This window comes from Rhinolophus hipposideros, assembly GCF_964194185.1.
Source record: "Rhinolophus hipposideros genome assembly, chromosome: 5".
Lineage (NCBI taxonomy): Eukaryota > Metazoa > Chordata > Mammalia > Chiroptera > Rhinolophidae > Rhinolophus > Rhinolophus hipposideros.
The window spans coordinates 36108989-36253167 of record NC_138051.1 but is presented as its reverse complement, the minus strand read 5'-3'; the positions used below and the strand labels follow the sequence as shown (position 1 = coordinate 36253167).

At 40.8% G+C, this 144179-nt stretch overlaps 2 protein-coding genes across 3 annotated transcripts; one reads left to right on the top strand and one right to left on the bottom strand.

The window, feature by feature from the left end:
* Positions 1–30871: 30871 nt before the first annotated feature.
* On the top strand, positions 30872–110974 carry RASGRP1 (RAS guanyl releasing protein 1). 2 transcript variants are annotated; one of them, XM_081048226.1, is made up of 17 exons: positions 30872–31109; positions 35546–35727; positions 75088–75193; positions 80890–80952; positions 81861–81992; positions 83941–84094; positions 87211–87384; positions 88766–88882; positions 91590–91865; positions 93327–93407; positions 94687–94791; positions 95620–95729; positions 96432–96576; positions 97322–97358; positions 98100–98252; positions 99920–100296; positions 105417–110974. In XM_081048226.1, the coding sequence occupies exons 1-17, from the start codon at positions 31075–31077 to the stop codon at positions 105549–105551; spliced, it is 2382 nt and encodes a 793-aa protein (XP_080904352.1). In that variant the 5' UTR covers positions 30872–31074; the 3' UTR covers positions 105552–110974. The 2 variants fall into 2 exon arrangements, with proteins under 2 accessions (XP_080904352.1, XP_080904353.1); XM_081048227.1 differs by lacking the exons at positions 30872–31109; positions 35546–35727; positions 75088–75193 and adding an exon at positions 75439–76067 and having other exon boundaries at positions 80862–80952.
* A 140-nt stretch (positions 110975–111114) lies between these two features.
* Positions 111115–143182, bottom strand: FAM98B (family with sequence similarity 98 member B). Its single transcript, XM_081048228.1, has 8 exons — positions 142948–143182; positions 135974–136119; positions 134175–134309; positions 129261–129439; positions 122882–122962; positions 122188–122304; positions 113975–114142; positions 111115–111858 (listed from the first exon to the last, which is right to left on the bottom strand). Exons 1-8 carry the CDS (start codon positions 143016–143018, stop codon positions 111499–111501), a joined length of 1257 nt encoding a protein of 418 aa, XP_080904354.1. The 5' UTR covers positions 143019–143182; the 3' UTR covers positions 111115–111498.
* Between the last annotated feature and the right edge of the window lie 997 nt (positions 143183–144179).

The following is a 144179-nucleotide window of genomic DNA, read 5'->3' as shown; positions in this document are numbered from 1 at the left end:
GGAAGACCACATACTGTAAAAGTGCTCAGATCATCTCTTCTATGAGATACTAAGTTTCTTGAGGGCAGGACCCATGTCTCTTTCATCTCTGTATCTTTCACAGTGTAGAGCACAGTGGATTGCACAAACAGCACTCTGTTGAATGATTTATCATGGAGGAAAGCTATTCCCATAGGCTTTCTAAGAGGTCCCTCATCCTTCCTTACTCAATCTGTGCTTTTAATCTTTCAAAGCCAGATTAACCTTGATAATATACAATTCTGAGTATTTCCTATCTGTATTCAGAACTTCCCAGGTTTCTCTAGTAAACACACTGTCCACTGTCAGTGTCTAATATGCATGCCCAACCTACCATGCCAGTCTTGTCTCACACCATCCCCCTTTAAACACCCTCTGCTTTCTTCCCGCTATCATTCCCTGATTTCTGCATTCTTCCCGCTACCATTCCCTGATTTCCAAATACTCTCCATGATTCTCCAACTTAGTGCCTTTATACTCACACCCTCCTTCTACCTGGAATAACAGCCATAGGAAGACCAGATTAGGAGTCTGGACACATGGCTTGAAATCCTACCTCTATTAGTTCATTAGTTATGTGAGCTATGGCAATTTTTTTAAACCACAGAGTCTCATTTCCCCATCTTTAAATGTAGAGCTCATCAGCCCGCTGCTGACGAGAGCTGCCGACTGAGGATCCCGGAGAACGGCTGCATGGGGGTGGGGGGCAAGGCTCATAATACCAGCAGGGCTAGGGAGCTGTGTCCTACACTACTAGACTGAGAAACAACAGCTTGAACCAGAGTGGTAGGGGAGGCAGAAGTAAGGGGGCAAAAAAATTAGAGCTCATATTAATCTCACAGAGTTGTTGTAGAGAGAGATAAAATTAGATAACATTTGTGAAAGCACCAAGCACAGTAGGTGCCCAATCAACATTTATCCCTCCTCTTTGTGATCCTTCAAGCTTGAACACAGATGTTACCTCATTATTGTGGGCAGAAGAGCCTCTCCCCACTTAACCTGAGCAAGTAGTTATGGAGGATGTTCATACAGCAGGGAGGCGGTTCCATCTCCAGGTCAGCCATGTCCACCTGGGAAGCTAAAGGGCTGGCAGATGACACAGCCACATGTCCTCGGACACAGAAACCTGGAGTCGTAGAGGTAGAAAATCCTATCTAGATTATCTAACTAGATCTCCAGTTTTATAGATAAGGAAACTGAAGCCCAGTAAGGAGCCAAGACTGGACTCCTGCCTTTTGTCCTTTACTCTCCACCATAACATGAATAAAGTGACTGGAGTCACTTTAAGTCAAAAAGACATTCTCACTTTGGTCATAACAATGTCCGGCCCCATGTAATAATCAAGAGGCTGAACCTGATTTAGCATTGAATCCTCTCTCCTCTCTCCTCAGGTCTACCTCAGGCTAGAAGCCTGTAGTGGGAAAGGAGGCTTGACTCCTTTTCCTATTACAATATTCCCCACTCCCTCACTGTCAGACCTGAAACGAAAAGAAGGAGAGATGAGGGAATAGGACAGCACTTGACTGGATGGCTCTGTGCTCTCTGGGCCTAGCACGTGGCTCATGCCAGTGCTCCTGGGTAGGAGAAGTTTCTCTCATAAAGTGCTATTGCAGTTCTTCATGGGTGTCCTGCTAGACTCATTTCTCCTGCGGTTCCCCTTGACCTGGTGAATATATCTCTAGTCTTGGTGGCCTCTTACAGCTCTTTCCTCAATTCCTAGGCATTGAGCAATGCACCTCTGGCCATTTTCAATGGAGTTTCTCCTCTCCTCTGATGATAAGACCTCTCCTATTGGACAAGACCCAAAATGGCGCCACTTCATCTCTCTCCCAAGTGGCCTTCATCGAGTCCACAGGAAAGGGAACAATGTGTATGGCATCCTCGCCCTGAAAAGCTGTTAATCTGGCAGAGGAGGCTGAGAGACATGAAATATGTCCTCAGAGTTATTTCTTATGTAAATCTGCAGAGACTGTGGAGGTGGTGGGTTTTGTTTCCTACTCCCTTTGGTAACTGATACTATTATGTTGGTGCCTCAGTCAGAACAGAGGCAGGAATGGTTTCATTGTAACATCCTGCAACACATGTTTTCTAACGCCGTGTCACAGACGCCGTGTCACAGAGGTTTCCCCTGACCCTCTGTGAGTCCCTCAGCAATAGAATTCATGCTTACATTGTTCTCTTCCATCATTATCTAGCCCCTTCCCATTCTTCAAGATCCAGTTCATCTCCCACTCCTTTGATGAAGCATGAAGTCTTTCTAGGTCTTTCTGACTGTTTAAAATTTCTCAGTTTTGCATGTTTCTCAATCTTTCATATATCCCTGCCAATGTGCCTCCTCCATGAAGCCCTGATCTACCTGTATGCTCTCCAACACAAGGATTGAGCTCCTTCCTCAGAGCTCTCTTAGGACCTTTACATACCAGGTCTGACAATTAAGTTCGTGAACTCATCCTAGAGAAAGTGCTATATACCTCATTGCTGAATATCACTATGGTCACCTTTGAAGTACTCCCCTTGGGAAGCTATGCACCAATGCCAGTGCCTAGTCCACGCTTCAAAACAATTTTGGAACTCTTTTTCTGGAATGGCTCTCAGAGCTGTTGTTGTGTTACCCTTGATGTCCCGAATGTCGTCAAAATGTCTTCCTTCAATATTTCCTTTATCTTTGGGTAAAGAAAGGAGTCATTGGAGGCCAGACTAGGTGAGTAGGGAGGGTGTTCTAATACGGTTATTTGTTTACTGGCTAAAACCTTCCTCACAGACAGTGCCGTGTGAGCTGGTGCATTGTCGTGATGCAAGAGCCATGAATTGTTGGCAAAAAATTCAGGTCGTCTAACTTTTTCACACAGCCTTTTCAGCACTTCCAAATATTAAACTTGGTTAGCTGTTTATCCAGTTGGGACAAATTCATAATGAATAATCCCACTGATATCAACAACATCATTGCAACAAGTTTGTGAACATAATTGTCAGAACTCGTATATTTATTTCTACATTTTGTGTTGTTTTTGCCCAACTGTTTGCCTTAAATATTAGCCTGAGAAGTCTTCAAGGACAGCTGCCATATCTAAGCCAAGTCATACCTCTAGTCAACTCACACCACATTATACTTTGTCAGCTCATACCTATAGTGCCATACCCAGTCCATTGAAGACAACCAATTCATCCAACAAGGGTTTATTGAATAACTACAACAGGCACTAAGGATACCATGGTAAACAAGACAGACTCCTCTTTGACTTCATGGCACTTGAAGGAACCCAAGTGCATTTGTGGCACTTCATTGAGTCTTCCTCACTGAGGTCCCTGTCTGTGTTGGGCTCTTCACAGATACATGCCAGAGGCACAGTGAGATTCTCAACTACTTAACATGAAAGTCCAGCACACATCTAAAAAGTTGCCACAACTATTTCTGGAGAACACTAACTTATTCCACGAATGTGGACTCATCCATTCAGTGATACAGTTTATTTAAAAGAAGACCTGCTAAGTGTCCGGGAGGTCTAATATTGGGGAATATTTCATGCTTCATGAGTAGGGTGATGCTTCCCAGGGTGTGTCTTTCCCCATGAGTCACCTGAGTATACACACAACCCAGGGCTCCGCAGCAATGACACCAGGTCTATGCATGCAGAGAGGGAGAAAAAATATGCTTACACAGCAAGTTTTCTGGTCTTCACTTCTAATAAGAGAGACTGGCTCATTGAGGTTCTAGGTTATGGGACTACTGTTTGGTTGCACTTTTTTTTTATGTCGGAGGATGGTAGGACAGTAACAATGAGGCCCATCATAACTGAACACCGGAGGTGAAGACTACGAGTCTCAGTCTGTCAGTGCTAAGAAATAATATGCTTCTAACTCATTGACATGAACAATCTCCTCATAGAAGGGTCAACAAAAGGGTCATAGGGCCTGGAAAGGCTCTTCTACCCAAAAAAACATTTCTCCCCTCACTCTATATCACAAAGTAAGACAACCTCACCATGGAACTCCACATAAGGTAAGATGTCTCTAGAGGCTCTGTGTTTAGATAGCCATGACGAACAGTGAGCATCAAAAACTCCAGTGGTGGTTGTTGACAGTGCAGGTCCCTGGGCCCTAAATATTTTGATTCACAGAGTAGTCAGAGCCCCAAACGCTGTGGGATTTGTTATAGCCTTTTCTGTGTTTGCTATAGGATTTACTCGGCATAGATTCAATTTGATGAATGCTTGTACTTAATTTCAAAGGAACAGGATAGGGGAGACCTGGCAAGAAAAAAGTTGACAGACCATGTTCAGACTTAGGGTTGACACAGAGAAGAGCATGTGAAGACACAACTGTGGAGGCCAGGCCCCATGAAGGCCAGGCCCTGATCCTTCAGAAGACACAAACTCCACATCAGATCAATGCATAGGCTGCTGGTGCCTGAGAAGAAGGGAGGCAGCTGCCCTGTGTTCAACATGGAGTTATATACAGCAAGACACCTATTTTTCTGTCTTTCTAGTTTCTCAAAAGCCTTCCTGAGCTAAGAGTCCTCTGTCCTTCATAAACCTTTCCTGTAAAAGAGGGTGTCAGTACCACAAAACCAAGTTGTGAGTCAGTTGAGCTGCCAACTTCCTGGAGGCCATCACCAAGCCCCTAAGCAGGGCTCAGGTTGGACTAAACTGGCTTTTCCAGGTATCTTGACTTAACCAGCCAATCCAGAACTTCCATGCAAAGCTCAGGTATCACTTCAGCAAACACCATGGTTCCTCTCCTCTCACTTGGAGCTGGTTTTGCTGTATGGCACTGACAATGGCGATTACTAGTAGAAATGAGACATTCTCAGACCTAATTAGAGGTTACCTAGCTTTACCACCAGGACCAGCAGGAGCACTGCTCCACCCACTTTACAAGAGACTGTTATAAAAATAGGCCAAGATGATGTTGAATCTGCAAACGTAAATGCAAAATTTAATCATGATACTCTGCCTCAGTGGTTCTCCCTTTTAGACTGGCTGCTCCTGTTTTATGGGTCTCATTATTTCCTCTCACCTATCCCCCAACAGATGCCATGGGGAGTCCAAATTCCCCGCATTTGCTCCTCCTGGTCCCTCAATCTGGAATGTCCCCCCCCACACACTTTGTCTCTCTGTCTCACACCTTCTAAGATCCAGGTCTAATTTTCAACCTTCTATCAAGGCATACTTTTCTACTGTGAACTCCAGAAATCCTAACTGCGCTTATAACATATAGTGGTGGTTCCAAAATCTGGGGCAAAGCAAAACTCACTGATGAGCTTTTTAAGTATTTACTATCACTCTCGTCAGACTATCTGGATTTAAAATTTGGGAAGTGAGAATGGGAAATCTGCCTCTTGGTTTTGTTTTTGTTTTTTGATGTTCCCATAGGTACTTAAGAACCATTGGTCTATAAAGAACCATTTTATATGTGAGATATACTATCAAATTGTTTTTCTCAATTGTTTTGAGTTTGCTGCTTTTGTTTTACCTACAACTCATCAGCTCCTCTAGCCAAGGGCAGGGCTTCTCTCTTTCTCTCTCTCTCTCTCTTTCTCTTTCACACACACACACACACACACACTACAGTGCAATACTGAGTACAAGGTGAAGATGCAATAAATTGTTGATGCTGGATTGCCCTACCTGATGAGAAAAGGAGAAAATGCAATCGTGGTATAGTGAATTGTTTACATTGTCTTCTGTTTTTGTGATTCCATGAAGAACAAATCCTGCACATGAACCAGATAATTTTCTAAAGAGCTGGTCTTAAAAGGGAAGGGTTGTCACAAAATCCAGAGCACTGACAACACCAAATGCTGGTGAGGATGTGGAGCAACAGGAACTCTCATTCACAGCTAGTGGGAATACAAAATAGTACAGACACTTTGGAAGACTGTTTGGCAGTTTCTTGCAAAACTAAATATACTCTTATCATACGATCTAGCAATCACAATCCTTGATATTTATTCAAATGAGTTGAAAACTTATGTTGGCACAAAAATCTGCACATGGATATTTGTATCAGCTTTATTCATAGTTATCAAAACTTGGAAGCAACCAAGATGTCCTTCAGTAGGTGAATGGACAAAAAAACTATGATACATCCAAACAATGGAGTATTATTCAGTGCTATAAAAGAATGAGCTATTAAGCCATGAAAAGACATGAAGGAAACTTAAATGTATATTGCTAAGTGAATGAAGCCAATCTGAAAAGTCTTCATACTGTATGATTCCAACTATATGACATTCTGGACAAGGCAAAACTGTGAAGACAATAGGTCAGGAGTTGTCAGGGGTTGGGTGAAGGGAAGGCTGAATAGATGGAACACAGAGGATTTGGGGGGCACTGAAGCTATTCCGTATGATACTATAATGATGGATATGTGTCATTATTAATTTGTCCAACCCACAGAATGTTAAACACCAAAGTGAACCCTAATGTAAACTATGGACTTTGGGTGTTGATGATGTGTCAATGTTGGTTCATCAGTTGTAACAAATGTACCGTTGTTACAATGAAGGATGCTGAAAATGGGAGAAACTATGCATGTGTATGTATGTGTAGGGGGTGTTGCGTTTATATGGGAAATCTCCATGCCTTCTGCTCAATTTTGCTGTGAACCTAAAACTACTCTAAAAAATAAAGTCTATTTTTAAAAAATGGAAGAGAGGGTTGGTTAGTTATAACTGTGACATTTCCATCAAGTTACACTCTAGTCACAGAAGGGTTATGATGAGGATACAGAGATGATGGAATCTTAGAAAAGAAAAGAAAATGAAATCAGGCCTTAGAAGAACTGAAGAGCCATCCAAAATCTTAATAACCATGACAATAGCTATTATTTTGTGAGTAACGATTGTGTGCCAGGCACTGTGCTAAGCAATTCACATGATAGAGATATCATCATTTCTACTTTAAAGATGAGGAAATTGAGCCATAGAGAAGCTAGGTAATTAGTTCACATTCACAAATGACAGAGTCCAGATTTGAACCCAGGCCTATCAAGCCCCAGAGCCAGACTGTTTAACCATTCTTTCCACTTCTTAGCATCATGTAGCTCTTTCTTTTCTCTGCCTCTGAGTAGAAGAGCTCCCTTTACTTTCCCATCTATTTGCACATGATCCAAAATGGCTGCCTCATCCCTAGAGCTTTTATGGAGACTCCTATCTCTATGATCCTAATTTAAATTCTTGAGAGATTAGGACTAGTCAATGAATTGGCTGGTATTGATCCAGAATCCAATCAGCCATAGCCAGGAGTGCCACCCCAGAGCTATGGGCAGTATAGGCAAACTGCTTGATATGTCCATCACACCAGGACATCACTTACTATTCTTGAAACGAGAACCCTGGAGTTGGCATTGTAAACTTGCTAGTTTCCTCACATGTAGAATCAGACTAATAACGGTTTACCCCTATGGTGCTATTATGAGATTTAAAGGTATTAATCTACATGAAATACCGAGAACAGTGTCTAGCACATGGTAATTGTTATGACTAGCATTATTGTTCAAGCTGTACTTCAACCACTTTTGCTCTGGTTTTCCAGTATGCTGTGCCCTTAACTCCCAACTTATCTTCTTTGCCTTAACCCACCCTTTTCAAGAGCATGTGTCTCAACAAGTGCCAAATTTAACCATCTCTGGAAACACATCCTTTTCCAGTGCAGATTTGGTAACATTCTTAGACAACAAAGGTAAATGGTTTCAAGACCTGAAAATATCCAGGTCTAGTCTGAAATGATCCAAACCAATGCTAGCTTTTATCTTTGGGAAGTTCGTTTCAAAACCATGTCCTAAAGAAAACTGAGTTCACAGAAGTGATAGGCAGAAAAGCCCTGCAACGAATTCTGCCCCTGAAGGCACGTGTTTTGTCCTACTGGTCCAGTTCACAAGGAAGCAATTCATTAATGACCATGAACAACAGGCAAAAAGGACTATCAGACTGAGCTTGTCCAGACAGCAGACATGAGGTAGGCATTTGCACAATTCCCTTAAATAATGCCACCACAGCAATCTGGGGAATTTAAATATTGACATTGCTATGGATCTCAGCATAGTTCTTCTAAAATCAACCTAAGCAGTGCCTTATACAAAAGAGCGTTCAGACTTCTGTTGACTTCATAGAAAATAAAGAAAAAGGAGAGGCACAGCTGACATGAAGCATAATCCAAACAAAATAAAAGATTTCTTAACCCATATGTCATCACAACCACCAACTTACGTTTGTTTATTTCAAATTTTGATTTGGTATTCCCAACTATTGCCCTACATTCAAAGTAAGACCACTGTTCTCCAATTTTAGAGATGATAAAATTGCTACTACTTGGCACAGCCAGTAAGAAGTATGTAGAACTGGAACCCAGGTCGCCCGACTAATATGTTGTCTCACTGACCCCATGATATCTCTGTGTACTGTGTCCCTCGTGAAACCTATAAAAGGAAATTTACCAATAGTAAAATCAATTGTTGAAAAATATTTGGCATCTCTTAAAGTGTGCTCTTTAAATTACTATTGTTTCGTGCTACTCTGAGAATGAGCTTGGGAATTAATACTCACCAGATAGTCGATATTGATTTATAATTCACATTAGCTCATTAAAAGTCCTGAAATTTTCTACCAGAAAGAAACCTAATTTATATTAACCCTGTGTACCTCAAACTTACTTGACCCTAAAACTCTTTGTATGAGTATTATTTATTAATATCACACAGAGGAATATTCTTTGGAAAATATTTTAGGCTGCATTAAAAACAATTATTCAGTGACATAAGTAAATTAACTGAAAAATTATGCTTCATTCTATTTTGCCTGATCCCCAGTTTCTTACACCCAAACTAATTTCTAGAAGTCATACTAATTCTAGGGAGGATTTCTGGACATACAGAATGCTATTAAGAAGGATACCTTAAAGAACTGAAGTAGGCTTCAGGAGGGCTGATTAATGTCGAAATAGAGTTTTTGTCTCCAACCTCCTGATGGCCTACAAAATCTCCAAGTGGCCATCTCTCTTCAGTTTTCTCTCCCTACCTACATACCTTTTCATCTATCTAGACCTATGTCAGTAGTGTGAGGAGTGAGATATTTCTCCTTTCCTTCCTCATCTTGTGGCTTTCCCCACAAAGAAAACATCCTCTAATCCTCTGGGAGAAATCTTTGGCTTCATGAAGATCAACATCTTTATATAAAGTGGAAAGGTCACCCTGTGGTTGCCAGGAACAATGAATGGTGGCATTAAGGAAAAGGGAATGTAACTTGCATGCCTTTCAGTAACCTCTACCAAGAATCAATTACTCAACCAACTGAAATTCATGGCACAAACAGAGGGAGCCCTTTCATTATGAAACTACTTCCTCACACATTTTTATCCGTGGCTATAGCTCCCCAATTACCTACTAAAGCACTAAAGCAATTTCTCTGAAAGAATTAATTTTTAACTCCTTGAATCCACCCCTTTATCTTAAACTCATTGAACGAAGTTACCAATTTACTGCACGTATTTCCCACTTGGGGAGATACATGTGCTTTCTTCCCTCTGGCTGGTCCCAGGAGCAGTAGTGTTGGAAGATGTTTTCCCTAGTCTTTGGATTCACACTGGGCCTAGGGAAAGTTGAGATTGGCTACTTTCTGCAAAGTCGTGTTTTCCTTCTCATGTGATCCAACATGGCCTTGGCCTCCCAGAGACTTTTCTCTCACTCAGGTTCTCATCTCTCAGGTTGCTTCTTTACTACCAGAGCAGTTCTTCCAGGAAATAGTCTCCAAGTTCAAGACAACGTGCCCCAGAGTTCAGCCCCTCCTTCTGCCTGCAGGCTGCAGATTCACTTCCTTAGTGGCACAGGCTTCTCGCCACAACCAGGGAATGTATTTATTATAGGAGGGTTTCTCAAGAGTCAGATGGGTTAATGCCTTCCTGACCACCAGCTGGGTAATGGATATGGGGATCCACAGCCCCCACTCCCACTTTCCTCACCTCCTCCTCCCTCTCCTGGGTCCCTGAAGCACATGTTTCCCAATAAGATAGTACGTTCCCTCACAGTTCTTCTCTGAGAATTCAGGCCTGGAGCAGAAACCACCTCACTCCATTGTTTGGTCAGAACTGTATGACCAACACTGAGCACTTTTTAGTCACATTTCTGGAAAGTCCAGTATGCTACCATCTCTTTTATCTTTCTCTCGCTCAGGGCAAGAAGAAACTTAACTTTCTAAATATTACAGAGTGAAAGATTCTTTCTTGAGAATTTTATCCACCCACCCAGGGCAGAATAAAACCCCCTGCCATTCAGCCAGGCTTCCCCTCATGCCTCACTGGCTTAAATGGGGTCATGTGACCACTTCTGAACCAATCACTGGTGGTGGATGCCATAATGGGTTTAAACTACTCAACACTCACCCCTGGACTGAGAGCAGAATTACTTCCCCAAGAACAGAGTGATGGAAGGACAAACACCTAACCAATAGCAGGAGTTCATGGACAAGGAGAAAGCAGTAGCTGGCTGGAGTTTAGGCAACTGATGATGTTTATTACTCCATCCTACCAAATTCTTGTGATAAATAGATGAGATTATGGATGAAAATGGCCACTAGTGCCTGCCACATGGGAATAATAATAGCAGGTAACTTTTGGGAATGGCACTTTATATGAACACTCTGATTTAATTGGTAGGCACCATTATTATGCCCATCTTACAGATGCAGTGACTGGTGCCCAGGTGAATTAGGTAACTTGACCAGGGCAGAGCCTGCATTCAAACTCAGACAATCTGATTTCAAAACCCAACTCTCCTGCATCCATTTTACTGTACTGAAATGGTAATCCAATCCATCATCCCATCTCTTCCCTAATCTCAAGAAATGTGTAAATTTTGAGTTCAGTGGGATTCATACTCATGAAAAATTAGAGAACAGCACAATACAGCAGCTAGTGACAGTCTCAGTGGTTTAACAGAGGAAAGAAGTAACCAATGTGCTGAGTGTGGGGAAGACAGTCAGGGTGATGTCAGGGTGGCAGCAGGGGCTGGGCTCTGCTGCTCTGCTCCTATTGCTATTGTGTGAGTTCAGGGGGGGGGGGGAGGGGGGGAAGGGGGCAGTGGAGAGCATACCAGACTGGCGTAGCAGCTTTTGGTTTTCAGGAATAAAAAGCTACTCTTACGTAACGTGGGCAAAGGAAAGTGGCTTGGGAGGAGTGGTGAAGGGTTCTAGCCACATTTGACTTTCGGAGAGACATTGAAGGCTATTTTATTCATGAAACCATGGGCTCATGAGCTGCTTTACCGTGGACTTCATGAATCATAAAACTTTTCTGCAAGGGAAACCCAATCCTATTGCTAAACTCTAGAATATTCCTAATGTTCTCTTATGATTACTGCAAATGAGCCCCGATCTATAGCATTGTAAACTTCCAAGACATTGGTGGAAGGCCTGTAATTCCCCCGCCCCCTCAAATAATGGCAAGATCTTTTATAGATTTGAGTTGCACAAACGGTGGTTCTAGAGTTCAAACTCAAGGTAATTGTGCACATCTCCTCTTCCTCAGCCCCTTATGTCCCCAAGGACTATATCTCCTTATCTATAGTTTGGGTGGCCAAATCTTCTGAAGGGCTTTGGAGATTTGAACCTAAACCTCACATTTTTATGAACAGTACCCTGGATTTCCCAGTCAGAGAGAACATTAGAATGTTGAACACTGCATGGTATTTCCCAGAGGAATCTGAACTGAGGAAGAGGCTTTCTCTTTATATCTTACACCACTTCCTGTGGCAGCAAGTTTCATGCCAAAAAAGGACCTCCAAGGTTGTGCTCTGGGCAGTTTCAGGTCAGGTTCTGTTTCTAAATTGATGTGTTTAAATCAAATTGATGTGTTTAAATCAAATTGATGTGTTTATATCTTTTTAAAAGTCTTGTCTCTTATCAGGTTCCTGTTCATCATCTTTTACCTTAGTCTTAAAGTTATTTCCCAAATTCTTGCACAATCTGATATTTAGGCAACAGGTAACTTTCTAGGTTAATACAATGTATCCAACTTGGGGAAGGATGGTCTTTGGTGTCAGAAATTGAGTTTGAATCGAAGCATTGTCATTCACCGCTGGGGTCTCTGGACCCAGGACTGACTTTGGGAGGCAAAGACCTCATGTATGAGACAGCACGATGCCCATCCTCATAGGGTGAGCCAAGTGTAAGGCAGATACCTAGATAATTGTCCGGCACATAATTGATGTTTTAAATGTTCATTTCTTCTTCCTCTCTTTTCTTTTCCCTTTGTAGGGGAGAGGAAGGGGAAGTTCAAACACAGTAAAAGCAAAAGAACATTCGTGTAGTTTTCAGGATGTCTTATTATGCCACTAAGTTACTTTGTGCCCTGGGGTGAGACCCTTACCTTTTCTGGCTCCTTTTCCTCGTTTACAAACGAGGAGGTTGGATTTGATGTTCCCAAAGTCACCTATATATTTAAAGTTATATTTTTTATTATAGACGGTCTACATTCCCCAAGTTCTGAGTCACAGCAATTCCCTCCAATTCATCTGTCACATCCAGACTCCAAAGTCATCCCTCTCAAATGGGTGTTGCCCAGATTCTTTCCCTTCAAATTGGCCTGCAGGATCCCTCCTGCTTCTGATCTGTTGTGCAATGGCAGCTATCTAAGATTAACTAGTACTTACTGACCACTTAGGGAAAGGGCACAATGGGAACCCAGTGATGGAATCTCAGACCTGACTAGACAACCAGCAGTTCAATCAAAGTGCCTGATAGCAAAGAAGTCAGTAGAAAGAAGCATGAGGTCACCTCACCCTGTGGTTTGCAAAGTGTGTGCCTCAGAGACCCGGAGGTTCCTCAGAGTCCCTGGCAGCTGAGGGAATGGGGAGGCACAAACAGACCAGCCCAGGCCCACTCCACCAGAGTGGGTTCACCTCTGACTCACTTACTTCCTAGGTTTCTGCAAAAGTTCCTGCTGGAAGAGTCTACTGGCTAAAAAGAACAGAAAAAAACCTGAAAGTCACCAATTTCATCTAACCCTTTCATTTTACAGATAAGGAAATTGTACTCCATACTTCAAATGCCTCAGAATGATTCCCACACCCTTTAGATTCAGCAATTCCACATCCGGGTAAGTTTTATCCTAAGAAACTATTTATGGATTAGTGAATGGTTCAAGAAGGTTCATTATACTATCGTTTAAAATAGAGAAAAGAAATGGAAGCACCAGCAAAAGAGTAGTTGAACAAATATTGGTACATCTCCAAACATAGAACACTAGGAAGTCTCACATATCATAGAAGGAAATAACCTATATGAAAAAAAGTGTTCCTATATATTGCTAAGTGGAACATGCATGCGCACACACGCATTTGTTCTGCCTCTAATGTCTTATTTTCCTTTCATAAGAAGACTGTCTGGGAGCTTCTCAATGGGGCATCACTGTGCCCATGGTCATCAACAGTTCATCCGTGACATTCAACTGTCCCTTCTCTTACCTACCAGCTCTCTCATACAACATCTGTACCACCGATTCCAGAAGAGTAAGCATGCCCGTGTGACACTGCCACATCGAGATGTCTCCACGCTTCCATCCCTGGTACATCATAAGTCTGCGGGGTTCTTGGCAAAAACAAGTAACTCTGAGCCACATTTTCCCCTGATCTTAAAGGGGAAATGTGCTGAGAACCACACAGCCTTTCTTAAATGGTTTCATCCATTTATTGCCATCACTGCCTATCCAGCAGGTCTCAAGTTCAGTTCTTTGGCCAAAACTAGAGTAGACATCAAAGAACCTTCCCCTCTCCCTTTCTGCTTTTATTTTTCCCTCCTCCAACAAGAAACAAACAAACCACAAACTATTCACTATTCCTCAATTTATAACAATAAACATTTGCATGTACATAAATGGAGGCAAATGGGTAGTGGAAGGTCTTTTGGGTTTGGGAAGGTGTAATAGAATAAGGGTGGAGGGGGGCCAAATTTCCACATCCTGATCCCTAGAACCTGTGAATCTGCTAGTTTACATGGCAAAGGGACTTTGCAGATGGAGAAGAAGGAGCTTGAGATCCTTCTCAAGGGAAGATTATCTTGGTAGGCCCAATGTAATCACAATAGGAGACAGGAGGGACAAAGTCAGAAACAAGTGATGTGGTAATAGAACTGAGAGAATGAATTTAGAAGTGCACAGCCATAGAAAGAAAAAGGAAAGAACTGAGAAAAAAATACATTAGGCAAAAAACCAACATAAAACAAAAAAAGAAAAATCAAAATATTACGTGAAAATGAATCCTCAGACACTTGACAAATCTCTGTGAAGGAGGCAGACAGAGCCAAGGTCAATCAACTGAGCAAATGCATGACACAGGCAGGATGTTTATAGCATCTCCTTTCAGCAGACTCTTTAGCATCCCTCCCACCAGTGCATCCTATCCAGGCCCTCCCAAGAAGCAGCTCTTTCTACAGATTTTTCCTAGCTCTTTCTTTGCCACCAAAATATACCTATATTATTCTAAGGATAACTGTCATAGACACGTCATTAAGTCCATGTCTTGGGGAAAAAAGGAAGGAGACCCATTCTAGAACCAACTCTGCCCAATAGAAATATAACGCAAGCTACATATGTCATTTTTAATCTTCTGAGGGTCACATTAAAAAAAAAACAATATAAAGAACTAGACAAAACAAAATTTCATAATATATTTTATTTAACTCAAGATAGCCAAAATATTATTTAATCAACATTACAATTATGCTAATGAGATAATTTACATTCTTTATTTCCTGCTAAACCTTCAGAATTTGATGTATATTTTGCATTTCAGGCACATCTCAGTGTGGACTAGCCACATTTGAAGCGCTCAATAGCTACCTCTGGCTGGTAGCTACTCTGTTGGTCAGTGCAGTTCTAGGTTAAAAGAAATTAAAGAGACCTAATTACCAAGTGAGTGAATGAGTCTAGTTTGGATCCTAGTTCTAAAGAAAAGGGCTATAAAAGACAATTATACAACATTTGAGAGGGCAGTTGAGAACATTAAAATAGGGAGTGAACAACTGGAAAAAATGGACTACGGACTAGTTATTAGATATTATTATACAATTATTGTTAGTTACAAGTGAAAGATGGCTATGTGGGAGAGTAGAGTGTCCTTATACTTAGGAGATTTAGGCTAAAATATTTATGGGTCAAGTGTTATGAGGTCTGAAAATTCTTCTTGGAAAGAATATTTTTAAAAGGAAGAAAGCAAATATGGCAAACTTAATTATTGAATCTAGGTGGAGACTAGATGGTTGTTCTATATACTATTCTTTCAACTTCTCTCTATGTCTGAAGTTCATAATAAAACTTAGGAACACACACACTCACACACACACATACACACGTGCCCTAGACTCTGTTCCAAATAAGCACCATTTATCTCTTGAAGGCTGTGAATCTGCTGATCTAATTGTGCTAAAAAATTTTTTAGGGTAGAATATTTTTGGAGGAGGCAGCATGGTTAATTGTAAGAATACTAAATTTGCAGACAAAAGATCCAGATTCTAGTTCTAGGTTTACCATTTACTAGTTATCTAATCTGAGTAGCCCTATTTTGGAAGGCTTCAATTCCTATATATACATAAATTATTACATTAAAATATTATCATATATTATTATCATGTAGTATATAATATATACTACCTTATGTAATATACTTATGTATCATATATTAATTTATACTCATATAATATATACTATATTATATAATATATAGAAAACCTCACATTATATGTAATATTAAACTGCTTCACAAAAGGCAACTAGTATGGCCTTTTAAAGGAAACTTTGAATGTCAAAGTCTCTTCCTATAGGAATTCCAGGTCTTGAAGCCAGTGAATGAGGAAGCTAGTTTTGTTTGGAGAAAGAACTCGATGATATCATTTTGGTATCTGTCCACTTGATTCACAATGCTGGTATCCTGAAAAGAGAAAGGTTCGCCAAAGCCCCTGCCCTTGGGCACCTGCTCCTGAGCTGTGGTGAGAAAGCCTTTGCCGTGTGCAGGTATCAGCCCCACCACTCCAGGGTTGATAAGCAGAATCAGTAGCGAGACGTAGAAGAGCAGACTGGGTTAACTGAAATGGCTTCGAAACTACAAAGTGTCAAATAATAATCTGAAAATAGAAAATTACAAACAATATTGGAAGGAGTCATTGCCATGGACAAAGAATGCTGGACGTCCACAAAAATACTTGTTTCTGGATGGTAATCCCATTTATCCTCAGAGTACCACAGTCAGCATAAGACGAAGAGAAAGCAGACAAGTGCTGTCCATAGCTGTCATTTTAAACTCAGACTTGTAGGAGTTAGGCAATTTGTCAGCATCAAAGGGCTGAGTAAGAAAGACTCTACTAACTACGCGGAAAACTCCTAAAGGAGCTTTGCCTTTCTATGTGCTCCCTAAAAGCTAGTTGAAATGGATTCCATTTTTTTACTCACTACCAGAGTCAGGAATAGAAGACGGGTCTCTTGTTCTAAGACACAAACATCAAAACTCATTTATTATCCCTAAACATAAACACCATCCAAAAGTAGAAATAACCATCTACCTCAGAAATTCTGCTCTGATGGGGTCCATTTTTTATTCTGCCAAAGATCTTCATATTTATGATGAATTTATGCCAGCCTCTTAACATTCCCCTTTATTTCTATGTTGTGAAGTCACTCTTTCTTGCTTTTACTTAAGTTCAAAATTCTGATATGATTTTTTCCTCTTCCATACAGGTAACTTCTATTGCCCTTGCTCATTTCCCTGGGTCTTCTTCCTTAAACTCCTTTCACACTGAAATCTATCATCACAGCACACACACCTGCATGGTGCACACACCCACACACATACAAACATATGCACCTAAAGAGACTCACACATTTGAAAACCACACTTCAATCCCAGAGGTTCTTAGATTGCCCTCAAAAAGTCATGGTCCAATAAGTCGTTCCAAACCTTCTATAACATTATGACATCTAGTTAAACTTCTCAAGCGTGGACCAATTGATGTGAAGGCTAATGTCATTCTTTTTTTCTTAAATCTCATCTACAGACTATCTTTAGATGTATGGAGTTTTCTGTTGTTTTCACTTCATAGGACATATATTAATCTAAGATTCTTTTAGAGTGCTGCTCAGTCTACTTTGCTAAACTTCTCTGTAATTAGTAATAGCAGCATGCAAAAGTATTTGCATCTTCAAAGGTAGTTTTCTTCAAGCAGGTTAATTACCGTGTTTCCCTGAAAATAAGACCTATCAGACAATCAGCTCTAATGTGTGTTTGGGAGCAAAAATTAACATAAGACCCGGTCTTATTTTGCTATAATGTAAGACCGGGTCTTATAAAATATAAGACTGGGTCTACAATACAATACCGGGTCTTATATTAATTTTTGCTCCAAAAGATGCATTAGAGCTAATTGTCAGGCTAGGTCTTATTTTCAAGGAAATATGGTATTTGCTCCTACAATCATATGCTTAGGCTTAATAAACATTTTCTTCATAGATGTATTTTTAAAATAGTAAACTTCATCTCATATTTTTGGAATACTAATCTCTCATAGTACAGAGTCTGGATTAATGATGCTTTACTGCAGGGGTGTCCAAACTTTTTTCAACGTTTTCTACCAAGGACCATATGCGGTAAAATACACAAACAGACGGGCCACTCACTCGAGGTGAAGTACGTATTGCCTCACCTGATTTATTTAAGTAAACTAAATATATTTTTGGAATTTGCTGCGGGCCAATGAACAATGGATTGTGGACCACAGTTGGCCCACAGACCGCAGTGTGGATACCCCTGCTTTACTGTATCACTTATCTAATTGAAGAGCATGCAGTTCATCAATCAAAATTAAGGAGGTGAAAATTAGCACAGATGCCACCACCTGGAGCAGACTGAGGAAGACTGAGATTTCAGAAGTGAGTGACTTATCTAGCGTGTTAAGCAAAGAAACAAAAAGGTGAACTATTATAACAACCTAACACTAAATGTTTACTTAAAAGCTGAGGAAAACTCTGCAAAACTCAAAGTCTGAGAGCCCTTGACCCCTCTTCAGGCCCTACCCCTTTTGAAACTAGTTTATGGGTGTCCTGGCTGGGGCAGCTCCAGAGAAGAAGAGAAGGGACTAAACCTCTGAGACCATCTGGCCCCTCCAGAAATTCATCAGATTCCTAATCGAATTTTTTTCTCAGCAAAACAAGTTATGAAATTAAGAAGATGTTTGACATTATATTCACAGTAAAAATGTATGTATATTTTCAATTTACATATACAAGTCCCTGATTAAAAATCAAAAGTGACATATTTAATGGCAACACTAAAACTGCTCTTAGGTATCAAGTACTTGCTTCCCTAAACTAAAGACCAGGTACGGCACAGAGCAAGGATTGCAATAGGGATGATTTCCAGGATATAGACAGTTTTCATATGTCATTTTATTTAGTTTTTATTACATAGATATCTGCCTTTTTCTTTATTGGGGAATATTGGGGAACAGTGTGTTTCTCCAGAGCCCAACAGCTCCAAGTCGTTGTCCTTCAATCTAGTTGTGGAGGGCGCAGCTCAGCTCCATGTCCAGTCGCCGAATTGAACCAGCAAACTTATTAAGAGCTCGCACTCTTAACCAATTGAGTCATCTGGCTGCCCCTCCCGAAGCTCAGCGGCAGCTTGTTGTCTTCAATCTAGTTGTGTAGGGTGCAGCTCATTGGCCCATGTAGGAATCAAACCAGCAACCCTGTTGTTCAGAGCTAGCACTGTAACCAACTAAGCCATCTGGCTGCCCAATATCTGTCTTTTTAATGAAACAAAATAACTCAGCAGAGAGGGAGCATATGAAAATCAAATTGTATAATGTGGATCAATTACAAAGGCTAATCAGACATTTCAGATAATACCTGCTAAAAACCAGGAAACAGAAATGAAATGAGGAAAGGAAAAGAGAACTGTGACATAATCTTTTCAAGAAAGACTCGATGATATTTTGGTCAAGAAGCCAAGCTAGACTGAGACATGATGCAATTCTCAATTTGTTAATGACTCAGCCTGTGGGCCAACACAAATCACTTATCTCTGTGCTTTGGGAAGGACTCTTGTGAGCAATGAACAAAGAACAGGGGTGGAAATTCCTCTGTGAAGTAAGAGAAATCACCTGTCTCCTGAAATTCCAAGAAAAATTTAGGAAATTTTGGGATTCCCCACTTCTCAACCCTGAAAGTCTGGAACTGCCCTGTTTTAGACATGCCCCATTTGGGAAGGCTCAGTCTACCATGTTTCCAGGGGACTCTCACGTCTCTAAATCTCCCCCAGGGAACCAGTCCATCTTTAAACATCCATGGGCTCCTTAGAGGTCTCAGAGTGCTGGGCCTTCCCGTCTATGCTCAGACAGGAGTCACTTCCTAAGGTCAACACCACAATTGATAAGACCCTCCTGAGTCCTCCAGATGAGATCTGAGTTAAACCTTAAGAAACAACTAGACCTCAACAGCTTTCAAAATGAGTTTTAAAAAAAAAAAAAGGAAACAAAAAGCATAGGGAGGAAGGAACCTAGTAAACTGGAATGATACTGTTTTCTGTTTGATAGTTACCTGTAATTACAGTCATTTCCCTTATGAAATACAAAATAATAATAAGTGCAAATAACAGGAAAGGGTTATCAATTTCTGCCCCTTTCAGATAAACTTTATGCCAAGCAATGAGCAGTTCATATCCTTAAATGGCAGCCGACCTCCCAAGCCAAGTGCCCTTGCATTCCAGAATGCAGTTTCGTGTGCTTTCTCTCTGCGAAATGAGCAGCCTTGGTTCAGTGAGGGATGAAACCCTGAATACCAGGCACTGAAAGGACTTTTGTTTTTGACAATCTTTTGAAACCTTAATTTTCATTTGATCTGGACTTATTCATATCACCCAACAATGACTTACTGTTCAGAAAGAGCTGCGCCGGCCCAAAACGTTAGACTGTGAGCATCTGAATCAAAATCCACCACTGACTGTCAGAAACCTGTCCTAGGTTTGGGATACCCATAACCTTAGTTAAGATACAGCATAAAAAATATTAAGACAGTTGTCTATCTTAGGCAGCTCAAACCTCTGGTCCCAAGGGACGAGGACAAAAACAAAAGTTTGAGCAGAGGAAAAATCTTCCCCCAAAGCATGGAGTAGGGTGGGACCTAGTTAAATAATTTTCCAGGAACCTGGACCTATCATACTTCTGTGTAGCAGAAGCTAGAAAGTGGGTGAGCCACCCTACTCACTGCGGCTCCATGTATTTCCTTATCTCTAGCCCCCTGTCTGGTTCACAGGCATCCTGGGTAGTTGACCATCTAATCCTTCCTCTGTGTGCTCCAGAGTTTGTAAGGACAGGATTTGGCATGCACTTTCAGGGATGGCAGACATGCCAAGCATCACGTTAAGTAGAAGATACAATAAAAAGTGGTCCTCAAATGTTCCAGAAAAGGAAAAGGAAAAGTGAAACACTGCTGGAATAGCAGGAAATAGAATAGCAGGAAACAGAAATCTATGTGGGTCTTCCCAAGAGGCTGGGGACCAGGAAGAAATAGCAGGACCACTGAATCAGGAACATCCTCGCATGTGACACGTGATTTGCCCTCTATTGAGAGCAAAGAAAGTAAGAGGCCCTTTTTCTTCAGTGTCCAGATCTCTATCAGAAGCTGTAAGCAGGCTGGGGAGGCCAACAGGCAGGAAGATGCTGAGAACAGTGGGTTTCTGTGATGTTCCAGGAAAGGATGGCCCCGCTGGGAACTTGAGGGACTGGACAAAATAATCCAAAAAGAAGAAAAGTCAATATCAGTCTTAACACCTAATTTGAACAGATTCGACCAAATGTCTGAATTTACATCTGCACCTCAGAAAAATATTCATACCTCTTAAAAGTAGATTTTGAAATTGAAGTATAATTGTATTAATAGCTCAGTCATAAGAATTGTTTTAAAAGTATACGGTAGTCCCCCTTATCCACCTTTTGCTTTCTGCAATTTCAGTTACGCGTGGTCACCTGCACGCCAAAAGTATTAAATGGAAAATTCCACCTCACTTCATCACATCACATAGGCATTATATTATCTCACATCATGATGAGAAGAAGAAGGGTGAGTACATACAGTACAATAAGATATTTTCAAAGAGAGAAACCACATTCATATAACTTTTATTACTGTATATTGATTGTTATAATTGTTCTATTATTAGTTACTATTGTTAGTCTCTTACTGTGCCTAATTTATAAATTAAACTATAGCATAGTTATGTGTATATAGGAAAGAAATATATGTATTATATATATATATACATATATACATATATATATGTGTGTATATATATATATATATATATATATATATATATACAGAGAGAGAGAGAGAGAGAGAGAGAGAGAGAGAGAGAGAGAGATGGGGTTCAGTACTATCCATGGTTTTAGGCATCCACTGGGGGGTCTTGAAACATAACCCCCATGAATAAAAGGGGACAACTGTAATAATGAGCTAAAACTCTTGTTAAGTAAATAAATAGATAAAACTTCTTGGGTTGTAATAGGAAAGCCCTAAGGAATAATACTTTAATCACTTGATCTAATAAATCCCCACTTCTTAAAGAGAAGGACCAAAGCACCTAAAAAGAGAATCATGGAGAAGAGAATGTAGCAGGAATCAAGGTTTTAGCCTAATTTGTTAAGGAAATATTCACATGTGTAGACACACACACACACACACACACACACACACACACACAAGCTATGGTACCTGTCATTTGAGAACTAATACATAAAAGTAACATAGCCCTGACCAACATATTAATAGCTCATTGACAACACTTTTACTTTCACTTTTCAAATAACTGAAAAGTGAAAACTTGAGGTAGGGCCTGAAGAAGCCTTAAGTCAGGGGGTCTCCCTCCCCCCACCAATGGCCAAGTCTTTTTAGAGACAATTTTAGCTTGAGCTGGGCTGAGGAGCATCTCTGTAACTAGACCAAAATTTTGACCCCCTATGTACGGTCAAGGTTGTAAGTTGTGGTTGCTAAGACAGCTGAAAGTTGATCACTTCTTTGAGACCATCAACAATATAGTTAGTACTTGTTACTTACCCTCTTTACCTCACCCAGACATTCATAACAGGTAATAAATACCCAACAAGCTCAACTGTGTTGGGCACAAAATCGAACATATTATGAGCAGACGGTGTAGCAAATAGTGACAAGCTTGCACTACAGAATCACGTTGACTTGAAACCCAGCTTCACTTTTCACTAGCTATGCACTCTTGGGTGAGTTACTTTCTGAGACTTGAATACTCCATCTCTAAAGTGGGGACCACAATGGTAAATCGTCATAAGGTGTTTTGTGAAGATGCAGTGAAATAATGTATACTGATTTCTTGACAGAGTGCTTGACATGTAAGAAGTACCCAATATAGTGGCTTATATAATCATGACGAATTTAGGATCAACAGATATACAGAGAAAAAAATAAAAAGCATTCTGTTTGATCAAAGAAAGACTCTTAGCTCAGCATAGTTTAACACATGTCAGCCCATTTATTGTTTGTTTTTGCTGATCACCAATTGTGTGCAATTGTCTAGTCGACTTTCTGCAATAGTTGGAGATTGTCAGGTCCTTTCTGGTTCAGCCTCTGGGACGGTAACTCCAAGTTCAAGTCTAACATGGAAGCAATAAGTTCTTACTCCCTGATACAGGACAAGCACTCCTAATTCACTGTGCTGACAGCTAGTTGGTCAGTAAGTACTATTTTTTTGGCCCCTTTAAGTTGGCCCCTCTCGCCTTGAATCACCCTTCAGAACCCCTATTTTAAACAGTATCATGTGTTTCTCTTTCCTCCCCAGGCAAGCTGTCATGCAGGGTCTCTGGTCCCGCTCCCTGTACCAGAACACAGGATAATGGTGAGGCCAAAAAGCAACAACAACAGAGCCATGGATGAGGGGTTCATACCACTATAATCTCGCCTAGCGGCTGGTTGAGACACAAAAGCAAACATCTGCCAGTACCCCAACAGGGGGTCTTCCTGCACCCCACTCTCACTGGCCACGGCGGGCTGGGCAAGACACAGGAAGTGGGATCCACAGGATCCGCAATTCACAATCCACTTCTCTACCCACCAACCAACCCCCTTGCTAACAGCAGTCTGTGCTTGCTAGCTCAGCCACGGCAGTTATATCAGTGGCCAATGGCTAACTGGTTACAGCTGATGGCCATCTACTACCCGAGCCAGCACCTTTTCACATGAGGCCGAGAGCCTGGAAACTGCTCTCTAGGACTCTGTCAAACACAAGCCTTCACATTTCATCCCATTTCTCACCTTACTGCTCTCCAGGCAATCTTTCATGTTCCTCCTTACTGCTTGCCACAAGAGGCAGAGAGGGAGCTCCTCTTCGAAACTCACCTTTCCCCTCATTTTACACCATTTCTGAACAGCCAGAAGCTATGAACTCTCCTGGAGCCAAGAAAGAGAATTTTGTCTTTCATGAAGGACACAGCCAACCTCCCAGGGCCGACTAATCCAGGAGAGGCAGCACCTAGAGTCGATGGTACTTATCGGGGCCCATGTCAAATTAAGTAAGTGTTTTAGTTTAATTTCTTTTAAAATCAGAAGAAAAATGAATATGATAAGAATGGATATATAATAATGAGTCCAGTTTGGATTATATTTACCTTTGTGCCAACATAATCATAAAATATTTTTAATATATTTTCATGAAGGAAGGGCCCATGAATGTGAGAATATGGCCCTGCCAGTCCTGCTGAGTTTAGAGTCCTAAGTGGAGAGGGTCTGAGCAAACTCACCCTCCTCCCATCCTCACCTCCCACTGCTCCCTCCAACTTGACCCATTTACTTCCTCTAGCTGTTACAGGACAAAAGTCACTTACTGACTTAGAATTTTAAGAGGATTTTTTAAACAACCACCAACATTGATTATATATAACTGGTCTATTTCCATCATAAGTCTCACCCAGATGTCTTCAACCCGCGACCCAAATACAAACTAACAACGTCAAAGCAATAACACTACAGAAGGATCACACCTGCATGGGCCAAATTAAGATCCAACATGAGGTAAACTTGCTCAGGGAGCAAAGCCTCACTTCTGGAGCACTTGAAAATCACACATAAATGGGCATTGACTGGATTTCTCGTAACATATGGCAGTGCTTTTCATTGCTTAACTTAATTTAAAATCAATTAAGCTGAACACTTGGTTGACTATCTTGATTGACCGTTAGGTCTCCATCTGTACTCATGAAACCACAATGCAGACTCCGCCAGCTGCATGCTTTGTTTAGAATTAAGTTCTCAGTTTGATGCAAGATACACACACACACACACACACACACACACACCCAATACAATACAAAAAGGACAGTTTTCTTTTACAGTAAATTTTGGCTCTCATTTGGATGGACACTGAGAAATTCCTGTGACCAGGATGTTTGAGTCAGTTGCCAGTTGCACACGGGGGCAGATCAGTCTTGATTGATATTTGCAGCAAATTTAAGCTTTCAGTTTTGTTTTCTAATCAGTGCATTTCTAATTTTCATGACGCTCTCTGGGGTGTGCCTTTAGTATTTGTGAAACACAAATTCTGTACTCAGAGAACACAGTTACCCACAGGGTTACACACCCTCCTTTACAGGGCTGCAAGAGCCTTGCTTCCCACTTCCAAAGCCAGAGAAATAGAAAAGATTATTCTATCCCAATTTAGATTTTCCTAAGGCCACAACTGTTTCAGTCCCAAGTCCCATGACAAAGAATCAGGCTGAATACAAAGATACTTACCCCCCATGTGGGGGTGGGGAAGACTGGGCTTTAGCACAGGCGAGTGGGATGGAGTATTAGAACTCCACTATTGAAATCAAGAGGTAAAATGCGTGTAGGTTGCATGGGAAATGGCATAATTTGCTATTTCTGAAACATAAGTAAAGCATTACCCTTCTTAAAGGGAAAAGACAATTCTTCTAGACACTTCATCTGTAGATGATCCCAGATTGAGAAGCACCCTCCCATAGGAATTTACAATGATTTTCTCACTGCTCACCAGTCCACCTATTACTAGTCAGGAGTTTTTGTTTCAGTGCAATGCTTATCACAGTACTTTCTTGAATGCATATTAAATAGTTTTTGTACCCAGACAACCACATCCTTGGGCTGGTCCAGGCTATTTGAATCTTTCTATGAACCGGGTTGTTGTTTTTTTACCAGCTTTTACCCATGTGTCTTTGTAGGTGTTAAATTATTAAGTAGTATTAATGTTAGTATGGTGCTGGGTGGACATTGGGTGTTTTTAAAATAGTGGTTGCATTACTAAACTAGTTTTAGCATTTAAATTATTGCCGTTCGATTGCAAGGCGAACTGTGTAAAAGAAGTCCAGTGTTGAATTTTAATTAACTCAGTCCTCTTTTCAGCAGCACTCATCTCAAGCACCCAAAGACAAACTTGAGGAGCAGTGTTAATTGAATCATAACTAAAGTGGAGTGGGGGGGTGTAAAGAGCCATGGGGGCTGACTCTTCAAGGTGTGAAGCCTCTGGGATTCTGCAAAGGCAGTAAGATTAAGTCAGACTTGAGAACCTTATTTCTGTATCGGATGGTGGGGGTAGAGGGTGCATCAGAATTAAGTTCCTGAGTCTTATAGTTCAGCAAAGCACTCTGCTCTTCCTTTCCCTTACCTCTGCATCTTCCTTTTCTCTGCAACACTCACTTCTCCTCTCCCCTCACTTCTCTTTGGCTCACTATTCGTCTCACCCTTTGCATCTTAACCTACAGCTTACTTCCGCTGAGAAGTTAGCTCCATCAACCAAGAACTAGGATAGGTGTCCTGTGGATGTGATTATGTGAGAATTTCCTAGGCTCCTGAAACATTCACCTAGTATGCCCACAACCTGGCACAGAGTAACCAATCACAACATTAACATGTCTTCAGTGGTTACTTCATGTTAGGTGTAGAGCAGGTCCATATAATCATTAGCAAAGTTCCATGAGGTATGCCTTGTTTACACCCATTTTTACAGACATGGAAACTGAGGCTTAGAAAAGTTAATTTGCTCACGGTCACATTACCAGGAGCATTGGGCTTAAATTCAAAGTCAATCTAAGTCCAGAGCTTACACTTTTAACCACGGTACTGTAATGTCTCCCAAATGTTTGTAAATATATATGTTGTTTGATATTTTTTGATAAACTTGAACGCAGCGAATTCACTGGCAACTTACCTTTGCTGGCCCCAGCTTCTGATTTTTTTAAAACCATTTAGGTCAGAATCAGAAAGCACAAAATTTTTTGCCATAATTCAAAATAGGATTTATTTATTGAATCGATGTGTGCACATAACACAAAAATAAAAATTACAAAGGGGAAACAATGAAAAAATTTCCCCTCTACTCAGAGCCACCTACTTCCCATTTCCTGAGGTAACTATGGAGACCTATTGTAAGCATGAGAGGTGGACCTAGAGCTGTATTGTGTAAACTATGATCCCAGCCCAGTAATGGATTACTTTAGTGGGTCCTGACCAGCATTTATTTTTCAATGTCATTTTTCAAAAAAAGATTTGAAAGGATCAGAGTGGACCACATGTAGTGTGGTCTTGTTTCACACAACTTGTGTTTCAGTTTTACACGTAGCATAAACGTACATCTGAGTCACAGAGTGTAAAATTTGACTTTACTCTTCTTGCCATAGAGTAATGTTCAAAGCAATTTGAAAGCTGCCGACCTGGCAGACCCACCCAGCAGGAATTATGAAGTCCATTTCCACCAAGAACCTTCTGCCCTTACTTCCCAAGAGTCACTTTGGAACTCAGCAGCCTGAGTGACCCCACAAAGCAGAAGTCAGATCCTGTCCCTCATCTGCTCGAAGTTCTTCAGGGACTCCTATGTCGCTAGGAATAAAAGCATGAGAAAACATGTATTTCTAGTTGTTTGTTGTATTAGCATCCTAAAAATATTACAAAATCAAATTTGGAGAGACTATTGAGACCAATCTAACTGAAAATATGGGCTCTGATGTAAATAAACATGAACAGAGGTGGGGGCGAGGGGCTTTGGGAAGGGACTTCACAGGAAAAGGCAGCACTCTTCACAGAAGGTGAAGACAAGAATAGATATTCACATTTAGGGCCTATATGTCGGATGGCCTATATTAAACTGGAACTGATATGACATTCATGAAATTCCCTTTGGAGAATCCTGGGAGTACCTCAAGGAGACAGAATACTCTGCAGAACAGCTGGTCCACAGTCAGGGAGACAACCTGCTGCCGTTGTCTCAGGACAAAGAAACAAGCAGGCATGCAACCAGGAGCCCCCCATCTATAGGCATTGAGCAAAAGGAGACGCTGCTCACGTGGGCAGTTCCTCTAGCGTTGGTCCAAGGTGAACAACAGCAGGGACTGACAGTGTCCCATGTGCTGCTGCAATGGGCAGCCAGTCACAACCATAAAATAATGAGGCCAATGCTCCCCGCCTCAGAAATAGGAGTAGCACTCAGCAGCAGAGTAAAGGATGGTGCCACACACCCACCCTCTTTTCCCTCTCCATCTCTCTCCACTCTTCTTTGCAACTGTGTGTCCCCAAATGTGGCAGTTTTGTCCTCACAGGTCCATGTGAGGTCCCAACTGGGATAGGTCATGGTGTCCCCATGAAGGCAGGGGTAACCCAACTCTGAAGAGGCAGCTTCTGGAAATCAGTGTGTAAAACTGTGGTTTGTCTGTTTATTTGTTGACTTGGTTATTGTCTGTTTGTTAGACACATAAGCTCCTGTGAACCAGGATCTTGTCTGTCTTGTTCTTCACCACGCTCTCAATGACAAGGACAGCATCTGACCCTAAGTAGGTACCCAGTGAATATATCTTAAAGGGGTGAATAAATGGTAGACAACAGAGAGGAAGCTGTGGTAGCTAATAGGTTCTCCAAGCACCACCAGTCATCGGGCAGATTCTGAAAGGTGAGTCTGCACCCCTCTGCACTTGGGCGGTAGCTCTATGTGTGCCCTCTAAGGTGACTTGCCAGTTTGACATGCGTTTGGTATAACTGTGCCTTTGTGTGTTTCCCAGGTGAAAACAGATGTCAGGCAGAAAGAAGTACACGAGCAAAAGCACTGAGCCTTGCAGGACCACAGAACACAGCAATTACCAGATGTGACCAAGGTGCACAGGTGCCTGGGAGGGGCATGGCTAGAGGCCAGGCTGGACAGGTAAAGTCCAGCTGTGAAGAGGCACGATGTTAATAAGTTTGTACTTTATTCTGTAGGAAATGGGGGTTCCTTGGCATCTTGGAAGCAGAAACATGACATGATCAGGTAACCCTGTAAGCAATATGAGAGAAGGATTTGTGAAGAGAAGAGGAGGTTCTGTAATTAGGGAGGCCAGGTATGAGGCTATTACACACGTCCAGATTCTGAGCTAATTGGGGCCAAGATCAACATGTGGCCATGGAGATGGAGAGGAAGCCCTGTGGAATAATTAAAGGAGTTGGTGACCAGTAGGAAATGTGGGTGTAGATAGATGTCAGGTATCAAGGTTGGATATTCAGACATAAGAATCATAGGGATCCTGTTGAAGTCACAGAAGAAAATAAACACATCTACCTTGAGCAATGCATCATTTAGAAAATCTGATGAAAGCAGGTATTTCACAATACCCACCAAAAAGCCCAATAACACTCCATAGCCATCAGTTAAGAACCCCTGAACGAAAAGAAGAATGACAGAGAAAGAGTCTCAAGGAATGACCTCACCCAAGGGATGGGCAGAGGAAGACAATGGTCCCCAACCTTTCTCAACTGGTACAGAGACATTGACTACGGCCCATCAAAGCGGTTAGATAAGCAGAAGAGAGGGTAAGAAGAGAGGATAAGACAAAAGAAGGAGAACTTTGTTCTTGAGGTCAGAGACACAGCGTTCAGTGCCAGGGAGACTAACCACATGGCAGAAGATGAAGGAAGAGATTCTCATTTTTTAGATGTCTGGAAAAAACAAATTGCTCAAGTAGGAACAGCCAGAAAGCCTCATCAGAGTTCAGGTGGGCAGAGAAACAGGATCCGGTGCAAGTGGAGTGCAGAGTTCTCAGGAAGCTGGAAAGGAAAAAGCTTCTAGGCCAGAAGCAGGCCTCTTTCCCTAGAAAACTTGGCATGACTCACTTCTTGAATAAGCTAATAATTTCTATATTTATATACATATGGACTGCAAGTGTATAGGTGTGTGCAGCTGCCTATATATGTGCTTAGTATTGTACGTATACACCAAATAGCCTATCAATGTACACATACACATATTTACATAGAATTGTGCATTTACATAAAGGTGTATGTTTATCCATTTGGCATATATACATATGCATATACAGTGTAAGTCTAGAGGAGTGTCATTATTTTATATTTATTAAACATCCACATGCCCCTTCTATATGTATATGGCTGTGACGGAGGACTTTGTTCTTTCTATCACTCCCAGTTCATGAGGATTCTCTAGAGAAATTTCTTTCTGGTCTCAGTATCAACAAGAGCTGATCGTCTCTTGAGCAATTTTCTTTCTTTCTTTTTTTTTTTTTTTGTTTTGTTTTGCATGTGACAGGAATTGAATTTTAGATAAGGCTTCCTTTTGAACTTGACTGCTAGAAATCCAGGAGACAAGTTTTTGTCCCACTTGTAGCAAGTGTATTGGACTCTATCGGGTGCATTTCTATGGGAAAAAAAACGCTTTTCATTTCTGGCTCCATTTTATGTACCTTATTTTTCATTTTGCACATTTCTTTCGTAGGTTACGTACCTCTGTAAGCTATCTTGAATACGTTTTTCTAGGACAAGATGGCATATAAATATAAGGAAATGTATAAAGTCGCAGACGGAGGCTTCAAGGTCCAACACATTATAGCTGGGAAGAGACCTATTATTGTGGTTATGGCATGTGACAATAATGGGTGAGTTATCTGGACAGTCCAGCAGTGATTACAGGGAGTCAGATCTCAGCCCAGTCATAGTTCTCTCAGCTGTTTACTAGTTATGTAATGGGAGGTATATTATTTTGGAAACATTAATTTTCTCGTCTTCAAATTAATGACCTCTTGGTATTTGAGGGAGATGGATTAAACGAGGCAATGCACAGAAAGCACTTAGCACAGTACTCTCAATCGACATTAGTTCTCCTTGTTATCTTCACTTGGACGCAGGGGTAGGCCGCCATTCCTGGCCAGGTCTGCTCTAAGAAAGTTCTCCCCACCTCGATGTCCCCGCCCCACATCTCCGACACCCACAGAAGCCAGGCAGCGGTGGGAGATCACGCCCCAGAGCGCGCCTCCAAACCCGCCGCCTCTTGCAGGGTACAGTGCACCTATCTCTAGCCCAGTCTTGCAAATTGCTACGAAGAAGACCCCCAAAGACGTAAGCTAAGGCAAATCCACCACTGTGTATTAGTTCCTCACCCCGCCCCGGCTCTGCGCTCTGATATACGAAAGAGGCCTGCGAGGGCACCAGGGGTCCTCGAGAGCCGGGACTGAAATGCGGGACGGCAGGGGGGCGGGGTTCCCCCCGAGACCCGCCGGGCGAAGCGGATTCCGTCGGGCGCACACCTGCTCTCCTAGCACAGGTGTGGTGGGGTCCAGGGCGCCTGGGGCCTCCCCAGCCCTTCAGCTTCCCTTCGGAAGGCACTCTCGGGCTGGAAGCGGTCGGTGGCAGGGGTAGAAGGCGAGGACCGCGAGAGGCGCTGGCCTGCGGACCCTACCGAGTACCGGGGCACGTTTCGGAGAAGAGCTGCTGACGAGCGCCCCACACTTCCTACAGCCGATACCATCAGTGTGTCAGGTGGTTCGTGCGGGCGAGTGTGTGTGTGCGCGCGCGGATGAAGGCGAGAGGGCGCGCGCGCACAAAGTTTGTGCCTGCGGGTGCGCGTCGGGCAGGCTCACCCGGCTCCGAGAGCGGCGGGTGGGCGGCCCGGGGGTGGGGAGGCCCGGGGCGCAGGGCTCTGCAGGCGGCGGCGGCGGCGGCGATGCGCTGCGCCCAGCCGAGCCCGACCCGCCGCCCGAGGTGAGGCGGCTCCAGGAGCGCGGCCGCGGCCATGGGCACCCTGGGCAAGGCGAGAGAGGCTCCGCGGTGAGTAGGGGCCCGGGCCCTCGGGAGTGCCAACTGCCATCCTTGGGTGGGGGGCCGCTGCGCCAGCGGCCCTCTGAGATCTCTCGGGGATGGGAAGTGCGGCGGCCCACACGGGCGCCTCTTCCTACGGGAAGTTGCCCTCTGGGGTGCGGACGGCGGCCGGCCGGGGTCTCCGCTGAAGTCCGGGGAGACGCGCACAAGGGACGGACGCGGCACCCGGCAAGTAGGGAGGGAGCTACGTTGTGAGGTCTGCGTGGCCAGAGTTCGCCCAGCGAGCTCCAGAATTGCACTGATGGACCTCCTCTCCGCCCCGTACCTGGGACTCCCACTCGCGGACTTTCCCGGTCGCCGGCACCTGGTGCGGGCGCGGGGCTCCGGCACCGCCACCTGGCGGCCTGTCCCGGCCCTGCGGATCTCGGGAAGGCTCGGAAAGGCCCACTGTGCTTGCAGGAAGCAAGCCGAGGTTAGCGAACCATACAACATTCTGGGTGGAAACCTGTACTCTCCAAAACCCCACCGTGATTCTAGAGAGATATTTTAGAAGGATCTTGGGGTGACAGAAGATGAAACAAGAGTAACCGAGTGAAAAGGCTCTTGGCACGAGAAAGGCCTGGAGGGGCCAGGAAACTTTGGGTTTGTCCCCCAAAGGGCCAAAACCAGACAACTGGCTGGATGAGGGCCTGGGTTCAGCATAGGGCTGGGTAGATTGTGCACTTCCCACCTCCATCCGCATGGACTCCGGTGTGACTGCACCGTGCCCAGCCTGCACACGCGTGCCCATTAGAGGCAGGAAGCTTTGCCCTGCTGGACTTTCTGGAGCTAAAGGTTCTCAGCCCTGTATGCACCTCTCCACCCCACCCTGTATCCCCTAGAGTCCAGCACTGTACCTTGCACTAGATTGAGGGGAAAGGCTTTAGTAAGTTAAATTGAGTCTATATTATGGGGGTGGGGAGAGGACAGGCCTGGAAGGAAGACTCACTAGAAGCCAATAAAAACCATCTTCCACTGCAAAGAAAGTCATGGAAGATTCTCTAAAAAGTTCAGCCTTAAATTGTGACCTCCTCTGAGGTACCTGTGCCCGGAGAGGATTTCACTTGAACCAGTTCCAAGTTTTGACAATCTCCTTCAGCAAACTTGAGACCTTAGCCAAGTTTAGCCTCAAAAATACCTTCAAGTTAATTTGTTTTTCTTGCCACTCCCCCCTCTTTTTTTTTTTTTTTTTTAATTCACCAGGGGACTGGTCAGGAAACACTTGGCTACTATCCTTTAAAACCTGGTCTTGGCACTCTAGAAGCTATTGGTTCTATGGATTAAAACACCCTCAAGACCTGTCTATAATGAAACATTTTGTAAATCCTTATCTACAGCCATTTCACCAGAAGAAACAATGATTTGAAGGTTTGTCACAAAGCAGCCAATCAAGAGACTGCACAGCAGAAGAGCTGAGTTTCCCTATTTATGGTGCAGATTACCCACCTCTTCCTAGACCTCTCAGGTTGCAATTTGGTTTTTAGTAGTTTTTCTAATCCCTGGTTTCTCATGCCGAAGCTCTCCGAGTCTCTCCGGGCTACAGACTTCCCAAATTGCATCTCTGAGCCTCCCCTCCCTTCCTCCTTCAAGTTCTTTCTTTCTACTTGAATCTACCCCAGTTCCTCCTAGTTCTGGTGAAAGCATCTCACCTTGTGAACCAAAGTGGTTTCCCCTACTGCTGACACTAGGAACCATTTCTAGAATGAGAGCCAGGGCAGTTTTCAGAGTCCAAATGGTAAATGCCACCAACTGAAAGAGAAATGGAGTTTTCCTTGGATCTTCAGCTGAGAGACAGGTAGACATTTCCCAGCCCCAGAGGGAAGATCTGTATGTGGGGGCCCAGCCTCTTCTTACAAGTGCCTCTTCTCCAGGGGCCAGGAAGAAGTAATGCAGAAGGCCTAAGAGAAAATGAGACTTGTACCAAGAAGGACATTATTTTTTCCTTTCCCAACTCTGCTTTGGGTAAAAAGATAGTAGCTAAGGCAGAAAGCTAGTTAATCCCAACCTAACAACCAGCCCCTGGTTTAGATTGTTGTCAGTGTTTCCTGGAAGGGGAGGGAGCCCAGCTGGGGGGCACGGCATGGGCACAGGTGGCCTGGCTTCTACCTGTCTCAGCACCTGTGACCAGTCACATTGCCCTTCTGAACTTGGACCTCCACACCTCTAGTTGAACGGTTTGGAAAATGACCATGAAGAGTCCATCCAGCTCTGGGGTCTGAGAACGGTTCCAGGGACCCGCAGAAGGCCTCGGGCCTGAGAGTCAGTCTCTATGTTAGCAGCTCTGCTTTTGGAGGATGTTACTTTTGTTTTAAGTCGAATTGACCTTTACAGCCCCTCTTGCTAATTCTGATGCTCAGTTCCAAACACAGTAAATATTTATTAAACAAATGGAGCCAGAGAGGTGCCCCGTACAAATCCCAGATCTAGCACATATGAGTTGTACAGCCTTGGCTGTGTCATTTAGCCTCTTTTAGACTCAGTTTCAACATCCTGAAGAAATGGAGATATCTTTCTGGGCCGTAAGCTTTAAAGATCCCCAGCACAGTGTCACAGGTGGCCATTATTAGGTCCTCCCATGTACAGATACTGATACTATACTGGGGCTATCATAGGGCCTGGGTAACAATCAGTAACAGCCAGAAGAAACTTGATCAAGTCGTGTAACATCAACTTGACTTTTCAGAAATCATAGCCTGGGTTAGCGGGCTCCCAATAGCCAGTTGCTGACTCGATGTCATTGGCCCACCCTAGGTGGGAACAGCCCAGCAGCCACTGCCAGCCCAGGGCTTTGGAGCTAGTTTGAAATGAAGCATGAAGGGCTGGGTGTTCCGTCCACAAGCCTGGCTGGGTACTGAGTGGCCCCGTAGTTAGGTAATCTTTTCATAAGTCGGCTGGTTTCCCAAATTCCATGTGTGCCCAGCATTTTATTTCGATCTCATCACTTCTTCAGCCCCTTCTAGGTGAGATTATATCTTGTCAGAGAAGCTTTCCCCAGCCCTCGACCTGGAACTGGTTCTCCCTCCTCTGAGAATATCCCACTTCTTACCCTTGATACTCACAGGACACTTAAGATCGATAGGGTTGTCTTTGTCATGGTCTGGGGCTGATTCTCCAACCAGATTTTCGTTTTAAGGAACTGCTAGATGATCTTTATACAACAGCTCACATCTAACAAATATGTTTTACAGTTTATAAAGCGCCTTCACATAGACGATCTCATTGGTCTTCTATGGCCTATGACAGTGTCATGGAATAAGCATTATTAATTAATTGATGCCATCATGTGTTCATTAAAATATATAGTGAGTAGCAAAAGTTATGGATCTGAGGCATATTTCTTGTTTCTTCTTGACTTTTTGTAAACTATGAAATAACCAAACCACAGTAGGGACAAGAGAATTAACTATAAAAGTTATCAGCAACAACAACTATCACTATTAAACCTTTAAAGATTATAGAAATGTATCTGCATGTGTTTATCTTTTTTAATGGAAAGGAAAACAAAATGCTTCATTAACCTTCATATATCATTTTGCAAACAACTTGAATTATACTGAGAGGTCATGGCCAAAGGTAAAGCTAGATGAGAGTGGCCAAAGGTGACTTCTCAGTCTCCTATGCCATTTCCAGGTCCAGGCTTGTCCTTTGGCATTTCAGCTTTGGAATAAAGCTTTCCTAAGCTCTGTTTTGGTTTCTGTTTTTCGACAGGTAAGAACCCAAGTAAGGACTTGACAGAATGATGTTTAAGACTAAAAATAGCTCCTAATGATTACTATCAATCATGAAAAACAGAATCTTAAAACCAACCAACATCTGTGAGACAGGCGGGACTAGCTTAAAATCTAAATACCACACTCATCCCCACTCCTCACCCCCTGCACATGAGTCCTCCATCTCTGGCTTTATCCTCGAAGCCCTTGAAGATATTTCTGAGGCCACCTGACCTTCTATAGCATCTCGGGTGTTGCTCAAGATGAATCAGTTTAGCTGAAGATGAGACTACCTGAAACTTAATTCTTAAGGCCAAAGTCAGTGGCCTTGAGGCTAAAGTTTAAAATTACTACTAGGAGCTGAGGACGGCCAACAGCCCTGCCTCTGCCTCTCCCCTTCGAGAAATGGAGACAGCAGGCCAAAGCATTCCTAAACCCCAGGAGGATGAGCCCTAGTTGCAACCCTGAAATCTCACCTTGTTATTTGCTTGGGAGATGTCTCTTTAACAGCCAACCAGTCCGTTTGGTGTATTTGCCAAGTGGGAGGGGTATATCTTCTATCAGCCCAACTCCCGGGATTAATTGTTTTATCTCTACTCCTTTCCTCTCCAATCTGCCTCCAGAGCACTGCGCTGCCAGGTTGTTTGTCCCCTGGCTGCTCTGCTTGCACTCACTGCCTCCTCTGTTTTGCCCCAGGAAACCTCATGGCTGCAGAGCTGCCCCTAAAGCAAAACTAGAGACGAAGCCAGCCCGAAACCCCTTTCCCTCCCATCCCAGCCTGGCCCAGATCACCCAGTTCCGAATGATGGTGTCTCTGGGACATTTAGCCAAAGGAGCCAGTCTGGACGATCTCATCGACAGCTGCATTCAATCTTTTGGTGAGTTGGCTAACTGCCCACATGTATAAAAATCGCTATATTACTTTGTTCTTCCTTAAAAAGTACTTTATAGAATAGCAACCTACATTGTATTTTGGCTTTAAAAATAGCTTTTGAGCCTTTGAAATGTTGGAGACTGTGCAGTGCCTATGGCACATGACTGTGTGGGTGTAATAGGTCGTGACGCGAGGTGTGATTTCAAGTGAGAAAAGTTACTGAGGAGAGTTTGCATCCCATTTTCCTTAGGACAGAGTTTTTCTTCTGGCGAAAAATGTCACAAAATGCTATTGTGCGTCTGGCACTTTGACTTGTTTTTGTCCTTGGGTGCTTGGGGCATACAAAGAATAGGTTACAGGACAAATACTGTTAACAAACAAATTTTACAGCCTGAATCATTTGGACAAAAAAAGTCTTAAAAATTCCCTTTCGAATCTGGAGGGTAATTATGCTGAAATAGGAGAGGATCGGGGAAAGCCAGAATATCTGGCTGGCAGGTCCTGGTTAATAAGCGTTGCGACTGAGGTTCAAGGATCTGGGGAAAAAGCGTACAGACACACGGTGGCAGTGAATTATCTAGACGCTGCACTTTGTCATCACCCAGACTCACTATGATAGATGCACAGTTTAGTGTAGCTGACAAGCAATTATCTGCAGAGATGCATTTTTTTTTTTATATAAGCACGGTCTTTCTTTTGGTTGTTATTTGTGAAAGAGTGATTGAAAGTCACTAAATATTTGCTCCCCTCCCAAAAAGGAATGATCACAATTGATGGAAAAGTCATAGGTTTCCAGCATCACCAATCCCCTCGGCATCCCTGCACCCCCTTTTTGAACCCCTCCCTCTCCCACCGTGAAGCAGGGGAGCTGGTGGCTCAGCTCAGAAGTGCCTGCCCAGCCGGCGCCCTGGGGCCTCTGGGAGTGCTGGGGTATCTAGATCACATCGCAGGTAGCCCAGCGTGCAGAACTGTGAGACCTCAGAACTAGGGAATCCTGACTGGACTTGTTCAGGCCTTACTTATAAAATTGGGAAAGATTTGACATTTCAGGGGCACATTGAAAATAATAGTTTTGATGATTTCAACATTGGTTTAAAGCAGTCATTCTCAAATGTTAGTGCAGAATCACGTGGAGATTTTTTTTTAATGGGGATTGCTGGGCTCCACCCCCAAAGTTTCTGCTCCAGGAGGTCTGGGTGGGGTCCAAGAATTTGCATTTCTCACACATGCCCAGGTGATGTTGCTTTGCTGCAGCTGATCCAAGAACCCCACTTTGCTTTATTGTTTGTTGTATGTTTTTTAACTTGAAGAGGAAGCATTTTTATTATTGCTAGTTTAGCCTTAATATTTAATTAAATTTCTGTTTATTATAACTTTCATCCTTCACTTAAGGATGAATTTGGAAGCAGAATGAATGGTTTTCTATTTCAAAATAATCTTAGCAAAAATGCATGCCACAAATTATACTAGGAGACCATGGAGACTAGTGGAAGTATGGCTCTGATGAGCTGTTATTCATCATGTACTTTCCTTTTACCTCATTCCCAATTTGAATAAACTACAAAGTTCCTCACAAGGCTTGGTAGTCATATTTACTGGTCTTTAATGGGGCAGTGTGACTATTTCATGAATAAGGATTTTTATTCCCTTTTCCCTTCACTGTTGAGAAAAGAGCGACCCACAGTGTATTTGTCTTGATTTCTTTCTTCCTCCCATGCTACTCATGCAACTGCTGGCTGAGGTCAGGGCCGTTTTCCTTCAAATTGTTATGACATCAACCTGAAAAATACAGGACCGATTCTGAAGTCCTTCCCTAGAAGAACCAAGCCTAACCCACTCCCCTCAACAAGTCCGCCAAGGGAAAAAATTTACATTGTTTCCTGGAATATGTTGAACTAAAGAAGTACCTTCACATCCCAAAGCTATAAAAATCCCACTGAGCCTAATAGTCTTTTATCCATTATCAAGAGGCATTGATGAAGCCCCTCATTGCATCTGACGCTGTGCTAGGCAGTGCACAAGGACAATTAGGGACCGAACCCCTGTTCTATTATTTCAGCTCAGAATATCTGAGAAATGCAGTGGTCAGGAAGAAAACAGATACAAAAGACAGGGCAGAAATAAACGAAGCGCAGGAAGAATAGATTCTTTATATTACGTTGGTGCAAAAGTAATCGCGGTTTAAAAGGTTTTAAAAAAAAAATTGCAAAAACCGCAATTACTTTTGCACCCACCTAATACCACATAGAGTTTGAGTAAATTCACTTCAAGGGTGAGGACGTAGGTTAGGGAGAACAGCCACTGTTTATACAAACCCCTTTTGGGGGAGTGGGAATGTTGCGGGAAGGCAGGAAGACAAGACCTCAGGGCTCTGCGTATTTTGTACTACAGTTTCCTGCCACAGAATTTACATGAAAGGGGCAAAAATGAAAAGGTACCCTATGTCTGGAGGGAATGGGAGACAGCACTTCGCCTATGATTTTGTCTCGGAGGTTATCAGTTGATGTGTCTCGTGGGGGAGGGGAGTGGAGTTTGAGCCACCGAGATAAGTGGGGCTGGGGATGGGTAGCAGCAGACAAACAACCCGAGGCAAAATATGTGCATGTGGGTCTCCTCAGAGGCGATTGGAGAATGGTACAGAGTGAGGCTCATTCCTCTTGAACGGTATCTCACTGGTTATTTCGTCAGATTTGTATAGAAAACTTTTGCTGTAGAATAAAGCAATCTAGCTTAGCCTTTTGTTAATGAGTTTAGGTGCTGTTTCATTTTAATATGCATGAAAAGAGAGGGAAATAGTACAGAGGAAACTATCTAAGTTTTTGGTAAGATCTCTTGCTTCAGACCCTGATTTCGGCCATTCCTCCCTCCGACTTGAAAAAAAGAGGAGGAAAAAACCTGTTATGAACGTAAAGACTGACTAATTAGTTAATTTACTTTCTATCTTCATCCTGTTGCTTTGAGGAGGTTTGAATTGGCTAGAGCTATTCTGTCTGGTATGGTAGCCCCTAGCCACGTGTGGCTGTTTACATATACATTTCAATGAATTGAAATTAAATCAAATGTAAAATTTAGTTCCTTCACTTCACTAGTCATATTTCAAGTGCTCCATAGCCATAAGTGGTAGCTGCCTCTGGACAGAACGAATAGACAATATTTCCATCCTCGCAGAATGTCTGTTGGGCAGTGCGGGACAGGGTAGATGGCTGACTTGAAGGGGGACAGCAATGGACAGATCTTCTGGAAACGGTGGGATTTGCTTTTTTGTAGCATCTCTAGGGAGCAGTCTGAATACTTCCTAAGGTATCATGGACATTTGGCAATCTTTACTGACGGCCCTCTCTTTCATATTATTAGCCATTAATTATCACCCACTGTTTGCAGAGGGAGGGCTTATTACAATGCTTTTAAGACGCTGTGATCCGCATGTACAAATTAAGAGTACTCTGGAAGGTCTCTAGTGTCCCATACAAGTGACACTATGTGACCTCCCAGTGTCACATACAAGGTTACAGATCTGTGATGAGAAGCTCAGAGCCTTGAGTCATAGTTCGTTGCTTTAACCGTGGAACAACCCACTCCCGCCTTCTGTTTTAATCAGAGGTCATGCTTTACACTCTCAGCATATTATTGTTTGTTAATCCACTCTTCAGCTGAGCATAATGAGGCAAATCATCACAACCTGGTACGTTTATGTCAAATGTATGTGAATCATACCATCTATTTCAGAGGTAGAAAAGACCCATGAGATCATCTGGGCTTTTTTTTTTTTTTTTTTTTTTTAATATTTTCACTTTGTAAGAGGGCTGCCAGCATTTGGGGCTAAATGCAAGGCTTCAGATGTCCAAATTCACAAAGCTCTTCCCTGTCCCCTTCTGAATGCAAGACAACTTCCGACAACATCAGAAAGAAAACTGCCTACATGTCCCTCAGCAAGCAGCCCTCCTGCTCCCCGCTGGGATGTGGGAGGGAACTCGATGTCTTTGTCTTACCTGCCAGTGTGAAAGGAAACAGCTTAGCTAGTATCTTATATTTAGAGTGTTGTTTATTTTTTTCTTAGAGCTCCATAATATATTGATTTTCTTTTAAACTCAAAACAACTCTGAAATAGGCAGGTCAGATATTGTCTCCTCCACTGGACAAATGAGAAAATAAATTGAGCCCCTGAGAACTGAAACAACTAGCCTCATGACTCCAATCTAAAGAGAAAACATGCTGCTCACCTCTGTCCCCTGTGCCCCCAGCAGCCACTTGCAATCTGGGTCCCTCTGGCACATGCTCAGGTCCCTTTCCTAGGACAGGGGAGATCTGCATGCCACGCAGGACAGGCCTGTGCCCTGGGCTCACATTCTGCAGGCCTGGTCTTCCCTGGATTAGAAATTAAACTCCGTGAAATATAAGAAATACATTTATTGGACCCCATCTTTATGCCATAGGTGTCTGCCTGAAAATTCTTTCTTGAATGAAGTGTTAAGTGATTAAAATTACCCGATACATTGTATTGATGCTATCCAAAGACCTGCCAAAGTAGAAATACCTGTAAGGTAATACATATATTTCCCACAGCATGGAGCAGTTGTATAGATCATAACTTATTAAGGGTAAAACACTACACATGTTTTTAAAATAGGAGCCATGAAGGCAACCACATACTAGTTGGGACCACACACAGGACGAGGCAAGGTTAGGTATTCCTTGCCACTCTGCAGCTCAGAGTCTGTGCACCAAAGCGAGGTACCCAGAGGCAACAGGAACACAAGACCAGAAGCCCAGGGCCATGACATCAAAGGCCACTGCGATCCAAGAATGGGCAACTCCACGGAACAAAGCCAAGTGCAGGGTCAGAAAGGGGCCTTGGCCACTGTTGATGACAGGCCTTTCGTGAAGAAGACCACGGCTGTGCCAGTAGCCTCCTCAGTGGAACACCCATCACTGGGAGTCATGACCACAAGGTTCACCTGTAAAGGAGAGTCCTGGGGCACCCACATCCTAACTAAGGTTTCTAGGCATCAGAGCATTTCCCAGGAATGCCTGTCCTTAGCCCTCGGCAGTGAGTTAGCATTCTGTGATCAAGGTGCTGTTTATTCCAAGGAGCCTTTTTGCTGCATCTTTGACAGGCTGGCATCATCCAGTGCCCCAGGCTGGCGTGTCTGCCCTCTCATGTGTGAGTTTCGGTGACTGCCAGGCCTGCGAAAGGAGGTGATGGGAAACCCCCTTCACTCTCATCTGTGCTCTCTTGTGTGGCGGCATTTAGAACAGATCTCTGTGTGGTAGAGAACAGAGGCAGTAATAAAAATGTTTATTCATAAGATGGACAAAGTCTCAGGAATTCTGAGCATTTTAGGTCAGCAAGTCCATCCAGAGAGATGAGATTTACTGCTAAGAGAACAAGACAGAGTCAGACAGACAGATAGTAGACTGATGGTGGTTGGACACTTACTGTGGGTTCTGAAGGCTACTGGGCCTTGACCTGAATTGGGCCCACTGATTTTCACAATAACCCTATAAAATGGATATTATTTAGCTCCTTTAATTAATAGAAAATTGAAGCACAGGGATGTTAAGAACCTGTGGAAAGTGGCCCTACGCACTAGTGCAGGGGTGTCAAAACTTTTTTCAACGTTTTTTACCAAGCGCCATATGCGGTAAAGTACACAAACAGCTGGGCCACTCACTCGAGGTGTAGTACGTATTGCCTCTCACCTGGTTTATTTAAATAAACTAAATATATTTTTGGAATTTGCTGCGGGCCAATGAACAATGGATTGTGGACCACAGTTGGCCGTGGGCCGCAGTTTGGACGCCCCTGCTCTGGTGGGAGAGCCGTTGAGATCTGGTCTTTGGTCAGTTTATCCCCAAGGCTCACTGTTCTTCCCACTACACTAGAGGTTCTCCAGCTTAATTTGAGCAGTAATCTTCAGGAGTTGGACCGTGTGTGTTCAATATTCAGATTTCTGAGGGTCCACTCCAGAGATTTCCATTCAGCCAGCAGTCACTATGGTTTTGATGGAGACGACCTCCATGAACTGATTTTGAGAAATATTATCCTATGGTACACTTGCTTCTTAGATGTCCCAGAGCATTTTCTTGGGCTTTCTAGGAAAGCATGGGAAACCTGAAGGGTACAAATCCTATGAGAAGTGATAGAGCAAATAGGTTTTTCAACTCTATGAATTAGAAAAGCACATGGTGTAGCCAGCCTCCCGGGCCTCTGTAAAAAACTCAATAATAGGAATAATGAAATGGCAATAACTACTTATCGATCAACAATTACTTTAAGTATAAATGGGTTAAATGTTCCAATCAAGACATAGGGTGGCTGAATGATAAGTGAACAACACTGTTGCATATGCTTCCCACAAGACACTCCAGTTCAAAAGACACACACAGATTGAAAGCAACATGATGGAAAAAATATATTTCATGAAAATAGAAATGAGAAAAAAAAGTCTGTGGCAACTATACTTATACCAGATAGAATTTAAGACAAAGGCTATAAAAAGTGACAAGGAAGGAGACAGTAATTCTACTTCTGGGTAATTATCCAAAGAAACCTAAAACCTTTTTACAGGGGATGTGTGCCTTGGTACGTTCATTATCACATTGTTTAAAATGGTCAGGGTGTGTAAAGCAATCTGGCCAGATCTAATTAGAGAGAGGCCTGCCCCTGAGCAGGTTTGCAACCCTGGGCCCACTTCTACGAGATATTCCCACATCTCTATCCATTCTCAGCTGCTGAAACTCTCTTCAAAACTTCCAGCCAGTTAATCTTTGGCCATGGAAATGAACAGAACATGGCTGTCTGTTATTACTACACTTGCATTCTTTGTCCTCAAAAGCAGCATGCCTATTCTGCATTTCCAGCTTGACAGCACAACCAAACCAATTTATTGTGGTGCTGTAGGGCCTTGCTCCCTAATGTATGCCTGTCCCCCATGGGTCAGAGGCCTAGAAGTAGGGGCTTCGCTAGGGGGCAGCGGGAAAGGAGGAAAACAGGAGAGCTGCTTCCTCTAAGTACTTCTCCCAAAGTGCCAGTTTTCCAATAGATTTTTTAAGGCCATAGGTTGACATGAAGGTTTTAAGTCCATGATAGAAACACATTAGGAAGTAGTGTGAAAGCAAAAGCTGTGTGTTCAGTAACGGACTGAAGCAGCAGTGATTGGGCAGTGAGACCACTGAGGATGTCATCTGAAATGCAGGCCCCACCAGCAGACCCATCTCCTGAGGGTAGGACCTGCCCACTTCTGCCCGGAGCAGTTCTAGCTGCTGGGCTTTGTGCCTTGTTCTATGGGTAGTTTGGGCTACTACCTAGTTGGGGTTGTCCTACAGTGGTTGGGAGGAAAACAGCCGGGAAGGAGCAAAAGTGTACACAGGGCTAGCTTCGTGTTCACGGGCACACGACCTGTGCAGACACACAGGATATCACACTTGATTTAATGCTAGCGCAGTCTCGAAAGTCTTCATCTGAGAAAGCGGATTGCTACATTTTCGGAAATTTTTGCAAGCCAGTTGTTGAACACAGCCATCATTAACCATTATCGTATAAACGTGCAAGATCAATTCTCAAAACTCATCCTTTCCTAGTATATTGCCACATTTTATTATCATCTATGCTCTTGAGATTAGATCTGTTGTATCTCTATGGTATGACTGCTACATAGTCGTAAGCTACGGTATGGACATTTCTTCCCAGCTCCATGTTCAGTGAAGTCAGGCTAGTAGCTTGGAATTGCCTATGTTGGGAGTATTTATACCAGAAAATGGACAAACACTGCTAATCAGGGTTTCCTCTGAAACCCCATCCCTGGAGAGGCCATGGTTAAACATTTACCAGCACAACACTTTCCCCAGCTATAGAGGGTGCTTACAAAGCAAAGTGTTGAGGTGGGAAGAGGAAGCTAAACCTGGAAATTTAATTTTGTATTACCTAATTAGGAGAAGGTAGTATTTGCTGTTGTTTTGCTCCTTTCATCGATGTATTTTATAAAACAACTCTCCATGTGTTCTTCCAAAAAGAAACAAGAAACAGTATACCTTAGAAATAAGGAAATCAAATATCAGTGAAGCTGAGAAATTTTCTCAAAGAAGTGACAGTGGAACTTTAAAACTGAGATTCTCATTCTGGAGTCGAAGTTATCACTCTGTGTTTTTGTTTTGTTAATTAACCTCCTCTAAAAATTTTCCATGATTTAACTGACCCTTATTTCTGACCAACAAAATCTCAATTTTGTGAACTTTCTGTTATTCGTGTATTATATGCTGTCTCTATTTGTTTCTGATTCCATCTGTTTAATCATTTGCCTTCATTTCCTGCTACGTGGTAACAGGTGCTATTGATATATCTATATAACCAGGCTTTTGTTAAGTGTGTTTTCATAAGTTTGTTTGCTAACTATATTTCCAATTTTGTGAACTGTCTGTTCATATTCTTTGCCTATTTGTCACTTGCTGCTTAATGTTTTTATTATTAGAGGTTTGCAAAAGCTTTTTATGTTAAAAAGCTATTAACTCTTCGACTATCACTTAACTATGGGCATTTTTTTTCCTTATTCTCATTTCTATTTTTATATTGGTTTGGGGATTTTAATGGATAGAAATTTTACATTTTTATGTATTAATAGTTAAATGTGCCCGTGTTTCCTGGTATCTTTTCCTTTATTAACTCTAAACTTGAAAATAATATCCCTATGCCAAAGATTTGGTATTTCATTGTTGTTTTAATCAAAGTTTTATTCAGTCCAGTCTATGATATAGAGTAATTCTGTAATCCACTGTTGTGAATGATCAGTAAAAATTTGTCAATAAGTTTTTTCTGGAGAAAAAGAAGCTTTCAGTTTTGTTTCTGGATTGTCATTGGCTTAAAACCAGAATGCTTGGACAGTCACTTTGTAACTCACAGCCTCAGTTTCCCCTCACTATGATACTGCTGAAATGATTTCTGAGACTGAAAATATCTGGGAGAGGGTTTAATGAAGTTTCAGTCATGATGTTGAATGTGAATTTGAAGAAAGTCCTTTAGGAATTTGTACGTTTAAAGAAAGTACTTTTGACCTGTTTGAAGAGTCAATTTCCTTAGGGTGGAGACTTAGAAAACCAATCAAATTTAAATCCATTATTTCTAAATTATTAATATACACTGAGTTTATATTGTTCTAACATAGGCATTTATTATTGTAAAATGTATCAAATTTACCACTTGCATAGCTTTTAAAATATTTGAGTAACAGTTAACTTGTGAGTATTTACTATGAACAGCAGTGTTCATATGAGTATATTTCATAAACATGTTATTTAATCCTACTGTTTTATAAATTCTTATATTTACAAAGATATAGCTTTAACCCAGCTCTCATATTTACTTTTTGAAATTTAATAACTTTAAAAATTATTCCTGCACACTATAGAAAACTTAGAAAACACGGACTAGCAAAACAAAGAAAATTACAGTCATCCATTCTACCACCAAGAGCAAGATAAGCAGTATTATTTAGCATTGTTAGGAATATCTTCCCACATTCCCTCCTGTGCATATTTACATGTACTTTAATCACATTAACTTTTTAATGGTAGATTCGCTATAATTTACTGTGCTTTCTGTAATTCACATTTTAAACAATTATGCTCTTAAAATCAACATTAGTATTTATAAAGAGGTATGCTAGCACAGAAAGTTGCTATTCTATCCTAAAATTGATTTAAAAAAATAATTCTGACATAATCCCTTCAAATATGGGACTTAAAAGTGAAGGTTGCTTGGCAACTAAAATGATTCTAATGAGGAATTAAAGACATTATCAGAAAAGACATTATAAGAAAAATGAGTAGTTACTCATTATTTTCCAGGGCCAAATGCTAAGTATGATAACCATGTGATTGTAGTTATAAGAAATGAAGGAAACAAAAAAAATATGCTTCCATTAGCTTAAAATTCTAGATGGGCTATTTTTATGTATAGGGAAATTCAGATGGGTTTTGTGGAAGAGAAGCTTCGCTTTCAGAAACAATGAAAAACTCCTGTCTTTAATAACTTTCTAAGAGACTCTTAAGTAGCAACTGGGAAAGATACATAACAAAAACACAAGATGCTACAATTTGGTACATCTGTGATTTCTGCAGCAAAGAAGAGATGGTGGGCGGTGGTGTGGGGGAGGCCATGTTGTCTACTTTGGATTTTTCCTGAGGATGGTCAAGGACCCTGGTGAGATTGCTGAGGTTCTTACCAAAATGTTCAGTCAGAAGATGCTGCCAGGATGGAGCTTGGGTTGGAGGGACACCAGTGATTAACTGAAAGGAGCAAAAGGAGTATGGACTAGAGGCACTGTTCTTGAAGGGGCGGGGGAAGCAGAGCATGCCAGTTTTGTAGTGAAGGAGAAAATGGAGTAACCAGAGTACTGAGGCAGTCAGTGATGAAGTCATCTGGGAATTTCTGGGGTGGAGGAGCAAAGGTAACTATGTCTGGCTTCCCTTCACTGATTTCTCTGAACCTCTAACCAGGACTTGTTTTCATTATCTTGTGAGCAGTCCCCTTTTAAGGGGGCACCCAGGGCTTCTAGGAAGCCAAGAAATGTGCCAGCATTATCATTGATGTGTGTATCTTGTTAGAATGTAGTTACAGCCTATGGAGCGTCCTTCCACCTAATGAGCAGTTCATCGTTTTGGTTAATTTTACAGTCACTTATTTAATGTCAAATGCAGAGGAGCATTATCATGCTTCCTTTCCCTTTCTCCCTTTTAGCAGCATGGGTTCCAGACTTACACCATCCAAACCTGCCGTGGTGGGATCACCATTTACCTCACTCCCAGGCAGTTCCAGTTCAGGCCACACAGCTGTAGTGTCACTTCAGCCTCTGACCTGCTGCTTCCCGGAAGCTGTAGTGTCCACACTACTGGCTCCTGCACTCTGTCTACAGTCATAGCCAAGGATGGCTGAGCGCTTGGTCGCAGCGATTGCTTTAAGTCCCTAGGAAAGAGCTCCCCACCCTGTGCCCCAATCTTCTCTGTTCCCAGTGGTTGAGTCCCATTACCTGGTCAGCAACTACCACCATCTACCTAAGATGGACGTAGCTTGTTAACTGATAAAGTGTGCCCTCAAAATTGCAACTGAAAGAGACATAAGGGAGTTTTCAACTTTCCATAGTTTGTGAACCTTTTTTCTAAAAATTGTGTGTGTGTACACAACTGCGTGTGTGTACTCGTACACACACACACACTCATAATTATATAATTATAGATACTTGGAAATTTGTACGTTGACTGCATATTTGATATTAGGAATTACTATTGGTTTTGTGTTAGGCATATTCATGTTGCATTGGGGTTTTCTTTGAGTCCTTGTTTTCAAAAATATATACTGAAATATTTACTGATGAAATACCAGGTTTTGGATTTGCTTTACAATAATATGGGCAGGAGAAGTGAATAGGGAATAGATGGATCAAAACTGGCCTTGTGCTGCTCATTGTTGAAGCTGGGTGAGTCGTGGAGAGTCCTCACACTGTTTTGCCCACTGTGGTATGTGCTTATCTTTTTTTTTTAAACTTTTTAGTGATAGTTGACATACAATATTATATTAGTTTCAGGTGTAAAACATAGTGATTAGACATTTATATAATTTACTAAGTGATCACTCTGATAACTCTAGTACCCACATGAAAGCATACATAACTATTACTATTGACTGTGTTCCCTATGCTGAACTTTACTGTGACTATTTTTATAACTGCCAACTTGTACTTCTTAATCCCTTCACCTTTTTCACCCAGCCTCCAAACCCTAACCCATCTCCCAATCCTCACTCTGTTCTCTGTACCTAGGAGTTTGTTTCTGTCTTGTTTGGTTATTTATTTTGTTTTATAGATTCCACATATAAGTGAAATCATGAGGTATTTGTCCTTCTCTGTCTGACTTATTTCACTCAGCATAATACCCTCTCCTTCCATCCATGTTGTCACAAATGGCGAGCTTCCAGTCTTTTTTATGACAGTAATATTTCATTGTATAGATGCATCACATCCTTATCCATTCATCTACCGATGAACACTTAGGTTGCTTCCATATCTTGGTTATTGTAAATAGTGCTTGGTTATTGCAGTGAACATAGGGGTGCATATGTCTTTTCAAATTACTCTTTTGGATTTCGTTGGGAAAAAACCCAGAAGTAGAATTGCGAAGTCATAAGATAGTTCTATTTAATATTTTGAGGAAGTTCCATACTGTTTTCCATAGTGGCTGCACCCATTTGCAATCCCACCAGCAGTGCACGAGGGTTTCCTTTTCTCCACATCCTTGCCAACACTTGTTGTTTGTTGATTTATTGATGATAGCCATTCTGACAAGTGTGAGGTGGTATCTCTCTGTGGTTTTAATTTGCATTTCTCTGATGATTGGTGACATTGAACATCTTTTCATCTATCTGTTGCCCATCTGTATGTCCTCTTTAGAGAAATGTCTAGCCAGGTCCTATGCCCATTATTTAATTGGATTTGTTTTTGTTTGTTTCTTTTTGGTGTTGAGTTGTTTGAATTCCTTATATATTTTGAATATTAACCCTTATTGGATGTATCATTGGATATATTTTGGATATTAATTCCTTATTGGATGTATCATGGGATGATTCAGTCTTAGAAGAGTGCACATTTCTAGGAATTTATCCATTTCTTTTAGGTTGTGCAATTTGTTGGCATATAATTGTAACATTTTTGTATTCCTGTAATGTCAGTTGTCACTTCTCTTTCATTTCTGATTTTATTTATTTGGGCCCACTCTTTGTTTTCTTGATGCTTCTAGTTAAAGGTTTATCAATTGTGTTTGTCTTTTCAAACCAGCTCTTGGTTTCATTGATTTTTTTTTTTCCTATTAGTTTTTAGACTATTTTGTTTTTTCTGTTCTGATCTTTATTATTTCCTTTCTTCTACTTACTTTGGGCTTTGTTCTTTTTCTAGTTCCTTTAAATGTAAGACTAGATTGTTTATTTGAGATTTTTCTTGTTTCTTGAGGTAGGCTTGTATTGCTATGAATTCCCGTCTTATGACTGGCTGTGTCCCATAGATTTGGGGTTGTGTTTTCATTTTCATTGTGCCAATGTATCTTTTGATTTCTTTCTTGATCTTATGATTAACATTCATTGTTTCATACAAACAAACATTCATTGTTTCATAGCATGTTTCTTTAGCCTCCACATGTTTGTGTGTCTTTTAGTTTTCGTCTTGTAATTGATTCCTAGTTTATACCATTGTGATCAGGGAAAATGCTTGATGTAATTTCAATCTTAAATTTTGTGAGACTCATTGTGTAGCCTAACATGTGGTCTCTTCTGGAAAATGTTCCATGTGTACTTGAAAAGAATGTATATCCTGCTGCTTTGGGGTGAAATGCTCTAAAAATATCAATTAAGTCCATCTGGTCTAATGTGTCATTTAAAGCTTTTGTCCGTTGATTTTTCTGTCTGGATGGTCTATTGATATAAGGGAGATGTTAAAGTCCCCTACTATTATTGTTTCACTGTCAATCTCTCCCTTTATGTTCATCAATGTTTGCTTTATATATTTAGATGCTCTTATGTTAGGTGCATAAATGTTTACAAGAGATATATCCTACTGTTGGTTTGATCCCTTTATCATTATGAAATGCCTTTGTTAGACTCTTGTTACAGCTTTTGTTTTAAAGTCTATTTTGTCTTATATAATTATTGCTACCCAAGTCTTTTTTGTTTCCATTTGCATGAAATATCTTTTTCCATTCATTTACATTTAGTTTATGTGTGTATTTTGCTCTGAAGTAGGTGTTCTGTAGCATTAATGTACAGGTCTAACTTTTCCTTTTTTAAATCATTTCAGCCACCCTATGTCTTTTAATTGGAGCATTTAGTCTGTTTCCATTTAAAGTAATTATTGAAAGGTATGTAGTTATTATCATTTTATTGATTGTGCTCTGATTGTTTTTGTAGTTCTTTGTTCCTTTCTTTTTCTCTTGCTCTCTTCTCTTGTATGCTGATGACTTTCTGTAGTGTTGTGTTGGATTCTCTTCTCTTTATTTCTTGTGTATCTCTTGTAGATTTTCAGTTTGTGGTGGCCACATGCTTCATACTGACTAAACTATGTTTACAGCAGTCTATTTTAAGTTTTATATTTTAAGTTGCTGATTGCTTAAGTTCAAACACATTTTAAAATCACTACAGTGTTTACTTACCCCTTCCATGTTTATGTTTCTGTCATTGTGTGTGTGTGTGTGTGTGCTTGTGTGTATTCCTTAATTTATTGTTGTAATTACAAATCATCTTCCTACTTTTGCCTTTTAACTTTTGTACTGGCTTTTACAAAGCTAGTAGGTAGTAGGTACTAGCTTTACAGTTGGCAAATCCACTGCTTTACTGTTTGCCTCTGTCAGAGAGAATTTTTTTCCTTTCTTGTATTTATTTATTCATATTTTTGATCTTCTTATTTTAAAAAGAGTCACTTTGACATTTCTTGTAATACTGCTTTAGTGGTGATGAACTCCTTGAGCTTTTTCTTGTCTGGGAAACTCTTTATGTCTCCTTTGATTCTAAATGATAGCCTTGCTGGGTAAAATAATCTTGGTTATAGGTCCTTGCTTGTCATCACTGTGAATACTGTGTGCCAATCCCTTCTGGCCTGCAAAGTTTTGGTTCAGAAATCAGCTGATAGCCTTATGGGCGCTCCCTAAATGCTTTTCTCTTGCTGCTGTTAAGGTTCTTTCTTTGTCTTTACCTTTGGCATTTTAATTATGAGGTGTTAATGGTGTGGGCCTTTTTGGGTCATCTTGTTTGGAACTCTGTGCACTGCCTGGACTTGTATCTCTATTTCCTTCACCAGATTAAGGAAGTTTTCTGTTATTTTTCAAATAGGTTTTCAAATCCTTGCTCTCTCTCTTCTCCTTCTGATACCCCTACGATGCAAATGTTGGTATATTTAGTGTTGTCCCAGAGGCTCCTTACACTAACTATCCTCATTTAAATTTTTTTATTTTTCATTTTTCTCTTTGCTGCTATGATTGGGTGTTTTCCACTACCTTGACTCCCAAATTGCTGAGTCAATCCTCTGCTTCATCGACTCTGTTTATTCTCTCTAATATAGTCTTCATTTCAGTTATTGTGTACTTCATTTCTCACTGCTTTTTTTTTTAATGTTTTATATCTCTGTTGAGTTCATTTATTCCTCCCCTAAGTTCATGGGACATCCTTATAGTGAACGTTTTGAATTTTGCATCTAGTAGATTGCTTGTCTCCATTTTGGTTAGAATTTTTTTCTGGAGTTTTATTCTGTTCTTTCATTTGGGACTTGTGTCCCCTCGTTTTGGCTGACTCTTTGTGTTTGTTTCAGTGTATTAGGTATATCTGCTATGTCTACTGATCTTGACAGTAGACATAGTGGCTGGATCTAGAAGGTGTCCTGTGTGGCCCAGTGGGGAAGTCTCACTGGTCACCTGAGCTGAGTGTTCCAGGAGAGTCCCTTGTTTGGGTTTTGTGTTGTAATTGAGCCTCGATTGCTCTTGGCATGTCAGTGGGTGGGGTTGTGTCTCAGGCTGACTGACTGTGAGGCCTGGGTGTGACTACAGTAGATGAGCTGTTGTGCAGGGGCTGACCCATGGAACAAGAGTCACTTTAGTGCGGCTCTAGGGCCAGTCGAGTCCACCCTTCAGGTGTGTCATTTGTGGAGCTGGCTGGGTGATGCTGTGAGGTGATCTGAAGGCAGCCACTAGGTGTGTTGGTTCTGGAGCCTCTTGGGTGGGACTGCAATTCAGGCCATGGTCAACCATGGGTTGTGCCAAGCTTGGGACTGCTTAGTAGGAGCTACAAAATGATCTGCAGTTGGTTACCACTTGCCTTAGGCATGGAGATGCTTGGGAAAGGCTATGCTGTGAACCAGGGCTGGCTGCTACTTTTCTTGGGCTTGGCACCCATTGGTGGGCACCACAATATGAGCTGAGGCCAGCCTCCATTTTTGTCAGGTTTGTGCTGTTTAATTGAAGCTGTGTTCCAAACCATGACTGGCCACCATATATGCCAGTCTTGGGGTCACCTGATGGAAGGTATAATGCAAATTGAGACTGGTCACCACTTGTGCCAGGCTTTGGGATGCTTAGCAAGAGGTACGGGGCACACCAAGACCTACCACTGCTTGTTTGGGGTTTTGGGACCTTTGAGATATTTTAGGAAAGTTATCAGCACAAGGAGAGGCAGGTTGCTTGTGTGGAGTAGCTGCTGGAAGAGACTTGGGCAGATGAGGGAGTTTGGTGATGCAGGGTCTCAGGGAATCACCAGAGTAGGGTGAACATTGTTAGCCAGGTGAATGGAGAGCTCAGATTTGGCGCCTGCCTGCGCCTGCAGGCCGAGTGGGAGGAGAGTTAAACAAAGGAACAAGAGTGCCTGGCAATACTCTAACCCCAGAAAGAGCTGCCCTGACCTTCCAGCTCTCTCCATGAAGCTAGTCAATATACTTCATCCCCGTATGTCCCTGATGCTTCTCGAGCTGCTGTCCCTGCACTGGAGCTCAGAGTGAGTGAGTCTGTCAGCGAATAAGTCCTTGCATGGGCCCTTTAAGAGGAGTGCCTGGGACTCCAGCAGCCCTCGTCTCACTTGGACGCAATGCCCACTGGTTTTCACAGCCAGATGTTATGCGGACTCCTCTTCCCAGCACTGGTGTCCCAGCCTGGGGAGCCTGGTGTTGGGCTGGGACAGTTCATTCCTCAGGGGAGTCTTCCACAGCAGAGATATCCCTCCTGACTCTTAATCACCACATCGTGGGTGTGAGACCTGCCCATCCTGTGTCTCCATACCTTCTACAGCCTCAATGTGGCTTCTTTATTTCTTTTGTTATAGGAATTCTGTTCAGCTATACTTCAAGTGGTTCTCAATGATAATTGTTCTATAATTTACTTATAATTTTGATGTTTTTGTAGGAGGAAGCAAGCACAGTGTTTACCTTCTCTGTCGTCTTGACCGGAAATCTATACTTTTCCATATTAATACCTAAGAAGAAAAGTGTCCTCAAACCTAAGAAAAATAGATGATTAAGAATTACAGAAAATTCAAAGGAATCAATTGTTCTCATTTTTTTCGATGATGAAATAGAGTGTCATGTTTGTATTAAAGAGGGAAGAGGAGAGTAAAGAATAAAAATTGGGTACTTTGGTTACATACCACTGAAATAATTATTAATGTCCTGTACTTGGCATCCCACATCAAATTCAGTCCATTCCCTGCTCAGCACTGAGATGTTGCATTTCTGGTAGAAATGTCTTGTCTGGCAGAAAGACAAGAAATAAAACTAGAAACTTTAACCTTCAATCCTGTTATCAGAGGTGGGAGTTGGAGGTAAGTAAGTGAGAAAATGTAATACTCTCCTCCCCACCTCACCTTACCCACATATACACCCAATTTAAACAGGGAAAGACCAGGGCTGTAATAAGCCTGATTTCAGCAAGGCAGTGAACGGATTACAGAGGAGCCCATTGGAGGCCACACAGCATCATGGTCTTTGGAATCAAATCGTGAATCTACCATTTATCAAATATTTGCCTTAGATAAGTTGTTTTACTGCAGTTTTCTCATTTACAAAATGGATACTAATGCTGAAAAAAATCTTATGAGTGCTAGGAAATTTACTTATTTTAATTTATTTTTAATTATAGGTGATGTACAGTATTATATTAGCTTCAGGTGTGCAACATAGTGATTCAACGTTTATATACCTTACAAAGTGATCGCCATAATAAGCCTAGAAACTATCGATCACCATACATGTTTATCAGGATATTATTGACGGTATTCCCTATGCTGTACATTACATCCTTGTGACTTATTTTATAATTGAAAGTTTGTACTTCTTAGTCCTTTTCCTCTTTTATCCCCACCCCACATCCCTCCATACTGGTAACCATCAGTTTGTTCTCTGCATCTATGAGTTTGTTTCTGTTTCATTATGTTTGTTGGTTTTTATTTTTTAGATTCCACATTTAGTATAAAATTAAGTTTTATAAAACTTAAGTTAAATCATACATTATTTGTCTTTCTCTGTTTGACTTATTTCTCCTAATATAATACTCTCTAGATCTATCCATGTTGTTGCAAATGGCAAGATTTCATTCTTTTTTATGGCTGAGTGATATTCCATTGTATATATGGACTATATTTTCTTTATCCATTCATCTATCAATGGACATTTAGGTAGCTTTCATATCTTGGCTATTTGTAAACAATTCTACAATGAGCATAGGGGTGCATATATATATTTTCAAATTATTGTTTTCATTTTCTTCAGATAAATACCTAGAAGTGGAATTTCTTGCTTGTACAGAAGTTCTGTTTTTAGATTTTTGAGGAATTTTATACTATATCCCATAGTGGCAGCATCAATTTACAATCCCACCAACAGTGCACAAGGGTTCCCTTTTCTCCACATCCTTGCCAACACTAGTTTGGGTTTTCCCAGAAGCAGATCCTAAGACAAGGATTTGAATACAAATACTTAACTTGGAAGATGATATTAGGAAAAACTGATAGAGGAATAGGGAAGGCAGCTTCTAAAGGGTACGTTGTCAGGTGAGTTAATACTCTGGAGTCAGCGTAGAAGAGATCAGAACGGTTCCACCCAAGACAAACGAGCTGGGTTATTTATATAACAAGTTCCATCAGTCACTGGTTAAGGGTTGCTTTTAAGGGGTGTTCATTCTCTAGCATGTCTGGCCTGCCTTATGCACCTGTTGGGATAGGACGGGCTTCCAGAGAAAGCCCTCAGGCAGGTGGAAGTTGAGTGGGTATACGTTATAATGGTAAGGCCTGAAAGTATATGGGTGGGATCCTGACAGACTTGTTATAAAGCTGAAAAGTAAATGCTCAAAAAATATTAGACAGGCAAATATGAGCTACATAAAAATCCAGATAAACAAATTTATAGCTGGTTAATAATCATACTCAAGGAGTGTATACATACAGGTGTGAGCTTAGATGGATGTCAGTCTGCAGGTAGAAGCATTGATGACAGGCTCTGAACACGTTCATCAGACTGAAACACAGTCTATGTTTTTGTTAGACACAATGATGGAAATAGTAAATACTTTAAATGAAAATCAAAATTCAGGAAGATGAATACGGTAAAACAAAGAACTCTAACAAACAGCACGTCAGTAGGAATAAATGTCTTGCACTTCAGTTTAAAAATGTTGATTCATATACGAGTATGTTCTGCATAGAGAAAAACTGGATTGTCATTCGTGTGAAAAACACCAAAAGATTTTAGTGGATTGTTAACTCAGTATGAGCCAATAATGCCACGTGTCTTCTTAAAAAGTTAAAATATTCTGAGATTGCATTAATAGAAATAGACTTTCCAGGTGAAGGGATTAATACCCCGATTGTATTCTGAGGTCCAATCCTAACACTGGCACATAGTAACTTCTTGCCCTTAGCAAGTTTCTTAATGTTTCTGAGACTCAGTGTCTATAAACATGAGCATTAATACATATTTTATTATTGTTGTGAAATAGGTATCTTAGTAGAAAAAAAGAATTTATATAAAATACTATCAAAACATCATTACATAGTAGACACTCAAAAATAGTAACAGTCATTATTACTGTTAGTGTTTCACTCCCTCAGATTAATAATGCAAGCTGTCAGTGATCCAAAATACATCCTGGTGATACAAGGTGACAATACCTGGTTGGAATAGCTGTGTCAAAAAATTACTGGGATGTTATCATAATAGACACAGCAGGTATGAACTTAGTGCTATCATTTTAAATTTTACATGAATTTGGGCTACATTAATATCTGTTCAGTAAATAAGACCCCAAAAAATAATCCTCTCATTTCTCAATATATTAGGACATTTTCAGAAATCCAACATGAACTATCTGATGGAATTTATTAGAAGGAATATAGCTATTTCATATAACAGAAGCAAAGGAAGAGTACAGGATACCTATAGGCCTTGGGGACATCTGAAATTAGGGACTAGAACATCATCAGGAGATGCTAGCATGTACCCTGTTCCCCTGAAAATAAGACCTAGCTGGACAATCAGCTCTAATGCGTATTTTGGAGCAAAAATTAATATAAGACCCGGTCTTATTTTACTATGAGACCGGGTCTTATATAATATAATGTGAGACTGGGTCTTACATTAATTTTTGCTCCAAGAGACGCATTAGAGCTAATTGTCCAGATAGGTCTTATTTTCGGGGAAACACGGTATTTCAATCTTTCTGTCTCTCTCTCTTTCTCCCTCTCTTCCTCCCTCCCTCCCTCTCTCTTTCTCTCTCTTTCTCTCTCTCCCTTTCTCCCTCTCCCTTCCTCCCTCACTCCCTGCCTCCCTGTTTCCCTCTCTCCACCTCTTCCTCTGCCCTCTCTCTCCTCCCTCTCCCCCTCTCCCTCCCACTTTTTCTCTCCCTCTCCTTCTCCCTCCCTCTATCTCCTGTCTTCTCTTTCTGACTTGCTTCTCTCTGATTGTCAGCTAATAATTCTCTTTCACCATGATTTGTTTCCTCCATGGACTGGGAATATAGCGCCAACAGCTACAAATTCTGTATCTCTAATCATTAGAGATGTAATATTTTTTCCTCAAGTTCAATGAAAAAATTGCCAGCGAAGAACTTTGATTTAAATTGGGGCAGGCATGTACTGCTTGAACCAAGCAACTGTGGTCACATGAGTGGAGTAATCTAAGAATGGGACATTTCTCTCTAAAGTCACACAATGGAATTCAGGGAAGGAATTTCCCAAAGGAAGGCTGATGTTCTGGGCATCAAGATCTTAGACTAAGATGTGACCAAATACTAGACTCCAGGGTGTTGTTAAATTCAGGTTTAATTTTTGGGTTTTAAGATAGGAATGGAAGGCTGGAGTGAGTACAGAGGAGATAAATAGTTAAGAAATGATATAGAAATAAAATCTATGAGGATATAAGGTGACAGCACCTGAACAAAAGAAAAATAGGTGGCCTTTTCTTTCTTCTTGGTCTTAACATATATTAAGGTGTTAAGCATATGTATATCTTGAGAATGTTAAGCATTAAAGATTTAATACGAGTTATTTACCTCCAAGAGGACAGATAAAAAGTTTAAATGGATTCAAATTTCAGCAAAAAACTGTAACTTCCCATTTATAAATGTATTAACATCAAAAAAGGAACTTCCAGTTCTAGCCATAATGGAATATTTGGTATTGTAATTATTTTCCTGCTGTAAACAACTATAAAACTGGGAAAAAATATGTGAAGCAACTAGTTTCAGGCATTGGAAAACAGGATAGACTTGTGATTGTGGATAAAATGAAAAGACAGGGGTAAACTCAAAAATACATCTTGGCTTTCTGCCTAGGGGCACTTTATAAATTGTGGTACAGGGAACGAGATCTCAGACAGCAGTATCTTGCCTGGCAGAGGAAACAGAGTTCATATTCAGGGCTTCTGGGATGGCTGAAATTTGTGGAATAGGGTACTGGAGAAAAGGATTTCCTTGAGTCTTCGGCCAAATACTAAACTGTGTCTGAATATAGTAATACTCCATGACACCAAATAGTTACTGGGGGTCTGTGAGTCAGAGGAAGTCTCATATCGCTGTCCAACCAGCCAGAATGGAGAGATATTACATCTTGGGCATTCAACTGGGACATGAAAAAGATTGCAACCTAAGAGATGGGCTACTCCAGCCCTAGAATATGAGCTACATTTGACCCACACTAACAAAACCTAAATCCCAGCCTTGTCAAGATCAATTTAAGGCTTATGTAAATTAAATGCCTCAACATTATACCCACAATGCATAGCATGTAATATAAAATTACAAGATATAAAAAAGCAGGAAAATGTGATCCATAACCAGACGAAATAACATTAATAGAAATGAACTCAGAGTTGACGCAAATATTGCATCATAGAATTAGTCCATACGGAGTTAGTCCATTAGTAATTTAAAACAGCTATTGTAAATATGTTGAAGGATTTAAAGTAAGGTAAGCAGATGGGTAGCCTCAACAGAGAAATGGAAACAATAAAAAGAACCAAATGGAAATTCTAGAAGTGAAAAATAAAATACGCCAAATGGAAAAGTTTACTGCATCGGCTTAATACTATACTGGACACTGACAAAGGAAAGATCAGTGAATTTGAAGGTAAATCAATAATTCAGGAAGAGAAGACTGAAAAAGAAAAAACCCTAGAGTTTCAGGCCATGCATCTAGAGCTTATGTGGAAATGAAAGGAACTGAAATAGCCAAAACTATCTTGCAAAAGAAGAATGAAGTTGTAAAATGTACACTATATGATGTCAACATTTACTATAGAGCTATAATAATCAAGACCATATAAGGATAGACAAATATATCAGTGGAACAGAATAGTGAGTTCAGAAATATACCTCCATACATTAGCAGTTAATCTTCAACCAAAGCACCAAAGCAAGTCAATGGAAAAAGGAATGTCCCTTCAACACATGGTGATGGAACAACTGATACCCATGAGAAAAATGACTGTGAGTTGTATTTCACACCACACACAGACATAATTTGAGATGAATCAGGGATCTGGATATAAAATTAAAGCAGTAGACTTCTGGAAGGTAATATAGGAGAAAATTTTTGCAAACTTGGGGTAGATATTTTTAAATAGGATGCAAAAGACTTACAGTACATAATGTATTTAATAAATTGGACTTCACAAAAATCAAAAATTTCTCCTTGTTAAAAAAACCATAAAAGAGATGAATGGTCAAGCCACAGAATGGGAGAAAATACTTGGTAATATACAACTTTGACAGGAACTTTTATTCAAATGTAGAGAGAACTTCTGCAATTCAATAATAAAACAACAAATAATACAATTAAAAATGAACAAAAGAATTGAATATTTACATCACAAAGGAAGGCATAAACAAAAATAAACACCAAATCCTCAGCATTGTTACGCACTAGAAAATGTGAATTATAATCACAATAACATAGCACTGTACACCCATAGAAAAGGCTGAAATTAAACTGACAACACCAACTGTTGGTAAGAAGGTAGAGCATCTGGAACTCTTAAGCATTACTGATGGGATAGTAAAATGATACAATCACTTTGGAAAACTGCATAGTGGTGTCTTATAAACATGCACCTCCCCTAAGAGCCATCAATTCCCTTCCTAGGTATGTACGTAAGAGGAAGGAAGGCATATGTCTACAGTATGACTTGTACAAGAATGTCCATATCCGCTTTAGCCATAGAAATTCAAAACTGGAACAACCCGTATATCACTTGACATCAAAAAGAACAAAAATATTATTGATACAGCAGCACACCTACTCATCAATGAAAAGGAATGAACCACTGCTATAATTAACATTGGTTCATCTCAAAAAACATTTTGCTTCATGAAAGAAGCGTTACAGAAAAAAAAATACATACTGTGTGTTCCAATTATATGAAGTTCTAAAATAGGTAAAACTAGTCCATGTTTTTTAAAAATAAGAATAACGGTTTTATGGTGGAGTGGTGTTGAAGGAACTGACTGGAAAGATTAGGGAACTTATTGGGTCATAGAAAGATCCAAAGATCTGGAGAGGGCTTTGGGTTACTTGAATGTATGTATTTGTCAGAAGACATCAAACTGTACAATGAGATGCCTGCCTTTCACGGGACTCATTAAGACAGAAAAAGCAGGCTACAAAAAAAATAAATAAAACTGGTGGAAGTTCCTTCTGTAGGAACTGTAAGTGAAGGGAAATCTCTTTTTCACAGTCTAAGCCTATGTGGTAGAGCTTGCTAGAAGGCGGAGCAAGACTTCTCAAAGTAGCAGCAGATGACAAATGAAGATGACTAACTTCTGCTTCACCTTTGGTTTAATTCTTTGGGTTACACTGTGATGTGTGTGATCAAATACATGAGGGCAAAGAGCTGAGGCACTTTGGTATCAGAAAACAGAGCCCCCTTCTGATGACCCGTTGGGCAGGCATGGGGAGTAAATAAAAACCTGCCGAAAAGAACGTCCTTCTGTAGTCAGGTGACCTGCTGCTAATGAAACATTCTTTGGAACACCCCCAAGAACTAAAGAGGTGGATCGGCAAATTACTTGAAAGTTAATTCATGAGACCATGCAGTCCAGAAGAGGGGTGTATTGAAATTTATCATTTTTTATCAATCAAAATGTATCAATTTACCCACACATTTTAATCATTCTTTTCAGACTGTTCCAAATGTTTTATCAGAGTTGCAGAAATACTATAAAATAACTAGCATTCAGGCTCCTTGTGGATCCTCTCCCTGGCAGAAGTGTTCTCAGTGGTAAAAGTCCCAAGAGTTGGATGGTGGGAAAGGGAAAAGGAAGTGTTTTAATGTCCTGGATAAAATGGCCCTGTCCAAACAATGTCGAACAGGCTCATCCCCAGAACTGAGCTTTTGGTACCCCCTCATTAATGCCGGCAAAGTGATAGAGCCCAGTGGACACTTTCTCGGCTACCAGAGGCAGAGGCGAAAGAGAAGACTGCCCAGATACTATACCATGTTTCCCTGAAAATAAGACCTAGCCAGACAATCAGCTGTAATGCCTCTTAGAGCAAAAATTAATAAAATACCCGGTATTATATTATTATATTAAAGACCCGATCTTATATTATAGTAAAGCAAGACCAGGTCTTATATTAATTTTTGCTCCAAAAGATGCATTAGAGCTGATTGTCCAGCTAGGTCTTATTTTCGGGGAAACAGGATAGGCAAAGATCCGTGACCAGGATAGCCTGGGAAGGCCACCGGAAAACTGATATTATTTTGGAGAGTATGAAGGGCCAAGGTCTCTGGCTTCAGGAATAAAGTATCACCTCAGAATATGGCTGTGCAGGCCTGAGAGAGAGAAAAGGGAGCTTTGCTAATATACAGTAGAAAACTCCTGTGTGACGCCGGCCAATTTCCTTTGATTGTGCTCCTCTGGCTCATCCCAGACTGATTTCTGATGGCGCTTTAGAAATTAGGACTACCTGAGCCCCACCAAGGAGCCTGTAATGTTGGCACCAAATCACCTATTTGTTACCTGAGCCCCACCAAGGAGCCTGTAATGTTGGAAATACACAATGTATTTATTTCCCTTGTGTCTAGCCCTGAAAACAACTGAAAGACTTCCCCCACTGATTTCTGAAATCGGCAGTATCTTCCCTGGGTCCGGTAGCAGCTCGCAGACCTACCCCAGGGCATGGAATGAACTCAATGTTCTAATCAGCCCAATCGAATTTGACTGATCATCAGATCCCTGGAGAGATTTTGAAAAATACAGAATTCTTTGCCTCATTCCTGGGTATCTCGATGTGATAGGTATGAGATAAGAACTTGGAATTCATTTCGGGGGGAGGTTGTTTAGTTTATTTTTTGTTTCGTTTTATTTTTAAGCCACCCAGGAGGTCTTGAAAAGACAGTCGGATTTAATATGCTTATTTGCTTCTGGATAAGCCTGAACATATTCATCCTGAGATGTGAAACGATTGTTTTCCCCCCTGAAACTATTAAATTAAGACCCCCTCAACTAGAAAAAGAAAAAAAAATTACCACTGAAGCCTCAAATTTTACCTATTGTGAATTTTGCTTTTCATTGTTATCTCCTCTCAGAATGACTATTGTTATGCAAATATGACTTGAAGAATATTGATGTTTCCAACACCTTAGCACAGGTAGATCTTTCCTATGGTTTCCATAGGTAATCACGAGGTGTGTGGAAAGATGGGAAGTAAAGGGAAGAAACACACCAATAGGGAAAGCATCAAAGTCCTTACCTACTTCACAATCTGCTGTAGACCTCTCTGGACTGGCTACAGGGTTATAATTTTCCTCAGATCACTAGCATGGATCATGGGTAGATGTACTATCTGGTGTAGATGAGGGACCAAAGATGAAATGATGGTATTTCTCCCACTGGGATAAAACTCTTAGCCGAGCAGCTAAAGCCAAAGCCTTGCCAACTTTCAGCCCATCCTGCTGACTTCTTGTCCAGTTTTGGGATCTGACTTTGTCTGAATGTGAGTGATCCAGTAACTTGGTGACAGATCTGGGAAGCCCTAGAGTTGTTGCTCCTTGTCATCATGGATGGCCTTCCATTTGGTTGCTCAGCTTCTAAAGCTAGCGGGGAAGAGTGTGGACAGGGAAGGATGGAGGGTTAAGATGCTCACGCTGGCAAAGTGAGGAAGGAAAAATAACTGCAAGTGGCCGAACTTCCTAAATAACAACAAAATTAGCTGAATTCAACAAAATCCAACCTTTATTTTATGCTGTGATATGACCTCATTGTAGCAGCAAGTGCACACACGTGCACACACATACACCCTCACACACTTTGTAGCCTTCCTGTGGTGGCTGTGTCTTTTGAGGGACTATGCAGTTAGGGAAAGATATAAAAGTAGAAATTAAAATAAGGTTCAAAATTCTTTAAAAATGATCTACCTTGAAAAGAGCCCTTAGGGCTGACGTCGTAACATGCAACAACCTGAACACTAGGTGAGGGCCTACTGCTTTCCTTTTTCTATAGACCGTCTGTTTTTGTAGAATTTTAAGACAAAGATCAGAGTAAGGGCAACTCCCCAATTTACTATGTGAGTTTCCCACAGTATGCCCCTGATCTACATTTCCACACTTCTCTCCCTATCTAACAAGTGCTTTCTTTTTTTTCTTCTTCGTTTTTTTTTTTTTTTTTTTAATTGGGGAACAGTGTGTTCTTCCAGGACCCATCAGCTCCAAATCAAGTTGTTCTCAATCTAGTTGTGGGGGGAGCAGCTAAGGTCCAAGTCAAATCATTGTTCTTTTCAATCTTATTGTGAAGGGCACAGCTCACTGTCCCATGTGGAAATCGAACCACTCTGACCCACTGAGCCAACTGGCCGCCCCACAAGTGCTTTCTGATTCAACCAAACTGGACTTTACATCCTTTCCTGAATATACTTGTAACTCTCTCATCTGAAAGTAGAAACCATTTTTCTCCCTACCCAGAATACCCTTTCCTCTATCTTAGTCTATGAAAATTGGACCCCTTCTTCTTCTTTTTTAAGGCCCACCTCAAATGCTACTTCTTCATGAAGGTTGAGCCATTTCTTCTTGTCAAATCTGGCTTGCCACCTCCTCCATACTGCCTTTTGTTTTGTTTGTATCTCCTTCCAGGTCATTACTGTATTCTCTACTGTAGTGTAGCTGGTAGCTTCTGGACACTTACTGGGATGGGATCCTGGTTATCTCTGCACCCCTCATAGTACCTAGCACAGTGCTCTTTGAACAAGAACCATGGACTTGTGGAGAGAACATCCAAGCCTGTAACTCCAACTCTGCCACTTGGTAGTGGTATTATCCATGGGCCAGTTTTTTACTGGGGTGGTATTCAAAATATTTAATAACTGGTGCGGCACAGGTCCCCAACTGGACATATTGAACATCAGCCCTGTAGGAACTTTCTCATCTGTAAAATAGATATAGTCCCTACCTCCCTCACAAGGATGTTATGATGGTCAAATGAGATCATATGTGGGAAAATATTTTGTGAAGTGTTATGCAAATATGTCAGGCGGTTGTGGGATTTCCTAGGCTAGTGTGTGGGGTTGGGGGCCCTGCCCTCAGCATTCCCTTCTGCTCTGCTCAGAACAGGCTCCTAGGAGCTGACTAAGGAGGTTTTGCTCAGTTGAACAGGACATAACGAATTGGAGAACTCTTAGAACTATTAGATTCCACAGAAACTCAGGATATCAGCTTCTTCAAGCATCATTTCAGTCCTGAAAATGTCAGTTTTTTGGTAAATTTTGGAAGATGTAATCAAGCCCAAAAGCCCAGAACAGGATTTTTGAACTTTAATTAAACTTTTTCTTTTCACTTGAGGACATCTTGTTCTATTGCACAATGACCTTAAAATTCAGAATCCTAAAGACATGTGGATCTCTGATTGTCATTGTGTATCAAGGGGTTGATCTGTAAATAAAATGAAATGCCAGTGACATTAACATAGATTGAAAGAACCGTCTAATCCTTAGTTCCTACTTTGTCCACAGAGTTCCTTGATTCTTCTTTTTACCTTTTCTTCTTAAAAACTGTGCTGGTTTCCTCACCTTCAGCTCCCCGCATCCCCTAACATCTCTGGATCCTGGGAATACACATCCTTAGCTATTTCTTCCTTCCAAAAGCATTGAGCTCTTACGCATAGTAAATGTGCAACTGCTGTTGTGTGTTTATCAGTGGTTGCTAGTTGATGTCTGTTCTCATATATGGTGATTTAAGTGAAGGACATGGCCCCAGTGTAATGTGTACAGAAGGAATGATTGGAAGTAGACACACCCTTTTTCTTATCCTTTGAGGATCCCCATTTAAAAGGCAATGCAGGACTGTCATAGACTGAAAACTCTAGAATCAGAATGATCAAGTAACCAGGACAATAATTTGCAGCCCTTTCCTGCCACTTCCTAGCTGCGGGACCACTGATGAGTTATTTGACCTCTCTTCAATCTGTTTCTTCATGTGTGACACAGAGAAACACCTACCACGGGGAGCTGTGGTAACAATTAGAGAAAATGTCTGTAACATGGCCTTGCCTGTGTGTGGCACATGGGATGCTCAGTGAAAGGTAGTGACACTGTTGCTAGTACTCTCATTTAGCATGGAGGCTGGCTCCAGAAACCCTCAAGTGCTGAGGTAAAGGATGTGCCTTTAATCTTCACAGCTCTCAGAGCAAGAAGCCCTGGGATAGCGTGCAAAGGGCGGGGCTTGAGTCAGAGGACCAGAACTCAAGTCCCAACACTGGCACTCCTGAGCTGTGTGATTTCAGGCAGGTCACTTCACCTCACTCTCCGTTTCCTCACCTATAAATGAATAAGCATAATACCCACCCCCCCCCCCCAGAGTTGTCTTGAGGCTCAAATGCGCTAACATGCATGCGTAGGGTATGCAGCAAGAAAGCACTAATAAGTGTACGTTATGAGGGCTTTAACAACAGAGGGAAGGTTTCGTGTCAGGCAGCCTTGATATTTGGGACCCACAAGTCAACCAGAAATCACAGTGGTTTGGACTCAGTTCAGAACCTTGTTCTCCCTAAAAGATATCAAAGTTCTGTCTTATCTTGACTGATCTCCTGACTATCTCTCCGCCGGGAGGGATCGGGGTAGGACATTGTCAAGCTCTCATTCTGCAAATGAGCCAGTTGAGGCTCAGAAATGATCAGAGCTATCCCAAGGCTGCACAGCCTGGGTTCGAATCCCAAGTCTGCCACTTAATAGCTGAACTTGGGGAAGTTACATTTTTGCTTCAGTTTCTTCATCATCAGATGACAGTAATACCACCTGTCTCATAGAGTTAATATACGCAAAGACTCTTTCTGTGCAGGAAGCATTCCATTGTATGTAAACAAAAAGAGAGCAGCAGAGAAAGACAGATAGTGAGAGAGGGAGAGAGGCTAACCTTTGCATATAGTTCATTTCTTCTCGTCAGATGCTGCATTCCCTCAACTACCACATATTTCTCTTGGCTCTTCCTTCTCCCAACTGGTATCAATCTTGCGAGTTTCAGTGGTGCATTTGGACTCTTTCTGTAAGACAGTGACACAGCACCAATTCATGACTTGGGGTGTGTTGAAACCTTCTTATCTAGTTCTTGGCTCCTTAGTAGAGGACAGTTTCTTCTTTCCTTCCGATAGTAAGAGATTCCTTACCCAGCCACGCAAGTCTCTCTTTCAGAGTTGTTCGCCAGGTCCTCATGCAGATTTCTCTCTAGCACCTCAGTCAACTCTAAGAATCCTTTTGTTTTAAGGGTCTCAGGGGAGGGTGCACTGAAAACCTAGGATTGGAAGGAAGTTTTGAAGGCCCCCAATTTACTCTGCCACGGAGTGGAACCATGCATGAGGGGAAGCCACGTCCAATCTCACTGGTACGGACTGGGTCACAACCACGGTGGACAGCCATTCTTTGAGTTTTAGTTATAGTCAGTGTTTCATGAAAAATCATAGTTTCATTTAGGATAGCTGAAGCAAGGAGAAAGTCAAAATCATGTCCCAAATCCAGCAAGAGAAATAAGAACAATTCACTGTTGCTGTGCCTCAGTTTAGTAAACATTTCTCTATATTTAATCAAACGTAATCAAACTACAACCAAAGAAGGGGAGAGGGGACTTTCAGAATAACTTTTGATTACAAGACATTGTTCAGATACTTGTACTATACATGGTGATATGATGATGTTTTTGGTACAGGACTGTTCCCTGCAGAGAATTATATGTCAATGACAGTTTTTATGGTGAAAGCACAATTTGTGGTGAGACTGTACTCGGTGTATTGCTATTTTATGTCAACATACACCAACGGCTTCAGTCCTGTTACGCCCTGGAATGAGGTTATCTAGGCATGTAGGTCTGTTAGGATCCAGTCACATTGAGAAAAACTTTGTGAAGAAGGCTGAATTTGAGGCTAATCAGTCTCAGCTAGGCCTTGTATTATTTCACTGTGTGAGTATTTGGGAAGTTCCTCAAGTTGCTTCTTAGTACCTATTCAGTCTGTCAACAAATATGCAAAAAAAAAGGCCCAGAATTGAACGGATAAGAATGAGGCCAGAGGAAGGTGCGCTAGTGAGCAAGGAAAGAGCTGTGCCCCAGATTTTCTTCCCTGTTTTGTTTGCATTTCTGTTTCTCCTGGCCCACTCCCCCTTTGCTTACCTCTCTCCTGGCCACCAGCTGGCAGCTCTGTGTCCTCTGGGAGGGTTTGCCCTCTACCAGGCACATTCCTATGGTGCTGTGGTGGGGAATGATCACTGTAAGCCAGGCAGGTTGGGTCACCAACAATCAAATTGCCACTTAACTTCTCATCCAGATGATTTTATTTGTTCCCATGGAGTTCCATGGGCCCCGGAGAAGCAGCTGTCCCAGGGTGTCCAGTGGACATTACCTTCGAATAATGGCTCTGAGGGTTTGAAGTCATAGCATCGTTGTCACCTCAGAATTGGATCACTGGGTCTGCCCAGGACCTGTCATTTCTCCTCCTTCCCCTTGTCTTTTAGTGCCAGCCCAGCTCCTCAACCCCCAGCCCCAGAAATGTGTCCAATTTGCAGAACTGAAGAGGACAGCTGCCCTTGCGACTTTTTAGGCCCTGATTCTTCAGATGTGACAGGTCCAGTTGAGATGGCAATTCCCAAGGAAGGCCAGCTCTCTTGCTCAGCAGAAGCAACACAGCTAAAAGCTCTTTTTCACTGTAGGCAATTCATGCGCTTGGTTAGACATTTATAGATCGCAGTCGCTCATCCAAAAAATCTAGGTCATCCTTTACACAGTGCTTCACGCTTCGGAAGCAAAGCCATGCCCAGGGAGGGATGTTCCTGTTGATGCCTGGTTTGGCTGATGGGGTGGAAAGAGTGCCTGCTGCAGCCCGGGGAGGGGGGGGGGGAAGAGGTGGCCCAGCACGGCTCGAGCTCCCAGCGGAGCTCTTGTTTTCATCCACATGGCCCCTGGCTCACAAGCTGTCTGGTTTCTAGTTGTCCTAGCTCACTGATGCCAGGAATGTCTGCCTTGTGGTGGTGTCGGGAAAAGTGATGGATTTAAGGGTTCAGCTCTCCAGAGAGATTTTTAGAGTGTATGTACCAAATTGCAGTGAGAAGCGTGAAGAGGTTGGTCTGTATGGGTGTAGGGCTTTTTGGGGAGAAAGAAGTGGAGGGTGGGTAGGGAGTTCAGTTTTGTGGCATGAATGGCTGTAAGTTAGAGCTTTGCCCATAGAACTAATCTTCATCCCACTCATCTCCTAATCCCTAAGGAGTGGCAGGTGGCAAGGAAAGGGCCCTGGGCTGGGCACCAGATGGCCATTCCTGTCCAGGAGCCTCCACTCATCAGCCCTGGGATGGTGGCCAAGTCACAATACCTCAGTTTCCTCATATTTAAAATGGAGTCCCATGGTCCCTACTACCACACAGAGTTGTACAACTCAGGTGTTCAGCACAGGTGATTCTGCTTGTGCTGAACCTAAGTGTTATGAAAACATAATGTACGGCTGTCAGGTGTTCTCATGTAGGGAGAATAGTGGTCCTTCCAGGGCTGGCTGGCTTCGGGGATGGTTTGTGTGTGCAGGTGCACGTTTTGTCTCCGTGCCGGTACCTGCATGCGTGTATCTAGATGCTGTACCACTTGAAACACCTGCCCCCCCCCCGAGCCCCACTCCACTACTCTGACCCATCAGGACAGTGAATAAACATCAGTGGAATGCAGGGAGGAAGCACGAGATCTTTTCCTTCACCAAGTGTCTCCCCAGTTGGTCCCTCTGGGACAGGAATCGAGGGAGGCCGGGTTAGACCAAATCCCCTTTATGCGGGGCTCGATGAGCCAGGTTTTCCCCTTCTCTGGGTCCCTGGCTTTGGCCATCATAACCCCCAGAGGTTAGGTGGGAGCAGAGGGAAGAGGTGAGCCTGACCAGCCCCTTTTCCACTTTTTTGAAGACTGCTTAAGGTTCTGTGGCAGAAGTTTGAAGTTGCAGGTCATGGTTAAATTGAGGCTTGCGTATTGTCCACATCATGGTGCCCCCGGCCATTACAGACGGTTAAAAGCTAATTGTAACCACGATATTCAGAGCTCCTGGACACGGTATTGGGCCAAGGAATAGAAAATATTCTAGCTAGACATACGTCTTCTCACTCATGTGGCTGGCCCCACACCATCGGCTTGGTGTGATATACCAGTTTCTCCCAGAGGCACCAAGAGCAGGGCTGGGTTTATAAGGAACTGGGTGGGACATCTCACCTCACATTAAAATGGTTGTCTTCAGGTTAGAGCACTGACCTGTTCTTTTGTGTTATGCCCCCAACGCTGACAGACTCCCTACCCTCAGTACACCAATTTCTGATGTTCTGCCTTTGGTACATGCAAAATCCCTTCACACGTCAAGAGATTGCCATGGAAACCAAAACAAAGGAGAAGAAAAGACTGTTTTGGAGTCCCTCTGGTGTTAGAAATGTTTTATGTCCATTTTGCAGCAAGTCATTTCTGCCTCATGCCCCAGACAAGCCTTTACTGTAGGACAGTCTCCCCAGCTCTCCCCAGCACAAGCAGGGCCTGGAATGCAGCCCTTTGCAACTTGGCTCTCGGGGGATTCTAAACATCAGGGAGCAATGCATCGCTGTCAGAGACAAATAGCTTATTTGAGATGAAACCACAGAAAGGAAAAAAAGAGTGTGCAGGCCGATTTAGAGGAAGAGGGCTGGACCATATGGCCTCTTGAATCTTGAAGTTCTGGGTCACCTTATCACGGATATCAAGAGACATTTCCTGAACCACCACATTGCATGGCGTCTCTCCCTTCTCGGCCCTCCACCACCACTCAGCATGGCTTCACACTTCACAGTTACTGCCGGATATTGTTCGGTGTCTTGGATGTGTGTCTCACTCCCCCAACTAGATTGTGAGCTCCTCCGTGATGGGTTTTCTTGTAGCACCTCAGATCTCCTTGGGACCTGGGACAATGCCTTGCACAGAGTCGATTAATGATCAGTATTGGTTCATTGTGTCCAAAACTGTTTTTAATGGCAGTAAAATGATAAGTTGCTGGAATAGTTAGGGAAATAATGGATCAGTTGGAAGGTCGAGGTGGCAGATGCCTAAAGTCTTTTCTACCCCAAGATTCTATGATTCCATGGAATATAGCTACTGTTGCCACTGAGTCTAATGATGGAAAATAGGTCATGGCTTCGTAGACAAATGACTTTCTAGACGCCACATGACTTTTCTGTTTGCTCTGTGGAGTACATGGTTCACAGGTTGGGTGGGTCTTTAGTATACTTCTACAGCAGCACACATTACTTCCTAAGTCAAGTGACAGAGTATGTCACTTAAAATGTCATACCCCACTGAGGTTTCAACCCTTTAAGGAAGTCTTCCTCTGAAGTATATGAGAAAGCAGATGGTAACGAGAAAATATGCACATTTTATTATGCATTGCACCTTTTACTTATTAGAATTTTTAGTGTGATACCCAGCATTTTTAAAAGCGTCAAGATGCAATCAAAATAAAATTATTCATTGAAATATTTAAATCAGCTTACAGCAATTATATCAAAATAACACCCAGCAGTCTGGGAGGGTCGATTCCCTACCCACATTGAAAGCTGACTTTCAAAAGAAGGCTTTTCCCCTCAGAAAGATAGAGGTAGGTGCTCTGGGAGATGAGGACAGGAAGGGACTGCAACTCCATGAGGTCACATGGAGGCGGAAGGTCGTCGGGGGAGAGATGGTGGTGGGAATGAGGGCACGTGAATACTCAAGACATTCTCCTATTGAAAAAGGAAAGCCAAGGAGGGGCTTCTCAATCTCAGTGCAGAGGTGCTTCTTCTGTCACCCCGCCTCTGCCTTTGCTGAGTGAGTCATCCCCTGCTAGCATTACCGTTGGCCAGCCCTCACTCCACAGAGAGCACGTGAGGATACATAAGCTCAAGTAGGGAAACATCACGCAATTGTGTGGAAGAGGAGGTGTGAGGTACAAGTGAGTGTGAATAGAATTGCGAATGTGAGGCACGGAAAAATGTGAGGCACGGCAACCTTCTTCTCTTAACGGCAACGTCAGTGGTCAGTATCAGTCCTCCAGAGCTTACCCGAGTTTTGTCAGAAATCACCCAAGTACAAAAGCTCCTGTTCCAAATGCATATCGATTCCAATCTAATGTCCAGTGGCATCTTTTTGATGTTTAACCCTAAGGAGTGGAAGAGATCTGAGAGCTCATCCACTTTAGCCCCCTCATTTAACACTTGAGTGATAAATGGTTATGCAGCGTGCAGCGACTATGGTGGACAGAGAAGGGGTTTGGGAACCAAATAGACCTGGAGCCAGATCCTAGCCCTTCTACCCATTGTCTCTCTGACCTAGAACACGTTACCTGATCTCTCCAGGCTTTAATTTCCTCCGCTGTTAATAGTGAGCAATACCAACATTGCAGAGTTGTTGTGAAAATTAGAAATAGCTTTGTCAAGTGCTTAGCACAGGCCCTGGGGTTTTTCATAGGATTTCAGTAAATAATAGCTGCTCTGCCAGTTACAGTCGTGCTTATTTAGTGTCCCTCTCCAGCCTCCTCTCGAATGCCTCTGTGATGGGAATGCTTCCCTTGTTGGGCAGTCCTGGTGGTTAGACGTTCCTGCCACACGTTGTGCCCCATTCTTTCCTGTAACTTCTATTCATCCTCTCTGGTTCTGCTGACCCCACAGAACAAGTCTAAACCTTCTCCCACGAATAACACTCCAAATAGTTAAAGACAATTCTAATCTCTCTCCCAAGTCTTGTCCATAGCAAGCCTATTTAGTTCCTTCCCTATGTGACTTGGTTTTCACCTCACCCAGGATACCTCTAAGCCCCTTTCCCTAATATATGAGCATCTATGGAAAGAGGCTAACCAGCCACAAAGAACAATTGAGATCACTAGTCTTAGATTCTGTTCATACTGAATAAGCCTGCGACTGTGTCCATAGCTCCTTTGAACATTCTAATGCATACCTACAAATATATTTCACAGTTTCTCCTGCCATTTACCGTAGTGTATGGGAATATGAATGCTACTACTTCTGTGAGGAAAGCTACATTATAAAAACTATTATTTTCAGATGCTGAATTGAAAAGTTACCTCCCCATAACTGTAGTAGAGTTGATTGCATTATGCCCCCATCTCCCAATTTTTCGCCTTCTCTGTGTCAGTGATCTTTTCCATTTTGACTGGATATTCTGCAGTATAACTTGCTTTGGCCAACATAACAAGCCAGAAGTGACAGCATGCCAGTTCCAACCATAGGCTTAAGAGGCCTTGGATATTTCCAGTTGGACTTTGGTGCCCTGCCACCACCATGAGAGAACACATCTCAGCTAGCCCACTGGTCCAAGGAAGCTGGGGGCAGGTGGGGCAGGATCCCCAGCAAAAGTCAGCCGATCTCAGCCAACCCTTAGCCATGCCTCAGACACTTGAGAAAAAAATACATGAGTTTTGGGGTGGTTTGTTATGCAGATTTTTTTGTGGTAAGAGATAACTAATACAGCAATTGTGTGGGCTAGAAAATGCAGCAATAGCAATACTAACCCTACCTCACCAGAGTATAAGTTTAGAAGAATTAATGAAAGATTCGCAGAACTATAACCAGGCTAGCTGAATACTTCATAAAAATGATTTGTCAAGTTGTAACCTTGAGATTCTTTTGTAAACTGGCCAAGAAGAAAAGAAGTATGTATATTATATATCATTAATGAAATAGCTAACGATAAAAGTGAACTCAATATCCAAGACACGTGAAAAGTTAAAGGGTCTTCTATTTGATACAGTCCACTCATTTACTCAATAGATGTTTAATGAATACCTACCGTGTATCAGCCCTGTTCTAGGTCCTGGAGAGATGGTTGTGGAAAAAAGAGAACAAGACTCAGGTCTCATGAAGGTTATATTCTAGTGGCAACTCAGAAAATAAAAATTAAGCAAATAGAAAAGATAACTTCAGATAATGATTAGAGCTATGAAGAAACCGAGGCAGGGTAATGGTTACATCAGGTAGTTTACGGAAGACCTCTCTGAGATTGAGACATTGAAGCTGAGGCCGAAATGACATGAATGGGCCACGGGAAGCAAGACCATATTACAGGAAATAACAAATACAAAGGCCATGAAGTAGGAATAACCTTGGAGGGTCTAAGGCACAAACAGGTGGGGAGAGGAGCAATGTGGTATGACATGAAGTGGGAAATAGTCAAGGGGGCAGAGCTTGTGGAGCTCCATTGGCCATAGTATGGAGGTAGTGGTTTAGTACATGTATCATGGACTCCATTAAAGTATCTTAAGCACATGACCTGATGAATGGGTTTTAGGAGCTCATGTGCTCCTGGCTTCTGTATAAAAAATGGATTGTAGGTGGACACGAGTGGAAGCAGGGAGGGCAATTAGGTTATTGCATGGTGGTGATGGCTCCAACTAATAAGATGGCAAGGATGGAGAGAAATGGATGGATTTGTGATACACTTTTAAAAGTAGAATCAAGACTTGTTGATGGGTTCAATGTGAGAGAAAGTGAGAGATGAAGGATGACTCCTAGGTTTTTTGTTTGGGTGACTGAGAGGATAGTTGGTGGTGCCATTTCCTAAGATAAGGAAGAGTGGAGGAGGAATGAAATGGGGGAGGGAGAGGTCAAGAGTTTTGTTTGGATGAGTTAGGTTTGAAATTAGAAGTCTGAGTGGATTTGCCAAGTCGGATGTTGGACATACTAATTTGGTACTCAGGGCTGAAGATGTAAGTTGGACAGCTATCATCATATAGAAAGTATTTTAGCCAAAGGACTAGATGAGTTCACTTAGAAAAATAGTTACATTTTTTTAAATTTAAGAAGTTTAAATTTTAAAAATTGTTAGAGAAAAAGAAGTGGGAGGAGTAAGCCACAGAGCATGGTGACATTTAAAAGCTCAGCAGAGGAAGAGAAGACAGAAGAGCATGAGAGAGAAGCTGAGAGTGTGTGATGTTATGGGAGCCAGGAGAAGAAAGTGTGCTGGGAAAGAGAGTTGTCAACGTGGGTTGAGTTGGGTTGAGTGCAACTTGAGTCATAAAGTAAGATGAGGACAGAGGCATTTGGATTTGGCAATGTGGAGCTGGCTGGTGACCTTGAAAGTAAAATGTGTAGTAGAATAATAGAATTAGAAGTCAAAGTAGAATGGTTGAAAATGAACAGGAGGTGAGAAATTGATCACAGTGAAGTTTTAATGAAAAAGAGAACAGAGACATGGAGAGGTAGCTAGGGAGGACGAGAGTTTAAGGTTTTGTTTTATTTCATTTTGTTTTAAATAGGAGATTATGGGGCATGTTCAATGCCAATGGATGTAAATCAGGAGAGAGAGAAAAAAGTTTATTATGCAGGAGAGAAAGTGGACAAAGGCAGGATAAAAGTCCTTGAGAAAGGAGGAGACCAGAGCACAGTGGCAGCTTCGGCTTCTGAGAAATGCCTTTCTTGGAAATGGAAAGCAAGCAGTAAGAGTAATAGAGTGCGGGTATTTGGTGGGTTTGGTGATGGGAAGTGTGTGATCCTCTTGTAGTTTACTTACATTTTCTCAATGAACTATGACTTCAGGTCATCCTTTGAGAATGAGGCAGGACTTCTGAATCCTCGGCCCAAATGCACTCCGTCCTTCATTTACCATTTGGTACACTTGGAACAAAGGACAATGACAACCTTTTATATAATGTATTTTAAAAAGCTATCCAATGATCAAGCCCAATTCATGTTGTATTCTTTTCATTTGATACTTTACCCTGAATGATTCAAGTTCCCAGCAGGGAATAGAATTCACATGGTTTGTTTAAATGACTATACTTTACTGAAGGAACTACTTACAGAGATGAGAGTGGATTTAGAGAACTGCACCCAGAGACTATCAACAGCCAGAAGTCATTGCCGCCATTAGGGCCAAAGGGCCAAGGGAGATGAGTAGTGTCAGATCCCAGTGAGAGCTGGAGTCCTGAAGGAGGGACCAACCAGTGTGAGCATCCACCAAGGAGACCTGTAGCTACTGTCAGGCAAGTGCTGCCTGAGGAAAAAAATATCCTGACTTCTCTCTCCTCTCCTCTCTTTCTGATGCCTCCCAATGGCTGACCTCAGCTGGAAGCTAGCTGGCAATGGTGATGCAACCCATGGTGAAGGACAAAGGGATCTGGCAGCGAATAACCAGCACAGCCTCTAATACTTCATGCCATAACTGTTAAAAATACTTTGGAAACCACTCTAAGGGAAATCTTTCTACCCAACGCCAGTGTATAGAATGCATCTTATTATTTGGTACCACCCAGGATTTGGTAAACCTAGCTAACCGTGTTCTTTGATACAAATCATGGATGCCTGTAACCCACCCATAATTCCCAAATGTAATGTTTGCCCATCGTCTTCCTCCTTTGATTGCATCCAGAGATATACAGCCCAAAAAACTAGGGAAGCTTATGTTTCACAGCTCCTCCAAGTCCATGGGAGAGCCCTAGAAATGGATTTAGATGGTCGTACGTTTCTGTAAAAATTGCGAAACTAAGGTAATTTATCTATAATCTATTAAGACTACAATTTTTTCACTCTGACCCCAGATGGGACCTCCCCCCCCAATTAGACGCGCTTTAGGCCCCACAAAACCTGTATGTGCCTCTGTTTCCAACAGAGACTCATGTGTACTGGTGCAAATTTTATTTCTTTTCCAAGATTCTGCCACTTTTCAGGCGGGGTGGTTAATGAGCATCAAAATGGACATTTTGGGAAGGGGAGAATGCAGTAGGAGGATAAAAGCAGAGAATGGAGGGATGTGTGGTGCCAGAGGCAGTGGAAGGAAATCTCTGTGCGGGAAGAGCCCACAGGCGGGCTGTGCAGCCCCCAGATGGGGCCTCACTCAGCTGCTGCTCTTTATGTTTTCAGATGCAGATGGGAACCTGTGTCGAAGTAATCAACTGTTGCAAGTCATGCTGACCATGCATCGAATTATCATTTCCTCTGCTGAACTGCTCCAAAAAGTGATAACCCTATATCCTTTTAGTACAGTGACTGGCAATCCCAAAATGGGATTCCTTTAGAAGTATCTTGAAATTTGAAGTGTCCTTTCATATTGATTGATTTGGAATAACCCTGAGTGGTAAGTGGGTTCACACACCTTTCAAGGTGTGTGTGTGTGTGTGTGTGTGTGTGTGTGTGTGTGTGTGTGTGTACACATATGTACGTATGTATCTTCTCTTGGGTCGGGCAATATTATTGATTGCCAGTTGCTCTAGGAAGTACTCAAAGAAATCAACATGCAAAAACAGTCTTCTTCAGTACCTGTAGCGAGTAAACATACTTTTCCTGTAGAACAATCAAAATTCATATTCATCCTGTGCAAATTGACAAGCATGCTGGCATGACTCAAATGATGAACTGTATTCTGGCTTTCCTGTCCAATTCTGCAATCTTCCCCAGATTCTGGAGAAAGATTCCTAATGCCATAGCATCTGGAGAGTCTGCTGGTGCCTTTTTGCTTCAGGCAGCAAGCCCTGCTGGATTTTAACCTTCTTATGGGGTGTGAACTGAGTAGGGGAGATAAAGTGCCTGCCCTATCCCTCTCGCTGATGACACCGTAAGCTGTGACCCCTGAAGAAGAAGGGCCGTAGGTGGGGTGAGACTGTTTAGCACCTGAAGCCTGGGTCCCTGGTACTGAGTCACGAGGCGGCTCTTCAAATTTTGTACCACTCTCCTGACCCCTCCCTTTTCATCTTACGGCACACAGAAAAAAAATAAATGCCATCAGGACTGAATCTCTTCTCTAAACCAACTTAGAAATCTTTACCTCGCATCTCAAAGGAGGCGTTTCCAGTGGCATTCCAAGAGCGGAGGCTTACGAGAGGTCCACAGCCTAAGAGGTGCAGGTAATAAGTGGGTGTCTCGTCAGCAGAGAAGTTCAAACCTATAATAAAACCCCCTCAAAGTCGGTCTGCTTTTTATTAACTCAATGTACCAGCAATTCTAAACGATGTCAGGGATTAAATACTTCTCACTGGAAAACTGTTTGCTGGTCTACGAACTAAACTGTACCTGGAGTGCCCTCCCTTGGGGCACCGCCAGCGGCCTGCCCACAAGGTGGACACACTCCTCCCCCCTTCCCGTTCCTCCCTTGTGCGTCTCACAGAATCTTACCCGTCAGTTGTTTCCCCTCTCCCCTATACTGTTAAACTCTGCTTCTTCAATGGCACCTGCCTCTCAGCCTAAAACACATTCAAATCTCCCCAACCTAAAAATAAACTCTCAGCCCTGCCTCCCTTTCATTCCATTGTTAGGGTTAGAAATTTGATGTGCAAACTTCTTAAAATAGTCTGCATTCAGTATCTCCAATCTTTCAACTCCCACTCGCTCCTTAATTCAACTGTGGCCCCCACCCTGCACTCAAACTTTCCTCTGATGTCACCGATGACCTCCTGGTTGCTAAGCCCCAGTGGCTTTTTTCCATCCTTGTTTACTTTGACCTCCCAGAAGTATTGGGCATTATTGACAAACCCTCGCCTCTCCACTCTCCCTCCAGGGCTCCGGAATTGCCCCTTCCTGGCTCTCCTCCTTCCTGGGCTGTCTCTCCTCTACCATTCCATCTAGCATCTTCTTTGAGCACCTCTGAAATATAACATCCTGGTTTTCTTCTCACTCTCCTTCCTTCCCTGAGTGATTTCTCACCAGGATTGTCACCACCATTCCTTTGTGTTGATGACTTTCAAGTCTGGATTTCTCTAACTCAAACCATTAAATATATATATTTGGACTAGTTTGTGCTGCAGACACTTCAATATTAATATGCTCAAAACTTAACTCATTAACTCACCACCCCCATCCCCAAACACTACCCCATTAATTGTGCTTTGACATCTGGCTTTTCATTTTCCGTTTCAGTTAATGGTGTCATTACCCATGCAGTTGCCTAAACCAGAGACATCAGAAGCACTCTCGACTCCTCCCTGCCTTTCACCTCCTACGGAGTCCATCACCCAATCCCAGGTTTCTACTCCAGAAATGACTCTTACTAGGTCTCTTCTCTCCATTCCCATGCCACTGCGTTTGTTCGGGCCCCCATGGTCTCTCTCCTGGGCCTCTGTCCCCTACAATCTTGTCATCTGCATGCCTCCCCTTCCTGTTCATTACCTACCTCTGAAGTTATTTCCTAAGAAGCAAATCAGATGTACCATTGATTGCTTCAGAGGGATAACGTCAGACTTCTCAGTTGCCAGGAAATGGCCCTCCACAGTCTGACCCCAGTGTATCTATCCTGCTTCATCCTGCAGCTCTCAGAAACCCTTTCCCCTCCACACTGAACTTCTCAATGCACCAGACTGTCATGGGTCCTCTTACGGTTCTTCCCTCTTCCCTAGCAAACTCTTTCAAGGCCCCCTGTGAAGTCTTTCCTGACTTTCCCAACCCCCTCCTTTTAAGAAGATATCTAGTGTTTGAAAATGGTATTATTGATTGAAAATCCATGTAATTCCTAAAAGTTTTATATTGCTTAAGTCAGTATAGCCCTTGTATCTTTGGCCTGGATGTAATCTGCCTTGAAAAGCTTTTCATCTATGATTGCAGAAAGTGTGAAGTGTTTGTATTCTGTTAGCTAAATAAATTGATGTACCTAAACTTCAGTCTGTAAGTTTTGAAATGTGGTATGTACATACGCTGGTCTTTATAGGTGACTATTTTAAGTACACTGCAAAATGTTCAGGTCTCGTTGCTGTAGTTTGAATTGTGTTAGTAATATAGAATTTCACAAGGGTACTGAAAAATTAATTAGATTACATGTTACTGTAAGAACATGTACAAGAAAAAATATAAATATATATTTTGTAAGATATATAAAGAAAAAATATAAATATATTTTTAACGTAGATTTAAAAATACCTACAATGTATTGTAAATGATTTGTTTACGTGTGGTCTCCCCCACTAGGGCAAGAAGCGAGGCTTGTTTTATCTTTGTTTCTCTAGAACTTAGCTTAGAGTCATCTCAAGGAAGGACACAATGAATGTTGCAACATGGTGGGTGCAAAACACTGGGATACTTTTTCTGTATTTGTCAGGACTTTTAGGTGAGAAATCTGGGCTTTGCTCAGGTCTGGGGCAGGGAAAGGGATTCTAAGAAGGGAATATGAAAGAAGACTTCCCCTCATCGAAACCCAGGTGAAACATTGAAGGCAAAATGATAGTTTGACTGCACTTAGGTTCCCTGTTCTCTGTCTTGGAAGTAATAGAATTGTTAGTTCAGGAAGCTCAGCAGGGTTCCTGTTTTACCACTGTTAAAAAGAGAGAAAGAGAAAAAAATTTTAAAACATGCTTTGAATCGTTCAGATGCCTTAAAACTACAGTCAGAACCGCCCTGGTACTTCCTAGTGAATAGTAGCTATGAGAAGAAGGAAAGGGTGTGAAGCCTGAACTCCCCCCCACCACCCCCCACAAGGACGCTTACCCCAGGGGGCAGAAGCCTGAGCCTCTGGTTACCAGCCTGGGTAAGGCGTATGTATCTCCTCATGTCCTCCAGTGGGAAAGCGGTGCCTGCCTCACCAGGCTGCCTTTGCTAAGGCCCAGGAGCTCTAATGACCTTGGGAGGTCCTGCCCTTCTGCCTGGCATTCCGCTTGCCCCTAAGGGCTCAGCACTCCCGTGTAGACTAGACCTAGACTGACTGGATTTACAAAGACACTGCCGCCAGAAGGGGCATTGGAAGAGAAGAACTACCAAGAAGAAGATAAACACAGTAAAAGGCACCATGTTGATTTATATGTCCACTTAGTTGTTTGAAAAGAGAAATGTGGTTTTTGTGCCTTCCTCGTAAGAAAGGAAAAATAAAAATGTCAACAAGTGGATCAAATAATAGAAACATAGAATCTAAGATGTATTTATCTAGAATGTGCCTTAGGCTTGAATCTCTGCATTGAGGGGAATCTCTGCATTTTCTTAGGATGTGGCATAAAGACAAAGTCATCTAATTCTCACTCCTACCTTCTATGCCCAAAGAAAGGCAGGGCTGAGAGAACCTATTACTTCATGAGGTTTGCCAGTTGCCTGGGCTTATTTTTATTACCTTTTTTGATGCATGTGTGGTTTTGTGGTTTTGTTTTTGTTTTGTTTTGGTGCCCTTAATGACAGATTTTATAGGTAGTCAATCTATTAAAATATAGGTTTTTAAAAATTAAAGGTATTTTATTAAAGGTACAAATGTCACAACCATAGCTTTTTTTTAGGGGTTCAAGTTTAGCTTGTAAATCTTATTATTCTTTCTATAAGTTTTGCATGTTCCACGAAGCATTTTTATGGGACCTTGAAAAAGATTTGTTTAATTTGGACAATGCTAATTAATTAAATACTGCCAATGGTTTTAAACTACAATTATGAATTCTACATTTTAGATTATGTTTAAATATTTCAGAGGACTTCCTGAATTCTAAAGTTTTTTATAACTCTAGTAGTTAAAGTTATAAACACAAAAGCTGACATCTTAGATATTCCAAAGCTATGCATAAGCTTCCTGAGATTTCAATTTAAAACCACAAGTATAAAACAATTATATATTCCAAATTGAAGTTTCAAGGCTATCATTCTAATATGCTCTAAAACTTTGCAGACATGTAACATCTCAAAATACACAGATTCCTTCCTGATAAAAAAAACCCAGCTATACCATGATTTGGACTGGCTTTCACTTTGCTATTTTTAATTCTAAACATTCCAGGGGTTACAATAGGCATACACACTGAGGGAAGACCCCTGCTGCCCCGGTTAATTGACATCTCCACCAGCTTCTCCCTGGCTTCCTCTCAAGGACCCTGCTGGGATACATTGAGCCCTGTATTGCAGTAATTATGGCACAGTTTTCAGAAGAGAAAGAGGGCGGAGTCTTGCAGGGCACATAGCCCACTAGCCTGATTGCCTCAGTCTGTTGACAGAAGATGGTTGGACCCACCCAGACTCATCACTGGATTGAATTTTGCATTTCTTTCACTCTTACATGAATGTTCTTTCTATATATCTTGAGAGACCCATGAACTTGATGGAATCTTGCTGTTCTTTCATATTCTTAGGATGGCACCATTCTTGTGGAATATTCCAAATGATATCTTCATGTGATCTTCAGTTGTATTTTGGATTATTCACATGGCTTTGTTGGATTTCCCATCAGAACATACAAGGTCAACCTACTGATATTCTCTAGGCATATTTATCATTTTCATATTCTTCTTATAATCATGACAATATATCTGAATACTTATTCCATCCCTTTCTTCTCATTCACTGTATAAATTGTTTATCCATTTTAAAAGTTAAGAAGGGGCTGCTCTTTTTGTCTCCGTTGGACTCCTGGTCTCCGGGTATGAGCAGGAGGTCGTTTGCCCCTTTCTCACTTCTTGTAGGTCACCTGTGCTGGGTTCTTTCCATACTGTTGACTTCCTAACTCTACTTCTGCAAAGGAAATGCTGCAGCCTCATTCCATAAGCTATTGTAGCATGGGCAAGATAGAAAGTCAACATGTCACCCTTCTAGAGGATAACAGGCAGACAGCTGCACATATCAAGTTGGTTTTTATACCATGGCTGGAGAGACAAAAAAACATTGTCATTAAAAAAAATAAGAATTATTGGGGGAGGGGTAATTTTAGCAAATGCTTCCACAGATGAGAAGTTGTTTGGTTTCTGTCATAGGCTTCCATTTGCCTTAACCAGAGCCCACGTATCAGGATGCCTTGGCAAAGAATTCACCAGGCCTTTGCCTGAAGATCTGCTATTTTGTAAGGTAATGTTTCTGCATGCACGTGGGGCTTTGTGGAGGGGTGGGGTAAAATGAATGATTGCAGCAAGGTGACTCTAGCTCTTGCCCTCCCTGCCTCCATTCCTGACCATCTATCTATAAACCACTGCTGGCCAGGCTGGGAAGGGCAGTAGTTAATACTGGAAATTCCTCGACGCAGCAGTCAATTTTTTCAAGTGTGCCTGAGCTTCATACCTTCTATGGATATTTTCCTCCGTCTTACATTTTGGTATCAAATGACTTAGGGAGACATTGCCTTGTTTGTTTTTATTCCTAATTATAAAAGTAAATAGCTCATATTTGTGCATTTTGAAAATTCAGAAAAGAATATAACTATAGCAATACTCACATCCAACTACCTATTTTGCTATATCTCCTTTGTCTTTTTTCCAACCAAATTTTAAAAACATAGTTGAGATCAAAACACATAGTTTTGTACCCTATAGTTTTCACTTAACTTTATATCATAGTACTCTTGTCTAGTCATTAAAAACTTTTTGTAAACATTGTCTTTAATGGCCTTATAATAGTCTAACAATTGATAAAGTGCAATAATTTACAGAGACATTGCCCCATCTTTGGAATTTGGTTTGTCTGTAGTTTTCTTATCATTTTATCTCTGATTAACAGTTGTGCCTAAATCTGTCATGGCTCCCTTGATTATGATACTCTTATCCTATCAGAGCATTTAGTATATGGTGGACCAGAGACTTGTCAACAGGGGGTTGTCTTCCCTTCCCCCCACCCCAGCCCTTTTCTATATTCTATATTCCCAGGAATACAGGACAAACCAGCCTCTGTCTTTTTCTGAGTACTCTTTGTGGGAAGAACCCACCAAAGTATGAGTCCCTGCCTTCCATTTTGGATTGTGTTTTCTAACTTCCATCTCGTAGGTATTGGATAACAGAATTTTGGATCATGTTTAAAATGGATGCCAGCTTGACAAACACTATGGAGGAGTTTCAGGAACTGGTGAAAGCTAATGGTGAGGAGTTACACTGCCGCCTGATTGACACAACTCAAATGTGAGTGTCAAGGTTTCGACGAATCTTTCAAAACCACCTCCCTCGTCTAATACCATGCAGGCTGCTCAGCTAGGCTCTGACTGCTGGCTATGACTGCTGCTCTCTCACCACTGACACAAGCCCCTCAGGCAGGCACGTTCAAATTGCCTCACCAAAGTGAAAAGCTTGACATTTAACAAGCGAGCAGAGAAGCCCCCTGGTGATAAAGCTGTGGGTGACTAATAATTCAAGAGCAGAAAAAAATGTAAGTCCTAGTCAAAAAGAAATCAGGTAGCACGATAATTGACTAAAATGTATCCAGATCATGAGAAACTGAAAGAGCAGTGACTAAACTTGTGCTTCTTCAGCAGCTAAGGCCCACAGCCCCCCACCCCCAAACTTGAAAATGGGGAAGGGACTGCTGAAAAATGCATTGAGTGGAGGGTTTATAACATATGTGGATTCTATGAAAGACACTTCGACTTCCAGAGCTGGAAGAGATCTCAGGAATATTTCACATTATTCCTTGGATTTCTTATTTATGAGGTTGGTCCACTGTGGAAAAATGAGTGCCTTCCCTCATTTGGGAGAACAGAGTGCACACATTGGATGCTAAGATTTTCACAACGTGGCCACTTTATTTTGGAATAGTGCAGATCCCTAGGATATAGAACTCTAGAACTGAAATGAATTCTAGAGCTCATTTCCTTCAACATCCTACAACACTGAGGCTCAGCAAAGGTGTCTGACTCAGCTGGGGTCACACAGCTCGCTAAGTTAGTTGCAGAGCAGAAGCTGGACGTAGGGCCTTCATTCACTGTGCCATAGCCATGTAAAAATGATTTCAAAATCATATTTCATAGTCCCAAATAAATCTATCAGTTTGGAGTCTCTGTACTCTGCTTAGAATTACACAACTTGAAAAGTAAGAGATTTCCAAGTAACAATTTCCTCATTTTACAGATGCAGAACTTAGGCTCCAGGGCAGGTCTCAAACCCAAATCTCCTTGTCCCTGTAGGCCCCTCGCTGACTTTCCTCTCCCAATATTTCCCAGAGAATACTCTTTAGGAATTAGTCAGTGGGATGTTGTCTGACCGGATATATTTGAGAAGTGGTGAGTTAAACTCGCCTTTTGCCATGCATCTCAGAGTATGTAATGTGCTCGTTGGCCAAGGAGGCTATAGAATTTGTAGCATTTTCCAAACTCATTTGACCACAGAATCCTTCTGTAAAGAGACAAGGTTCTCAGGAATACCTGTTTGGGAAATAGACCTGCAACCTTCTACCTCTCCAATGGCTGCTTCCCTTTCCTTTCTTAGTGTAGGAAATTGAAACTGAATCAGAAATGCAGGGGTGGATTACATCAAAATGAGGGTGGGGGGGCACTCTAGGGACAGCTCGGCTTCCTCAGTCATTTCAGAGGCTGGGGACTTTTAAGGGAAACGCCACAAGTCTGCCCAGAGTGACCACACGTTCCTACATGTAATTCTGTGCAACATGACATCTCCTCTTTGTGATTCTCTGTGCTCTTCTGGCATGAAAACTGCCCTCTTACCTTGAGATTTCCAACCAGATAGAGTTCCCATCCCCTTATGAGTATGAGGGAACACACAGGATTTATGGAGAGAACAGATGTGCCAGGGGTTAGATGAAGGAGCCATGACCAAGGGCCAGGAAACTGACGGATGCCTGCGGCTCTGTCCTTCCCATGGCCTTAAAGTAAACACATTTTACCCAGTTCCCCTGTGCGTTCAGAAGGTTCATAGAAAACCAGCAAGGCTTCCTAGTTGCCGCCATAGAAAATAATTCATTTGAGGAAACTCTGTTAATGCATTGTTTTGGCCAAGGAAACTCAGCTAATGATTGTTTTGTACATTCTTGTGGGAAACATTAATGGATTTACTTGCATTAAAAAGCAATTTCGATTTCTAATTTTTCCTCATTGTCTCTCACATTTAACCACCATAGCAATGCCCGTGACTGGTCCAGGAAACTTACTCAAAGGATAAAATCAAACACCAGCAAGAAACGGAAAGTCTCCCTGCTCTTTGACCATCTGGAACCAGAGGAGCTATCGGAGCACCTCACCTACCTTGAGTTCAAGTCGTTCCGGAGGATATCCGTATGTACCCAAGGGGCAGGAGAAAAGCTTCCCTGGGATGTATTTCTGATAAGCAGAGAAATTCAACAGCCTGTCCACCTCCTACCTCTAGAGCCCCCTTCCGTGACGGTGGGCTTTCCCATCAGCCGTTGTGCAGCCCGGAGAGTCAGTACACTCGGAATTCCTTTGTTGTTCCTACTGTGCTTCCCTCCATCCTCCATGCCTGTCCCCACCCTACCACTCGCTCAAGTGACAACATGGTGGGCACACATGCATACGTGAGCGTATACACACACAACCTTTTACCCCGATAATCATTAGGCTTCCAGAAAAACTTTTAAAAATTTTCCTCCCCCAACATGGAGATATGTCCTCTGAGAGTTTGAGTTCATTCTAGGACAGGTTTTGAATGGCAATGGGAATTCCCAAAATAAAGTAGATGTTATTGGTCTAGCCCAGAATATACCTGGTGATGACATGGCCCAGCAGTCACCCCTGATCCTAGAGATAAACTATACTGACCCAAGCCGTGCTCCTTAAAACTCTCTATGTGATACCAAAAAACACTGGTACCAAAGAAGAGAGCTTGTCGACATGTCAGATGCCACTTAGACCCTCACCTGCCAGTATGCTGTCCTGAGAAATGTTACCGTTACTTAGCCCCCGACCCCGACTGAAAGATGCAGTCTTCAGCTTTGTCCTAAAAATACGGACTACCTAGTTGCTGGGTGCATTTCTTAGAATGACGACCTGTGTTCCCTGGATGAGGGGACGGAGCCCAGGGGGCGGCTTGAACAAGGTCATACAGCTTATTAGAGCCAGGGCTGCAGCTCAGATCACATGCAAGTCTCAGTCACTCAGCACCAACTTATTGAGCCCCGTTGTATCTGGAAAGAGACCTGCAAACCCAGTTACAGAGGGTATTTCATCTTTCCTCCCATAATGTTGACATCTGTCCTATTTTCACACAGCTCTTTGCCCAGGCAGCCAGGACCCCCCAGCCCCCCACCTCCAGGTACCATTTGGAAATAAGTCTCCAAGCATTATTCTGCACTAGCCCCCCAGTCCCCTCATTGGCACCCCTCAGACAGAACCTCAGGCCCCGACTTGGAAGCTCCACCTGGGGAGTTTCCATTTGGCAGTGCCTTCCTCTGTCACGGGGAGGGACACTGAAAGGAGCCATTATCACACTGGAAATCGGAGCCCAGCTGGCAGGGCTGCTCAGTCAGGCCGACAGGATGCCTGCTTGATGCCAGCGCTCAGATCAGCAGAGGCAGAAGTGAAAAATCAGTGTAGAACAATGACTCTGAGCCTATGGTCCCCTTCCAGGGCTCCCCTGCCATTGAGGCAGTGTTCTATTTGCAAAAGAAAACATCAGTTCCAACCTTAATTGCTTTTGAATGGCAAGGCCGCTCATAAAAGACTGGGGGACTTTTTTGTTTTTCCTAAAACAAATGTTCTAAACAGTTTTCCCAAACAATAATTTTCCCTCCAACATGGGACTGGAGGGAAATTGCTCCCTGTTGTGAACTGAGCGGCATTTGCTATTTTCTTTTTATTATAATACTTTGGAGGGTAGGGTGAGGGAGATCACTGGGATGATTCTTTTAAAAAACAAGTGAATTCAACATGTTAGAGGGGTATATAAATGTGTTCACTGGAAGGAGCATGGGAATTTTCTCTCAGCACCAGTAAGTTTTGCTTTGAGTCTCTCCTAAAGAGTAGTTTTGGTCCTACTCATAGTTTTCTACCCATCAGCAATCACGGCCCAGTAAAACAGGAATCAGTTCATTTGCATTTATTTTATTTAGGTTGTTTTCTCATTAGTATCTTACTAGTCAGGCGGGACTAGGTATGTGTACTGAAATGACAACTCCCCGAGTCCCTCCCCCATAGTCTCAGTGGCTTAACAAAGCAAAAGTTTATCTTTCACTCACACTACATATCTAACGTAGGTCAGCAGAGGATCAGTAATTCAGGGACCCAGGTGTGGGAAGTTTCATCTTGACACACTCTCTGTAGCGGTGGAAAGGGAACACGGCAAACCATTCCCTGGTTCTTCTATCTTTCCCTAGAAAGTAACATCATTTCCGCTCACGTTACTGGCAAAACTATGCCACATGGCCACACCTGATTTCAGACGGGAGAGGTAGAAATGGGGGGGCGGGGGGGTGCAGCACCAAAAACTTCCATAGAACACTGGAGCAGATAGACTACTCCCTCTTGGTTATCCTATTTGAGCAGGATTGGTTGTGACAAAGACACAAGAGCTACCATCATTACTTATACAGTCAACTGGGATCTTTCTAGTTTCGTGTATGCTGTTTCATTGTCAACCATAGTCAGAGCTATTGTCCAGTTGGGAAACTGTGGTCACAGAATTAGCTAACCAGGTTTCATGTACCCAACTCACTTGGCTTCTGTTCAAGTTAAAAGGAAATCCAAACAGGTTTGCTTTAGCATGAAGGTAATAATTATCCCATTAGCATCACCTCACGTGTATGTAGCACTTTGAAAAACTAAAGTGCTTTCACATATTATCATGTTTGATCATAACAATTCCATGTGCTAGATAGGGAAGATTTTATCATCCCGTTTTTAAGGTAAGAAAACAGCTGGGGGAGCGGGAGAGGAAGAGGAGGGAGAGAGAAAAAAAGGAGAGAAGAAAGAAGTGGAAGAAGATGGAGAGCATGCAAGGCGGGAACAGGAGAAAAAGCTTTATAAGAGGAATATATATATGTGTGTATATCCCTAATCACTCAGCCAATATATATGCATATTTGCCCTTCAGCAGCAGAGCTGGAATTAGTATTGAGATTTTCCTTCTATTCTGTATTCTTTAGAAGTATCACTATCAACCAAAATACAACATTTGGATTAACTAATGTGTTGGATCGCCAGGTACACATCCACTTATGCCTAATGACTTGTGGTGTACAGACCATGCTGTGGGTACAGTAAGAAAGATTTCCTCCCTTCCATTTCTTTTCAGCCAGGCAGAGGGCATGACAGGGAGGAGGGCCCAGAGCTCCTCTGTCCCACAGCAGTTCTGAGCCATCAGCTGAGCACAGGGGACATGCCCCTCAGGTCTCCCAGAACAGCAGAGCAGCCATCCTGACGGGTTTCTTTCCCCCTAGTTCTCTGATTATCAGAATTACCTGGTGAACAGCTGCGTGAAGGAGAACCCCACCATGGAGCGGTCCATTGCCCTGTGCAACGGCATCTCCCAGTGGGTGCAGCTGATGGTGCTCAGCCGCCCCACCCCGCAGCTCCGAGCTGAAGTCTTTATCAAGTTCATCCAGGTGGCCCAGGTGAGTGATGGAGTAAAAGTTTGGCCTGGGCTATGGGGTAAATTATCCCCTCTCCTCCCCCACCCTGCCAAGTCTTTCCCTCCTGAACCACGATGGGGTTAGTGTACCTTAAACTGTCCTGAGATCTGGACATGGTGACTTCTATTTCCCAGACAAGGGCAATGTGGAGAGGGCCATCTCAGGGGTCAGGATATGGTTTTAGATCTATTTTAGATTGTTACCATTTTTTAGATGCTTACCAGCCTGCATTGTTTTCCCAAATCTGGTCCACACAGCAAAGGAAAGGGTAATTCCAAGTTTGCCTGGGGCTGGAGTTGTCTTAGGTCTTTGAGCTCATGCTGTGTTAAATGTCTGGGTTTAATGTTTGAGGAGCAATGTGTAAACATTTGATAAGAGGAAAAAGGTACAGTAAGTCCTCACTTATCATCAATAGGTTCTGTGACTTTAAGTGAAACGACATATAATGAAATCCATTTTACCACAGGCTAATTGATATAAACAAGAGTTCGGTTCTTGTGGCATCATTATAATGAAATAACGTTGACTGAAATGATGTTATTCGAGGGCCTGCAGTGGTATGGACACATTATTTTAAATTCACCAGATTCTAGCTTCTCTGTCCCAATTACTGACCTCTGTAGGCACTGGCATTGCCAAGGAATTAAGACAAAGTCCTTGCCCTCAAAAATAAGTCTGGTTAATTTGGTGTGAAGGATATAAAAGATTATACTTAATGAAACATTTTTCCAGCTCCAGAAGGTCAACACCAGTGTTCCTCGAAGTCTGGTACAGGGAGCACGTGCTCTGATATTAACTAGAGGTATATCAAAAGCACAGACTCGTAAGGTCAACCCCAGACCCAGGCAATCAGAATATCTGGATTTGGGTCCAAATATCTGTGTGCCAAACTAGTACCGTGTTTCCCCGAAAATAAGACGTAGTGGACTACCAGCTGTAATGTGTCTTTTGGAGCAAAAATTAATATAAGAGCCAGTCTTATCTTACTATAAGACAAGGTCTTATAATAATACCGGGTCTTATATTAATTTTTGCTCCAAAAGATGCAGTAGGGCTGATGGTCCAGCTATGTCTTATTTTCGGGAAAACATGATACTTTCGGTGGTTCTTAGAAACCACCGATTTAGATGGTGGTCAAAGACCAGCCACACGAAAGGAGGGAGATGTGACACCTTGTCTGGCTTGGTACCTAGTGGTCTGGAATTAAGGCTAAGAGGAGAAATGAACAGGAAATTGCAATACCTGATTGCTAGTCTTTGACCCGCAGAAGGAAGACGGGGCACAGAGACGAGAGGCAGCCTGTAAACTCACACGTAACTGACATGTACAGTGACTCTGTTTCCATCTGTTTTATGTGTCACAGAAGCTCCACCAACTACAGAACTTCAACACACTGATGGCTGTGATAGGCGGTCTCTGTCACAGCTCAATCTCCAGGCTCAAAGAGACAAGTTCGCACGTCCCACCCGAAATCAACAAGGTCAGTGCTGTTTCCTCTGCGGCTCCTTAGCAGCATTCTTGGACCAGTGTCAGTGTTTCCTCCTTAGGGGCAACCCAGGAAGCATTTGTGAACCATACCATCCCACCCAACTAGGCATAATACGGAGGAGGCGAACCCCAGTAAAACCCACAGGATGGGGATGTCACAGGTGTGAGGGGCTGTGATTCAGTCTTGGCTCAGTGCCACTGCACACGTTCCCGCTGGTCAGCTGAAATAATGTGCCTCTTTCCCATGTTCATATGCCACTGGATATTCGGTCACTGTCTTAAATACTGACTCCCTTACTCCAAAATGCTTTCCTGAACAGAGGAGTGGTTCAGTTGACCACAGTTCAGTTTGCACATCAAGTGTAGTTATACAGTGACACATTAAAACCCTATCTCTCAACAACCCTTGGAGAATGACATTCTGGATAAATTTACCCAGATAATTGGAAATGAGTTTTTCAGGCACCATTGTGTAATAGTGTTTCACTGAGGAATGTTTTTCTTAAATATCCTATGCACTTTTCTACATTCTTAGATTTTACAGAAGAGACTTTAATCTTTTATAACATAAGGCCGTTACTATAAACCTAAGCCACTATGATATACTGAAGATATCAGTGCAGCAATATAGTATGGGCTAAACGACAACTGTTCTTCTGAGCATTTCATCTCATTTAAGTGGACCAACCAGCCCTCCCTTCCTAAACTCAAACCCCCATTCTCCCAAGCTGGCCCGGAGAGACTTTCTTAGGAAGAGATGCCTGCGCTCATTGCCCCATCTGTTTTTCCCAGGTGTTTAGCTCCTTTGGGAGTCTCTTACTAGTCATCCATGCTCTCACAATGCTGGGCTCTGTGGAGCTCCCCCACTCCCACCCATCAGTAGTCTGGTCACCTTGTAATTCCCCTAGTTCTGTGGAGACTAGGTAGAACAACTGAAAAGATTGCCCGTGTCTCAGATGTGACAGGAAGTATAGATTAACTTGTCTCTGTGTCATTTCACTTAGAGCTGGCTCCTCTTCTTCAGCTTGGGGTCCCCCACCGCAGTGCTTCCTTGTCTGCAGCTGCTTGCACCTCAGGCTGGTCTATGTAGTGAGTTAGTAAGTCCAGGGTTAAAGCAAGTGTGCCCCCCAGTAGTTTATTTCGCCTCCTAAGAACAAACATCTCTCCTTTTTGCTCTTCGCCTCTCGTCGGAGCACCTTCCACACTCCACGCTCACCTACACTGTTTGCTAGAGATGTGTGAGGAGGAGGTGCTCTTGCCAGCTCAGGGACTGAGGGAGGCCGATGCCAGAACCTCAGAATCTTCAACTGGGGAGAAGTGGTACTTTGGAGGCCAGTTTTATTAAAAGGATTTCTGGCAGTGTTTAAAATGGTAATTTTGAGTTGTAACGTGACTGGCAATCTTTACTTCCTGTCTTTGCTTCCCACTCACACGTGGGGAGTGGGGTTGTGACCTGTGCGTGCTGACTGGAACCAGGCGTGTGTGACAAGAACACCACATCGGGCCGCTCCTTTTCTGTGCTGATGAGCAGCCATGCCCCTTCCAGGGCCAAGGGAGCGGGCGAGCTCTGCTGCAGAGCTCCCTGGGGCTTCTGCCTCATTCTCTTGCATGTCCTTTGCTGGGAATTGGTCTAGGTGATTCAGTCTCTCTAGTTCCAGCTTTTAGTCAGTGAATGGAGTGCCAGCTGCCCAGCTGCTTCCTAGACGTAGGCCCGTTTTCGTTTTCCGAATCACTGAGGTGACGTCCACAGAGCGAAGAACATGCAATGGCCTGCTGATAAAGCGCCACACTTAATGCAGGCCTTTCCCCATGCCAGCAAGTCAGCACTTCTGACATCCCATTTCAGCTGCTCGGCAGTGCAGTGTCTCTAGAAGCATTCAGATGACACGAGGGAAGGGAACTGCATGGCTTGGGGATAGAGGTCAGAGGGACACTTACTGTTCACTATATACGCTTCTAGCTTTAATTTTTACATCAAGTCTTTCTTTCTCTCTTTTTTTTTTTAATTGGGGAAGGGGAACAGGAGTTTATTGGGGAACAGTGTGCACTTCCAGGACTTTTTCTAAGCCAAGTCGCCGTCCTTTCAGTCTTAGTTGTGGAGGGCGCAGCTCAGCTCCAGGTCCAGTTGCCCTTGCTAGTTGCAGGGGGGGGAGCCCACCATCCCTTGCGGGAGTCGAACCAGCAACCTTGTGGTTGAGAGGACGCGCCCCAACCAACTGAGCCATCCGGGAGCTCAGCGGCAGCTCAGCTCAAGGTGCCGTGTTCAATCTTAGTTGCAGGGGGTGCAGCCCACCATCCCTTGCGGGACTCGAGGAGTTGAACCGGCAACCTTGTGGTTGAGAGCCCACTGGCCCACGTGGGAATCAAACCGGCAGCCTTCGGAGTTAGGAGCACGGAGCTCCAACCGCCTGAGCCACCGGGCTGGCCCAGATCTTACTTATTTTTTAAAAGACAAATTTTAATGTAAAAATGAAAAATAAGGCCTCATTTCAGATTTTTTCAGTTATGTAGTAGGCTCAAGTAAAGCACATTCTGTGACGTTTGACATAATCCACACCTTTCAGATGAATCATCCCCTGGCCGACAGAGTAGGGCTGGGATGAAGTGATGGTAGAGGCGGAGAGTCAACAAGGTGGCCACTGCAGACAGTACACCTGCCTGTAAGGTACCTGTGAGTGGGTCTCTTCTCTGCTTCGTAGGTCCTGGGGGAGATGACAGAGTTGCTGTCCTCCTGCAGAAACTATGACAACTACCGGCGAGCCTACGGGGAGTGCACCCACTTTAAGATCCCCATCCTGGGGGTGCACCTCAAGGACCTCATCTCCCTGTACGAAGCCATGCCCGACCACCTGGAGGACGGGAAGGTGAACGTCCACAAGCTGCTGGCCCTTTACAATCACATCAACGAACTGGTCCAGCTGCAAGAGGTGGCCCCGCCCTTGGAAGCCAACAAGGACCTGGTGCACCTGCTGACGGTGAGCTCCCCCGGGAGAAGGGGTACTGAGCACCGCGTGCCAGGTGCCACTCTGCGCCCTACCAAACAGAGCTCAGTGAATCCTCATACAAACTATAAGAAGGAAATACTGTTATCTGCATTTTCTGGATGGGGATACTGAGGCACAGAGACATAACCTGCCTGAGGACCATACAGTCAGCAGCACAGCCTGGATTCAGACCCTCTGGTCTCCTGGGGCATTTCCTCCTCCCTGCAAAAGCAGTCCTGAGATCTCTGGGGGAGGAGGTGATAGCAAATCAGGACACAGGCTTGGTGAGAGATGGAGACAGTGTGTTCTCATAAAAAAAGGACAAGGCAGTGAATTAAAAAGAAAAACAGGTTCAGTATTTGGCCCCTGCCCCCACTGGCCTAGATCCCTGCTCCTGGAAGCATGTGAGCCAAGGGAAAGCAGACACACTTGTATTGGTGCAGGAAACCAGGATTTGCACTTTGGGGGATAGGGAGACCAGATGAGCTCCCTCCCTTCCAGACGTGCAGTTCTGCAGCTCACTAGCTGTGTGACTGTGGGCACATAACCAAGTCCGGTTCCTCCTCTGTAAAATCAGGGATTCATGTCTGGAATGACTTCTAACTTTTCTGGTAGTTCTAAAATTATACAATTTTTCATCCACTTTTGTTGCAAAATGGAATAATTAGCATAGCCTCTACGTATATCACAGGGTGATTCTGGTAGAGCCCCAAGCTTCACATCCAGCTGGTGTCTAATCCTAGCCTTTTCACTAACTGGAAAGGTGACCTTGACAGGTCTCAGCCTTTGATATCATCATCAGTGGAAAGAAGTACAGAATCTTAACATGTTGGAATCACAAATCCTGTAATGGAAGCTGTGAGCATCTTCTCGGAAAAATATACATGAGCCATATATGCAAAAACTTGAATGTTTTTGAGTTCTGGACCACCGGAAGCCCATCCACAGACTCTAGGTTAAGATTATTTCTAAGACTTCTCACCTCTAAAATTTTATAGGTCTAAGATAAATGGAACTCCTTAACTCTTAATTGTCTAATACCTGTTATCATTCAAACTGGGTTCCGTTGCTAGAATCAAATTTTAATATCAGGTCAAGCAAACAGTCCTTTCAGGTCACCTGTCTGCTTTGGGAGAGAACGAGTCAGGTGTGGACCATCTGAGCAGTTAGGGCCTAAGCTCTAAGTAAAGGCTTGGATATTACAGTTTAAATGAGGGCATCTCGAGAAGTTTCCAAAATTCAAAAACATTTTAACGACAAAGAACTAGTGCTTGTGGTATTGTAATAGTAGGTGTTACACCCTCCAAACTTTGTGAATTTTTAAATTTAAAAGCCAACTATTAAGAGCCTAGACTAAACCACTAGAGAGGAAGAACTAAGAAAGAAACACATCAGCCCTGGGCAAGGCAGACAGCATACGAACAATTAACCCCATTCTCCTTTGATCTGCAGTTATCCCTGGATCTCTACTACACAGAGGATGAAATCTACGAGCTTTCCTACGCCCGGGAACCAAGAAACTACAAAGCCCCAGTGAGTTTGTCATATTAAGACTCCTGCAGGTAACAGGTGCTTTACAAGCTGCCTATCAACGTCATTCATCTGAAGGGACTTTTAGTTCAGTTAGTGTGTTGTTTCTACTGTGTGCCCAACCATGTGCTAGGAACAGAGAAATCTTCAATGTATGTATGAGAACTAGTTCCTGACCATAAATAGCCTGTGGTTGAAGGGGTAAGACTCATGTGTGAACGGTAAATAACTAAATGCCACAGGGCATCAGAATGAGCAGTGAAATCAGTCAGCGGTTTCCAAGGTAGAGAAGGGAGGCAGTACTGTGGGCTGGAATGACCTCTCCCTCCCATTTAATATGAAGTGTCCCCACACAGTTGTTTCCTTTCTGTGATTTGTTGATGATAATGAGAGGAATATGCATACTATCAGAAGCCGAACTTCAGCAGATTTCCAGCTTGGTAGATAGACAAGCCCCGTCATCCAGGAGTCACTTGCGTTAGAAAGAGACCTTTGTGCAGAGCAGCCCTCCAATCGCAGGCCCTGTCCTGCACGGCAGGAGCTTCACAGGTTATCTGGCCCCGCCTCTCCTGCAGGCAGGTTAATAATGGCAGTCTCCCTCCAGGGGGACCAGTAATTGCCAGTGTCCTGGGAAGCTTCCCAGGCCCCAAACAAGTGGTACTCAAGGGGAGAGAGTGCCCCCACATAAGAAACACAGCTGACCTGTCAGGAGGCTAAATTTCATTGTCTCTATACAGATCAAGTTCTAGCTTCCTATTGTAATGAAAGATGTTCACTGGTAGGTTCATTTTCAGAATGTTAGAAGCATTTCAATAGAAAGGGTACCTTCTCTTGTTTTTAGAAGAGATTTTAAGCCGGGCCAGGTCTTAAATACTTAAGGGTGGAATCCATCTCAGCTTGTCCAGGCCTCAGATTTTTTTCTTGTGTGTCTTCCTGCCTTTTAGCTGTTTTTCTCCTCATCTACTTTACTCTTTATTGATAGCTTTGACAAAAAAGTTTAATGGGGAGGGAACTGAAACTCGGGTTAAGTTGAGAATTTTACATTATCTGTAGATGGAGATAATGTATGTGAGGAGCACTTTGTAAACCATAAAGCACAGTAATAGTGTTAGCCACGATTACTGTTCTAAATGTCAATGACCTGGGCTCTCTGCTCCTTACCACACACAGGTGGGTGTTCACAGCCGTCAGGTAGATGCAGCCATTGAGTAGTGGGAAAGGAAGGAGCTGTAAATTACAGTGCATTATAATCATGGAGATTTCTCTGCTTATTTCGTTTTAGCCACTAACACCTTCAAAGCCACCAGTAGTCGTGGACTGGGCCTCCGGAGTGTCTCCCAAGCCTGACCCAAAGACTATAAGCAAACACGTCCAGAGGATGGTGGATGTAAGTACAGCTGTTTCAGCGGACAAAAACCAGGCACTGCCAGGCTTAGTTTTGTATGTTGGGAGAAGGGGAGGGAGAAGTGGTAGAAACACAAGGTGAGAAACTTGAAACTCGTTCCTATGTGAGCACAGGGAACAACTTTTCACATTGTGGCTGCAGAACAGTTCAGAAGCTACATTTTGCCAACACAGGGGGGCCTCATAAGGCGGAGCTGTGCCTCCTCTTAAAGACCCAGCAGGAGAATATATATGGAAAGGTTGCCAGTTGATGTGGGGGCAGAGAGATGTTGGAAAAGGTCTGAGTATAAGTAAAGGTAATAAGGAGAATCTAAAATTGAAAACTTTGGCACAGCTTGATTCAGTTCACTGTGCTAAATGCTGAAGGGGCACTACATAGGTTCATATTTCTGCATTTATCCTGTGGACCACTCCAGCGTTAACAAGAGACCAGGAACAATAAGTGGTAGAGGATTTAGCTGGTTAGTAGAAGCTTCAGAGATGGTGCAGTCTGAGCTGAGCGATCAAAGGGCAGAGTGGAAGGAGAACGCCCCCTCTGTGCAATGAGCAAGGAGTGTGCCACCAGGGTGACGGATAATTGACTTGCTAAGGGATCGAAAGCCCTTGGTCACCCTCCAGTTCTGGAACCAGCAAGGACCTGGGATGTGACCCACGCATTTTTGCAGCAGCCTAAGGAGCATGTTTCCTGGTTCCTCTCATTCAGGCTGAGGAGGAGGCTTTTACCAGCTGCTCCGGCCCTTGTCATTTGGCTAAAGGGAGAAATGACTGTTTTTCTCTTCGGTAATCACCAAAGAAATTCCTTTTTTCACAGTCTGTCTTCAAGAACTATGATCATGACCAAGATGGTTACATTTCTCAGGAAGAATTTGAAAAGATTGCTGCCAGTTTTCCATTTTCCTTCTGTGTGATGGACAAAGACAGGTGAGGGTTTGTGTATGGAATAAATATGGTTATAAGCCCTTAAGCACAAAAAGTTTATGGGCATTGCTAGGAGAATTTATCTTGGATGTGTTGTTGCTGTGATCACTTAATGATATTTGGGCTAAGATACTGGGGCTAACAGAGCAATCATCAGATGAATGCCTGTCTGGCTTTGGTTTGGACCACAATAAACTGTGAAACCAGTTTAGGAATAGTCAACTATAAATTTTAAAAAGTTTAAGTCTCCTTTCTTGTTTAGTACTTATAGGTTATGAGAAACTAATAATTAATAATTTGCATATTTACTTTTTGCAAAGTTATGTAAGTTTTATCTTGATTCTCCATATAAAATCAAACATATGGTTGGTGGGTTCCAGTTATGTATTATATACTGAAGTCTGAAACTGCTGCGTAAGGTATCTCTCTATATACACAAAATGTCCCATCATTTCTTTTTCAAGTCCTATAGACAGTGGTGACATTAGGAAAACAGTTTAGCCAAACAACAACTGTAAAGATGAGTAATCCCGTCTCACCTACTTATTACATGCTATTCATGTATCCTTATTAAGAGGAAGGCTCCTGGAGGTAATTCCCAGGTAATAGACACTGTACTACCTACCACTCAAGGATAAAAAGAAAGGTGAGTTTTTGAGTCTCGAAGCCACCCCTCACACCCTTCTCCGTGTCATTCGCTGGCAGGGAAGGCCTTATCAGCAGGGACGAGATCACGGCCTACTTCATGAGGGCCAGCTCAATCTACTCTAAGCTGGGCCTGGGCTTTCCTCACAACTTCCAAGAGACAACCTACCTGAAGCCCACTTTCTGTGACAACTGTGCTGGATTTGTAAGTTGTTCTTAGAGTGCTTCAGGGTTGAACTGGGGAAGAGTATGAGACAGGTTAAATGAGTAAGCCAGGCACAGACCTCACAACCCTCCACGACTTAGCCCAGCTTAGAGCCTAAGCAAACAGCCATAACAACCTGGTCCTCATATAACATGGTTTTTACTTGCACCCACCTTTCCCATTCCTTCCTGCTTTATTTTCCCTCTGGTGCGTTGAAGCCTTGGATAAATGGTAAAGAAATATTGAACTGGGATATACTTTTTAAGTATCATAATGCTGTTCCAAATGTTAGGAAAAAGCAGTAGGAGACACCCTCGCCCATCCCCACTTTAAAAGGAACTGCCTGTAAGAAGCCCTCCGGCCTCTGCCCTTCCTCCGCCCCACCCCTGGCCAACAGAGCTTCCTCCTACACCCGGGCCCGGACCCCAGGATTCTATATCCTTGTTCTTTAGTTTGGAGTCCCGATAAGCCTGTTTCTCCCATGATTCATCCACTTCAGGCTTGGGGAAGGCCAGGCTCCTAAATCTACTGTAATGAGCTTCTTAAGAACATTTGACCTTCATCAGCACAAACTTTTCCTGTTTGCAACTTAAAGTCATGAGGGACAATACGTATGAGAGATAAACAAGGTTCCCCAGCCACCTGAGGTAGAAAATAGAATGAGGGAAAATCAAGACTGGACGTCAGTGCCTAGCCTCCTACCCTATGGGTGACTGTGGTGCATTCTGTCTCGTTTGTCTTGCAGCTCTGGGGAGTGATCAAACAAGGGTATCGATGTAAAGGTAAGGCGCCATGCTGTCGGCTGCATTGTTTCTCCTTGGCTTAGCGGCTCTGCTACAAAGCACTTTACCCACAGTCATGGTCCATTCATTCCACAACCTCTCAGCACAGCCTCACCCCCAAACTGGCTTCCCTAGAGCACCCGGCGAGTGGCTGCCACCAGACAGGCGAGAGGAGTGCCTCCACCAGACAGGCGAGAGGAGTGCCTGAGTGACCAGTTATGCAGCTTCCCTTTACAAGATCCTCTCTCTGCCTTGGTAGCCCTAGAAATAGAGATGGCTGGTAGGAGATTATACTCTCACATGGTCATGGAAAGGTGGATCCCCAGTGAAAGGCACAGAACCACTTTGGGAACAGAAGTGATTACCAAAGACCCCTGTCAGCTTTCCTTTTATCAGTAGATACCTTGTGACTAGAAAAATTCAGGGGTGAAAGAAAGGAGTCCTTTTACTACAAAAAAGAAAGAGGACCTAACCTTTGGGAGCCTCCAGAGTCTCCTTAGAGTAGGCAGTGTGTGGGATAACCAAAATCGCACCTCTACCCTCCAAGGTAACAGGATGCCACTTAGGTGACTCATGAGATCGGGGTGGGCCGAGGGAAAATGCTGGGCTCATTCGGAACATTAGGTGTCCTAGCTCCAGAAGACAGAACAGGCCTGTGTGCTTAGAGAGCTGCATGGATGTGGTTTTGAGACCCTAAAGAGGGAACCGAAAGACTTCCTGACCAGGGTGTCTTGTGCACAGACTGCGGGATGAACTGCCACAAGCAATGCAAAGATCTGGTTGTGTTCGAGTGCAAGAAGCGAGCCAAGAACTCGGCAGCTCCCACCGAAAACAGCACCTCTGTGGGGCCAGTGTCCAGCCTTTGCTCACTAGGAGCCAAAGATCTGCTCCACGGTAAGTACCAGGCCCTGGGAACATTCATCTTGGAACGTGAAATGGAAAGGATCAGGTTTTCAAGGAGGAAAGAGTACCTTTATCCTTCTCTCTTTAGATAGAAACAAGCACAAATACTACTGTGGAAGACATGCCCGAATATTACACACCCTGTATTTTAAGAGTAACACTTCACTTTTGGGCACAATTTTGTCATTTAAAATGCACATTTTCATGGGCAAAAAGTGGCAGAAAACACATACGAATCTGGAACCTCAGCGTGAAGCTTGGAAAGGGGCTGCACCTTTCTACATTCACCTACTTTTCCTTTCTTGAAACTTACAACTCTCCTGGACTTTTATAACACTGTGGTCTCCTAGAATTTTTCCTGCCATTTTAAGGGCTCCTTTTCTGTTGCTTTTTAATTTGCTTTCTTCCTTTTGCTCCCAAAATGATAGAGTGCCTAAGAATCTGTCCCAAGCTTTCTGTATGTCTAGGAGTTTGATCTAAATCATAGAAGGGTTTATAATTTGGGCTGGCAGGAATATAACTATGTTACAGAAAAGTTGGGAAATGGAGATACAAAATATCACCACCCATAGTAATCCTCTAAAAAAGAGTAATTATTTTAGGATGACTATAACAATTTAAATATTCTGGTGCTTAAATAACAGTATGATTTTGAGCTTTATTTGGGTAAATATTTATTGTTAAATTATGTTCCCCTAGGAAAAAATTACACCAGGATACTTACAAGGTTTCTAGTATTTCAACTGTTGTTTCAGATTATAAGTGCTAATTAGAGCACTTTTGAAGTTGTCCAGAAGCCATTTTGACTATACCAGTCCCGTGTCTTGGCTAGAAAGTTTAGCAATAGCTCGCTTGCTCGCTGTCTCTCTCCCATATATATATAAAACATCTTATACCTTAAAATTACTGCTGAGTCTTAGCAAAGCAGGAAACGTAGATGTTATGCATTCTATCTTAAAGCTACCACTCATCTCGAATACATCTGCTCCTACTCTACTTTTCCAGGAACTTACTCCTTTTGGTTAAGATCTATGCTGGACAGGGGGGTCGGTTCAAAGAAAACCAGAATGACTCCTCTCTCTCTCCTTTTCCAATCAGTACCAAACCAGGCAATACATTTTGATCCACTGCACAAAGCTAGAACTCCCCTCTCACAGTTAAGCTGTATCCACTGTACAAATAGGCGCTACAGAGAATTCCTACCAGCTGTTGAAAGCTACCTGTTATTAGGACCAAAACTTAAGTGCTGACAGCTTCCACTGCAAATATTTATAAGGCATATCTGTATATATATTGACCCTGCTCTCTTTAATTTATGAAACTTTCCATCATTGATGCAGGGATTTTCTGTAGAAACCCTCTACGCAACCTTTGTGCAAACAGAAAAAGATGCCCTTACCTCAGGGTGGATGTAGTCTAATACCAGCTTGGCCAGCAAAGCCCCTGAATTTCAGCCCTCTTCCTCCCCTAAATTGGGTGCGCAAAAAAGGAGTCCATCTGGGGCCTGTAGAATTCCTGTAACAGTAAGAACAATCAGTTCTTACTGTTTGTTCTTACTGTTTGAACAGAAAGAACAATCTCCTTTGAAAGTAATGTGTCGATCTTGAGTCACTGCTTTTCTGAGGAAGAGCAGTAAGCTGTCGTGTGTCTTCCTACAGCGCCCGAAGAGGGACCTTTCACACTCCCTAATGGGGAGGCTGTGGAACACAGTGAGGATAGTAAGGACCGGACCATCATGCTCATGGGAGTGTCCTCACAGAAGATTTCTGTCCGGCTGAGGAGGACTGTCGCCCACAAGGCCACCCAGACCGAGCTGCTGCCTTGGGTGGGCAGCGAGAGCACTTTCGCACTGACTTCCCCAAGGAAGGCAGCCCAGGACACGCTCTATGTGCTTCCCAGCCCCACGTCTCCATGCCCCAGCCCAGTCTTGTTCAAAAAGCGGGCTTTTGTCAAGTGGGAGAATAAAGAATCCCTCATAAAATCAAAGGAGGAACTCCATCACCTCAGACTCCGAACCTACCAAGAGCTGGAACAGGTACCTTCCTTTTTTCAGACTTTCTGAGACAAGTGGGGCTAAACCAGGAGAGGGCATGTAAACTGATGATTCAGACCAGGTTGATTTACTAGCAGGATAAAGCAAAGAAAGGGAAAAAAAGGATTCCGGGGACCCTGGTTCATATTACATGAGTAGAACAGGATAGACAGGGCTCCCTTTATTGCCGTAAAGGTACCATTTGAAAATTTTGGTGCCAGGGCCCAAAACTGCTCACAGAAGGCTCCTTGAGAAAAACCAGGTTCTACTATCAGCTTTACTGTGCTGATACCACCCCCTTTTTCTAGATGGAACTTAAAATGAACTTGCTTGATTCAGCAGAGGTCGTTGCTAATCTATCTATTCATCAGGGTTATGTTTTGGGCCTTTCATGGATGTCTAGATATCTTCCTAAGAGAAGCCAGGTGATTTTTGTGCTACCAAACAAAAATAATAATGGTAAGTATCATAGCTCAACCAAGAAAAAGCCTCTCTTCTAATATATCCTATAAAATGGTAACGAGTGTGGCACCAAGAGCTGCTTTTTTCCTGTTAGGCTCACAACGTCTAATGAGGTTAAAGAAAAGACAGCAAAGTAGGAGAGGGGATAACTGCCTGTTGCCCCAATTCTCAATTCCACAGGGTCAATTACTAATGTAATTCTTTGGTTTAGAGTACAAAGCTCACAGTGAGCTGGCTTAGATAAGACTTCTTGTCATGGGGACCATAGTTTCTTACCAGTGACAGGTACATTATTTTAGAGACAGGGAAGCAAAGATATATTAGCTCCAATGTTATCATTCACTTTATTAAAGGGGGGGAATGCCTATCTGTCTTTGTTTCAAAACAACCAGGATGGCCATGTGTTTTATATTTGTATCAGTACAAATATAAAACCAACATCCACCTCGGTGAATTCCTTAAATAATTCCACATAGTACACAGTGAAACTGTGCAAGAAGCCTTAGGAGTCCCTACCTTATTCCCTGTCACTCCCAGGAACTGAGTTAGAGACACATATGAAGAAACTTTTGGTTTGGTGCCTGGAACAAAGAACATAATATTAGGAGGAACATATGAAAAGAGAACAGACTTTCTGAATGAAACATAGTCTCTTGCTCAGAGTATTCTTAAGACATGCTTTAAGAATCAAAACACTCAGAAGGTGGCAAAATGTGGGTTACACAAAACCCTCTCTCTTTAGGTATAGAAACTGCCAAAAGCAACTTTTAAGGAAAAAAAAAAGGAAGAAATCTTGAAAAGTGAACTAAACAGAGCAGAAAGAACTATGGCCTTGGGGATGAAGATTTGTGTTTCTAGTCCCAGATACGCCTACTACACTAGCTAGTGAGCTGTCTCTTAAACTCTGTGAGCTGTTTGGTCCTCTGTAAAACACAGGGTCAGGAGTCCATGCCCTCTCTACCGTTTGCTTCAGATATTGACATTTTACATGCCCATGAAAAGGAACAGTAGAGTTGGCAACAATGACTTCTTGCTGCAAGAAGTGGTGGTAGAAAGCTTTGAGATGAGTTAGGTCCAGAATATTTCCTACCCAGTAATACCAGAGCTCGTAAACCCTCTCACCATCCTCCCAGCTGCCTCTCTTTTATCCTGTCATAGAGACCTAGGGATAACAATTCATTATTACGGTAGAAGAACAATGAGTCCCACTTTCCCGCTAAGTAAAATCCTTATAATGACTTATCTATCTGTAATTCAAAGCTCACCCTGAGCTTTGTACTCTAAACAAAAAGAAGTGCATTGACCCTACAGAATAAAGTATTTGGACAAGTGCCTGTTGTCCCCAGTTGTCCCATCTCCTACTTTCCTACAATACTCTAGCAAATGTGAAAAACAGAATTAGAAAACTATATAATAGAATGGTGTATTAACCACTTAATTATAGTATAAAGGGTTAAAAAGGAGTATTACAAGGTATAACAATGGCAAATACATACACAGCCATAACTGGAACACTGAAATATATTAAGAAAATACTAACACATCTAAAGGGAGAAATAGACAATACAATAATAGTAGGGGACTTCAATATCCCACTGTCAGCAATGGATAGGTCATATAGACAGAGAACCAATAAGGAAATGTTGGAATAGAACCACACTCTAGAACAAATCGACTTTACATACATAGAAAATTCAATCCAAAGAATTTCTCATGCTTCTTGAGTACACAGGGAACATTTTCTAGGAGAGAGCATATGATGAGGCACAAAATAAATCTTAGCAAATTTAAAGATTGAAATAATAGCTACTATCTTTCCTGACCACAATGGCATGAAAATAGAAATCAACAATAAGAGTAATGCTGGGAAATATACAAATACATGGAATCTAAACAACCAATGGGTCAAAGAAATCAAAGGGAAATAATATAACACGCTTTCATGATTAAAAAATCTCAGCAGATTGGGTACAGAAGGAACATACCTCAAGATAACAAGGGCCACATATAACAAACCCACAGGTAACATTGTACTCAATGGAGAAAAACATGAAGCTTTTCCTCTTAGATCAGAAATAGACAAGGATGCCCATTCTCGCCACTCAATATAGTACTGAAGTCTTAGCTAGAGTAACTAGGCAAGAAAAATAAATAAAACGGATCCAAAACAGGAAAGAAGTAACACCATCATTATGTGCAGATGATATGAGTTTCTGTATAGAAAATCCCAAAGACTCAACCAAGAAACTATTGTAACTAATCAACAATCTCAGTAAAGTTGGCAGGATACAAAATCAACTTACAAAAATCCGTTGCATTTCTATACACTAAGGTTGAAACATCTGAAAAAGAAATAAAACTATCCCATGCACAATAGCATCAAAAACAGTAAAATACTTGGAATAGATTTAACCAAGGAAGTGAAAGCTCTGTACCATGAAAATGACAAGAATTTGCTGAAGGAAACTGAAGACACGAACAAATGGAAAAACACCCGTGGTCATGGATTAGAAGAATATTATTGAAACACCTACATTACCCAAAGCAATCTATAGATTCAATGCAATCCCCATGAAAATACCAATGGCATTATTTAGACATAGAAAAAATAATCCCCAAAACAGTATGAATCCACAGAAGACCCTGAATAGCCAAAGCAATCCTGATAATAAAAATTTAAAAAAGCTAGAGGTATCACACTTCCTGATTTCAAACTATACTACAAAGCTATAGTAATAAAAACAGCATGATACTGGCACAAAATAAACATAGATCAATGAAACTGAAAAGAGCGCCCAGAATTAAACCCCTGCTTGTACAGTTAGCTAATATTCGACAAGGGAGGCAAGATCACCCAATGTGGAAAATACAGTTTCTTCAACAAATGGTGTGGGAAAACTAGAAAAACACTTGCAGAACAAAGAAACTCCTATACTACACGACTCACAAAGATTAACTCAAAATGGATCAAAGATTTAAACATAAGACAAGATACTATAAAACTCCTGGAAGAAAACGTACGGGAAGAAGCTCCTCAATATTGGTTTTGGCAATGATTTTTTGGATATGACACCAAAAGCACAAACAACAAAAGTAAAAATCAACAAATGAGACTACATCACACTTAAAAAGCTTTTGCACAAAAGAAACAAAATGATAAATGAAACCTGCAGAATGGCAGAAAATTTTTGCAAACCATATGTCAGATAAGGGGTTAATAGCCAAAATATATAAAGAACTCATTGCAACTCAATAACAACAAAAATCCAATTTAAAAATGAGAAAAGACATTTTTCCAAAGACATACAGATGGCCAAAAGTTACATGAAAAGTTGCTCAACATCATGAATCATCAGGGAAATGGAAATCAAAATCACAATTAAATATCACCTGACACCTGTTAGAATAGCTGTCGTCAAGAAGACATGCCACAGTAAGTGCTGATGAGGATGTGAAGAAAAAGAAACCCTCATGCACTCTTGGTGGGAATGTAAATTGTTATACCAACGTGGAAAACAGTATGGAGGTTCCTCAAAAAATGAGAAAACAGAACTACCATATGATTCAGCAATTCCACTTCTGGGTATTTATCAGAAGAAAACAAAAAAACTAACGCAAAAACATAAATGCACCACCATGTTCACTGCAGCATTATTTACAATAGCCAAGATATGGAAACAACCTATGAATCCATTGATGAATGAATGGATAAAATGTGGTACATACACACAATGGAATATTATTCAACCATAAAAAAGAATGAAATCTCGCCATTTGCAACAACACAGATGAATCTCAAACACATTATGCTAAGTGAGATAAGTCAGACAGAAAAACAAGTACTACATTCTACCATTAATATGTAGAATATTAAAAAGCCAAACTTGTAAAAACAGTGAATAAAACGGCAGTTACCAGGCAATGGGGGTGGGAGGATAGAATAGATGTTGTTTAAGGGTACAATCTTACAATGAGTGGTAAATAAGCCCTAGAGATATAATGTACAGTATAGTGAATATAAACAATACTGTATTAAAATCATCAAACTCAATAAGAAATTAGAATTTAAATTACTGCAACTACTGAAAACAGGATAATTACGTAACATGATAGGTGTTAATTATAGCTACAATGGCAATCATATTATATAAGTATCAAACATGCTGTACACCTTAAATTTACATAATGTTATGTGTCACATAGATTTCAATTAAAAAAGTCAAGACTGGAAACCCACTGCTGCCTCTGGGTGGGATAAAATTTCTATCTTTATCAAGACTCCATTAGTTTTCTGAGGCGCTGCTTTCATACCTTAGACCCAACCAGAGACTGTTTCTGCCATGTTTAGGTCTACTTAAACTGGGTCTGTTGCTACACAAGTCAAAGGTTTTGTCATTATCCACCTATTGCCCAGGAATGGTTTATTCTGCCTTAGGCACTCACATCTTCGATATGAGTAACAAAAGCAAACCCTGCTGTTTGCTCATTTAATATTTAACTTGTTATTTTCTATTCAGGGCAAAATAACTGTTTTGAAAATAGTTTTTAATTCTCAGCCACAGTGAATGGGAAGTGACAATCAATTCTGATACTCCTGATATTGTGATGATCTGCTATTCATTGCTGCTTTATTAACATGCCTCATTCTCCTTTCCCTTTAGGAAATAAATACCCTGAAAGCAGATAATGATGCTCTAAAGATTCAACTGAAATATGCAAAGAAGAAAATAGAAAGCCTCCAACTTGCAAAAAGCAACCGTGGCTTAAATCAGATGGAACAGAGTGACTGTTCTTAGCCCAGAAACTCTTAAGGGGCACAATCTGTAGATGAGTGTAGCAGAAGTCTCAGTTCCCAAACTATTAACACAAAGATCCAGGGAACCTTAGGTTGACCAGCTTTAAAAAGGGTACTTTAAAAAAGAAAAGCTAGTTATTCTTTTTTTTTTTTTTAACCTCAGAATCCTCATGTGTGGTACTGTTTTCTCTTCCACTTAGCTGAATCAAAGGGAAGGAAAACTGAAGGATGCAAAATTTTTACCATTCATACCACAAACTTTTTTTCCCTGAGACGAATAGCAAAAGTGTGATAAAATTATGACTATAGTTTTCTGACAAGGTAGCTTCTACGTGGCCTGCCTGGCTGCTGCTTCCTTAGAACTAAAATCCCTAAAAAATGAAATTTGCTTCCTTCCCCAGGGTTTTCTGTGAACTGAGGGATTTACTTTGTTCTATCCAGAGCTTGCTTATATTAAAATACCCACATTCCAAAACTAGATTCACCTCTCTATATTCCAGAATTCTTTGCAAATCTGGGTCCCACTTCACTACCTCAAATCGAATCAGTTAACCTTTCCGTCCTCCTTCCTCACTACACTCATACATACACACGAGGATATCTACCTAGGCAGAAGTGAACGTCTAGAGATATAGCCGCAAATTTCAGGACAGGAGGGTGCTGATTAAACACCATGACGTTATCCAATTGCAGATCAACTCATAGTTTTAGTCTCACAGTCATAATAAAGTAAGAAGCCAAATTAAATACCTGAAAACATGGCTATTATCATCTCATACATGACTGGCTAATTAGCTAAAAATAAACATACTGCAACATGTTTGTCCTCATTATCATCTACAGTGGATAGAATTAGGACTTTATGACTGTTTTTTTAAAGTGTTTAGTGCTTCATGTGCCATCTTGACCCTTTCTTTGGAAGTAACTATTTTTGAGCTGAATTTGTGCTTATACTGCCTTCACTATTAATACTATTTAGAAATAAGCTAATTGGATCACAGCCTTCAATAACAGCTGACAAGCGTGTACATATACGTATATATATATATTATGTATATACAGTAGCAGGCATGTATGTGACTTCAAATTTGTTTCCTCTTTCATAAAATGGAGGAAGTGAATTAAAACAACTTTTAGTCATTTACACAAATATAAAGTTCAGTTTGTTATTAGATGAAGAATTTACTCACAATGTAAACGGTATTGTTTGGCTAAATCACAAGTAAGAGTCCTATGAGTTATCTATTAATAAGGTTAATGATAAATGGGCTCATTTAGTGGTCTGGGCATCTGTTCACAAACTCCTTTGTCAGATGATTCTTTATTTCTCTAAAAAAATTCATATGGTCATTTTATTTCCATGCTTGGAAAGCCTGGTATCAAAATGACTTGAAATTCATAATCAAGCTGACCACTGCCAAGAATATAATCTCAACAATTAGAAGTTCCAAACCTAAAGCCAACAAGTCTTAATCAGAATATAAAGTATATATGTGTGCGTGTGTGTGCACATGTGCTCGTGCGTGCGCGCGCACACACACACACACACACGCACACAGTAGCTTCCTTGGAGGATTCAGACCATTTAAGAAGCTTCTTTGATGCAAGACCAGTTACCATTTGCATACCTCCTTGTACTGAGCTTTAGTGACAAAGCTAGTGACTAGCTTTCAGTTAGTGTTTTTAAATAATTACTTTACACACAAACTTACTCTTTTCTAAATCCAAATTCAAAAATCGCACAGCAGGGCTGCTGAGGTCCACCACCTGATATGGAAACTTACAGAAGCACTTTGCTACTTACCTTATATGGAACATTAGTTCATGATAATCTTTAAAATTCATATTCTTCACCATTATTCTTCTGATACAGACCAAAGCCAGTACCGCTCAATTTTTTTGAACAGTCATGTAACAATTAAATTTTTTCATTCTTCTTACCCTCCATCCAGGTTAGTTTCTATGTAAATAATCTGTAATCTACAGGAATTCAAAATGTCACAGTCCCCTTAATTAGTCAAAGTAACATGGTTATGGTTACAGGGTCTCAAGCATGCCAGAATTTATCACTGAAATGGACAGGAAGCAGTAGTTTCATCACAGGTTTTTACAGTCCAGCAAGAGCCAAAGAAGTATAGTGTGTACATTAATATTATTTGCACTGAGCTACATGGGATTAGTGGAATCTTCCAAAAATAATATGGAACAAATTTTTGGTTTATCAAGCCTAGGATACAAATTTTTGTGTCTTGTACTTACTTGAAATAAGTTTGGGTATATATTTATCTGTCAAAACAAGGACAAATTTTGTTTTGTTAACAGCAATGTCACTTTTCATTTTCTTTGGTAATTGACTTGCCTTTTTACTGACTATATGTGAATTTCTGTCTAAAGATGTATTATGTAAAAGAATTGCCAGGAAAAAACAAATGTATAGAATGTATAGTTTTTTTTTATACCTAATGTAAGTTTTTTTGTGTAATATTTATATGATAAAAGACATTAGGATCCCTCCAAAATAGATGTCTTGAATTTCTTTTAGTTCATGAATATGTAGAACCTTCACCTGAATTTTGACTATAATCCACAGCTGAGACCATGCCCCTATCCTATTCTATTAAGCAAACAGTTTTCCTGGAAGGAAAAGCAAAGTAACTAATTATTCAGTGTAAGTTCTTAGACATTTTTTTATAACAGTACAGAAATAGTCAACCTTTTCTCATCTTATTGCATAATGACTTACAGTGATCCCAAATATTAAGTTTATAGATACTTAACACTGAAGGAGCCAAATTTGAGGCTGTCATTTCTTAGTGGTTTTCGTCTTTACACAGTTCTAAGGAAACTAGCAAGTAAAGAAACTTTGAAGCTGTGGGTGAAATTAGTAGAGGAGGGTTCAATCCAGTGTAGACCACCCAGAGTACTTCATTTGTGCTCATGATTATTTACAGTGAACAGAGCTAGCCATAATTTTCCCTTAATCCCCAGCCAACTTTTATTCAACCAGAAGAAGGGACAAAAATTCCAATCACTCAAATTCCACTGCGGAACGCATCTTAATATATTTGGATGTGGGTGTATTTATCATTTGGGCACTTCGTAATACTTCACACAAAATAATGAAGTCACACTGACAACTTAAACCTAAAGAAGAGATTAAACTGCCTCTCCTCCTCCAGCCCCAATTCCCATCCCAAAGATCTCTACCCCAGCTCCTTACAAGGTATAGACAGTATCGCCCATCAGAACATTCTCTGGTCACAAACCTTTTTTTGGGTTATCGTACCTTCTTTTCACACAAATATAGGTAATTGTTTTTGGTTTAAAATGTTTTGTTCTTTGTAAAACCAAAAACTGTAGCGATATTAAATCTTTCAAAATTGTTCTATAGAATTAAATCAATCTCAGTAAAAATCCTACTAGAAAAAAAGAATTACAAACTGTTTTCTATTTAGTGAGGCAAGGTTTCCCTGATCTGCAGAACACAGGGAATAGATTCAAAGAAAACACTTGATCTGTTCTTTTGCTGACAGCTTATGTGTAATGGTGTGGTGGTTATGTACGAACAGGACTTAATGTTCTTTTTATATGGTCCAGATGTGAGGTCAGTTACCTTCTTTAATCCAGAAACTCCCAGTACAGACATATTTATATAGGCTGCTAGATACCACAGGCTACACCAAGGCAAGAAAAAGAAAAAAGGGGAGGGACAACAAGGTAATAGGAAAAAATGAAAATGAGGACCAGGCAAAAAGGAATGCAGAGGCAGAGAAAAAGGTGTTGGGCTTCAGGAAGCAGTGAAGTGCTCTACAACTGCACTGCACTTATTTTGTAAAACACTTTCACATGATTGCCTTATTGCTCAGTGCACTCTTCTACAAATGAACAATGATTATCATGAAAATCCTAGCTTACAGTAAAGAATAAGATATTAGGGTCTGCCTAACCCACTCAGCTTTTGATTCAAGTGAAGTTTATAGGAATGTATAAATCGGTGTGGTTCCATGTACAACATGATTCTAGTAGCAAATGCTAAACTTACGTAAGATTTACAGTGAGTGGAAAATTCAACTGCACTCCTATGAAGGTACAAAGAAATCTTACAGAAATTGATAAATTAATGTTTCTGCCAGTATTTGCCATAACCCGTTAGTGATAAAAGTTGAAGGCAGTTGTAAACCCTTTCTGTATCAGCAATTAAAGCTCCCGAAAAGAAATGAAGCAGAAATGTAAAGGTTTTAAATGAACATTTTCTGTTTTAACTAATAACTCACTTGAAATATTACTCCAGTGGTCTCTGCTTATATATTTTCCAATATTATATTTCAGAGTTCACAGCTACTGTTTCCTTAATTATGGAAAACATTTTTCTCCAATTCTCACAAATGAAATTAAGTCTCTTCATTAAATATAAACATAATAAAAATAATCTAAGTTTACAAATAACCAAAAAAAATTGTTTTCCTATCCGGAACAAATTTCTTCGAAGAGTTAGCTTGAAAAATACATGGCCAAGACTGCAGTATACACAGTACATTTACTTTTAGTTTTAACATTATTTTAAATTTCACCACAGGGTTTATTAAAACAAAACAACAAAACTGGCAAATATCAAAGACCATTTGTCCACTGGTACTCATCTTTCTATCTATTCAATTGGTTAGAGCACAGAAACTTGTTCCACAAAGGTGTTGACCAAAAGCCTACTTCGGAATACAGATTTTACAAAGGGAAATGAAAAAATTTGTGTGGCTATCTCTTTTTCTCTAACTCTCTATACTAAGAAATAAAATGCATTACTTGGCCAATTTCTTAAACCAGTAAAACAATAGGTCCACTATAAATTCTCAACAAATTTCACTTGTACATAGGTCTTTATGAAACAACCTGAGTGGCGCTCAAGTTATCACATTCCTCACTGACAAATAAGGACAAATCAACCCTTGAGATCTCTGGTCATTTCAGTCCATAGCTAAAAGGGCTAGTACAATGATTTGAATTCACAGCTTCTGGTCCCTAAGCCATTGACTGCTCCAACCACCAAACCACATATACCACTCCCTAGCTCTGTGTTTCCAAAACCTGGATGTGAGTCAGAATTACCAAGGGCTGCTTTGGCCCTCCCTCTGGTCTACTGAAACTGGAAATCACTGCTCTAATCCTACGTAATACATCTCAGCCTGCCTTTTAATATTCCGATACCTAAAATGATGCCCAAAGGATGAAGAAACCAATTTATAGGAATATTTTTTATATCATCATGTAAAATTGGTACATCTTTGTCCCTTTAGAGTAATCCTGACCCCAATATAACTTTGCTTTGTCAGCCAAACAAAATTGCAGATTTCAAATGCAGTTGGAAAATAAATATGTATACCAAAAAGTACACACTCAGGCTTCAATTAATGGAACTTTTAACAGAAATCTGGCCAGAGGAATCGCTTCCTATAAAAGAAAAAAAGTCATAACTACCTATTGAACAAAATTATCAGTCCCTTCCCCTATTTTGTAAAATAGAATTAACAAATACAAAACACAGCCACAGGAATACAGATGAGGCAATATTCTAATTACAAGTGGGGTCATTTATGTGTCTCAAACCTGAATAAAATACAGGTAACAATCTAAATTCCATCATGACAATAAAATACTTTCCATTTTCCAAGTTTGATGGTAATAAATATTTACATTTTTAAAAATAGTTTTGCTCATTTTTTTAAAGACATAACATGCTTAAGGGTACACAGAATATGGAAAAAATCATCACTTTGTCTAAGAGATCAAATGGTAGTATAAAACAATGCTCTTACATATTCATTCAATTCAAGAATGATAACATCAGAGATTCTAATATGGTGTTTACCTCAAAGATGACATTCAAGTATGTTATTTAGAACACCTAATGTATCTATTAAGAAGTAAGCAATGCTATCTAGTTTTTGTAGTTTTTAGTATCTTCTATACCCACCACCACCGCCTCCATACGGATCTCCATAACCTCTTCCACCATAGCCCCCTCTTCCTCCATAGCCCCCTCTTCCACCATAATCTCCCCTCCCGCCATAATCTCCCCTGCCTTGGAAACCTCCTCCTCTACCACCCCCTCCCCCACCCCCTCCCCAGCCTCCACCCCCGCCCCCACCCCCTCCCCAGCCACCTCTTCCACCACCTCCCCTACCACCACCCCCACCACCCCAACCACCCCTTCCTCCGCCTTCTTGTCTCTTTTGCCAAGGTGGCATTTCAGGGGGTGGTGGTTCAATTTCATTTGGCCGTCCTCCCCTGTCAGGCACTCTTCCCATCAGCACCTGTGTGAAGAAACATTTTCTTTCAGTTTCTAATATTTTAAAAGTTAAAATTTACTTAAATGATTCTAGTGATATTGCAGTTACTGCTCTAATAAAGAAACAAAAGCCAAATATTTAAGGAAATGAAAGTATCAGACATGGCAGTATGAATTAATACTGCAAACATAAATGTGATGTATGTCAAATTCTTCACAATGTGGTATTATTTTTAAACAATCTGGGGAAACATTTCTGAAACTTAAGGGCTTGTTAACTTCTCGTTTACCGGATTCTGCAACAAGCCTAATATCCATCACGCTAAGAAACTTTTTAGCAAAATATTTTCAATATACATAAACTACATACCCAACATTAATTCAATTCACCTCCATTTATACAACAACAAAAACTCTGAACTGTCCATTGCCACTGATTTGGTAATAGACTATCCAATAAAAGATCGTTGAAATAAAATGTGCTTAGAAATACAAAGTATGAAATATATATGATAACATGTGGATGTAACGAAGTCAAAGGTAAGTATAATAACTATAATCCAAGGTAGCATCACTTCAAGGAGATACAAGGATTCTTAATGAACCATTCCTTTCTTATGAGAAACTTAAGCTCACTTTCAATGATGATACTAATTATTATATTATTATAAAGAAAATAAAGACTTGATATACTTCCTTAACCATGTTTTACAATACGTTGAAGGATAAACCAGGAAAGTTTGGTTTCAGTCCCTGACCTTCTGCAGAAAGGACCTACTTTATATGCCCATGAACAGAAAAAAGACAGACAACAGGCCCCCCCACCCACCACTGCCAAGGGGAGGCCAATAGCTTCCTGCTAGTTTCTTTCAGGAAAGAAGGTAAAACAGTAACTGCCTCAACCAAAATGACCTATAAATCAGGTTCTAATTCCCTTAATCATTTAATCAAAACTATGTTTGAGAAATTTATGTCATAAATGAAAGACAGAAAGTACAACATCCTCACTGTGGGGCAAGGTTCGAAATATATAACAATTCTTTTAAAGTCAGCAATAATGTCCTAATTACCAAATCCAAAAAACCGCTTTTCTTGGTTGTTATTCTCACTGGTCTCCCCACCAAACATGTCATGTTGGTGGGTATATGGGGGACACTGCTCCAATAACTGATCATAACATTGCCCTTAAATAATCAGACTATAAATTATAAACTAGGAAAAGAGATGGGAAATTTCACCTAAAGAAGGAAACCCTTGATCCAGCAAAACTAGATCATAACCTGATGCAAGACATTAAGTAACATATTTAGAGGCAAAACACTTTCAGGAAATAGAGGAGCTTGACCTAAAATGGAAGTAGGGAAGCATGAACACTGGTGCCTCATGGAGCAATAATTAGGCCAATCAAATTTATATACAACCATCCCTCTGATAAAGTATCCTATATCAAGGGTACCTTTCTTACTACCCTGAGTAAGAAACAATGTTTTTAAATTACTCAAATCCCTTACTTCTGATTTTTCGCTCTTTTGTAGTAAAGTTTGCAATAGAGTGCTCTAAATGTTATCTGAGCTGACAAACATTCTAGATTACTTTATTGTTGTTGCTGCTTGTTAAGGTAAAAATTCACACTCTTTGAGCATGTTAAAATCCACTGTCAGACAAATGGATCTACGTATACTCTGAATCAGAAAATGGAACCTCCAAGAGATTCAGCAATTTGTCCAAGTAAATGATGGGAGATAAGATGGGAACCTAGATTTGTATGACTCCAAAGTATGTACTCTTGCCTTTACACCAAGGATATAAGAAAACTGTCAGTACCTGAAATGATTTCTACAGATTTTCACTGACAAAGAATGATTACATTCTTGGAAAGACAAATAATGCTTTCTAAAGCTATTGATAAAAACAATTCTTAATTCCTCTAATTCAGATAAAACTTTGGTTTAATTTATGAATACAGAAATTCAAATGACCATGCACACGCAAAACATAACTAAGGCAAGATGGACTGACGCCCCTCTACCACTCTCTTCTAGGAGTTCACTAAGACAAAAGAAAAATGGACTGAAATCTGTAAAAACCCCAAACGGGGATATTATGAATTCATTCTCTACTGTACTGAACAAAAAACCAACCTTATTAATGGCACATGCTGTCTTTTCCCGGCTGGAGCCACTACTTGTCCTAATGATCTTGGATAGGTCTTCACGAGCAGCAAGTAGATGTGCCAACGTAATCGTTGTCTTGGGTGACAAAGCATAACGCTTAGGCTGATAAATTTTTGCTATGTCATCTGTTTTCACCTAAATGACAAGTTAGGGGGCAAAGGAACCAAAGAATATGTCAATGAAAAAGCAAGAGAAATCACTAATATCTGATAATCTGTATGTAGAATGAAAAAAGCAGACCAACAGATACTAAAAGAATGCACAACTACCAGTAACAACTTATTTAAAAAGTAATACCAAAAAAGGTTCCATTCATAACAAAAGACAAACCTTAAATAAGCTTTACCAAAACACATACATGACCTTTAAGACAAAAAACATTAGTAAATCTTATAAAAAACAAAAGGAAAACTTGAATAAATGGAGAGAAATACCAAGGTTTTTCTGGAGGAGTATCGTCAGGTTTCCCCCAAATTAACTATTAGATTTACTGCAATTCTATTGGAATGGTTTTTGAGAAGATGGTGCAGGGAGGGAAGAGGAATCTAAAGTTAATCCAGAAATTAAATATGTAAGAATGACTGAAAGAATTTTGAAAAAGAAGAGTTCTACCAGATATTAATAGGCAATATGAAATTATCATACTTGTCTTAACAGCTAACATTCATTGAGTACTTATTCAATGTGCCAGAATACTGTTCACTTAATAGTCATTTCTTTAATCCTCAAAACATCCTTTTAGAGTGGTTGTTTTTGCAGATGGAAAAAAAAAGGAGGGTTAGAAAGCTTAAACAGTTTCACCAAAAAGTGAGAGAATCCCAGTTTTGCCCACTTACTAATAAAGAGACACCTGATCGCCAAGCACAGGTATACAGGTAACAGTACACTATCCTACCTCAGTCTAACGTCATGGAACTTGGGGAGAACAAAAAAATAGATTGATGAAACAAAACAGGCAATTCAGAGCTTCATAAATGTATGAATGCAATGAATGATAAAGGGGACATCAAAGGTAGGTGAGAAAAGGGATGGATTATTTTTCAAATGGTGCTGGAATGAGCTGTTGGCTATTTCTAAAAATAATAAGGTACACCATACTGGAATTCCAAATATAATAAAGAGTTCATTGTGTAAGGTTTTATTTTAAACTGAAAAACTTAAGTATATTATAAAGATTACAATTTCTACACACCGAAAGTCATAAGAAAAAACAAAAAATCAAAAGACAACTGGGGAAAATATTTTCAACAAATAAAGCAACTAACTAACTTCCTTAATATATAAAAAGCTCAATCAAAAGGAAAACAGGAAGACCCTAAGGGGAAAAAAACGACAAGACACAAATAGAAATTTCAAAAAAAGAGGAAATTCAAATGACTAATAAGCTTATGAAAAAAAGTTACACTTTACCCAATAAAATACACAAATTGAAACAATTTAGTCTTTTTTAACCATCAAGTTCACAATAAAATTGACAGTATTCTAAATATTAAAGAGGCTAAAGTGAAGACAAAATTTCATTTACTTTACTGATAGGAGTTTAAATTCATATCAATTTTCAAAAAAACCAATTTGGCCATGTGAGTCAAGAGCATTAAGAGTCATAACCTTTGACACAGTAAATTTCCACTTAGGAATCCATCATAAAAATATACTTTGAAATTCATAAATAACAATTACACATGAATATTCCTGGTGTTATACAGGAAAAAATGTATAAAATAAGAGTTAAATTATGGCATCACTATATAAAATATAGCACAGCCATAAAAAGGATAGTGAAATGAAATACAGTTATGTAAGACCACATGGATGAACCTTGAAAGCATTATGCTAAGAAGCCAGACACAATAAGCCACATGTTGTATGATTCCATTTATATGAAGTGTCTGAACAGGCAAATCCAAAGGACAGAAAATCATCGTAGTGGCTGCCAGGGAAGGGAGGGGGTATTGGGAATGATTGCTAATGGATGCCTGTTTCTTTTTGGGATGATGGAAATGTTCTGGAATTAGATAGTGGTAATGGTTACAGAATACAGTGAATACTCTAAAAAGTTGTTCACTTTAAGATGGTAATTATATCTCCAAAAGTAAGAAATTAAAAATTAACTTTAAAAAGGGTATTGAAATCATATCTGATAGAGATATGAGACTGATCATAATAAATTCAGTGAAAAAAAAACTATAAAATTACACTCAGTCTTATTTAATATGAGCAAAATAATAGAAAGAAAGAAACCAGAGTAACCATACTAACAAAGGTATACAATCTTTTTGAAAGGTAACTCTGGAGTATGCATCAAAAGCATTAAAATCATGTCTATTTTCTGATCAAGAAATTCCGCTTGAAACACAAAGGATCCTGCATAGCCAAGCAATCTTGAAAATGAACAACAAAGCTGGTGGCATCACGCTCCTCAATCTCAAAATACATGACAAAGCTATAGTAATCAAAACAGCATGGTACTGGCATAATAACAAACACACAGATCAATGGAACAGGATAGAGACCCCAGAAATAAACCCACATATGTATGGTCAATTAATTTATGACAAAGAAGTCAAAAATATACGATGGGGAAAAGACGGTCTATTCAATAAATGGTGTTGGGCAAACTTGACAGCAACAAGAAAAAGAGTGAAAATGGACCCGTATTTTCCAACATACACAAAAATAACTCAAAACAGATTAAAGACTTGAATATAAGACCTGAAATTTTAAAAGTCCTGGAAGAAAACATAGGCTGTACGGTCCATGACACCAATCTTGGCAATGATTTTTTGGATTTGACTCCAAAAGCAAACACAACAAAAGCAAAAATAAACAAGTGGGACTACATCAAACTAAAAGGCTTCATCAACAAAATGAAAAGGCAATGAACTGAATGGAAGAAAATATTTGCATATCATATATCTAATAAGGGATTAATATCTAAAATATATCAATGACTCATATAACAGCAAAAATAAAAATCTGATTAAAAAATGGGCAGAGGATCTGAATAGACATTTTTTCCAAAGGAGATATCAAGATGGCCAACCGATACATGAAAAGATACTCAACATCATTAATCATCAGGGAAATGCAGATCAAAACCAAAATGAGATACAACTTCAGAACTGTCAGGATGGGTAAATCATCAATAAATCAACAATTAACACATGCTGGCAAGGCTGTGGAGAAAAGGGAACCCTTGTGCACTGTTGGAGTTTAATTAAATTGGTGTAGCCACTACAGAAAACAGTATGGAGGTTCCTCAAAAAATTAAAAATACAACTATTATATGATCCAACAATCCCACTGCTGGGTATTTATCCAAAGAAAACAAAAACACTAACTCAAAAAGATACATACACCCCCATGTTCATTGCAGCATTATTTATAATAGCCAAGATATGGTAACAACCTATGTGTCCAACGATGGATAAATGGATAAAGAAAATGTCACACACACACACACACACACACACACACACACACACACACACACACACACAATGGAATATTATTCAGCCATAAAAAAGAACGAAATCTTGCCGTCTGCAACAACATAGATATACATTGCAGGCATTGTGCTAAGTGAAATAAGTCAGACAGAGAAAGATAAATACCATACGATCTCATTTTTATGTGGAATCTAAAAACAGACCCCCACCCCTTTCGCCAACCCCCACCAAACACAACCCAACTTACAGAGATCAAATTTGTGGTTGCCAGAAGTAGGTGTCGGCAGGTGTGTGAAATGGGTAAAGGGAGTCAAAGATACAAACTTACAGTTATAAAATAAGTCATGAGGATGTAATGTACAGCATGGTGACTACAGCTAACAATACTGTATTGTGTCTTTGAAAGTTGCTAAGAGAGTCAATCTTAAAAGTTCTCATCACAAAAAAATTCTGTAACTGATGGACGCTAATTAGACTTGTGGTGATCGTTTTGCAATATATACAAGTATCAAACAATTATGTTGTGCACCACCTAAAACTAGCATAATGTATATCAATTATACCTCAATTAAAAAAAAATTAGAAATACGTCATTGACATATACAAAAATTTAGCTACTAAGGATTTCATTAAAGCGTCAAACAAGGAATTAAAGGAAATCTCAATGTCAATTAAGAGTATATCTATAGGATAACATTTTCGGTAGTTTTAAAATGAGTCATTCAACCATATCAGACACATGAAATAAGGGGATAATGATAAAGACATTATGCTGGTGCAAAAGTAATTGCAGTTTTTGCCATTATTTTTACCCTTTTAAACCACAATTACTTTTGCACCAACATAATGTATTAAATTTACATAAAATTAAACAAGAAAACTCAGGGTATAAATGCATATACTCATATAATCAATTGAAAAGGATCAAATGAAAGGCCTAAATTGACCCATAGTCTATGAAAAACATATTTAAAAAATTTTTCTAAATTAAGGAGAAAAAAGCAAAAACAAAACCTCCTTATCCTGAAACATGAAAAAGGACCAAGATGAAAAGATAAATTAAGATAGTTCCTAAAGGCATATTTTCTCAAAGTCCCCAAGTTTAAGACTAGTAGAGTCAACATGCCCATATATCCATGCCACCCTGAATGTTCAAAGAAAAGAACATGTCAAAACTCATTTGTTATGGATTTCTCTGTAAACTTAAGGCCAACACTGAAAACATCCTTTCAGTTACTATGTTAAGACATTTTTAGTACACCACCTTTCACAGTTGTTCTATTCCTCAATTCCTTTTTTCTCCTTAAAATTCTATCAGGTTAAAATGATATAAAACCTCTATTGAGTTTCCAGAGGTCAGTAAAACTAACCTCCATACAACTGAACTCTACTGAATTTCTTGAGGTCAGCAAGCATGTCATCTATTTCTTTGGTAACTCACAACTCTTAGGGCATCTGGGCTTCTTGCATACAAGACTTACTCTAATAACATGGACATACACGCATCTCTGGAGTTTATCCTAGTGTACATGCAGAAGAAAAACAGGCTTTTACCATCTGAGGAGCTGATTAGGTATTACAGATACAGAAATAATCTAAAAATATTCTATACTTAATCATATAGGATATTGAAATGCTCATCTAGAACCAGGTATATCACAGTGCTTGACACATGAGATGCTGAATAAATATTAAAAGAAAAATCATAAATGGTAGTCTTCAACTGTGCCTTATAGCTATTCTATTAATGTGCTAAAAAAATAAAAAAATGTTCCCTGAAATAATAATAGTTTTCACCAGCAACCCTGTTCTAGTAACTCTTCAATTTTTCGTATCTGTCTGCCAGGTGTTTGGAAATACACACGAGGGAGTATTTCAAGGTAAATGAATCACAATGACCACACTAAATTACAAAAAGGCATACATATACTAAAACAAAGAGAATGGAAAAGAAGGATACAGATAAGAAGGGAACCAACATCTCAGAAAGTGAAATCTGGAGCCAAAAATAGGGGTTCATTCAGTCTGTAGAACAGTCTATTCCTCCATCCCCTGGTGCCATGCTGCTACTCCTCCTCCCCTGACCAAGTAAAGAAAAGTGTACAGAAAAAGTGAGGTTTCCCTTCTTGAAAAAATGAGCAGCTTCAGAGAAAAGAGTTCTACAAGTCGGCATTAGGAATTCCCACAGCCCAGGAGCCAGCTCCAAAGCCTCGTATTAACAATCTCAATCAGTGACCGTAGTTCCCCAGTTTTTCAGTCTTGCTCTTCAATACGGACAATCGGACAATCGGTAACCATTGTGTATTCGAAGAAAGCCACCACAAGAGAGAAACCAAGAAAAACAAACAAACAATTACCCAGGAGAAAATAAAAACAACTGAAGACCAAAAACGGTGTGGTGTGTTGTTTTTTTTTTAATTTTCATCCTCATTCAAGAAGATAGCATATTCATAAATAAGAAAATATATATGAAAAAGAAAAACTCAAGAATAAAAAAGAATTTCTGAAAATTAAAAAGATGGCAGAAACAAAAATTCAATACCAAGGGCATTTCCAAGAAAGTGAATCAAAAAGGGAAAGAGAGTATAAAAGAATAAATAATGCAACTTAAGTAGATATATCTGTGATGTCCAATATCTGACTAACAAAGAATTTCAGAAAGAGAAAACACAGAAAACGAAAGGGAAGAAATTAATAAAGAAAAACATAAAAGCTAAGAATATACAGATTTAAAGGGCCACTTAGCATTTTGCACAATGAATGAAAAAAGATCCAGACCGACATCTACTGTGAAATTTCAGAACTCCAAGGACAGAGAAGGGAGTCCAAAATTTTCCAGAGAAAAATAAAAGGTCATCCAAAAGCACTGAGAATGGCATCAGGTTTCTCAACAATAGCACTAAATGCTAGAAAACAATGAAACAATACCTTCAATATTCTTAGAGGAAAATATTTTCAACCTAGAATTCTCTATTTACCCAATCAATCAAATGTGAGAGCAGAATATACATATTTTCACAATGCAAGGATTCAGAAAAATCATTCCTATGTATCCTTTGTTAGGAAGTTATTTGTGGATTTACTGTAGTAGAATGAGGGAATAAACAATGAAAAGGATCCAGGACATAGTGGGGTAGCCAAGGACAGCCATGCAAACAGCCCAGATTGCAATAGAAAGATACTTTTAGGAAGCTTTTAGGAGGGAAAGCATACAGAAAATGGAGGACTCATTAGACAATGTGATTTTAAAAAGTATATCTAAAAAGAAAAAGCAGCAGCAGGATATGATAGAGAAACACAATGCAAGAAAAAAAATCCTCTTAGAAGGAAGATGAGACATTCAGTAAACTGAGTAATGGCCCCTAAAGTTGTCCACATCCTAATCCCTGGAACCTGTGAATACATTACCTTGCAGAGGCAGATGTGATAAAGCTAAGGATCTTGAGATGGATAAATTACACTGGATTATCTGGGTGGGCCAAGTGTAATCACAAGGATCCTTGTAAGAGAGACAGGAGTGTCAGAGACAGGAGAAGAAGTGACACTGAAAGCAAAGAAAGAAAGATGGGAGGATCCTACACTGCTCGTTTTGAAGATGGCAAATGAGGTCCAGAGCCAAGGTACAGACGTGGCATCTGGAAGCTACAAAATGCAAGGAAACAGACTGTCCCCTGAAGTGGGGAGAAAGAATACAACCCCGCCAATACCTTCATTTTAGGGCTTCTTATCTCTAGAACTGTAAATGAATAAATGTGTATTATCTAAGCCACTAAATTTGTGGTAATTTGTTACAGCAGCCATAGGAAACCAATACAAGCCACCACATGAAGAGACCACATCAGAGCCAAGAAGACAACCAAAGCACCGAGCAGACAGAACCCAGACATGTGAGACAAGCATCTTGGATATTCCAGCCTAGCCCAGGCACTAGCTGAATGAAGCTGCGTATGTATCCCAGGTGATACAACGTGGGGCAGAAGAACTGCGCAGTTAATCCAATGTAATAAAGATGACAGCGGAGAGTAACATGCGCATGATTTCCCCTTCCACCTGAAACAATCTAAAACCGGCCAACCCATGTTAACCAGTGACTTTTCAGAAACTGGACACCAAGGAGCACAAGATAGTGATCCCTGAAACAGGGGAAGCAAATGATTTCCTAGAATTACTGTCAGGAGAGTTTCTAGACTATGATGCAAGGTGAGGCAGGGGATCCCAGCTGAAGCCTGGGTACAGGTTAAAGGCATAAAATGGGAGGGATGGAAGACAGCTCTCTAGAAAGCCATCTGAAGAGATTCATATTTGGAGATGCAGGGACATTTCCAACCCCCTCTTCAACTGGACCACACTCCACCGCCTTAAGACACCTTTAAGAAGACTTGTTCAGGCATCAGTACTACCTGTACCTATTCTTATATCCTGCTTTCTTCACCCTTGCTCATTATATCTATCTCACTGTCCCATATGCTTTCTTTTATGCATATCCTTGCATAAATCACAACGTTTATTAATTTAAAATAAATGGGAAAGATCTGAATGGGAATCAAGATATTTGAAAACAGGGATTTATACAGATCAGGATTATTATGTAAGACCAGTAGGTGGCCCGGGCATGTGCTTCGCGTAGAGTGATTAAAAAGTGTAGATGTGGCAATTACGTAACAGACGAGAAAGCCTGAGGAGCTGTCGCAGAGCGCCACCTACAGGACGCACAGGGGAGAACGGCCTCACCTTGGCTCGGTCAGACCAGCCAAAGGACTGCACCGTGACGTCCAGCCGCTTCACCAACATGCGGCGGCGGCACTCATACTCGCTGCAAAGAGCAGCGTTGATTCTTTCCAGCTGTTCCTAAAGGATTTGGAAACAAATATGATACATTTGACATACTTTCTTTTTGCACAGAAAAGAAATTTGAAAACTGTGGTCAGTACTTTCCAGTGATTCAAAAGATTATGTGAACTTGATGGCCATTTTCTGATCCATGAGCCTTTACAAATTTTTTAAATAATAAAGAGTATTTGATAGAACACTTACGATATTCAGAAGATAGTAAACATATAAACTCCACAACTGTCATCTTCAATCAAATATGTTAATTTACATAAAACATCTACTTGCTAAGTAGTCTGGATCAATAAGGAAAGAAAATACCAATAACTTCCCATCTTGCTGGCTTTGCACTACTATCCTTTTCAAATCACAACTATGCTAACATACTGGGCACCACAAATACTCTTGGGCAGGTTTTTTAAAATGTATCTAATTGGAGAAATGTTTGGACCTAGTACTCTGGAATATCAATCCATTTTAATTATCCAGAATAATAAATGCATGCCACACATTGTAAATTCTAGATGTCCATTTATCAAAGTAAGTCACATTCACTAATTGAATTATACGAAAAACTAATAAAAGGGGTATTTACCGCCTGTTCCAGATTTAAATCAATTTTCAGCAGTGGTTTTCCCACATGATTTTTCTGGACTTTGGAGAGAATATCTTTCACCTAAAAGGAAATATAAAAGATTGTAAAAATGTATATCCCTAATTTAAAACAATCTTATTCTTGCTTAAAATGTTATTTTGAATGCTAGAGAATAAAATGTTAAAGTGAAATGACTAAAATATACCTTTACTTACTAGGAAAGAATATCACCACTATGCAAAATATCTTTTTTAAAGAAATATTAGTTACACTAATTTAAGCTACAAGCACACCTTTTCCAAAATAAGAAATATGAGTAATGCACATAGATAACTAAAGTAGCTACTAAAAGGTTGTACTATGAGACTCTGTATGTTTTTATGTGAAATAAATTTGGAGTTTCTTCTTAAGGTGGCACTCTTTTACATCCTGATAAATTCTCAAAAAGGATACTAATAAAACCTTTGAGGAGCACATTGATTTTTCTCAATTAAGTATGACATACACATTCCAATTGTAAGTATTATGGTTTCATTGTTCAGCAAGACAACATAAGACAGCAAGCCCTCTCAATTGGTCACCACATACACATTTCATTCCTTTGGCAAAGCCACTAATTTGAATGACTTGAAACATTTTTATTGTGGTGAACAAGATATTAGGCATTCTCTTTTGCTTTAGCAGTGTCAGGGGTCATTCCAACAATCATTTATCCTGAGGAAAATGACTCAGAAAATGACTAAGTTGGGCTCCCCTTCCTAACTGGAAAATCCTTTCTTATCTAAAGAAAATATTTCAAAACAATGAAATATTTAGTTTCTTAGTTATATGGTAACTAGGGAAAACAATCAGGGCAGTTCAGATTTTGAGGGGTATGAAGTTTATTTAATGTTGGGGGCACTCTTTAACAAAAAGAATTAAAAATTATGAACATAAAATTAGCTTGAAGACTGGTGGTGGTGATGGGGAGTGACTGTAAATCACAAGGTTTCTTTTGTGGGTGATAGAAATGTTCTGAAATTAGGTTTTGATGATGGTATTCTGCAAATATACTAAAATTTACTGGATTGCACACTTGATATGGGTGAATTTTATGATATATGTATCTTGAGAAAGCTGTTTTTTAAAAATTAGCATAGAAAGAACTTCTGCTAATGAAGGATCCTAAAGCTTAGGCTTTATTAGCTTCATAGCAAATCTACCTCTATAATAATACAATTACTGACACAATTTTAACATATTGTAAAAAAATATTAACTTATTTTCTTAAAATATGCCTTTTGTGTAGATTCCCCAAGTATTGTAAATACTTTCAATTTGATTATTTCATATATTACTAAAAGTTTTAGTTGTAACTCCTCACTCAAGAGGGATTTTTGAATGCACACTTACAATTTCTTACATGTAATCATATTTCCAGAATTTCAACATTAGATAACAGTTTTAATAAGTTTGAGAATTACTTGTGACAGTGAGGGAGTGAAGAATATATAGACTCTGGAGGTTGACTACCTGGGTTCAAACCTCAGGTCTACCACTTCTACTCAGAAACTTGCTTATCTAATTTATTAAATCTTTCAGTACCTCGGTTTCCTCATATAGCTGCTGTAGATAACAGTACCTACCTCATTATAGGGGATCTAATAAGTCAATGAGTTGTTACATAGGTACAAACATTTAGAACAGTAAATGTTATGTATTTGCTATTAATGTTACTATAAATTACTTTAGATTAACATTTAAACAACTTCAAATTATAAAATAATACTTTCTTCCCAATGGTGACAAAATCTCTGCACACATTACACACAAAAGAAAGAAAAATTTTGCTTGTGATAGGAACTGAATGGAGAAGGAAGTTCTTGGAGGTTAATATTTAGCCACAATGATCACAATATCAACTACCTTATAATTAGCCTGCCAGCCCTTGAACACAGGTATGATAGTCTGCTCGAAGGAGGGTAAAGACAAGTTTGGGGATTTGTTAATACTAGCTGAAATCCATAAATGGAAAAAAGCCTCTTTGGGATGAACATGTGAAAGCAACTGATGTGGGAGAGCTCCCTCACTACAAAAGTTTTAAGCCTCCCTCACTATAGAAATTTTAAGTCTCCTTTTCCATACTGTGTTTTCCCAAAAATAAGACCTAACCAGACAATCAGCTCTAATGCGTCTTTTGGAGCAAAAACTAATATAAAACCCAGTCTTATATATTATACATTATGTCATAATACAGAATATCATATTATGTAATAGGATATAATATATATAATATATTATATATTATATTATTTGTCATGCTGGGTCTCAGCTCCCGCTCCCCACACAAGAACGCAGAATATGGTGAGGCCAAAAAGGAACACCCACGGAGCCATAGATAGGGGAGTCATACCAGTATATTCTCGCTGGCGGCTGGGTTGGAGACACAGGAAGCAGGCTCCACACGATCTGCAGCCTGCCATCCGCTTCTCTGCCTGCCAAACAACCAACCGACCGACTAGCGTAGCCACGGCAGTTATGTCAGTGGCTAATGGCTAACTGGTTATAGCTGATGGGCAACCAGTCACAGCTGATGGCCATCTACTACCTGAGCTAGCAGCTTTCCATGTGAGGCCGAGAGCCTGGAAACTGCTCTCTGGGACTCTATCCCCACACTCCACCCCCCAGGGTAACCATGGCAATGGTAACTTCATGGATCCACCCCCCCACATAAGGCGTAAGAATGGCAACCAAGGATCCAAAAGCACCTGCAGGAGAAGTATCCAAAATCAGATCTCATTGAAAGTGACAGCGGTACCCATTTTACGGGGCAAGAAGTGCAGCACTGGGCTGCCAGGATGGACATACAATGGGTTTCATACTCCGTATAACCCACAAGCAGCTGGCATGATTGAATGCTACAACAGCCTATTGAAGCAAGGCCTCCAGGTGTCAAAACACCCTCCCATGATGAGTGACTGGGCGTCTCGTCTATGGGATGTCCTGAGAGTCCTGAATGAGAGACCACGGAAGGGAGGGCCCGCACCAGTAGAAGCTCTGCTACATCGAACGGCCACTCCCATTCAGTTACACGTTACCATAAGTGAGACTGTTAAAGCCAGGCTACGGCAGAAATGGAAACATTTTGCTGCCAGCACCCACATGCTTGAAAGAAGGGGAACGGCAGCAATGGACTTGGCCCTGGTGGGTCAAAAGCTCCCACTGTCGGTGGTTGGGCCTGATAGCCCCATGGGGGGCTGGTTTGACCCATGATTTGCAAGTGATGCCAGGGGTGGTGGCCGAGTGGCCACCGCAAGTGACTGTGGTATATGGAGGTCCTGAGGCGGAGACAATTTTGCGGGGAACTTATGCACTCTCGCTATGGCCTATTATGGGGTCCCCTGTTCTGTTACATGTTGAAACTATGTAAGGGACCCCAAGCACTGCCATAAAGGTCTGGTACCACAAACTGGGAAAGGTGCCCGTGGCAGCGACCCTCCTTTCCCAGGACAAAAGGCTAGCATACATCCTCCCAGATGGAAGGGATTTGCTATTGTTGGTTCCTATGATTACTATTTCTTTCTGCACGTAGATGCCTATAAACTAATACGGCATAGGGCCCCTCGCGGAAGACACTTGTCTGCTTGTTGCGCAGATTGTGAGGCGAGACACAATTCCTGGGCTGGTGGAATATGGGGACAGAGTCCCAGAGAGCAGTTTCCAGGCTCTCGGCCTCACGTGGAAAGGTGCTGGCTCAGGTAGTAGATGGTCATCAGCTGTGACTGGTTGCCCATCAGCTATAACCAGTTAGCCATTAGCCACTGACATAATTGCCGTGGCTACGCTAGTCGGTTGGTTGGTTGGTTGGTTGGTTGGCAGGCAGAGAAGCGGACAGCAGGCTGCAGATCGTGTGGAGCCTGCTTCCTGTGTCTCCAACCCAGCAGCCAGCGAGAAATAGTGGTAAGACTCCCCTATCTATGGCTCCGTGGGTGTTCCTTTTTGGCCTCGCTATATCCTGCGTTCTTGTGTGGGGAGCAGGAGCTGAATCCCCGCATGACAATTGTATTACATTGTATTAGACTCTTATTTTACTATAAGTCCAGTTCTCATATTAATTTTTGCTCCAAAAGGCACATTAAAGCTGATTGTCCAGCTAGGTCTTATTTTCTGGGAAACACGGTAGTTTTTTAGCTCCTTAGCCCCTGGCTTTGATTACTCTTCTCTTCAGTTTCTGAATCCTGGACTAAAGATTGCTCCTAGCCTGAATGACAGAATGTCTCTCACAAAGCTACTTAAAACCCTGTGACTTCCCAACATTCCCCAAGCCATTCCGGACCCCCCAGGCCAGTATACTTGTTGATTGTAATCATTGAAGCCTAATGTTCTTTCCAACCCATTCTAGGCCCAGCTCCTGGACAATTGATGCCACCTGACTGGTTGAATGGCCCCAGGCTCTATAGAGCTAACGGATTTATTAAAATATTTTTCCTCAGTCAGGGGTCTTAGGGATACAGAGGATAACCCGGTAAGATTGCCAGTCCCAACCAACAAAGCCAACAGAGTCTTCCAGATGGATCCTGAGACCCCTTCCTCTCATCTGAAATTAGATAAGAGTTCCGTGAGAGTTCCGTGAATCCCCCAAGAGGTAGGGAGGGACAGCTAGTTCTGCGCCTGTCCAGCAGGAAGCAGACACAGAAGACAAGATCTCCTGTCCCTCAACTTTTCACAGAGATTTTATGGGGATCGTGTCTCTCAAGGGTAAAACAAGGCAGGCAGTTAGAGATAGGCATTGGGTCTCTGCATTCCTGCATAACCCATAATATTCAACTGCCCAAAAGACCTCCCCTCTCCGCCCAAAACTTCCCCCTTTTCATTGTAATCACCCTCCCATACGAGAAATAAATGGGTGCAAGATACCCAACTAAATCAAACTAGCCACTCACACCTGTGCAGTTTAAAAAGGTGAGTTAATAGCCTCTTGTCAATCACAAGTGTCAATCAAGCGGTCCCACACCCAGAAAGGAACAGCCCATTCTAGAGAAAAAACGGATAAAAACTCCAAGTCCTCACCAGTCAGGCTTTTTGAGCCCAGGCCCTTGGCGCTTTGGGCCTTTTTGCCTTCAGAGTCTCTCCTTTTGCTCGGCCCATTCCAAATTCTTTGCAGTGTACTTTTTCTTCTGATAATGCCACCTTGGGCCGTTGAGCATTGTCTGCTGGTCGGGTCCACTCCTATTGATTTGAAGTGTACCTTCTCTGCTAATAAACTGCTTTTTCACTACTTTCACTACTTCACTACGTTCAATTCTTTGCTCAAGACGAAAAAGAACCTGGACACCACACCAAGAAGGTCCCATCTTCTGGTAATACAATGGCTGATTAGAAGAGCCCAGAAATCTATCTCAATTTGAAATGGTCCCAGATATTTTAGCCAAACACAGATCATTCTTAATCCAGAGGGAAAAAACTCTGAAGAGTAACTTGGGAACTCCAGAACAATGTTTTTGAGCTGGGATTCACAGACAATCTTTGGTTTGCAAGTTCTATGGGACTCCCCAAAAGTTTTTAATATTGTGTTTCATCTTAATGATACTAAATTTCTCTCACATTCATTAAGACAAGTGTCTTCCTCAGTTCATAAATTATCAATGCAAAAAGTACTTCATTCAAGGATTTACCTTAAAGCAGTGTGTTTAAAAATGGAGTTTTAGTACCTATTCTTGAAGATGAGAATTTTTTTTCCTTGAAAATGAATTCTGTATTACTCCCTAGAAGGTTCCTACAAAACCTAGAAATTAGGCCAGAATTTGTTCTGTGAGAGAAGCATTCTCTTTAACATATACATGACTAGGAAAAAGTAGTTTAATAATTGAAAAAAATTTTTCAAAAAGTTTGAAGTACATAGTTTGTGGCTGTTTTTACTCCATTAGGTTTACTCATTCATTCATTCACTATACAGCAAACAGTTACTAAACACTTATCCACCAGAAACTGCTTGTTCACTGCCAAAGACAACCACATTGCAATTCCACTAAAATGGTCCATTAAAAAATAATTTAGTATGTCTTTGACTTTATAGTATAACTCTGCTTGTTTCAGTATAATGCATTTCAATCTTTTTTTAAGAAACAGATCCTTAAATTTGCAAAGTGGTTTCTATCACAGCAGCAACTCCCACAGCCTAAGGGCACTTGCTCATTAAGATCTGATTCCTGAGTATAAGCTATAGGCAAATTAGATGACTGGCATATTAACTCCAAATCCAAAATTTAGTTCCCATAAAGATAAACTTCTCTTAATGGAAAGTATAACTTTTATTTAAAGGAAGTATTTTCATTTTTAATACATTTACATGTTAGCGTTTCACTGAATTTTTGAAAAGAAAAATAAAACAAATGCATACCTTTGACTCCACTTGGTTTAGCATAAGTGGAATGTCAGAAGTTGTTGACTTGGGAATACCAAGGGTATCACAGATAGCTTGAACTTCCTGATAAATCTCACTATTTTTATCTAATTGAGAATTTTTACGTTTCTTGTTCTGTAGTATCTGTAAAGCTTGAAGCTCTGTACTTAAAAATACTGTAAGAAAAGGGAAAAACAAATAATGTTAAATGTATACAAACTCCTTGAAAATCCCACTTCTGGGTATATACCCCGAGGAATTAAAATGAGATCTCAAGGAGATCTGCACCACTGTGTTCCCGGCACCATTGTTCACAATAACCAACATACGGAAACAATCTAAGTGTTCTTCAACAGATGAATGGATAAAGAAAATGTGGTATATACATACAATGGAATGTTATTCAGCCTTAAAAAAGAAGGAAATCCAGCCATCTGCAACAACATGGATAAATCTGGAAGACACTACACAAATGAGCCAGAAATGTGGCAGATACCGAAGTACAAATACTATATATATCACTTTTATGAGAAATCTAAAACGGTCAAACTCATAAAGCAGAAAGTAGAATGGTAGCTGGCAGGGGAGGAGAAACAAGGAGTTACCAGTTAAATATAAACTGTTTTAAGAACTGGTGTCTGTTTTTCGAGAGAGAGTCCTCATGAACCAAGTCGGATACTCAACGGTCAGTTACACAAGATGAGAGGGTCCTAGAGATCCGCTGCCTCACAGCACAGGGCCTGTAGTTCACACCACCCTATTGTATACTTAAAAATTTGCTAAGAGGGTAGACCTCGTTGTGTTCTTAATCACAAGAAGAAATGGAGGACAGGAGGAAACTTAACAACAAAAAAGAAAGAGACAGTGCCCACCCACAAACAGTTTAAAGTCCAGTAGAAGACTCACACCAGTAAATCAATGACTTAAGAATGTGTAAGAACATGTAAAGCTCTGATAAAATATTCTCTCTCTCATACGCAAAGTGCTCAAGCCAGGGCAGAATGTATAGCTCTAACTGATCTATACGCATAATCTGAATAATTGTTTGCCTTCATGACAGACCACCCCAGGCTGTTCACAAGTCCCTTTACTGTCACCATTTCATTTAATCCTTTCAGCAGTCATATGTAAGAAAATTACTGAAAATTCTTAGATGGTTATTTATAATCTTGTTTTAAATTAACTTTCACTACAGCAGTTAAAATATTGGGGGTTTGCTTGTTTTTATTTGTTTAAAGTTTCTCTCTCTCTCTCTCTCCCCATAATTTAACACTGTAGTTTCGACTTCAGCTGAGCAGAAATATTATCTGAGAAACTATTCAAGTTTCCAGGTGCCAGGGTTCCACACTGAGTTTCTGAACCAGTAGATCCGAAGTAAGAGTAGGGCATCTATGATTCTCACGGGCACAGAGAATTGAAAGCAACAGATTTAAAGACTTTTTCATGCAATCTACACGTTACACAGTCCAAAGTGCCCACAAAAAGTTAAGATCAATATGTATCAAACTTTGCTCATGAGGTCTATGCCACGGTCCCTCTGATTTCAAAACCTCATTAACACAAATCACCAGTTCTTCAAAAATGTATATTTTGGACAGAACCTTGGCTGAAGTCCACCTTTGTTCTATGGACACATGCTCTATGTAATAATACAAACAAGAGTTCAGCCTAGTTTTTAAAATGCTAATCCATGCAGATGGTAAACAATACAGGGAAAAGTCTTCAGATTTCCCTTCCTGAGGCAATCGCCATAATTAGTTCCTTGGCTATCTTTTTAGGCATATATATGTGTATGTATATTTAGTATACACATCTACCATTTATGCACTTTTATTTCTTTTATACAAACAAGGCATACTATACATGTTCCCTATATTATTTATTTACCAATATATCTGAGAGATCATTCCTTATCAGCACATTTGAACTGTTTTCTTTCTAATGGCTATATAGTGGTAGCATGGCAAAGATGTATCATTCCTACTTAACTAATGTTGTGTCACTGGAATTAACCCCTGGACGTTTCCAAAAGGTGAAAAGAATTCACAGACTCAGCCTGAAATAAGGAGAGCAAGGAAGTAGGTTTATTCAAGAAGAAAGAAGCTGGCCTAGACATTGCCGAGGCAGAGGACTGCACCTAACTTTAGGTTAGCTTTTTCTTATACAGGAAAGTATAGTTAAATTTCCTTATAACAGAAGTGACATACACTTATGTCAGACGCATACACTGATGTCATGTGATTGACATATGTTGCTTTTATAACTAGTTTCTTCCTGCGCATGCTCCTACCCAGAATGCATAGAGAAAAACCCACGGAGGTCGGAGGTCGGGGAGATAGGGGGTGGCCAAGCCTTAATGTTCATTCCATTCTAATTGCATTATAATTAGGCTCCAGTTCAACTAAGCAGGTTTTGGCAGTTTGTGCATGTGTGAAGAACCAGTTAAAACCAGTTGTGTCTTATCTCCTCTTTTTATGAGGGTGTAGACATCTTAGATTTATTTCTAGGGGATAAGCCCAGGCAGTTCCTGGGAAGGGGATGCAGGCCTGGGCAGTCCCCCTTCAGGTTCCTTTATTAACCCTTTTCTGCCTCATCAACTAGGACAATGCCATAATGAACATCCTTTTGGGACATATCTGTACTGTTGAGGAAACAAATATGTATATGCAGTCATGGAATTTCCAAGTCAAACGGCAGGTGAATTTTAATTGTAGTATTAATAATTTGCTCTTCCAAAAGGTTTTACCAGTTATTCACCACACTCTAATGCCTACAGTATAAGAGAATGATTTACTCCCACAAACTCTGTATTATCTTTGTTGGCTTTTTTTGTATTTGTTAGACCAGTAAGTGAAAAAATTGTATGCTGTCATTTTGTTTTGTAACTCTAACTTTGAGAGATACTGTGCATTTTTTCAGGTTTAAAAGCAGTTTTTAAAAAACTTTTCTCTGTAAAAGCCTGTGCATGTCTCATAAACTCGATACATATTTTCAGTGAGCTATCTTTTTCTTCTTGATTTATAAAAGCTCTCCACATAGTAAGGAATTTGGCCCTTTTTGTTTTATACATATTGCAAACACTTCCAAGAAGAACATGAAGAAGCTTCTTATATATGTATGTTTTAAAGACAGTTAAACTAAAGATGGAATAGATGCTGGTAAGATTGTGAACTGGTATAACCTTTCTGGAGCAAAACGTGGCAATATATACTTAGACGACAGATTTTTTTTTTAATGTTCATAATTCCTGTCTAAGTAAAAGTAATCCAAAATTATGAACAAAGAAATTAATTTAAAATGGAAAAAAAAATCCAAGTACCCCCAAATTTGAAATTTATTTAAAAAATGTTAGGTCCATAGCATAGAATACTTATGTGGCCAATTTAAATTCTTTTTAAATATTAATATTAAAAGATGGGGAAATGCTCACAATACATTAAATGAAGAGAAAGAAAAGGAACTGTATATATATAACAGGATCTCAATCTTATTTAAATGTGTGTCTACAAAGGAAAAAGAGAAGGGAAAAGAAATACACCCAAAAGTTACTCATGATTCTCTCTTGGGAGTGAGATTATAAATGATTTTCTTCTTTACAGTTTCATCTACTTTGTAAGAGTTCTATGATTAGCATGTTATATAGGTAGTTATATGCTACACATTTAACACTAACTCCTCATCTTACTCCATCTACTGAGGATGTAGTATTTTCATAATCAGGAAAAAACCTATACCAACTTCTCCTGTATCTCCTCTTTACTTTTACTTGTACCAGAAGCCTTTATTACTATTATTGCTGAGCTTCTTAGCAGCTAAGGCAAAAAGGGAAACATGATGAATTACATAGTTTTCATAGACTGATATAAAGAGCATGCAAGTTCCTCTAGGCCATGCTTCTTAGCTCCCTTTCTGTCCCAATATACCAAAGGATTACTGTGATCTCCAATAACTTAAAATTCATTAAATCAGTAACTCACACTGAATGGAAGATGGGGAAACTGCAAGAAATGGGCGGCATAATTTTTATTTCCCACACACACACAAGGTAATTCAAATGTCAACATGCCCATCATCACTACTTGTTAAACACATACATGCAGTTTTTGCTCTAATGAAACAAACATTACTAACACTAGAGCCTAGAAGAAATATATCACATGGATCTTTTTACAGATGGTATAAACCTAATAGAAATCTTCGATAATAGATGTTAGAAAAAATTTTCAAATGGCCACTGTAGAGCTTTCAAAAAGCATGAAATTACATTAAGTAAGAAATTTTTGAAGGGACCCAATGCAAATAAATGGATATATTATTTAAAGTAATTGTTTAGCTATAGGGTAATTTATACTCCAAATTCACCCCTGACGAAAATAGACCACACTCACTAGAATTCAAGTGGCCCAAGGGAGCACTTTTTTTTTTTTTTAACTGATATATCCCTAATGCCTGGATCAGTTACTGGTACAACAGTAAATAATCAATACATATTTTTGAACCCACTATCATTCAGTGCCTATCATTAAAGCAAGATCTGATAATCTGTTTAGCAGCCTAATTTCAGAGAGTTAAGATTAAATAAGACTTTGGAAATCACCAACTTTAGCCATCTAGTCATAAATGCTAAAACATGAAGTAGGTGAAAGAAATATTACTAAAATACCATGTAAATTACAAAAATAGGGAATTCTATATTGGCCCAAAAAAAAATCATGAGTGTTAGAAATGAAAATTTATACTACGTTTATATAAATAGCTGAGTTAGTTTCATATTTTAAGTCAAATGTTAAAACTTTCTAAACATACAAAATGTCTAATGCTTCATTAATGAAACTTCATAAATCTTGACTTTAAAAAAAAACAAAAAACAGATCAAACATTCACTTAAATGTTCCAAGAAAGATAACTTACACAGAAGTTTCAAATGGTCATCCTTCTTTTTTAAACGGTCTTTAATATCTCCCGATATGAGTACAGAATATGGACATGCCATTTCTTTTAAAAAACCACTTATTTCAAGCTGGAAGCTTTCTAGATCATCTGTCCCTTAAAACGAAAAATTGTAAGACATTTACTGAAAAAGTACCATACAATCTGTTACTATAAAATCTACCACTAGTTAATTTCACTTTTTACATTCAATTCTATCACTTTGTCGTTAAATCCTTACACATGTGACCTCGAAGCTTAGGTAAAGGTATCTAAACAATTTCAACATATAGAAAATAACTCCTAAATTCAGAAATATAATTATAAATTTAAGAACATAAGTATCTAATTATGAGATTATAAGTATTTTTATATTTAAACCTTGGTAAGGATGTTCCAATGTGGACTTTTCATAAAAGCAGATAAAATGAAAATATTTTATGCAAGTAACCAAAATATAAAAAGCATTTTTATGGCTATAATTGTGATTTGGCTTCAGAGCAAACGATCCATTTCTGTTATATTTCTATGGATTCAAATAAATGAAACCACCTAATTAGCCTCACTGCTTATCTTTCTTTCATAATCCAATTGTGTAGGAGCTTATATCACAGGTTTTCAATTTAGCTTATTTTATTTTGCCTCAAGTGAATTCTATTAGATTTGGCAAGGAAAAAAAACAGGATCGCTTCAAAAGGGAAGACTACTTTGTCCCCTAGCAAATGACCAATAATTTTTTTAATTTTTCATTTTATTACACTATCTGAATTTCTACCAATCCAAGACCCACAAGGACTCTAGTTACCAAGATGGTAGTGAATTAAACAAATTTTATGAGGAAGTACAGGAATTTTTTTATACAAGTATTCCTCTGTGAATCCGTGTCCTGAGTCACAAGCTTGGTAATACAATTTAACTGGGGATTATATATGCTTTAAAAAAACACACACCTTAATTCAAAATAAACAGTATTCAGAAACTAAACTTTTTAAATAACCAAATTCAGACTCTACTTTTTCTTAAGAACAATATTCAGGTTATGATACCAGATAAACAGTAATTGTTTATAATTTCACACAAATTGAAGAACCAATTTTGAATTAATATAAAATTTAATCCAAAGATATTTAATATAACATACTGAAGTTCTTCATATTAGTGATTTTTCTTTGTACAGTGAGCACATTGTAGACAAAACTGTAAATCATAAACTATAGAGACAGGTTACTTGGTATGTTGTTAGGCTAACAGGAAAGATCCCTGGTGAAATAAACAAAAGACAGCTATATCCCGAAAATCCAGGTTCTGGAATGTCTCCTTCACTCCAGGACAAAGATATGAGAACATGCCTTGAGGTAAATAAATTATCTCAAATCCCTTTTGGCCCGACAAAGGAGCAGGTCTGATGGATATGAATGGTTTATTTCGTTAATCCCTTCATGATGGGCAAACAGGACAGTAGAAGGCTCCAACCCCCTTCCCCAAGCAGGCAAGGGAAGGTATAAAAGTAAGAACTTTTGCCTCAGTCACTGGGCACCCCCATTCGGGACCCCTCCTGCTTGGGAGCTCTGACCCTTTGCTTTCAATAAACTATCCTCTTTTTAAAACTCTTCGCCTCTCCTGGGTCCGTGTTTCCATTCAGTCTCACGAGACACGATTTCGGCATTCACTCACTCACAAGTCGCCTACATCATTTGGGGACTCACAGAGACATATTCCCACATCACTATTGTTTCTTTTTACTATTAAACAGAAAAGTAAATTAAAACACAATACAATACCAGCTGAAGTGATACTTTCTTCCAAGTTGCACAGTGATTTTATTTGAGAGCCTAACCAAACACAAAGCTCTGAAAATTCAGGGGAAGATAGTCCACCCTCAGCTGCCTTGGTAAGGGCTTGCTCGTCTAACAGTGGTCCCTTATACCTAGAAAGGAAAATATAAAAAGTTAAAAACAAACAAACAAATCCCTAATATTCTTTATCATAGGCTATTGCCTGTTTCTGTAAATAAATTTTTATTGGCATACAGCTAATAAACATATCCATTTACAGACTGTCTCTGGCTGTTTCCACAGTGCAATGGCTGAGTTGAGTAGTGACAAAGATAGTATGGCCAAAAGCCTAAAAGTTTTACTATCTGGTCTGTCATAGTTTGCCAATTTCTGCTCTATATAATTAACATTCATTTGGCTTTTTTTGGTATTTTAACATTTTTAAAAAGTAAAATTATCAACCAAGTTTAAGAGAAATATTACATAAACACAAAGTCAAACAGCAAAGTCTAAAAATCATAGTAGGTAACAAGAGTAAGAAAAAGGAAACATAGTGAAGTTGTGAAAAAAAGAAGATGCACATTTTAAATTTAAAAAGTTAAAGCTGAAAAAGACCTGAGACCATTTTAACCTAAATTATTTATTTCGTAATTTTATACTTTTAAAACATTGCCACAAAATATAGAACCTTAAAATTTTTAATCATTTTGTATATTTTCTTAATTGAATTGCATACCAGTTTTTCACTTTTATTGTTCTTTCTTCAACTGAACTTTTTTTTCACATTATAATCAAATATTTTAACATATTCGATGGGCTTTAACCCATTGCAGTTATTTTTCTTTTGCTATTCAAACCCTGGTTAGTGGGAGGCCATTCATGTTAGCCAAGGAGTCCTGTGACTTATCCCCAGTATTCGTGGAATACTTCCATTGCTTTGTTTTCTAAGACAAGATGTTCCTGTCCCATACCTATAATCAGCCATGTCTCTAAGAAGCCCTGATTCCTTTTAATGGTAGTTCAAGTACACGACCTGGTACTAAAGGTTAGTCACTATATCTATACCTTTTTAAGAGAAATTACATCAGGAGTTCACCTTGCTAGTTCCTATTCAAATTTAGAATTGTGGCGTTTTTTAATTTATTTTATTTTACATTTTTATCTATTTTCTCTTACAATGAAATTCTGGTTTCTAATGACATTTATATAAACCTAAAACATAAATATAAATTACATGTAGTTTCAGAATAGGAAAACCAGTATTATTAATTACGCAAAACAATTGATGTTTTTATCATTAGAATATGTTCCAGTAAGGATGTATAAAAAAAAAAAAAATTCCTTCCCATGTGATTAAAACACCCACTCAACATACTGACAGAACTTTGTTTCATTTTGCTTTTAATTTTTAGGGATTTGTCTTTTTTTGTTGCGATTTTATTTTTATTAAATTTTGCTTTATAATTATTTAAAACATTTATATGGTTTTAAAATCTAATTTACAAAACAAGGTACATTCAGACAAATCTAGTTTACAATCTTAATCTTGTTCCCTCTACTCTGTTCCCTCCCTCCCCCATAGGTAATCGTATTTATTAGTTTTCGTTTGTCATTCCATGTTTTTAAATATAAACATATATACTTTTTCTTCTTTACATAAAAGGTAGCCTATATATACTGCTCTGTTTCTTACTTTAAACACATCACACATACACATATTTACATGTACTAGAGATTTGTAGAGTTATTGCTCATTTTTACTGTTGTGTAATAGCACTTCACTGTCTGGATGCACCGTATTTTATTCTCTATGCTCCCCTGAAGGACATTTGGATTGTGTGTAATGTTTTGCTGTTATTAAAATATTTGGCAAATTTTTGTCAGTGTATAGCTGGGTAGATTCCTGTAGGTGGGATTGTTAGGTCAAAGGGTAAGTGGATATGTAACTTTGCTAGATAGCATTAAATTCTCCTCTACAGGGGCGGCACCATCAGGTATGACAGTACCCATTCCCCCATAACTCACCAAAGTTGTCAAACATTGGGATTTTTGACCATTTGGTATCTCAGTATAGTTTTAATTTACATTTTTCTTAAGAACAAGGCTGTACATCTTTTGCATTTCTTTTTCTCTAAATTCTCTGGTCCTATCTCATGAAGGGGGAGTATTTTCAAATCTCCACACTGAGGGTAAGAAATTAAGGGTTAACAGAGTTAGGATACCTGTTTTAAGTAGCAGGCCAGGTACAGTGGTAGGCATATTCCCCCGTGTGTGTGTGTGTGTGTGTGTGTGTGTGTGTGTGTGTGTGTGTGTATACATTTATAAATGAATATATTCATTTACTTATAATTCACTTAATCTTTACAGTGATGCTTTGAAGTTAGTATTATCCTAATTCTGTAGGACCAGAAGATAAATAACTAAATAATGACATGCTAATTTAAATTCAGATTTGACCTCAAATGCTCCATGTGAACTTTTAAACTTCTATCTACAATAATATGGAAACTAGGCAAACAACCTGGTCAGGTGACGCAGCCAAGTAAAGGCAGAGCTGGGACTAGATGGCTGGCTGCTCCTGCAGCCAACACTGCTTCCTCATTCATTCATTGCCTGTCCTCCATTTCTTACAGTACCTCTCATTGGGACTTAACAGAAAACATTTTATTCCCCCTACTTGCTTTCATTTCTGCAATAATCATAAACCGTTGAATAAATTTAACTAATTCAGATAGTTATTTTTACTAAAATTCCAACTATAAAATTCAACAAAATTGATTAAATCACCAAAATGCTAAATTTAGAGGGGAAAAAACCCAGTCATTAATGCCTCAGCTCATCAAATCAGGTAAAAATAAAAACTAAATGCATTTAACAAAGCTAACATCTAATAACAATCACAATCATAGCAGCAACTAACATTTATAAATTGCTCTTATGATAGGCCAGTGCTGTGTGCTTTATGTATATTGCCTCGTTTAATTGCCACAACATCCTGAAAAATAGGTATTGTTATTTTGCTCTGAATTTGTTGTAGTTGTGTATACTTGAACTTAACTAGTGCCCCTCTTACTGCAAACACTGGGGATACCTCCCCTAGGCCCAGACTCCCCCAGGCGTCCTCCATCCACTGGAACCATAGCTGCTGGTCTGACACTACTTCAAGATGGGGGATCCAATCTTCAGTCTGTTAGGGCCATTGGCAAACCTCAACAAAGACACAGCCAGGGCCTACTTTACTTTCTGTTTTCTATTTTCATCAACCAACATATAAAATATGAAACCCTTTCCCCCTGTCATTTACTGACCCTATTGGCTTGCCTCTGATCCACTCTCCAGTTGCCCCTGCTTCCCAGACACTTCCACTATGTTCCATCCATAAACAAATCTCCCACATTGTCAATCTCTTCTCAGAAAGATTATGCCTACACCTCGAGCTTTGGCTAGTTTACTCTCTCGAGTTCCTTAAGATCAGATGGTAGGGTTTGTCCTCCTGGTTTTCCAATACAGCATTCATATCATTGCTCCCTCATTATCTTATATTCCTGCTCTCTCTAGGCACCCTCTTTCTCTTGTGACTTTCATCTATCAATCTCTTGGATAATCCCAAACATTCCCTGTGCTCAGTTTTCCTTTCCATCCCCATTTTTGTTATGTTTCTTTAAAGTCCATACATATACCCTATCCAATACCACAAGTTCCCAATTCCCTATCTCCCTCTTTTCCAACCTTCACCACATGTCCATGAGCCACCCACAGACCTTGTCATCACCAGTACTCCACCTCTGAAATCGCTAATTCAAACATGTCACTTCCCAAACACAACCTACATCGATCCTTTCAGCTTACTCTTCTGACCACTCACCTACAACTGTGATATCATCTCTACCTCCACTCCACTGGTTGCTCTGTATTCTCTACATTTACTGGCTCCCTGCTGTTTTCACTTTCTTCCCTATTCAATTTAGATTCCAAGCTGTATCTTTTCATTTTGGTGCTCAGTAAATACCTACTGAAGAAACAAATCCTTCATATGCTCATCTCCTTCAATTCTAATATTCAGTCAATCACTAAGTCCTATAATGCACTTCTTTCCATATCCACTGCCACTAAGCAACCATCACTTCTTGCCTAGACTACTAACTAAATTCTCCAATCCACTCTTCACCTTGCTGACACAGGTCACTTTTCTAACTAGACAATAAATCCTTTTTATTTAAAATCCTTCAATCATGCCCCATTGTTATGACAAAAAACAAAATCTACAATACAGCCTAAAAGGTGCTGTGTCCTGGTCCACACCTAACTTCAATCCAATATTCCACCACACTGGCCTTTGCTTTCTGACCTCCAGCCACATTAGCCTTCCAGTTCTTCTAATACAGCATGTTCCTTTCAACTTCACGGTCTTTCATATTTTGTTCTCAGGACTCCTTTGTTCTCCTTTCCTATCCAACTTCACCTAGTTAACTCCTATTCATCCTTGCTATTGCAACTCAAATGTCACTTCCTCAGGAACCTATCACTATCCCTAAGACTATATAGTTCCTCCTGTCATGTGTTGTCACCCTGTTCTCTTCCTTTAAATCACTTATTATAGTTAATATTTGTGTGATCATGTCTCTCCACTGAACTGTAAGCTCCACAGGGACAAGAGAAAGTCTATTTTGTTCACCACTGACTTCTCACAACAGTGTCCAATATAGAGTCGGGCTCAATAAATACTTGAAATAAACTTCTCTCCATAATGGTGTTCTCAGCCTAAGTTGAGAAGCTTTTTAAAAATATGTATGTCTATAACTGCACCCCTGAAGATCACGATTTAGTCAGCCTGTGGTATATACAAGACTGGAACATATTTTCACAAGCTCCACACATGACTTTGATGCACAATCAGGATTGAAACACACTGTTCTAAAAAATCATAAGACTGTCAGAACTGAAAGACTTCGGAAAGTTTGCTTTGGCCTGCTCCATCCACAGAAGAGGAAACTAAGTCATTTCTACCTTGTTTTCATTTATAATATACTGTATCACTAAATTGTTCTTTCACATAGATTTCCTCTTTTATTTCCTTTCACATAGATTTCCTCTTTTATTTCCTCCCTTTAAATCCTGTTTTATCTGAAAAATAACTACAGTATCTTCTCTGATATACTAAATGCTTTAATCACAATAGAAAACGCATTATTCACAATCTACATGGATAGTATTTTAAAAGTGTTCAATTATAACACATATTCTAAATGAACAACTACTTTTTTCACATTTCATCATTTACAGAAAATTTAAACTTCAAAACCTTCTCCTCAGTTATTCCAGGAAAAATCAACTCTAAAGTGTGTAAATTGTTTTACTTTCCATATTGAATAATCTGAAACAAATTTTCCTTGATAAAGGTCAAGATTATAGCAAACTTCATTTTTCAAAACACCTGTAATACAAACAAAGTCAAGGAATGGGGGAAGAAAAAAAAGCACTGACTTTACCTTTTTCATAAACTATTTACAGAATCCCACTATTCTCACCTGGAGTACATCAGAGGTCAAACGGTTTGAGGCCTAAACACTTCCATTAAGTATTTTAACTTCTTGTTTTGGGTACTTCTTTAATTAAGTTAAATGAGAATTTTCAAGGGATTTCACAGAAGTAAAAATGCCCCCTAAATAACCACTGGCTCTGTTCTTTCATTTGGCAAACATTTATTCAGAATCTACTAAATGCAAGGCTCTATAAAAGTGGGTCATTGCAAAGCAGGTATTATCAGGGTCCAAAAGAATCAGCTGATAGAGGAGCCAGTGCAGCTTTAGGGAAAAATAAAGGGGGTGAGAGGGGTTCAACCTTCACAATTGCACTACCAAGGCACAGCCTATCCCATTCAAGAAACTCCAGCGGTGGAAAGGCGAACACTCATGCAGATGGCTCCGATCTCTCTAAGTGTAGTTTTTGACTCTCAACTATCTGGCCTGGCCTATGCATATCTCTGTGCACTCTGTTCTTTGAACGTTTCTTCATTCATTTACCCATTCCTTCAACCACTATTTATGGTGCTAGACACCACAACGGGATGGTGTTGGGAATGAGACAGGCAAGGCACCTGTTTTCCTGGAGCTGACTGGAGGTGGGGTTGGGGGGTAGGGAGCAGAAGCATTCAAGAGACAATAAGTGTGCAGGACGAAGAGAATCTGGAATCGGGACAAGCGCTGTGAAGGACAGATGGGATAAGGCTGAAGTCGCCACTACGTTGCTCGCACTGCTCCGCACGCACACCAGTATTAGCATCATCCCAGAGGTTCTCCTAGCACTGACCACTCGGAATTGTAACTCCTAGTGCACTCTTCGTAGCCCCCGCGACTACGGAAACCAGTCATCTGAAACTCTCTTTCCTCGGTCTAGCCCATAAATATGCACGAATGGAACACCTATGAACACCAAGTAAATACATAGCTAACGAACAAATGAAACCGTTGAATGGATGGACTCGCGCTGTACCAAAACAGTTTCTCGGGTCCAGGAGGCAGAAGAGATTCTCTCCTGGGCCCTAATTACGCCACAGGTGGCACACCGCCGCAGGCAGCAGTCCGCGGTCGCAGGCCGAGTTCCGGCGCCTCCCACCGGGCGCGACAACGACGTCAACAAAAACATCCCGCGCTGGACAGGGGCAGGCTTCCCCGGAGGACGGACACGAGCCGGGCCGCTCCGCGCCATGGCCGCAAGTCCCGGCTGCCGAGTTCCGAGGCACGCAGTGTGGAAGAGGGGGCCACGCGCCCCGGCTTCCCGACCCTACTCCACGCCCTACCCCACAAACCGCTTTATCTCCCGCCGCCCTCTTAACTCCGTCGGCGCCGGAGGGACAGAGGCAGAGGAGGCCTGCACCGAGCTGCCCGAGCCCAGAGGAGACCCACAGGGAGGAGACTGCATCCGCCGCGCCAAGGGAAAGCTTACGTTTTCGGAGGAAAGACGTCGCCAGGAATACTCACCCCAGCGCCTCTAGAGTGTCCAGCACGTCCCCCTCCATCGTAGGTTCGGGACCCTGCTCCGGCCCTCTCATGGTCCTTTGGCCCAAAGCTGTTCACCGCTCTAAGGAGCCCGCCGGAAACCGGTGTTACGGCGCCAAGGTTCCGGTTGGAGTATCGGCTACAAAAGCCTGGGAGCGCTTCTGACGGCCGGCGCGATGGTTCCTGGCCCAGAGGCAATCGACCCTCAGTGTCTGAAACGGTTTTACGTAATAATAATCATAACCTTTAAAAAAAATAATAATAACATATGGTAACTATAATTTTAATGTATATGTATATAGTCACAGGATGTGGTGTAGAGCATAGGGGATAGAGTCAATGGAATTGTAACAGCTGTATACGATATCAGAGGGGTAGTAGATTGGGGGAGAGGGAGTTACCCTATCATTTTATAAGGGGTGTAAATGTCTAATTATTACATTGTTTTGTACACCTGAAACTAATAAAAAAAATAATAATAGTTTTTGAGTCATGTCACCTGAGGCTCCGAAGACTGAAAACAGAGGCAAGCCATCCCCACTGCATTCTTTCTGAATTCTTGACTTACAGAATCCATAAGGACGATGTATGTTATTTTAAATCCGCCAAGTTGGTTTAATAAGAAGAATAGATAACATGAACTTAATGGTAAAGGAATAAGCTTCTAAAGGGAAGATAATGAAATGGATAGGAGCTATGTTGGGCCACCAGCAGTCACTCTGTCTTGGGCTGCCATATTCACTTTTCATGTTTACTTTCAATACCTACCTTCCCACATTCCGATTTACACTGGTTTTTGTGTTGAAAATTAGTTATATGGAATCAGGACTCCTAGGACTAATGTAATCTTGTTTTCTGTGTGATGCTAGGTAGTAAGGGAAGGATGTCTTTGGTGATGCAATGTTAAAAGCATTCAGATCCATCTGCAAAGATTCCAGAGAAAATGGCTAGGTGCTGCTTAACACAAGAAGTCAAAATCCCACAAGAAAATATGATCAGAAAACATCCTCTAAGGAGTAATTTAGGGTAAAATTTATACATAAAACCTCACTCCTCCCATGTCTGTGTTAAAAGTAAATTAGCCGGAGACCACACCAAGCACGAACTTATAGTCTGATAAAATCAGACATAATTGATTTACATTGAGGGAGCACATTGCAGAGGAACTGTATTAGTCAGGGTTCTCCAGAGAAACAGAATAGGATGGATGGATG

Bases quoted from the DNA above. Each gene is read 5' to 3' on its own strand.
- FAM98B (XM_081048228.1), bottom strand. From the start codon at position 143,018: ATGAGAGGGCCGGAGCAGGGTCCCGAACCTACGATGGAGGGGGACGTG. The intron at 136,120-142,947 runs GTGAGTATTCCT...TTTCCTTTCTAG, and splicing joins GACACTCTAGAGGCGCTGGG to GTATAAGGGACCACTGTTAG. The intron at 122,963-129,260 runs GTATGCATTTGT...ATTTCCTTTTAG, and splicing joins TAAACCAAGTGGAGTCAAAG to GTGAAAGATATTCTCTCCAA.
- RASGRP1 (XM_081048226.1), top strand. From the start codon at position 31,075: ATGGGCACCCTGGGCAAGGCGAGAGAGGCTCCGCG. The intron at 31,110-35,545 runs GTGAGTAGGGGC...GTTTTGCCCCAG, and splicing joins AAGGCGAGAGAGGCTCCGCG to GAAACCTCATGGCTGCAGAG. The intron at 98,253-99,919 runs GTAAGTACCAGG...GTCTTCCTACAG, and splicing joins AGCCAAAGATCTGCTCCACG to CGCCCGAAGAGGGACCTTTC.